At 37.7% G+C, this 144,179-nt stretch overlaps 2 protein-coding genes and 2 long non-coding RNA genes across 9 annotated transcripts; 3 read left to right on the plus strand and 1 right to left on the minus strand.

Moving 5' to 3' along the window:
- Positions 1-8,503: 8,503 nt before the first annotated feature.
- Positions 8,504-118,633, minus strand: LOC120421386 (BMP-binding endothelial regulator protein). 6 transcript variants are annotated; one of them, XM_039584583.2, is made up of 8 exons: positions 118,409-118,633; positions 112,188-112,414; positions 75,168-75,389; positions 62,085-62,161; positions 45,847-45,946; positions 45,173-45,349; positions 16,442-16,884; positions 8,504-16,373 (listed from the first exon to the last, which is right to left on the minus strand). In XM_039584583.2, exons 3-8 carry the CDS (start codon positions 75,262-75,264, stop codon positions 15,210-15,212), a joined length of 2,058 nt encoding a protein of 685 aa, XP_039440517.1. In that variant the 5' UTR covers positions 75,265-75,389; positions 112,188-112,414; positions 118,409-118,633; the 3' UTR covers positions 8,504-15,209. The 6 variants fall into 6 exon arrangements, with proteins under 6 accessions (XP_039440517.1, XP_039440514.1, XP_039440516.1 ...); XM_039584580.2 differs by having other exon boundaries at positions 118,374-118,633; XM_039584582.2 differs by having other exon boundaries at positions 112,188-112,514; positions 118,374-118,633.
- Positions 93,501-94,043, plus strand: LOC120421387 (uncharacterized). The gene is made up of 2 exons (XR_005605972.2): positions 93,501-93,783; positions 93,852-94,043. It is a non-coding gene; the product is annotated as an uncharacterized LOC120421387 (long non-coding RNA).
- LOC120421388 (uncharacterized) lies at positions 95,463-95,893 on the plus strand. The gene is made up of 2 exons (XR_005605973.2): positions 95,463-95,633; positions 95,702-95,893. It is a non-coding gene; the product is annotated as an uncharacterized LOC120421388 (long non-coding RNA).
- Positions 118,634-139,358: 20,725 nt separating the features above from the next.
- On the plus strand, positions 139,359-142,304 carry LOC120421406 (odorant receptor 4-like). The gene is made up of 8 exons (XM_039584608.2): positions 139,359-139,725; positions 139,794-140,077; positions 140,164-140,439; positions 140,498-140,661; positions 140,722-140,818; positions 140,983-141,084; positions 141,155-141,310; positions 141,375-142,304. The coding sequence occupies exons 1-8, from the start codon at positions 139,671-139,673 to the stop codon at positions 141,429-141,431; spliced, it is 1,191 nt and encodes a 396-aa protein (XP_039440542.1). The 5' UTR covers positions 139,359-139,670; the 3' UTR covers positions 141,432-142,304.
- The last annotated feature ends 1,875 nt before the right edge of the window (positions 142,305-144,179 follow it).

Consider the following 144,179-nt stretch of genomic DNA (forward strand, 5'->3'; position numbering starts at 1 on the left):
AATCCATCAACAAGATCAAGTTTTATGGGTTATAAAGTGTGTTTTATTTTAAATGCCCAAATCCGTACAGTAAGAAATAAGCAAAACAGAGATAAAGTTATCTAGGAAACAGACGAAAATCGTTCATTCGCAGAACCATATACATATCAGATACATATCATGAATGTGAAACTTAAAATGTGATCGGAAACCATTAAAGTAAAGCCGGACGGAAGATTAAAGTAATGTAAAAAATAGTTTGTATAGAATAAACAGCTACTACAGTTAAAAACATAGGAAGCAAAAAACCATTCAAAATTTGTGGCGGAAGTGTAAATAACCATTTAGTCTGACTAGAGAAAAATCGTAGGTCATTTTTTAGGATCTCAGCGAAGCTTAATGCCACGAGAGTAATGTTGTTTTTATGAAGCGATTTATTCATGATCCAAAACCGTTAGTCACTTTGTTATGTTATAATATATATAGATTATTTACACTTAAACTTTTTAGCAAACAAAAATAAATAGATGTTTTGTTTCGATAGAATTTTTTAAATTGAAAGCTATATAAATTCAGATCTGAAAGAACCGACAAAGACATCTCTCATATTCAGTTGAATAAAAATTGAAAACAATACCTACTTCGAAACGCAAAAAAGACCGCAAAACTTTTTTGTGTTCCAAAATACAGTGGACTCTCTCGTTGTCAATATTGAAGGGACCGTTGAGAGCGGGAGGCATCAAATTATAGAATGAAAAAGTATAGCATGCGACTTGAAGAGACAAACATTTTATTGGCAGCTGGAGCAATATCGATCTCGAGAAGATCGACAGCCAGAGAGTCGACTGTAGTACTATATGATGCGATTCGAACTTTCAAATTTATTTAATCGCATGTATGAAATCTTGCAAGCGGATCTGTAAAATTTATGATGCCAAATTAGATGTATCATCATCAAATTACTGGATTTCGAAGCAAATGCATCCAAAATTGTTTACAATCTGATCGAATTTGAAGAAAATGTCAACATTGATTTTACGGATTCAGTCACAAGACTATAATGGGGGTAAAACTGGTTTTAAAGATTAGTTTTATTTGACTAGTAAATCGCTTCTTATGACTGAAACTAAGCATTCATTCTGCCTATCAGTGTATGTTGCTGTGGACAGTTTGATGTTACTGCATTGCAAGTAAGTTGTTTAAGTTTACGAACAAGTTTTGCCGAATTTTATGTCAGCTTTAGCTAGCATTTAGAATATAACCCTATAACACTAACTGTGGTAGGACAGCATGCATTGAAATTTACACAATATGTAACGTCCTTAAGGAAACCAAAATAAATTTGCTTTGCAAAATCACAATCCGTCTAACTAGTAGCGCCAAATATCCATGAGCCATCTAAACCATACTTGTAACGAATTAATTTGTTCTCCAAGAACGATACCATACGGATGTAACCAAAGCAAGATCAAAACCCATTTTTATCGCCTAAAAACTGAAAGAAAGATCTTTCAAGTCAATCTATCAAGCGTAAAGTAGCGAAACAGTCATTTTTTCATCCAACAAAAACAAACTCTATTTTTGATGTCGTACTTATTGAGAGTGAAGAAACATAGATTAGGCGAACAAATATTAACAAAATACACAAAACTAACTAGTATTACAGAGGAAATCCAAACATATCATGTTGATTAAAACTCCTAATCATTTTATCAGCGTACATTGAGTTTTATTTCAGTCTTCTGATTACGAAAAAAAAACAAAAGAGAGAAAAACTCGTGATAAAAGCGGACTTTACTGTAAACATCAAACATATCAGAAACTATGCATACTTTTGAGGTTCCCTAACGGCAACAATTACATATCATAAAATGCTAAGCCCAACTATGTGCGAGATCCGTGAGAAAACCTAGTTCGGTGAGAAGGTGGGACTAAGCTTAAACTATTAAACAGTTTGTAGATCTAAGTGAGTATACAACTGTACATATCATAAGGAGGATAAAAGATGAACACTAAACGATATCTGTGAATGATTGAATGCCATGGAGAGTATTTATAGTGTTATTTTTAAGATACAGAGCAGATTGAACGATTTTATTGGATTATTTACCGTAAACTATTTAAATTGAGAAGAAAACTATGTAATTTTAAGGCTATGTATGATAAGTGCGAATCTAAGTGCGTGAACATTGGAATTAAAGCAGTTTAAGTGCAATAGGTTCTAGAATAAGTGTATGTAATTTTATCATTCATTCATATTGAATAGAAACAAAAGGGGAAACTATAAAACATTACAAGAAAGTTGAAAACAGGAAAATTTTAGTGAGAAATTAATGGTTCGAACCAAAATATGGGAAATGAGTTTGTTTACGTTTTGTATAGTTTATTAGGAGAAATGATGGACAAGTTTAGCATAATGTTTACAGCCGTTCCCTCGTATACAGAAGAGCAAAATAAAATGCACCAATAATATGTTGACCAGTAAACCAGTAATCCATTTAGTTAACATACTAAGTTCAAAGAGAAAAAAAACCTTCTAACGAATGACTCAATTCAATAATTAGAGTTAGTGGCTGAACCGCAATTGATGCAAGCAAAGTTAATATAACCAAACAACGATGATTTTGATACGTTTTGAGGAAGAGAGTGTGTGATTTTGGTCTAGTTTAAGGACGCGAAAGAATGAGTACTCTGGAAACAAAAGTTGCTAATTCTTTGTTAATTTCATGCTCTCGATAATATCAGCCGTTAAATTTAATTTTCTAAGCTAATTTCACTTTCATCTCAAGTTTAATAAACATGTTGATAATCTAGCAAGGCCAATTGTTAAAGAAATAACACAAAAATATTTACCGTTAAATGTTAAGTTTCGTAGATGATTTATTTAGCAAATTTTACTGATTACCAAAATTAACATGTATGTATCAGGCTAAACCAATTTCAATGCCAAATATCTGTTGCACTGATACCGAGTGAAAACCCCCTCAATTTTCTGTCTTTCCTTGATGAATTGGTGAAATCGTGTTCCCATATCTCCATGTAAATCTGGCGTTTTTATTTTCAAGTTCCAATCAGTGTAAATGTAAAATTTTCATCCTCTACTAGTCAAAACAAACAGCAACAAAATTCCGACTTGCGTACCATCTGAAACCAAAAATTACGCAAAATGCTCTTATTAGATTGACACACCCATCTAAATAAGCAAATTTTAAAATGAAATAAAAAAAAAACAAGGATATCACAACTATTACTAAATGGGAAAAAATCAAATCATGTTTCAAATCTTTTACAACTCTAAATTTGACTATGAAATTATGATAAGTTACGGTACCTCAAAAGATTGAGAAGAAAGGAAGAAAAACTATGTAAGAAAGAAGCAAATGTTAAATAAAATGTGAATGTATTTTAATGCGAGAATGGAAACTGTTTTACTTGAAACTGATCACATCCCCTAGGAAACGCTTTCCAAATCTTCACCCCCTCAGAAAAGCTTGTCACATTGAAGGCGAAAGCTCCACTTCAGTCAAACAAGGTATCGTGCGACTCCATGGAAACGAATGCTTTGTTCGCACGGTAGCTTTTGAGCATGCGCTATAAAGCTTTACATTGGTAGAAAGCTTGTGCGATTTTATGATTGGAAACGAACCTTTGAAAATATGTTTTGACTTGGGACGCACACAGAACGGAATCTTTTGAGCATTGCACTGCCGTTCTACGCATAATTGTCCTATGTCATTTTTGATCTATTTGACTTTTTGTCATTTTTCGAAAAACTTATAAAATCTAATACTTTGTTGGGAAACTCATTGAAAACAACACCAAGGCTGTTCGTTCCATCGTTGTACTTAAATTCGCATAATTCGCATTTCAGGTAATTATCAGTGTTACGATGTATTGTTTACCTATTGTATATCAAGAGGATTACAAATATGAGTGATTAACTACTAACTGGGATGATTTGGGACTTATGGGGTGAATTATGCGTAGAAACACAAAAAACAGTCAAAAAATTTCAATCACGTTTTGTCTCAGTTGCACTTTTTTGAACATGGGACAATTATGCGTAGAACGGCAGAACAGAGGAACCACAATAATTAAAATTTGATGTGATTTTAAACATTTCAACACATGCGAGCAATTCTCTGAGATTTCGGTCATTCCATTTTTGCCTTCCTCACTGAGGTAAGGCTATAATCCTGCTCTAAAAATGAACTTTTTATTAAAAGCTCGAAGACCCACCTTCATATATACATATCGACTCAGTGTGTGTGTGTGTGTGTGTGTGTGTGTGTGTGTGTGTGTGTGTGTGGTTTTTTTTTTTTTTTTTTTTTTTTTTTTTTTTTTTTTTTTTTTTTTTTTTTTTTTTTTTTTTTTTTTTTTTTTTTTACAAGGTCGGAATCTGCTACCAGACACCTGAGAATTCATTCCTCAGGTAGTGTGGGGTTGGGAAAACAAAAAAAGAGTTTTCCCGACCCACTAAACCAGTCCTTGAACGCCGTGCCCTTGTCCCCCCCGGGACCACCTTTCGGTATAACTGTGTGTGTGTGTGTGTGTGTGTGTGTGTGTATGTGTTTGTGTGTGTATGTGTGTGTGTGTGTGTGTGTGTGTATGTATGTGTTCAAAAATCTTGCCAAGTTTTCTCAGCACTGGCTGAACCGATTTTGATCGAACCAGTTGCATTCGACTTGGTTTAGGGTCCCATACATCGCTATTGAATTGTTTGAAGTTTCGATAAGTAGTTCAAAAGTTATGTATAAAAATGTGTTTTCGCATATATCCGGATCTCAATTATATGCATGTAAACGATGTCCGGATCCATCATCCAACCCATCGTTGGTTAGGTAATCAAAAGACCTTTCCAACGAGTCCACATAATTGAAGATCTGGCATCCCTGTCTCGAGTTATGACCACTTAAGTGATATTTATGTACTTTTTTGAAGCCGGATCTCACTTAAATGCATGTAAACGATGTCCGGATCTATCATCCGACCCATCGTTGGTTAGGTAATCGAGAGACCTTTCTAACTAGTCCACAACATTGAAGATCTGGCAACCCTGTCTCGAGTTATGACCACTTAAGTGATATTTATGTACTTTTTTGAAGCCGGATCTCACTTAAATGCATGTAAACGATGTCCGGATCCATCATCCGACCAATCATTGGTTAGGTAATCAAAAGACCTTTCCAACGAGTCCACAACATTGAAAATCTGGCAACCCTGTCTTGAGTTATGACCACTTAAGTGATATTTATGTACTTTTTTGAAGCCGGATCTCACTTAAATGTATGTAAACGATGTCCGGAACCATCATCCGACCCATCGTTGGTTAGGTAATCGAGAGACCTTTCCAACGAGTCCACAACATTGAAAATCTGGCAACCCTGTCTTGAGTTATGACCACTTAAGTGATATTTATGTACTTTTTTGAAGCCAAAAAATCCGACCCATCATTGATTAGGTAAACAAAAGACCTTTCCAACGAGTCCACATAATTGAAAATCTGGCAAACCTGTCTCGAGTTATGACCACTTAAGTGATATTTATGTACTTTTTTGAAGCCGGATCTTACATAAATGTATGTAAACGATGTTCGGATCCATCATCCGACCCATCATTGGTTAGGTAATCGAGAGACCTTTCCAACGAGTCCACATAATTGAAGATCTGGCATCCCTGTCTCGAGTTATGACCGCTTAAATGTATGTAAACGATGTCCGGATCCATCACCCGACCCCATCGTTGGTTAGGTAATCGAAAGACCTTTCCAACGAGTCCACAACATCGAAGATCTGGCAACCCTGTCTCGAGTTATGACCACTTAATTGATATTTATGTACTTTTTTGAAGCCGGATCTCACTTAAATGCATGTAAACGATGTCCGGATCCATCATCCGACCCATCATTGATTAGGTAATCGAGAGACCTTTCCAAAGAGTCCACAACATTGAAGATCTGGCAACCCTGCCTCGAGTTATGACCACTTAAGTGATATTTATGTACTTTTTTGAAGCCGGATCTCACTTAAATGCATGTAAACGATGTCCGGATCCATCATCCGACCCATCGTTGGTAAGGTAATTGAGAGACCTTTCCAACGAGTCCACAACATCGAAGATCTGGCAACCCTGTCTCGAGTTATGACCACTTAATAAAAAAATATCTGAAATATGTGTCCAAACCACTCATATTACCCATTGTTGGTAAAAAGTGAGGAAGGCATCAACCACATAGGTGGATTAAGTTAGTTTTTTTTTGTATTTTTTTAATCCGACTGAAACTTTTTTGGTGCATTCGGTATGCCCAAAGAAGCCATTTTGCATCATTAGTTTGTCCATATAATTTTCTATACAAATTTGGCAGCTGTTCATTCAAAAATTATGTAAAAAAATTCAAAAATCAGTATCTTTTGAAGGAATTTCGGATCGATTTGATGTTTTCGGCAAAGTACTAAACTAAAAAAAATGATACACGATAAAACCAATTTTGATGATTTTTATTGCTAAAACTTGGTTTGCTAAGAAACTATTTTTTTTATTTTTTGATATGTTTTAGGGGACATCAAATGCTAACTTTTCAGAAATTTCCAGAACGGGCAAAACATCTTTAACCGAGTTATAAATTATTGAATCAATACAATTTTTTCAAAAAAAATCAAAATATTGGTCGCAAACATTTTCAACTTAATTTTTCGATGCAAAATTGAATTTGCAATCAAAAAGCTCTTTATTCATTTTTTTTTTAACGTGCACCGTTTGCATGTTATTGCCATTTAAGGTAATTTTTTTGAAAAAAGTAGCAGTTATTCATTTTTTTTAAAATAGTGCCCATGTTTGCCCACTTTTCAAAAAAATATTATTGTGTTTCGTATTTTAACATTGAAAATCGGACCATTAGTTGCTGAGATATCAACAATAGGAAATAGTGGTGTTGCGAACGGGGAAATACAGTAGAACCGGGCACCGGGTTCTCGAACGGCACAATGAAAATGTCCTTCATTTAGGAACGTTGAAACTGTAAAATTTATTACAATTAGAATACACAAAAGTTCACATAATTACAATTACTTACAACTTCGGTGTTTAACGCAGCTGAGGTCAGAATAATTAATCCATTTCCATCCATTATGACATTTTTAAGTTTAGTTTGATGTGTACTTTAAGAAAAACACATAAAATCTGGTACTTTGTTCGGAAATTCATTAAAAACAACACCAAGTCTGTTTGTCCCATCGTTGAACTTCTACGCATAATTGTTCCTCCAAGTATTTTCTTACACGGAATCAATAGTTTTGATAAGCATTATGTCTTGTTTACCTCTTGTATAGCAATAGAATCACAAATAATGGTGATAAACTGCTAACTGGGGCGATAAGCGACACATAGGGAGAATAGGAACCCACGGGACAATTATGCGTAGAAACATATAAATCGGTCGAAAAAATTCAATCGCGTTTTTCTCAGTTGCACTTTTTTGAACATAGGACAATAATGCGTAGAACGGCAGGGAAGTGAATCAAAAAAAATCCGTCAAAAGATACAGATTTTTTAATTTTCATCAATCATTTGTGTATGGAAAAAGCAAAGCAATCCACTTTAACGACCCCCGGGTCTTTTGTGGGCTCTGTTGCAAGTTTCTGCTCATTTCTAGGTATCCGAAGGTTATGTGTGGTGAGTCACCCAAAACCTCTTTTACGCAAATGGACCGACGTTTTACTTCCCCATCCGAAAGAAGGCCAAGAGGATAAGGCGGGAATCGAACCCGTGGCCCATAGCATCTTAGGGATCGTTGTCCCGTCACGGAACGAAATGGCTGGCAAAATCTCAAATTTCAACCAATTCTATAAGTTCAAGGAGCAAAAGATTCGTTTTTCATTTCGTGATGATGTATAAAAGAGCAAAAGTCTAAAAAAATCAAACTGGCCCTTTTGAAAGTCCAGTTTTAAGATGTTGTCCCATCGCGCTACATTTTCATTTCAGGAGAAGCACCGGTACTATATGGTTCATTCTACATGACATTTCTTTGTAGGAAAATGAATTATCTTTCCAAATATGTAATAACATTAGGGGGTTTCATGTTCTATTTTGCCACTACAGCCAAAAAGCTAAAAAAACTTGGGATTTTTTTCAAAAAAGGAGCTGAAGAATCTGTCATTACACTTTTTTTTAGCATATTAAATCTACCATCAAAAACTCTGTTTCTTAAAGCCTTGATTCGTGTTTGTTTTATGAGTAAAATTTATCAAACATTAAACTTTTGAAGCTATATTTAAAAAAATAATTTTCAGTGTTAAAGAAATAGTCTAGCGTGACGTCATAGGCTCACGTACCCCCCTCTCCCCCTTGTCACACTTTATCACACTTGCGATAAACTCCCCCCACCCTCTCCCCCTAGAGCGTGACGTACTTTATGGATGACGCCAAGGAGTAAAATATTGCAATCTTTTTATTACAACTTGTACCTTTAAATCAACAGGAGGGTTGTGATATTCTTAAAAAGCGTTTCATTCAACTTCGGCCACGATTATTAATACTATTGTTTTTATTTTCACTGTTTATCAGTTAAATATAATTAAATACAGATTTCATCAAAATCTATTTGTTTTTACATCAATGACACCTGTATCATATTCTTTACTTCATTTTGTTTGCGCACAAATACAACATAGGAACAATGCAATCGCTTATAATTCATATTATTTGTCTATAAAGTACCTCAATCACGGCTGTCCCTCCCCATTTTCGATGAACTTCAGAATAAATCTATTGCTAGTTATGCTATATTAACATCGTGTTTTGTTATGTGTATGTGTATGGGATCATCTTGTCGAAAATTTTGACTTGCTTCAACAACCGAGGTTCAACCTTTGCTTTTTCTTCAAATTTTCTTTGTGCCTCAAGTGCGGTTTAGTTTCGTATATTTATTATTAAATTGTTTCGTTTTTAAGAGATCATTACCGTTGCACATATCAATACAACAATTTCCACCGCTATTCCCCACTGAATTGGGTGCACTAGATCAACTAAGTAATCAGTTACGTTTATTTCGTTTTAAGTTGTTGCGTTCGGTTCTTCTAATTGCATTCGTTGTTTTATTTGGGATGGTCTAAGCTAGGAAACCTAAATGAAGTTTAAACTAAAAGTACACTTTTGTGCAAAGCAGCGGCGTAAAGTAGATATTGGTAAGCATTACTCGTCTAGTGATTTCTGTTTTTGATCAATGATTAAACTCGTTTTCTATTTATTTCTCTGTATGTAAGTATGGGAGTGTGTTTTTTACTAGTTTAAAACGTTTGCACAGTAAATGCGCACTGGTAATCTCGGTTAAGGTTTACTTCAATTCGTTGCGTAGAGGTTGAGTTAATATTTCAGTAAATAAAAGTTCACTGGGATTTGTGCTAATGATTTTCTGCATTTGTTCGAGGACATCAGATTTGATTTTTTCGTCGCTTTATTGTCGGTCCATGAATGGAAATTTTCAATCGCTGACGTTTGTTGATAATTTCACTATTCTAGTATTATTAGGGTGTGGTTTGTTTAGAGTGGGGGAAATGAAATGGAATGTAACAAGTGCTTGTAGTTGAAAAATTTGTTAGCTAATTTTTTCCGTTTCAACAGAACGTTTCGATCGATTGTGTTTGTAAAGAGAATATTGTTGTAATACTTTCTGAGTGCAATGACTGGATTTTATGTTAAAAGTACGGCATGCTTGTTTTCTGTTAAATACATTGTTGAGAGAGCTATGTTTTATTTGATTCAGACATTCAGAGTAGCGTTCCAATGGGGTGTACCCCATTTGGCATAATGGACATTTGGCATAACGGGTTTTCAAGAAGGACGTTTGGCATAATGGACGTTTGGCATAATTGCTCCAAGACATAAGAGACGTTTGGCATAATGGACATTTGGCATAACGTACGTTTGGCATAACTTGTTCAAAAACCATCGAGGACGTTTGGCATAATGGACATTTGGCATAATGGACGTTTGGCATAACTCGTTTAAAAATCATCTAGGACGTTTGACATAATGGACGTTGGGCATAGTTATTTCTAGATTTTTTTGTTTTTTTTTTTTATGAGTATTTCTTATTTTCACGAATGAAAATGTATTGTTTATTTACCTTTTTTATATCTTTAAGAGATTATTATTTGTTTTTTCGAAAATTTGGTATGTCTATATTATTTCCCAAATAGTATTTTTTCCCTTTTTGATTATTATTCACAATAAATTTTTTCATGAAATCGCGATATTTTATTGAAAATTTAGTTTAATGAAGGAAATATCTCTTGTTAGCTTTACATTTTTCCCCTTTCAGTATAATTAGCAATAATATTTTTTAAATAAAATTTTCCCTTCTTTTTTATGAAATTCAACTAAAAGATGAAAAAACCTCTTCAAATCTTCGACAATTGAGCTGTTATAATGCAATTTTCCCTTCTTTTGATCATAATTTAACTAGAAGAAGGAAAAATCTGTAGATAAATTCACATTTGTCCCTTCTTTTTTCGAATTCAACCTAAAGAACACCCAGAACTGGGCAGCACTCGTCCGACACGAGAGTAGCGGTAAAATTTACAGACACAGAGAACACAGTTCTAGATGACTGAGAGAATTATGCCCTCGAGTCCATTCTAAGAAAAAGTTCATCCTTCAAAACAAAAAGTCTGGAGCTTTTTTTAAAAAAAGGTCCAATAAACCAAATTTTCAGTTTTTGCTTTTTGAGTGTTTTTAAATAACCCTGACTCAAGGCGGTTTCAAAAACACCCAAAAAGCAAAACTGGAAATTTGGTTTATTGGACCTTATAAAAAAAACTCCAGAAGTGTTGTCTACGGGAATTGAACCAGGGACCTTTAATATAATAACTCAATGACTAAACTGCCTTGGCCACAACAGCTTGGTGACACAAGAGTAGTCAGATGTCGATGTATGACTCTTGTTGAAGATTTACTGTTTTAATCAATTAATGAAATTAATTGTTTTGCAGGTATGAGTTGGAACCATTATTCTATCGAGTTTAGCATTGAACTCCTATAAATGTTGATGGAACAATACTCTTGACCCTGTATTTTGGGTGAAGGGATGTCGATTTTGCTATTCTTTAAATATTTTCAATTAAGTTTTTTATGCAATTTCCCCATCTTTTTTATATTCAACTTTAAGAAGGGAAATTGTCTTATAGATGTTCTCTTTAAACATTTCTATCATTTTTGCACATTTTTTCTCTGTTGCTTTATTTTTTTGCAATAAAGTTGTTTATGCAATTTTCCCTTCTTGTATATATTTAAAACTAATCTTAAAGAAGGGATAATTGTTCAATTAAATTGATATTTTGAATAGAGGTAGGTGAAAACATAAAAATAAAGCGATTATCAAACGTTTAAAGAGTAGCAAATTGTGAATCTGTAAAGAAACTTTTTCTTCTATAAGTTGAATTTTATATAAAAGAAGGGAACATTTCATAAACAAACTCAATTGTCAAATATCCAAAAAGTTTTTTTTTAGAGATTTTCCTTTCTAAAAGTTGAATTTAAAATAAAACAAGGGAAAATTTCATAACTACTTATTTGTCAGATATTTAAAGTAAGAAAAAATGTACTTCCCTTATTTAGGTTGATTATTTAAGAAGGGAAAATTGCATAAAAAAAATAATTGCAAAATATTGAAAAAAAAAAAAAAAAACAAACTGCAGATCTTTTGAGAGATTTTGCCTTCTTTTAGTTTTAAAATAAAAGAAGAGAAAATTGCTTTGAAAATCTTAATTGCATTTCTTTAAAGCAGAGCAAAATATTCATACATTCTTCAGGTTGAATTCTAAAAAGGAGGGAAAAGGGAAAATAGTATAAAATCTTGATTGCAAAATATTTAAAGACTGGCAAAACTGCCATCTCATTGATAGTTGAATTTAAAATAAAAGAAGGAAAAATATCATACAAAAAATTAGCTGCAAAGTTATTCAAAAGGAGAAAATTTTTAATATTATTTAGAATCTTTCTAAAAAAATATTTTAAATAAATTTATGAAAAAATGCATTTTAAAGCTTTATATTTCAAAAAGGGGAAATATAACATCTATTGAAAGAAAATAGATACATGATATCTTTAAAAAAAATCATCTTTTAAAGTAAAATTATCTGTGTAGAAAATAGGAAAAAAGCTATAAATTATTATACTTTACAGAAAATAAATACTAATTTAATAAAACAAAAAAAGATAGCAATAATTATGCCAAACGTCCTTGATGGTTTTTGAACGAGTTATGCCAAACGTCCATTATGCCAAACGTCCTTGATGGTTTTTAAACAAGTTATGCCAAACGTCCATTATGCCAAATGTCCATTATGCCAAACGTCCCTGATGTCTTGGACCAATTATGCCAAACGTCCATTATGCCAAACGTCCTTCTTGAAAACCCGTTATGCCAAATGTCCATTATGCCAAATGGGGTACACCCGTTCCAATGCGTTGATGTAGTAATCCTTTGATTCTTAACAAAAATATCTGCCAGTTTCGCTTGGATTTAGATTATAACAATAATACTTTTAAAAGATTTTATTTGGCATGATATTTGTTCATACCGAATTAGCTTTGCAAAATGTCAAAAATAGTGTAAAACAAACCTAAACTTTATACATTTCTTCTTTTTGTGTATGCTCTTTATTAAACCTTTTACATCCCAACTCCGCTTCTAGACGGGCTTCGATCTAAAAAATCGCAAAAATCCATTTTCAACCCATTTTTATTCTTCAAAAGGATTGGAATGAAGAACCCTTTAAATAAAAATAAAAAATACAATTTGTTGAGAGTCAACTTTTGGGTGTGCTTTTTACTTACACTTCCTATATTAATTTATTTTCAATCACTTGATGGTAATTTCTGTTTGGAAAAGTCAGTTTTTTATTTTGAATGTTTTTGAAATCGCTTTTAGTAAGGGGTATTCAGCAACATAAAAAACACATAATTAATTCATTTGACCTTAAAAAATGTCCCAGGTTTACGCACATCACAAGCTTAAGTTTGTCAAAAAGTTTGGATTTCAGGTAAATCGACGAAAAGGTCTAAGCAAACCATCTCTAATCATTGGCTCAGGAGGTAACTTTCATCATAGTAGAAAAGATCTGGTCTGAAATATGGGAGTTTTACTTAACTTTGCTTTGCTTAATTTGTTGGCATTTTAGAGCGCTATTAAAAGATTTGCAGTTAAGATGATATCGAAGTACATCATTTGATCATGCAAAGGATCATTCTGGTGCTGTATTACACCGAACAACATAACAGATGTACTTTGAATTTTTCAAAAATATTTGTTCAGGGCCGAATGGGGTTTCTCCAAAGTTTGTATGGAGAATTAGTGCTGTTCGATACTTCCACATATTGCCTGCAATTTTTGCTTGTATGCAACAGCGATGAAGTGCCCTCCATACAAACTTTAGAGAAATATCATTCGGCCCTGACTATTTTTTTTTTAATTCAAACTGCACGTGTTTTTGGCGATTCCACACCTCGACACCTTTTGTACGACAGTGCGCATATTATATTTCCATTATTTTTTGACGTCTAAGCCTTTAATTGGGTCTTCAAATTGTGCCATTTTGTTATAAATTTGTTCACAAATATAAGGCTTATTTTTCTGAGTACAATGAGCTGTTGCTGGTATGTTTATGGCCGAAACAGTTATTTTGGAGCTTTTATCGAATAACTCTGCATATGCTGAAGATAGGTGTTTGATCAGAATAGGTATTCGGCCGCCTAGGACCGAGTAGGAATCTTGCAATAGAGCCCGCCAATGATTGTGTGTTTTCGTGTGAATTCCAACCACCTACACATAGATCTAGTAAGCATACCTAGCGAAAAAAAAAAACTATTCCAAGGTATTTAAATAGCTTTGCACATTATTACAAGACAAGGCAACATTGACTGTTGATTTCACCAGTAAAATCAAGTTGCAGGCAAAAAAGATGTACTTTCGGCCTAAAATCACTTTGCTGGCCAAATTTACTCCCTCTCGCACTTTGATATCCTGATTGCGCGCCGTCTCTGAGCCCCGAGTTGTATCGGACAATAAATTGACGGTAAACAGTTCGCACCGTTTAGACTAAACAACCACCGCCGCACGGCCGTGGGGGGGAGCATGTGTTTAGATCGGCACCGCCCCACAGAAAGTGTGCCAGACGGGGGGTGCCATCCCGGCTGCAATGACGCCAACACGCCCCAAGGTAAGTGTGAAAAAGAGTAGCAACAAGGTGATATTTTATTGTTCCTACAGTCGGTGCCGCCATTCTTGGGGAAAGGACGCTTGAGGGGTTGAGGAGTTCACTTTCCCAGGAAGCGGAGGCATAATCAAATGGGTATAATTAGGAACACAAAACACCTGTTTGGTGCCCCCCCCCCCTCCCTCGTAAAATGTATTATTTTGACTTATGGACTTTGGAACTGGCCGAAAAAACAGCGGCACTCGCGGCAAACGGTCTCAGAAGCGCGTGGTTTACTGGCTTGGATACATTATGAGAGCGGCAGTTGCACTTGGTTGATTTCATGGGAACGCATGGTTGTTTGTGATTTCACAAATAGTCGTTCGTTTTGCCTGATGGTTAACTTAAACAAACATGTTTTCACTGGCATTTGACGGTTTGTTGGCTAATTTGGCATTTTGCAAAGCTACATTTTGATTTATTTCTACAGTTTTCCTTAAACTAACTTGTTCGGTGAATAATAAAATAAATACTGATGAAATTTTATGAAAGCCTAATTAAAACTGTACAACGATACGATTGTTTGTAAGTAAATAGAACCGTTCTACGAATAAAACTAAAAAATGTACAAAATATCCTTTAAAACTTAGCGCCCTAAATAAGGATGAGATTGGCCTCTAAAACTATATTTACACAATCAATTTAAGTTATTACGTCTACTAGGGTAGTGAGTTTCGATCATAGATTTGCTTGGTTTGGCCTATATTTGTCAAAAATAATAGTAGTAAAACCTCGGACGCTGCCCGCGGTTGAGTAAGAGAAAAGCAATAAGTTATGCGTGTTGGCGCAGTAAAGGTCCAAAGTTGCTAAAAAACTTAATGAATAGGTGTCCACTTCCCCCGTGCCCCTCGTCTCTCGCAATCATTCAATCCCATTTGCACTTGCACATGACGATGCTTCCTCACTGAACTGGTAAGTTGTATTTGTGTGAGTGTGTGTGTGTGTGAATTTGTTTAAATTACAATTTAAAATAAATATCTAGGAAAACAGTGGCGGTGGTGCTCTTCGGGACGTCGGATCTATCGCCAGCTTGGGCCTTCGAGTTTTCTTTCGATGCCGTTGGTTGGGTCGAGATATCGCATTGTTTTGCTGCTGGAGATGTTTGACCTTCTCCAGTGACGTCGAAGGTTGCTGCTGCTGTTGCATCAGCAGATGGTGGTATGGCGAGATGAGCGAATTGGTCGCGTTGGGATAGCAGTTCGTATCCCGCCGCCAGTTTTTCAGCTGGATGCCCTGCCTTTTGCACTCGTGGGCATACGCGGCCAGGCTGTCGCAGTAGCACTGCTTGTGTGGACACTCGCACATGTCGAACTTGCACGACTCGAAGTAGTTCTCCGGATTCAGCTGCGAGTTGCAATCGCCAAAGATGTCCGTTTTAAGGATCTTGCAGAAGGTGAAGAATTTCTTCGTTTTACACTGCGAATTCTTAGCGGCCAGTTCCTTCTTCCGAGGACGAGTACATGCTTTCTCGCCTCCAACTGCCCAAGACTGCGCAAATTTCCACACATTATTCGTCATGTTGACTCCAGTTCGCGAAAACAAATCGTCCCGGAAAACGCTGTTGTAATTACCACACAAACCACACAGCTTGTTCTTATAACTAGCAGGAACTTCCACCTGAATAAAGTTATTTCCGTCCCACGTGAGCTTGATTCCTTGTTCCGTGCTCACAATCACTTCCGTTCCTTCGTCACTTTTGTACACATCTAGCACACTTCCCAGCTTGTACGGAGGATCAACCTTTGTCCCGTTCACCTTAACCCTCATCTTCTGGCCCAAATTGACCTTCAAATTTCCGAGCTTCAGCGTAACCGTCTTGGTCCACGACGACGACTTGGTCAACCTTGCATCGTTGGTAACACGAATCGAAAAGGTGTGCTCCTTACAGTCCGATACCAGCTGATACTTGCACGAACCCTGAAAGCTGTAAAAGTTCCCGTCGAACGTCTTGTAGTGTGGGTCTCCAAACACCGTGCAAACGCCCGGGATTTCCACACATTTCGGACAGCACTCATCCTTCGCGGTCACTAGCGTCTCATTGGGCTTGCACTTTGGCTTGGTGCACTGAATTTTCGCACAGCGAACTTCGCCAGCCTTGCACTCACACGAAGCACACGCACTCAAGCTCCACGTGTCACCGTTCTAAACAAGAAAAAACAAAAACTCGATTAAAACCCTATCCTTAGCTTGAAGCTTGCCCCGAAACACACCTGATAAACCTGCCCACCAACCGTGCACGTGGTTCGGAAAAACTCCGCCTGCATCGGACACGACGGGCAGCACTCGCCCGGCTCCTGGATCTGGTCGGCCACGGCACACTCCAGCACCGGGCAGGTGTTCTTCTCGCAGAACGACGTCCCGTTGCGGCACTCGCAGGTCGCGCACTGGTCCGCCTGGTACGTCTTGCCGTGCACGTGCACCCCCTTGCCGATGATGCAGTGCCGTTGGGGAATTTTGACCTCCTCGCGGCGTTCCTTACACCGGGCACAGCACTCACCCGGCAGCCGGATCTGCTTCGAGGCCGGACACTGCAGCACCGGGCAGGACTTTTTCATGCACGTCAGCTTGCGGCGCCCGTCGCAGGTGCACTTGACGCACGGGTCCTCACTCAGGGTGGCCTCGTCCGTCACCTGTTGGCCGTTCAGCTGGCAGCCTGGAAGAAGAAGGGAGGATTTTGGATCAGCTCAAAATTTGAACAGAAGTCATGGGTCATTCTCTGCCAACTCACACATCAGTTGCATCAACCCATCTTCGATTTATGATATAGATTTCACATTGTGAATATTTCGCAGGAAATTTTTTTAGAGTGTAAATGTATTCTACAAGATTGGCAGCAGGCCTGGCCGAATGGTTAAGCTGTCCGCTTTGTAAGCGGAAGATAAAGGGTTCGATTCCCATCTGCTCCAACCTTCCATCGTGTTTAGTTAAGTACTTCAAAAGTTATGCTTAAAAAAAGATTTTGACTAAAGTCCGGAAGATTGTAAAAAGGGTGGTTTTATAAGGAAACCCATCATGTTATACATTTTAAAAAAAGCTATTTAAAAGACCTCTCCAACGCAACCGAAATGTGGACCCCTATCAACCCTATCAAAAGTTATGGTCACTTAAGTGTATTTTATACACTTTTTTGAGGCCGGATCTCAAAAATTTTGGAGAAAAAGTTGTCCGACCCATCGTTAGATAGGTAATCAAAAAACCTTTCCAGAGAGCCCAAAAGATTGAAGATGTGACAATGCTATCAACAGTTGTGAGTAATTGTGCTAAAACATAATTTTGACAGATACAAAAAGGTTGAACATTGCAAAAGATCCGGTTGAGGCAGCACTAAGCATTATGGAATCGGCTTTGATAGCCCAAGCTTTCATGAATCATGGTTTTTATGGCAGAAACTTAAGTAACGCTTTCATAGAATTTTGTTTGAATTTATTCAGACGCATTTGAATACAACCAGAAAGCGTTTTCAATTGATTTTAGGAGGAAGGCATCAATCACTGAGGTGGTTTAAAGTAACGTTTTTTGATATATAAACATTAGGAGGTTGCTTGTAACCGTCACGAGTTATCGCAATTTTATGAAAAAAAGATTTAAGACGTTGGTTGTGTCGTTCATGACCAGGGTTACCTGGTAAAAATTTGAAAAATCTGACAAAGTATCTTTTAACACTGGAACGCCCAACGCATGCCCAACTTACACGGACGCCCAAGCCTCCCAAAAAAGGTGGAACGGTAACTTCAACTCGCTGGTTCGCGGGCATTACTCAACCAATCGGGACGATTCTTGTTTCCAGTAATTTATAAGAATGTCTAGATGATCCTAAAATTTTGCAGAACTTGATTTGATCAAATCTGTAATTTCTGCGCCCGAAAACATCGTTCCACCTTTTTTAAAACGACTGCATCCGTGGAATTTTTGGCGATTTTTTTTTACACCCGAAAAAAAAAGTTGGAACGATATTTTTGATCGAAAAAATTCCAGATTTGATCAAATTAAGTTCTGCAAAGTTCTAACATCATCTAGACATCCTAACAAATCACTGGAAAGAAGAATCATCTTAATTGGTTGAGTTGAGAACCATTGAGTTGAAGTTACCGTTCCAACTTTTTTGGGCCTTGGGCGTTGGAATGTTAAACAGCTGGACAAATCTGGCAGACGAAAACTAACAATTCTGAATGGCGAAGGGAAGGAAGGCTATAAATTGTTTCGAAAATTTGTTAAATTTAGATTGTTTTACTGATTGTATGGTCTCAAAAATGTTGAATTGATTATTTTCTTTAAGAAAACATATTCCATCTTTTTTATATTCAATTAAATTTGTTCATAATAATCAATGCCTGGCACAGAAAAGAGTGAATCTTTATTTTGGCTAACACTTGAAAAATCTGGCATTCCCAGATTTATCTGGCTACCTGACAACCCTGTTGACATGCTAGAATGTTTGAAGTAAAGATTTTCAAACATTTAGGTACTTTTCGAGCAATTTCAACAAAAATATTATAAGGCTGATTTTTCTAGAGGTAATTTTTGTCCAAAAACTTACCTCATTTTTAGACCTCAAAAAAGACAGGATTTGTTCTAAGATCGAGATCATGCAGAAAAGTCAGTAAAATCCGCATAAAACCAATTTGAACCTCATCTAACAGACCCAATGCCACCCCCACTGACGGTATCAAACATTTTGTACACAGAAAAAAAATGATGGTAATATTCATCAGGAAATGGTGACAGATTTTGTGGCAAAAAAATGATTTATTTTACCCCAGAAAATGATGAATTTTCATCAGTTTTTGATGAATATTCATCAGGTCCACATTTTTACACATTTTTTATGTAATATTACAAAAAAAGAGGTAATATTCAACCTACCAAATTTTCAACATTCCAAAACCCAACTGGGTAATTCTCTACCAACTCACACGAAATCGGGAAAAGTTGCCCCGACCCCTCTTCGATTTGCGTGAAACTTTGTCCTAAGGGGTAACTTTTGTCCCTGATCACGAATCCGAGGTCCGTTTTTTGATATCTCGTGACGGAGGGGCGGTACGACCCCTTCCATTTTTGAACATGCGAAAAAAGAGGTGTTTTTCAATAATTTGCAGCCTGAAACGGTGATGAGATAGAAATTTGGTGTCAAAGGGACTTTTATGTAAAATTAGACGCCCGATTTGATGGCGTACTCAGAATTCCGAAAAAACGTATTTTTCATCGAAAAAAACACTAAAAAAGTTTTAAAAATTCTCCCATTTTCCGTTACTCGACTGTAAAAAATTTTGGAACATGTCATTTTATGGGAAATTTAATGTACTTTTCGAATCTACATTGACCCAGAAGGGTCATTTTTTCGTTTAGAACAAAATTTTTCATTTTAAAATTTCGTGTTTTTTCTAACTTTGCAGGGTTATTTTTTAGAGTGTAACAATGTTCTACAAAGTTGTAGAGCAGACAATTACAAAAATTTTGGTATATAGACATCAGGGGTTTGCTTATAAACATCAAGAGTTATCGCGATTTTACGAAAAAAAAGTTTTGAAAAAGTTACTTTTTGCGTTTCTCTTTGTTTCGTCGTCCGTGTCTGTCGCGGGTGACCATGAACGGCCATGATCGATGACGACCAACTTTTTCAAAACTTTTTTTCGTAAAATCGCGATAACTCGTGATGTTTATAAGCAAACCCCTTATGTCTATATATCAAAATTTTTGTAATTGTCTGCTCTACAACTTTGTAGAACACTGTTACACTCTAAAAAATAACCCTGCATAGTTAGAAAAAACACGAAATTTTAAAATGAAAAATTTTGTTCTAAATGAAAAAATGACCCTTCTGGGTCAATGTAGATTCGAAAAGTACATTAAATTTCCCATAAAATGACATGTTCCAAAAATTTTTACAGTCGAGTAACGGAAAATGGGAGATTTTTTAAAACTTTTTTAGTGTTTTTTTCGATGAAAAATACGTTTTTTCGGAATTCTGAATACGCCATCAAATCGGGCGTCTAATTTTACATAAAAGTCCCTTTGACACCAAATTTCTATCTCATCACCGTTTCAGGCTGCAAATTATTGAAAACACCTCTTTTTTCGCATGTTCAAAAATGGAAGGGGTCGTACCGCCCCTCCGTCACGAGATATCAAAAAACGGACCTCGGATTCGTGATCAGGGACAAAAGTTACCCCTTAGGACAAAGTTTCACGCAAATCGAAGAGGGGTCGGGGCAACTGCTGTGTGAGTTGGCGGAGAATTACCCAACTTTTTTTTCTGTGTAGTTGTCTGCTTTACAATTTTGTAGAATATGTAGGCTTAGGCTTTAGGCCAAAACACAAAATTTCTTAATTCTTTATTTTTCCTTTTTTAATGTCACGGGACTCAGGAAAAATCTTATTTATTCTTGAAAGGCCAGATTTATTAACAATCCAACGCCCAAGGCTCCAAAAAAGTTGGAACGGTAACTTCAACTCGCTGGTTCTCAAGCATTATTCAACCAATCAAGATGATTCTTCTTTCCAGTGATTAGTTAGGATGTCTAGATGATTCTAGAACTTTGCAGAATTTAATTTGATCAAATATTTATTTTTTGCGATTAAAAACATCGTTCCAACTATTTTTGGAATTTGTTCAAATCAAGTTCTGCAAAATTTTAGGATCATCTAGACATTCTTATAAATCACTGGAAACAAGAATCGTCCCGATTGTTTGAGTACCAGCTAGTTGAAGTTACCGTTCCACCTTTTTTGGGAGGCTTGGGCGTCCGTGTAAGTTGGACATGAGTTGGGCGTTCCAGTGTTAAATAACATTTTATTTCTTGAAAACCCCTACTTTCCATTTTCCCAATTCTATAATAGTTATTCAAAAATATATTAACTGTATAATTATTACAGGGAATTAACATATGATTTAATTGAATAAGTTTTTGAAGCATAGCTGACAAAATTTAATCCCTGCTCCAAATTGCGATCTCTGAATGCTCATTTTTTATCTACTATTTAACTACGATTCTAATTTAACTCATAAAGTTATTCAGGGTAAATTTTGGTACACATTTTTTAAATGAATGTTTCCTTTTTTCAATTGTAAACAACTTTTTTTTATTTTAATTTTTTTCACTAAACATTACCAATGCCGAGAAACAGCCCCTCAATGATAATAACTTTGGATTTTCTTTGCAAAATATTAAAATGTTACAACGCGGACAACCCCAATTGCTAACCAGAACAAAATCAATAAATATGGAAGTTACAACTTATTGATGATGCATGCAGCTGGAATATTGTGCGTGGGTTACACGATAAGCCAACGAACCAGAATTTGTAGAGTCAATCAATCTTCGTCTAAATTTAAATCAATATCGGTTCCACGCAAAGTGGTCTCGCCGAAACCATCGACGTCTGTCTGACTGTCAAGATTGGTCAAGGTCGAATGAAATTCGCGATAGAACTTTTTTTTATTGCCGCCACCCACACAGTCCCTGTGAATTCTTTTATTGTTATAACCCCAAGCCAAGGGGGCCCTGAGAATGTCGGCAAATGTATTGTGCAATCAATGAGATGTTTTTTTATGCAGGCTTCAATACCACTGAAATTATATGGGTTCAAATCGTCACGCAATTAGGATTCAAATTAGAAAAAAAAGTTCTACTTAAGGGTTGAACAGTTTAACCATTTGCCGTGGATGGATTAATTATCGTGGCGAACCTTTTTTTCCGCTCAGAGAACTGCATTTATAATGCTAATGAATTGAGGCAAATAAAGATGTAAATCATATTAGCCACCCACGCACGTTCCCGAGGTACACGTTCAGCAGCCGGCGGCCAAGTGGGGACAAATCAAGCCTAACCTGTGACTGCGTTATGAGTGGTCATCAAATCCGCTACCACGCGCCTCCACGCGTAAGCACTTTGACGTAAGGCGAGGCAATGAAGTAGGAATATGGAGCTTAGACGGTTTCCTCCCCTCCTCCTCCTCATCCTCTTCCTCCTCCAGTTCAGCTGAACAAATGATCTCACGACGAGATGCAATTCAATTGCTCGAGTTACAGACAGTGTAGACAAATCTCCAGTTGATCCGACAGACAACCAGGAAGTATGAAGTTGTGCTGGATATACAAAACATTCCACACATAAACACGAATAGAAACATGCCAAACGACAACACATTTAAAATGCAAAGCCTAACCTTGTTTGTAAATTCTTGTCAGAACGATTGGCTATTAAATTTCGTCAAAACTTGCCAAATTCCATCCTAATTTCATTGCTAAATGTGCCCACATGTCGCTTTGCTAAAAAATCCTAAATAAATTAGTAAGCCGCACACATAAAAATAAAGTCATATTTTCTTATAATCTTTCCAAAAGCTTCACACACACGACCCAATGAGGGGAAAAAAGTCCCATAAATATAAAATCCATCTTCCTCTCCCCGCTTCTCCCCTACATCCTAGGTTAGAATTTGCCAAGGAAGCTGTTCGATTATCATCGTTTGAATTATGTTATTCCAAAATGTCGTGACAGAAAGGACTGCTCTCGCAACAAACGTAAGAATACCCCACTCTCTTCCAGAGAATGTTGGCGGCGGGATAGTTTTCTATCATTTAATTTGCTAATGATAAAGCCATAAATAAGCGCAGCTTTGCTCGCGACGTCACGCGTGTTCTGTTTTGGATTTTTGCGGAGGACATTGGCTCTGGATTAGGTGGTGGAAAACAGCCTAGTTTTTGGATGATAATTTTGAGCTGATTTGAGCTTATGTGCACAAGAAACGTTTAATATACCTTCCGTTTTTGTATAAGAAATTTATTGTAGTTGAAGTTGAGCAAAAGCATACATTGATTATTTTCTTCCAATAATTGCTCGATGGGCCCAAAACTTCTACAAAAATAAAAATGTCTTAAATGATGTGAAACTTTCAGCTGTTGTTTTATTCCATCATATTGGTCTGGAAACTTTTTATCTTTTGCATGTATTTTTTCACGAATTAATCATAACTCGAAAATGGTGCATTTTATCAAAAATTCACACAAGTTCTTAAACGGGTAAAGCTTGGCGAAACGCAACCGACAATGACATCTTAATGTATTTTTTATTAACTTGTTGGAACGAAAATTTAAGAAGTGGATATTCTGTTTTCGCTAGATTATGAATACTAGCCCGGATCAAAATAAAAAAAAGCTCAGATCAAAAAAAAAAGTGAGATTGCCGAAAGAGTAATAATAATTAAACCTCCAGCCTGATTAAAAACTGACTTGCAGGGAGCAGGAATAATAATAAACCCATAAAATGTGTTTTTCACATATGTCACATTATGAGGCATTATGGTGTTATATGGGAAAAAAAAGTTTTCCAAAATTAGTGGGCACAGCAATTTTTCACGTCCTAAACTACTTTTGGGAACGATTGGTTTAGTCCTCTCTTTGCGCAAAGCGATTCAATTTTCTATGGAAATTTGCATGTTTTTTTTTTAATTTTGATATTTAGCAAAATTCACGTTCAACGCTATACTAAAACGGGAAACGATAAATTTTCAACAAATTTCCCGGGAATTCCGAATCAATTAATGGCTTGAATGCTAGTAAAAAATCATACAACTTCAAGAAAATATATAAATCAGCTAATTTTACATGCTGTCTTTCAAATCGTACCAAACCAAAACATGATCATCAATATTTTTTTTATTGAGAAGGGTGATTTGTTTATCAAAAAAAAAAAAAAAAATGGACAGTGAGGAAAATAAATCCATGCTCTACATTAGCGTGTCCCAAAAAACACGAAGTCGAGGAATTCAATGTGCTCAGTTCTCAAATGATAGAAAATCATGTTAGAAACAACTCTCTCATACATGAAAATTTTCGGAAAAATTGTTTACCACGTTCCCTGGGCATTTTTTTGAAAAAAGTCAGTTTTTTCGACAATTTCACAAAATCTGCTTAGAAAAAATGGAAAATTTTAAAATTTCAAATAGCCTATACCATTAAATGATGGCCTGTGGTCCAATAAACAAGTTAATGTATCGATTTGGCCTTTTATAACCTTGTTTTTACTTTCCCGGTAGCTTTTATGTCGAAAAATACGAGTTTTTGCTTTACTTTTTTCAATCTTTTCCCTCGGTATTGAACACAAAAATTTCCTCATATGTGAAAATACATGCATCTTGTAGGAAATTTTCCGCCGAAGATTTTCGTCTAAGCAACTTTGAAGTTTCATCAACTCTGAGCTGAGATATTCCAGTTTTTGTGAAGAAAGAAAATTGAATATTTGAAAATGTTGATATTAATCATCATTGGCATACAATATTAAGGATAATTTAAGCCTAATTTGAAGTGCGGCTGTATCGCATCTGTTTTTAAACATGATTGGTTCATCCTTCAATACTAAGGGCCACCTGATTTTGTTTTCTCATGGCACACTACGTGCTAAATCAATGAATTACTTTTAGCAAATAACTCATATTTAGAGCATTTTGCATTTAAACCAATCGATGCACGTTTGCTGTGAATTCCTCGACTTCATGTTTTTTTGGGACACGCTACTCTACATCCATAAAATTGCTTTAAAATTTGTCTCCGTGACCAGTTTGAGAGAATATGAACAACATTGGCATACAGAAAACAAATTTTAAAAATTATGTTGTTGATGACCCTCTTTGAAAATTTTAATGATACCAATTCAAATTTCATCCAAGTTGGTTGCGGTAAACAAAAACGAGAAAAAACTCGATTATGATCATATCTGGAAGGGGTTTATACCTCATTTTCAGATGTTATAACACAATTTTTTCTTTAAAAACGGTTAGACCGTTGCAAATATTTTTTGAAGTTTATGTCCCTCAACTCTGACCAAAGGCGAGGGGGGGGGGAGAGGAGGTGGAGCAAAAAAAAAATAGAAAAATTGAAATTACGAACCATGGTTTCAACATTTTAATGAAAAAGTGTTTTAAAATGCATAATACATCTGTCCAGTTGTTTTGCCATCATTTCGTGATCCTGCCTGCCTACGAGCTCTTTACTACGCACTCGTTCGTTCTCACCTCGAGACTGCTGTGGTGGCTTGGAGCCCGCACACAGATGAATGGATGACTAGAATCGAGTCGGTACAGAGGAAGTTCACAAGATTCGCATTGCGCTTCCACTCATGGCCCGATCAAATTGTAGCGCCATCCTACGAACAACGCTGCGAGGCTCTAGGGATGGAAACACTCTCCAAGAGAAGGCAGTTCTTACGGGCGGCTTTCGTGGGGAAACTGTTACTAGGTGCCATCGATGCTCCTAATATCCTCGCCAGGATCAACTTCAACGTCATCCCGCGGCCGCTCAGAACGTGGAACGCACTCCGCCTAGACTTTCATCGTACTCAATATGGACAGCACGAACCTATCCGGGCGATGTGTGACGTTTTCAATGATTTTGACGATTTATTTGATTACTCGATGTCTGTAGATTCCTTTATTTCTAACTTACGCCGTACTATTTTTGTTCAGATCTAAGTTTATATTGTATCTCGTGAAATGTATTGACCATGTTTAAAAGACGGTGGGTTTTATGCCTATTCGAGAGTGGCGAATTTAGCGATCCCACTCGAACGGGCTTTTACCACCCAGTCCATTAAGACAGATAAATGTCGGATGGACAATAAAAATAACAAAATAACAAAAATTAGTTTCCAAAATATCTAAGTATTGAGAAAAAAAAAATTTTTGCGAAATTTTTTTTTGCGGTGCTGTACATTGGAATTGCATAAAAATTCAAAACATTTTTAAACAAGCCCAAACATGCTAAATATGATTATCAATGCAGAAAAATGCATTTTAGATTGTTTTCAGTTGATTAGACTTCTATTTTCATGGAAATTTTGAAGTTTTTTGGAATTTTTTTTGCCCCCTGATTTTTCAGACCAATTTTGAAGGGGGGGGGGGGGCGACATAAACATTGAAAAATATTTGCAACGGCCTTACCAGAATTTAAATAGATAATTTTCATTACAATGTTCTATAATGAGCTGTGATACTAGAATAAGAAACTCCTCCTTTCCTTTATCTATCCTCCACATATTAGCTATTTTTTGTAACTTTTTTTCTTCAGAAGATTTACTCGATTCTTTTAGCAGCCACAAACTTTGTTCCAAACTTTAAATTAATCAGCTGTTGAAAAGTAGTTCACATCTCAGCTTAGGATAGTAACTTCACACAAGTAATGCTTAAACAACGAAATAAATGAAATGAAATGAAAAAGTTCTGTAATTATTGCTGTCCAACAAATAATCAAGCTCTATTCCCAGTTGCAAAAGCTTTAGAAATTTGTGCTTTTTTATTCTTTGTCCTCTATCTTAACCTATACCCTCAGTCGGCCTTGCCATCACAGAGTCGTACGCATAGATCCGCGATCTATTGTCCTTCGTCTTGTTGGTATTGATGATCGCCTGGGGGTCTTTTTGGAAGACTCTTCCTTCCTTCCTTCACGCGTTGGTGTGGTTGGTTGGTCGGTGGCGAGGTGACCGGGCGGGATTCGATCCCTGATCGTCTGCTCGAAAGGCAGATCGCTTAACCATTCGGCTAAGTACCCGGACAAAGAAATGTATGCTATCTGATATAAATCTTTACATGAAATTTTGAGACGAACTGATTGTTTCAATATGAACAGTAAATTTAATTGAATAAAATCATATTAAGTTTTCTCACAAATTTCTTTTGCAAATTTTCAAAACTTTGGTGCCAAATAATTAAGAAAATGTATACTTTCACTTAGGTTTCGGGAATTTACAAATTTCCCGGGAAACCGGAAATATTTTTTCCGGGAAATTGGACGCTCTGGTGGCGTCGCAAGGCACGACGCATATCGAAAGCTCGAAACATTAATTATAACAAAATAGTTAAATGACAACATGTTTCATCCGATCAAGAAATATAAACCACGCATGCCAGAAAGGAAACAAATCGTATCTCGCGTAAGTTATCTCATAAACTAGGTCCACCTGCGTCTCGCCGGAACCTTGGCCAGCCTAACGAGAAACAATGAATGATAAATTTTGTCTCATAAATAAAGTACAACACAGATTCACAACGATTTTCCGTTGACGACGACGGTCGGATTCGGTTTCCGAAGGCTCTCTTTGGCCATCAAAGCCGAACACAGCCTAACGCGGCTGAAATCCATCCCCGAGTGATAATATTTTATCACTAACGAGTTGTGACAATGGCGCTGATGAAAAACTAACTGCTGCCGGATAGGCAGTCGTCGATGGGGACTTTTATTGCGACGGAACGGAAAAATGAAACCCCTCTAATAGGCATTTTCAATCACCCACGCGGGCTGTAGCAGATTGATTTCCGAGGGTGAAATATTGGTAGTTCTAGCCTGGCCTTGGGTTTGTGAAAAGAATTTGTACAAAGCTACTATAGCTGTAGCTATGATTTGGAAGTTTCTTCGTAAAATAATGCATTGACCCAAACATACTTTAATATGACCATGGTCGGCAGTCATTTAAATATTAAGTGACGGAGTCCAACAGCTGAGCGAAAACAACATTTAAAATTTACTCAACCATCATGCTGTTAGTCATCCGAACACTCAGGAAGTTGTAATTTATGCCCCTTTTTGAATTATTTTGAAGCGAGTTCTTCAAAACAACCGATGAATCATAACCCTCAGAAATTAAACACTTTGGGATGAATCACCTTCGATTCGACGACGGTCAAAATCTAATTGAAAGAAAGAAAAGATAAAAGTCATGAATGCCTTAAAGCGTCAAATCTTGTACCTTCAGCGAAGTCCTTATTCTCGGATTGAAGATTCCACATCTATCGACTTGAGTGAGATTTGCAGCCTAACTGGGAAAGAAAACCTAAAATCTTTATTGACTGCTTAAGACAATAGCCAACGAACAAACACTCAGTCGTTGATGAGGGGTGGCCCCCGGGGCCGGCCATTGAGCTGCATACTATCTAGAACAAGGCATCGTACAGCAGCCGAAGCCAAACGATTACGTGAGGACCACCGACAGTGAGCGAAATTCTCAGGCCTCTGCGGGTCACCCTCTGCTATCAATCTCCGGGGTCTAACCGTCGCCGCAGAACGACGAGGTGAACGCAAAGGTACGCGGGCAAACACAGGACGACGTTCTTGAACATGGCCCCCAGGAACTGACCGGCCGACGTTCGTTGCGCAGCGTTTTGTCTTGAAAGTTTATCTTATTGTTTCTTTTAATCTCTTCTTTACTTTAGAGACACACAGAAAGAGATTTTTTAGCTTTATTTATATCTTAATTGCATGTTCCAAGTTCAACACACGAACTTATCGCGAAGTGAGCATGAACATTCTTTTCACTTAACATGGTTCTCTCTTCTTGCTTGCTCGTTCTGTGTGTCCAGGATTCATTCATTTGGCCATTTAGTGGCCCAATCGAAGCGATGGGATTTCTTCTTCTGCTGGTTTGTTGTTCGCTGGAATGCCGAAAATAAGGAATCCCATTGTTTTCACCAAAACAAGGATGGACCACATTTGACGCAGGAGACCCCCAAAGAACACGTCACTGCCCCGGCTGGTTGGGCGGTCATTTCCAGTTCTTATCGTGCATGTTCGTTCCTTTTGGTCTTTGGCGGACATCAGAGTCGTGATTTGATGGGCCACCTGCAATGCCGCCGCCGCCGCCCTCCCATCTCCTGGGTGGTGTCTCTTAATTTATGTTAAACTGGACCGAATGAACCTTCGTCCCCACTCCCCGCTCACCACAGGAAGATCATCTCCAGATTGGTTATCGCCAAATCGCGCGCTTCGATTGTTGTTAGCGTGTCATTTCGGCATCATTTCATCTACATAACCATCGTGAGCGAGGGCCATCACCGCAAAACCAGATGAGGTCGCACCCTGGTGATGCTAAATTACATATTTGACTCGAAATTGCCATATTTCTGGCGTATTTACTCCTAAAATGATTTGGAATTGGTTCGAATCGCACGGTGGTATCGAGGGGTATAAAGACTTTTTTACCACCAAATGTGACTGGACCGACTGACGATACACTGTTTGAATATATTTGATAGGACATTTTTGAAATAACCATCGTTAGAAGATTGAAGGACTTGTCAGAATCACAAAATAACATAATCCTCTTAGAAAAAAAAAACCGCTTCTACATGATGAGCCCTAATCTGCAATTTCGTCAGAAATCATTGTTTTAGCCAATTCTCCAATCGTCAAATATCATAAGCGATTGTTTTGTTACCATCCCATACTTAAGAATGTAATTTCCCAGAAATCCTCTCCGCAGGAATGGACTTTTTCCAGCATGTCACTGCTCCAGAAAAAGCCCACACCCCAGCATAAACCATTCCCCAAAAATATTTATTTTCAATATATAGGTATTTTGTTTTGTTGAGGTAGGGTAAATTTTTACGGGAATCGTGAAATTGGTCTCTATGAATTAAGTCATTTTAGACAATTTGAAGAAATTGCAGTTTTTACAAGAATCATAAAACTCAAAGAGATTACTCATATTTTTCAAAGGATTTAATGATTAAAAGACATAAAAATATACTGTAAAAACAGGGTGGAGAGTGGAACCAATTTACTGTTCGCCAAAAGTAGAGAGTATTGTTATTGATCATTAAAAAATGTGTGACTTTTGAGAACCTAAGAAAGTTGAAGGTGAGATCGTCATTTTTATAATTATGAATGGGAGTTGCTGATGGAGTCGATGCGATTGTATCCATCCAGAAGCTGTCTTTATTGTTTGATTCCTACTGGTATAGTGAATTTTTTTTCTGTTTTTTGGATCAGCTTCGCTAGAATTTGCGATGTTTTTTCGTTGGACTAGGAAGAGCTGCCGGATTTCAAAATCAGCCAGGGAATTAATTTGCGACATCTCAGAATGACACTCTCGCCGCTGTTCTTCGTCACCCATAAAAAAATCCTTTCTAACCGATTGAAATTTTAAAACACACACAATTTTCCAGCATTTTTTTTTTAAGTAGACAAAATGAAACACATACTACTGATTATAAAATAGCTCATTTACCAGTAAGAAAAAAGTCATGTTTGTGCTTGAACTGCCTCCTACTTTGTAAATGTAAACAAAATGGGATCTTTCGAAAATCACGTTACGCATGCTCTCTATTCATCACCCAGGTAAAAAAGAGCAAATTTCTAAGAGAGTTATGAAAATAACAACTAACATAAACAAAACGACAAGGAACCTAAGTCAAAGAGCTCTTTTTCAAAATGATGGATGCAGATGTCTCTTAAGCCCAATTTGCTTCTTGTCCGTTGCTAATGTCGTGGTAGCTCAACATTTGTCTCCACTTTGTGTTCCCCTAAACCCAAAGAATGTTTCTATAAATTTGCAAAAACTTTCGCACAGAATTGTAACTGAGTGTTGAAATCGGTAGAAAAATTTACACTCATTACTGAAACAAATTAGCAAAGATATTCACTTAATGGACTTCGAATGCCTTAACATAAATAAAGATAACAATAATAAATTATATAATTTGTATTCAATTAAGATTATACAAAATCTGTATAATATAAATTTTATCGGACACTTTTCTTGGCCGAAGGTTTTAAGCCAGTCACAACAACCTGCCTCAAAGTTGAGTGCTTCGAAAAGAGGCTCTTTCTTGTCCAAGTCGCAGCCTTATGCTCACAAACGGCCACAAAAGGCAAACAAAGAGAAAGATGCAGATTATTTTCAATCTAATTTATGTCAAGGCATCTCTCCCAGGTGAGCCAGGTATTAAGACGTTATTAATGTTGATCCTCGCAGCGTTGAATAAGTAAACGCACTGCTGCACTGGAAAACATTACGGTCGAATTTCGCAGGAACAAAGTTTCATCTGTGTGTACGGATTTGGATGCATGGACGCACCGTGGCTGAACCGATTTGACGGGCCAGATTAAGTGGGAAATCAGCCAGCAGTCAGCGCAGTCTCAGCGCTTAATTGGTTCACATTATTTCCCAAATTTTGTCGAATCATGTTCTCAACCAACTCATCCGGACGGCCAGTGCCCACCTGGTCATCATCATCTTCTGTTGTTGACTCATCGTGGCCACTGCTGAGCGCTGATTACTTCCAGAATTATCCACGGTTCTCAACCTCTTGCGAGCGCGCACGCGGGGCAGGGTTGAACGCAAATTGCCGCGTCCAGAATACTCCTCCGCGGCGCAATCGGTTCCCACCATGGGCCGGAGCATGACTTTCGGGAGTGGGTTCGGGGTGCGCAGCTTCTTTTGATGCCGTTGTGTTGATTGAATGGAAAATTTCAAAACAACTCATCATTATTGTAAGTGATTTTGATTTCTCCTGCCCTTCAGAAGATGCTCACCACTCCTCACTCACTCAACTTGGGAGATTTTCTTGTTTGTTTTTTATCATATCTGTGTCCAGAATCCCGCGGCGGATCGGTGGTTGGTCCAGCGGTCTCCCAGCTTTGATTTGCTGCTGCTGCTGCTGTCCAGAGCGGCGTAAAACCCTTCACCCTTATCATCGTCAGCGGGCATCACCCATCATAATCATCATCAGGCAAAAAGCATATAATCAAATTTGATGATTTTATTGCCATTTCCTCTCCCAGAAGGGAAGGGAAGTTGGACTTTTCAGTACTAGGGAATAATGGGTTAGTCTGGATCGCTGGAGATTTCTCCCTTCGATCTAGTAGCCTCTGGCAGTCACCAGCTCGGTCCCTCTAATTCATCTGGATGGTGATTGAGTGGCATCGAAGCCCAGGAATTCCTTACGGCCTCTACCTCCACACCTTCTTTCGGGAGAGATCCGGGTGGTGAAAGAAAATGACTTTATTTGCTCAAAGCAGTTTCGGACCATGACCATGCCACGTTGTTGTTGTTTCATTAGGGCTTGTTCCGATGGAAATTGAACAATCTTCTTAATTTTGAGCCGTATAATTTTGAACAGGGGAGCCTGATTGCTTCACTTATTTTCGCAGTGGTATTCCTCATTCTTCTGGAGACGAGGAATGAGTAAGGGAGTAACTTGGGTGTTCTTGATTGTTATTTTGTGTGGTCCTTGCGGGTAGTTTGAATAAAGAAATTATTTTCAAAAAACAGCAATAAATCTTAAAATATTATAAAGAGCCATTTTTAAATACTAGTCTAGGTGACCTATTGAAATATACCTTGCAGTTTATCACTAGCAAATCAAAGAAAAATTGCATTTAAACTTTAATTCCAACATGGTTTTTGATCATAAGTGGACAAAATTGACAGATATCTCTTTATTTAGAAATCATAACAGGCCTTCATCCCAGCTAAATCCGTTCACTGAATGTTTCAAAACCAAATCTCGTTCTCCTATACGACGGAATGCCAACTGCAAGTCAGCACAGCACAGCTTGCCCAGCTCCAACTCGATCCAATAAATAATGTCCTTAAAATTTCGCCTCATCGGACTTTATCGTTGCAAGATTGCCCATATGACGTGTGCGTCGCGCAGATTTCGTAAGTGATTCCCGCTATAAAAATTCCAGCCTTCATCCAAACCACCAACAACAACCGCTCGCAGACTCAGAGACAAACACACGTACGTCTTGGTCGTATTCAGAGCGACAGACAGGTGTGCCCCAGAGAGTGGATGGTGGCAGTTGTGTGATATGCTGGATCCCAGGGCCGTCCGGATTACCCCATTCCAGCGTGCGCAGATGCCGGCGAATATTTTGCTTTTCTCCGCGGCGATCCCCACCCAAGTCTCCTTCTTTTCCCCCCAGGCGTGTGGCTTGGCCCTCCAGATACCATCAGTGTCAACTGTCACGTTGTTTGTACCATGCCACGCTGCCGCCCGGCTCTCCTTACCGGTTTGTCTGTATGACTGTGTGTGCATGTGGTTGTCTGTATGTATGTATGTTTATAAACAAGCAAAGTTTAATGGCATCGATAAAATCCAAAAGTCCAAAGATCTTGAATGTCAGAGGTACATCACAGCGCATTCTCTCCGTCTGTCCGTCTGTCTGTTTGTTTGAATCGCACAACCACACACTATCACCACATCACCACTACCTTAATCTTTGGGAGGAAAACAAGAAGCAGAAGCCAAGTGGTGGTGGCTGCACGCGATGAAAGGATTAAAATATCCGTCCTGGACCTGGTGGCCGTCGGAAGGTGGAAGTCGCGAGCAGTGCCTAGGAGGGCTTTGGCCGAGATTACCGCTCTCTCGAAAGCCATCATCGGCATAAAAGTGTGAAAAGGCAAGATTGTTTACGGTATCACGTTCAACGGTTTGTGTGCTCTTGATGTTTATTATGAATACATTCTATTCTGCCTTCTTGTTCACCCAGATAGTCCGGTTGATACGGGACAACTCACTCTAAGCCAAGCCGAGGCAGACATTCAGTCAGTTGTGGTGGGGCTGCAGTTGACTCAAGTTGTTGTATTTGCGAATTATGGCCAGAACGATCAACTAGCTAGCTCTTAATTCGTTGACCTACGACAATAACTTTCCAAACAGGCTGGGTCGTAAACAACCAGATTAATGACGAAGCGTTTGCGGCCAACAAAGTTGAGCCTTTGGTGTTTGGTGCGGCGTAAGCGGATCATGTTGACAAACAGTTATGCAAACAGCTCCACATTCCTGGATAGTACAAGTGAAGAGATTTAGCAAAATGATGTCGTGTCTTTGACCCTTTGGATAGGCAAAAATAAAATCACTGAAAAATTGCATGAAAAATTAGTAAGCAAAACTATTTTAACAATTTTTCAATATCAATGAGTAATTCTCCGCCAACTCACACAGTAGTTAATCTGACAACTCTTCAGTTTGCGTGAAACTTTATCCTAAGGGGTAATTTTTGTCCCTATCTGAATCTGAGAATTTTTCGATACCTTTTAACGGAGGGGTTACGCGACCCCTTCCATTTTTGAACATTCAAAACAATAATTCTATAATTTGCAGCCTGAAATGTTGATGGTATGGAAATTTGGTGTCAAAGGTTCTCAAATAGAAGAAACTTCAAGTATTTATTTTGACGTAATCAAAAAGTAGAACACATCGTTTTCAAAAAATCTAAAATTTAAATGTTTGATAAAATTTTTGTTAATATAATTTCATTTTAATTTCAAGACATTTCGTTGTCTGCCACCCATTAAACATCAACTTCATTTTGCCCAGCTTCTGATTGATTGTTTTCCATTTTCTGGATTTCGAAAATGAAAAACATATCGCAGGACCAATAAATTATCAACCGACAAGTCAAGTTGGTCAACCGTTGTTGTTGTTGATTTTACTTTGCCCTGCTCCTTCAGCGCAGATTTTCAATTTTTCTCTCTGACTCGGGATGCAGCCATAACTGGGCGGTTTGCTTTGGAATCCGGTTGGTAACACACCGTTTGGGTGTGGATCTCCTGGATGCAGTAGCAGTTCTGAGCCATTGTCGTCCTCTCCTTCTCAAATCCACAAAAGGGCACTTAGTCAAACAAAACGTCCACTGACTGACTGACCGGCGGATGAATCTGTTGGCGGTCCACCATATGATCTCGGTCGGCGTTCAGGGAAGATCAACATCAGTTTTGTCTACCTGCCACCAACGAAAGGTTTCACTTCGTTCCCGAATTGAAAAAAAGAGCACACCGAATTATGTCTTGAAAGGCTGAGAACATTAAAATGTTAATAACTAAATGATGATGTAGAATATAATAACGTGCCCCGTCCGCGGTAATGATGGATGGATAAACAGAACGCATAGCAGTACAAATGGAACCAGTTTCAATGGGGGAGAAAATGCCGAGTGACGGATGGCAAAAAGAGAACACGATGGGGCGCCTTCACGGTGGTTCCTGGACAATGTTTGATTTGGGAGGATCAGGTATTATTTTTGTAGATTCCAGGAAAGTGTGTTTAAAAGGGTTTATTCAACAAGTAGTTTTATTTTCATAGCAACAAACGGAGTAATTTGACAAAAACTTAACTAAACTATTGAGTAACTTCAATATGTCACACTAGGGTGTAATATGAAAGTTTGGAAACGATTGGTTTAATGAACTTTTATAGAAATTTGTATGGGAGAAACCATACATTTGGATTTTAATATTTAAAAAATCCACACAACGTCATGAAATTTCCACTGTGTTTCGTAATATGTCTCGTATAATATCAACATCATTTCAAAACATAAATGTTATTACAGATTCGGACTAGCAACTGAATTTTCTTTAAGTAGTGGCTATGGAAAACTAATTTAAATCGAACTTTTCATTTGCCAAATCGATTACTCCTTGGCGTTGCAACGGAGTGAGAAATAGCGGAATTTCGACCCTTTTTGGTTTCTCACAAATCAATAACTCATGTTTTAGTTATGATAAACAGTTCGATGCCTATGTGCTCTCTTGTACTAAGCATGCTGGTTTTCCTAACTAGTTAGCATAAGTGAGCACAGAGACATCGATTTGTTATTGTTAATCAAGCAGCGATTGTTGACTGGACCAAAAAAAACCAGGGCTATGGAGTCGGAGTCGGAGTCGGAGCCGGAGTCGGTGGAGTCGGCTCTTTTTGGGGACCTGGAGTCGAAGTCGGGGTCGGAGTAGTCAAAACTCTAATAGCTGGAGTCGGAGTCGGAGTCGGAGTCGGCTAAATTGTATGAGCTGGAGTCGGAGTCGGAGCCGGAGTCGTAAATTTCTGATAGACCCGGAGTCGGAGTTGTCAAAAAATTTATTATAATTTACGAACTTATTTATTGTTCAATATTTGTTATAATTCTGGTGAATTCCCATTTATTTTATATTTTAAATTCATTTATTGAATTGCGTGCACTGCGTTGACAATTTTTTCTTAAATTTATGTTTTGGTTTAAGATATTTATCAGATACCATGATTTTTTCGAAGCATTTTTATTGTGATTGGAAAGCTCACTATCAGTACTTAACAAAAATAATTATGGTTTAAAAACACTATCAACTCTTATATCAATCTTCTACTTGGAACGCAACATGCTCATTCTATATGTAAATAAAAACTGATCGTGCCGTGCAGAAAACATTTCAAGCTGACAAAAAATATCGAAAATAAGTTGCAACTATTTTTGAAACACAGTTTAACCGGCGCTCTTATGCCTCGCATATGCAACTTTGCATATACGAGTCATTGAATTTATTAGATGTATCGATTACCCCAATGTTTACAATTTCTCGACAAATCTCTCAAAGTGATCCTTAAATAATATCGTTGAACAAGTTTATTTTTTGCCTTCCTCACTGAGGTAAGGCTATAATCCTGCTCCAAAATTGAACTTTTTATTTTAAGCTCGAAAACCCACCTTGATGTATACATATCGACTCAGAATTGAAAACTGAACAAATGTCTGTGTGTATGTGTGTGTGTATGTGTGTGTGTATGTGTGTGTGTATGTGACCAATAATGTCACGCAGTTTTCTCAGCACTGGCTGAACCGATTTTGACCAAACCAGTCGCATTCGACTTGGTTTAGGGTCCCATACGGTGCTATTGAATTGTTTGAAGTTTCGAAAAGTAGTTCAAAAGTTATGTATAAAAATGTGTTTTCGCATATTTTCAGAAGTTGAATAAATGGCAGTAAACTGAACCAAACATCATCGTGCTATACATCGTTAGTTAGGTAATTGAAAGACCTTTCCAACGAGTCCAAAACATTGATAATCTGGCAACCCTGTCTCGAGTTATAACCACTTAAGTGATATTTATGTAATTTTTTGTAGCCGGATCTCACTTAAATGTATGAAAACAATGTCCAGATCCATCATACGACCCATCGTTGGTTAGGTAATCGAAAGACCTTTTCAACGAGTCTACAACATTGATAATCTGGCAACCCTGTCTCGAGTTCTGACCACTTAAGTGATATTTATGCACTATTTTTGTAGCCGGATCTCGCTTAAATGTATGTAAACAATGTCCGGATCCATCATCTAACCCATCGTTGGTTAGGTAATCAAAAGACCTTTCCAACGAGTATAAAACATTGAAGATCTGGCAACCCTGTCTCGAGTTCTGACCACTTAAGTGATATTTATGCACTTTTTTTGTAGCCGGATCTCACTTAAATGTATGTAAACAATGTCCGGATCCATCATCCGACCCATCGTTGGTTAGGTAGTCAAAAGACCTTTTCAACAAGCCTAAATCATTGAAGATCTGGCAACCCTGTCTCGAGTTCTGACCACTTAAGTGATATTTATGCACTTTTTTTGTAGCTGGATCTCACTTAAATGTATGTAAACAATGTCCGGATCCATCATCCGACCCATCGTTGATTAGGTAGTCAAAAGACCTTTCCAACGAGCCTAAAACATTGATAATCTGGCAACCCTGTCTCGAGTTCTGACCACTTAAGTGATATTAATGCACTTTTTTTGTAGCCGGATCTCACTTTAATGTATGTAAACAATGTCCGGATCCATCATCCGACCCATCGTTGGTAAGGTAATTGAAAGGCCGAGTCTAAAACATTGAAGATCTGGCAACCCTATCTCGAGTTCTGACCACTTATGATGCAACTTATGAGCCCTTGAGTGATATGTGTGTTTTTTTTTTTGTATTCCGGAACTTAACGAAATTAGACGAAATTTGTGTCCAAACCCATCATATCACATATCACCCATTGTTGGAAAAGAGTGAGGAAGGCACCAACCACATAGGTGGATTAAGTTAGTTTTTTAAATGCCTTAAATCGGGGTGATATAATTGATAATATAATTTTATTTGTTTTTCAAATATTACAATTTTCTCATGATTTGTATGTTTAAAGTCTGTACTGGGCTGGATTACACAATGTCCATGAACGTCTTCTCAAATAAATTCAAAAAAGCTTTAAAAAAAGTTACTTTGAAAATTGTTTTCTTTCAAAACCATGGTATCTTTGATAGTTACTGCACACCAATTTCTCATTACTGAATTCAGTTAAATTTACTGAAAGCTGAACAAAAAATAATTGAAAATAGGTGTAGCTAGCTTATTAACTTAAAAAAAAATAATTTTAATTTAAAGTAGTTAAATGAAATGTTCCAATTTTTCAAACAACAAAATTCAAATTTACTCAGAAAATTGTTGTGCTGAAAATGCATTTTTTTAATATTTCAAATACAGATTAGTTGTCGAAGTAGGAGTCGGAGCCGGAGTCAACAAATTTTGGAAAGCTGGAGTCGGAGTCGGCTAGAATTGGTAGGCCGGAGTCGGAGTCAACAATTTGTGGAAAGCCGGAGTCGGAGTCGGCTTAACTCAGAAAGCCGGAGTCGGAGTCGCATGAAATATGACCCGACTCCGCAGCCCTGAAAAAACTAATAAATATTTAAAATGTTCCAGCAAAACGTGTCGTTTTTGTTTTTTTTTAAATAAAATTATTTTTATTAGGTCCTTTCGATAGTGAGACCTGGTTAGGACCAAGTCGGCTTTTGTAATTACTTTTTTCTTAAAGATAAGAGCTTTTGTGTGAATGTTGGTGGGAGGGGAGCCGATTACTCGCGGCCTACCCGGGGTTAGTAGAGGAGGGATTGATGTTAAAAGACATGACGAGGGAAGGGAAGTGGGATTGTGTAGGAGTCTTGGTTGGCTCTGTTGGCCTTTGTTTTTGTCCTCTGCCGCCACTCAGGGTCCAGCTGCTGGGGCGCGATCTTGCTCTGTTTCCGGCGCAAACCAGGAACAACGGCTTTGTGTGAAGGCGTGTTATACTAACTGACGGAAAACTAACCGAAGAAAAACTAAAAGGATATTTTGGAATCTAAATGTCGTTTTTGCTACTGGCGACAAATCCCTTCACATAATGCGTTGATCCTCGGAACCTCGGGAATCTAAAACTTGTTGACTATTTGCATCAAGAAAATGTATTTATTTTAAGGGTTAATCCGGAATACAAGGTCCTGTCACAACCAATAGAGCTCATATCTGAGATTTGGGCTCTGCACACCTAAATGATCATACCCTGAAATGCTCATAAATTTTATTGTTGACAACATTTTTCGGAGGCAACGATTTAAGTAAATGAACATTATTCCGGTCCTGCAACAGTTGAATAATATCCCGTGGTATAAAAATCAACCAAGAAAAAAAAAACATCCTGGTGCATAAACCCTGTCTGCCTTTTATAAGCATTTTATCACCTGACAGACGCATTCCGGGGAGGCTGACTCTCCGGTCACGGAACTCCTGAGCTTATAAAACCCAATAATAATGGTGTCGATCTCCATATTTAATCTCATAAATTGGCAAAGAGGCGATTCAATTTCGCGCCCGACGACGTGTCCACGGAACGTCCTCGACATGATTGCCGCCAAAAACGGGTGATTTCGATGAAAAGTATTGGACACGAAAATTGGACCTCCGAGAAGCTAATTCCACATATCATTCTGTTCCACTATCGATGCTTCGGTCGTCGGGTGTGCTTCCAAATCTGTTAACGAATTAACATTTTGACACTTCCCCTATGGCCACCGTCGCACCAGCGGACACACCGTGCGTCGTCACAAGCCCAGATGCCCTGGCATTTTCGGAGGGAAGTGAGCTTTCATCCCCAAACAAAGCTTATGTATATGATAATATGACATTTTTATGGTACCAATCACGAAGACGAACCGCGCTATCGTAAAAATATAAAATTATTACAAAAAGAAGGCAGTTTCGAAGCGCTCATCAACATCGCCATCGTCGTCGTCGTCGCCGTCGCCATCGTTGTCATACACTTCCATCACAAACCCATCAAAAATAAGAATCTACTTTTCAGCTGATGTGTTATGGTATTTATTCGATATCGTTTCAACCATGAGGATATCAAGCATATGGAAATTTATCAGTTTACAAAAATTACTGTGGCGCGTTGTGGGGCCAAATTCCGTTGTGAATTTATGACAGCTTAAAAAAAGATATTGCAAACAATCAACCTGATTAAAAAGCATATGTAATTTCAAGATTTATTTATAACCATCCTTAACCTGATAAAATTTGAAAACTAATAGGCTATCGTAACCAATAAACAATCAAATTACATATTGAGCTTTTAGGACCATTCGTTGCATTTGAATAACAGAACAATCTCCAAAGCTTTTAATATCTTCATTTTCTTCTGCAAATTATTATGTATAATGACCACAAAACGTGCGCTAATAATGGGCTCAAGAAACAGCATAATATAGTACCACAAAAAATATGCCAATAGCCGTCGGTCTGTTGTTACTCATTCATTTCTCGCTCTCCCTCACGTTTCGCATTCTTGGCTGGCTGGGGATGAATGTTTTGACCACCCAGTTTGCCGTAAATCAAAAAATTATCAACATAAAAACACATGTGTATTAATGAGACGGTGGCGGCCGGTTGCGTGGCTCCGAATTGGCTTTTCTTCCCAGCTTCGACTTGTACTTCTTCTACTCCACGCTCCCACTCTGCTGACCAAACTTTTTGGAGCAGCAACAACGAGGTGCAAAAGGTAGAAGGCCAATGTATCTTTCTCTCTCTGTCTCTCGAGAATGGCCACATACTAAAACTTTGGAGGCTCATTACAAATTTTATGGTTCGGACCAACCACCCAGCCAGCAGTCACCTAACGATTGGTGGAAAGTTTATGGAGAAAGGATCCTCATCATCGTGGATGATTCTACCCGCTACCTCCGGTTTCCGATACAGTCGTTGCCGTGATTGAAGGCTCCATTTTTGGTTACTTTTTTGCAAATTTTTCAAGCATTTTTTAAAACAGGATCAAGATTATCTACAAGTATGTTTTTTTAATATCTGCAGGTGCCGCTAATTGGCCCATTTGATAAACCCCTATTTTAATACCGTTCATCAAACACTATGATTTTGGGTCGCATCATCATCTTCTATGATGAATCCTGACCAAACACCCTATCCTACTAACAAGTTTTCAGGTTCCTGGCGCTAGTGGGGTGTAAGCACAGAGTAAATCAGCTGCCCTAGTAGCAACCTGCGCTAACTGTTACTGTCCCGTCCCTTAAAATCGAGATCTACAAACTGACATGGCGGGCGCCGTTGGTGGCCAATAACTTTTACCTATTCGCAACTGATCAAGTTTTAGCAATCATGGTGTTTTATATTTTCGGCGCATTTATACATGCTGTTGATAAGGGAAACACCACTAGATCGTCGAAGCCTAGGATCAGTAGTGCTGAAAGGATATTACGGTTCTGTTCAGCAACGGAGGGGCAACCATGGGTGGTCTCTCATGCTCATGCTCATGCTCATGCTCATTTGAAAAGCACCTATTGTACGATCAGTTCCTAGCTGGACTCGGTCACAGGAAACGACCGGCGACTCAGTGACCGACGAAATAGGCGGCGGGCCAGATGCGGGCATAAAAATGTCAAAATCTCTTCCCCCCTCACTTCGTCTCACCATCCAGCTGCAGCTTTGTTGACAAACAAACGGAGCACGCGGTCGCATGATGGTGGCATCGAGCCAGAATTAGGGGTGATCATGTGATTAAAAATGAAAGTTTTTTTCAAGAAAAATAATATTTTTCCGACCGAATAAAAAAATTGCGAGCATGTTCAAACAATTATTCCTGGTGTCGGAGAAGTGATAAAAAAGCAAAATTATAATCCATAATTTTTCTATAAATTGAATTTTTTCACTCCAACTGGGAACCCCTAGGCAGACATGCATCCGCTCTAACTCCTCTTTTAGAAGAACTTGTTTTGCATTTCACGTAGAAGATACCCAGCATGTTGTGCCAGTGATTAAAATACGCTAATTACGCTTGTCTTTTAGGCTCCCGAAGACCCTGAGAGATTATTTTGAAACCCAACCGAGATATAGGTTAAGAACTCTTAATTGCACTCAAAGAGCTTTTAAGAAGTTCTTCTTGAGAGCTTAAGAGAAAATTTACATGAACATATAGCTAAAATCGGGTTTTCCAATGAACCAATGTTTTCTACACAATATTCAAGCCAAAATCATGATGTTTTTACCTAGCAACAAGCATAACATTGCTTTAAACGAAAATGCTATCTATAACAAGCTGAGTGCCGTTAAAAAGAGCTCATAGTGCCGATGCATGTCTGCCCCTAGGTCTATCCACGACCGTTTCCAATGACCGTGAGAAGATGCCAGAAAATCCAGCTACGAGCTAAATCCACAATATTTTGTTGTTGTTGAAATATGGACAAATCGAATGATCTTATTGACGACAATGGCCAGTTTTGACCCCCCCCCCCTTGTCTTGTCGAGTATTTTTTTATAAAATCTTTTTTTAATTTTGTGTAGCAAATTACGAGCAATCAAATGGTTACACTCTCATTGATAACATATCGTCAGCTGTGTGCTATCTTGTGACATAGACCATTTTGGTCGGAAATGAGCTAATGATGACGTTTTGCTATACTTAACAAACACTACAAGATGCTTTAACCCGATTTTGGAAATTCGCTTCCGTTTCCCACACTTGTGATATAGACCAATTTATCATCAAAATGGTTGTACTTGTGACACGCCATACATATTGTTGGAAAATGTGGAAATTTTTTCTTGTTTTTCACAAATTTATGTACACACATACTTTCTAAAGGCAATGCAACCTTTTGTTTATAAAAATATACCGATTAGGTCGATTAAACCATTGATTTGAGCTTATTTTAGTTTGTATGGGAATTCTGTGCACACTTGTGACACGTAGTACAATTTTACTTTCGAAACACATTATTTACTGTATCTTCTAACTGGTGTAACCAAACTAGTTGAGGAGCATTTCTTAAGCGATAGTATACGAACCGATTGCTTCAAAAAGTTTGGCTCTATCATTCATAGTTTTGAAATTATTTACCAACAAACTTTGAAAATCGATTTTCTCGAAAAGTACTAAATGGTCGTTGTCACACGATAGCACACAACTGACGATATGCCAAAGGTCAAAGGTCCGTTTTGTCCAATTTCGTAATTATCTCAATGGTATCTTCAATTACCACTCACTTTATCTTACTTAACATAAAAAATCACAAGATATAAATTACGACAAAAGACCACTTTGTCTGTCACTGTATTAACAGATATTTTTTAAAAGGGAAAATGGGTCTTTGTCGTTTTTCAGCGGGGGAAAACTTTGGCAATTGAGGGAATTAAAAAAAAACATTAAAAGAGGAAAATGAAGTCAAACGGCCCCTTGTCATTATTCGCCGTCAAGGAGAGTGTAATCGATCGATGCCTCGTAATTTTTTACAAAAAAAACGGGGCGAAACGGGCCTTTTCATCTATAAATCATCAATCTATATATCATCAATCGATTTCTTGTAATTTATTAGATAAAATGAAAATGGCGATTCGGCCGTCACGAGGTGCGACGCATATCGCGGAATATGTCAATTCGGGAAATTGACAGTTCTTTAAATGGCCATTCAGGTAAACGACATTCGGGGATATGGAATTTTCGGGAAAATGATTTTCGGGGATGTGGCATTTGGGGAAAATGATTTTCGGGGATATGGGATTCGGGAAAGTGAGATTCGGGGATATGGGATAAAGCCATTTATCAATTGTTGTCAATTGATTATGGAATTTTCAGGAAAATGATTTTCTGGGATTTGGGATTCGTGGCAGTGCGTGGCCGAATGGTTACGCTGTCCGCTTTGTAAGCGGATGATTCTGGGTTCGATTCCCATCTGCTGCAACCTTCCATCGGATGAGGAAGTAAAATGTCGGTCCCGGCCTTGGTTGTTAGGCCGTTAAGTCATTCCAGGTGTAGGAGTCGTCTCCATGCCATAAGTACAAACAACACTCCAAACCAAGCCTACTCCGGTGGAATCGCTGGCGGCGGTTGGACTCGCAATCCGAAGGTCGTCAGTTCAAACACTGGGGTGGAAGGTTCTTTGGAGTAGAAAGAGGTTTGGGTGCTCTCCCCATTCAAGCCTTTGGACTCCTAGGTTCGAGCAGAAACTTGCAATAGAGACCACAAAAGACCCGGGGGTCGTTAATGTGGATGGTTTGTTTTTGTTATTTTGGGATTGGGGGATATGGGATAAAGCCATTTATCAATTGTTGAATAAAAGATTTCCAGTGATTTTTTTAGTTTGTTAGGAATTGACCTTGTAACAGAACATTGTTGCAGAAAATAACTGTGAGTGCGTTGCTTTAAACTTTCACGCACCACTGTAACAGTGACCAACCGCGCTGGTGGCACTATCGTGCGGGCGCTTTTCGTCTTCATCGGTGGCATCAATCTCCCGGCAAACAAGCCCAACCATGTTGCTCATGAGCAAAACACCAAATTATGTGATTATGCTCGAAAAATATTTTGCATTTGCATTTCGGGGAGGGACCCGGCTGCGCGGACTCTTGAGGAGTTCGGAAAAGGTTAATCGAATCGGGTTCACCTAATTTATGGCGCTGGTCGATGGACAGTTTTACGATTTGAAGTCGATTCCAAAGTATGTGAGTGAGTGTGTGTTTGTGTGCGGGGCGCTGCGCACTTGAAGTGAGCCTCGGAACTCCCACGTTGAGCCGACCTGGGGCGGCCGGCGGTTCCCTGGCCAGGCCTAACCGCGGCATTGAATCATAAATCATCGGTGAAAAACAAGATGAACATAACCGCTCAGCGCCAGCGGCATTCTCACAAGAATTCCACCGCCCTGGCCCTGGCCTGACCTGGACTGACTGACGGCCCGGGAGCATAACGAAAGCAGAACCAACAGAAGATGAAAGATGATCATGTAATTATCGGGCTTTTTCAATCGATTTTTAACTGACATGATCATGAAAACATGCCCGCGCATAAAATTTGGATAACGGAAGGGAAGCACGGTAAGGTTTCGGTTCGTTTCGTTGCTTCTTTGTAGAGATCTTCTCGCTTTATTAGAAGCTAATTTGATTATAATGAGTTGGTTAATCGATTCGTTTGAGATTTCGATAATGACTACTTAAATTGAGATGCCTCAGTGATTGAAATCAGCTAATCGGTGCTGTTGTCGATGGGTGGCCTCTTGTGGGGCATTGGAATGCGCGCTTCAAGAAGTGAGGTGGGAGATGAAAAAAAAAACAAGGGAAATACTTACTCACCTAAGCATATTGGGCAGCACTGGCCGTGCTTCAGCGGAAGTGGACTTGAGCACGGCGTGTGGCACTTTATTCGCGACCGAGTGACCACTCCGGACACGCACTTGTAGTGATCGCACGGATCGTCCGGATCGGTCCATTCTGTGCCACTGTCGATCATTCTGCCCTCGTGTAAGCAACCTGAAATCGCGAGAAAGAGAAAAATAACAGTTTCAGGCTAATTTTCTATTATTTAATGAAAAAGCAAATTATACCAATTTTCCAATTTTATGATATCGAGAGGATTAGTAGATTTGAAGGTCAGTTTTAGTTTTAGATGACTAAAACTGTTATAACAGTTTTATTTTTTTTGTGCCTGGAAAATTTTTTTTTCGGTGTTTTGGAGCCTTGAAAAAATTTCGACAACGACTTTACTTTTTAGTTTATTTAAAATTGTATTTACATGTCTCCACCTCGATGAACTCGTACGCATTGTTTACAACTCTTATATGTATTAAACAAAAAAATGAAAAAGCGTGTAGTTATATTTCTTATTCAATTGACCATCAGTTATTCAATAAAATGGAACGATTTATGATAATAGTTATGTGTGTTTTCTGAGATCCAACAAATATTTTTACTCGAGAAATCATCAAAACACAAAACTAAACGACAATGGCATAAATAAATTTACCTACCTATGCATTTATCACAACACCGACCAGGAATTTTTTTGTTGTAAAAGTAGCAATCATCAACAGCAGGGCAGCTCTCTTGTTCGCATTCCACAAAGTTGTTCTGCAAAAAAAAAGACGAAAATATATTTTATCATTAATGTTTGATTACTTAGTACTGCGATTTTAAACAACCATTTTTTCTAATAAAAAATTAAGCTTAGTTGCACTCTCAAAATATGTAAAGATTAAACGGCTGGAACTCTTGGTCAAATCCATCTTCGCGTCACATATAAATCCTGCCCCTGTCTTCTTTATGTCCTGCAGAGATGATACTCGGATCGTCTTGGACCTAGGGCGCCATATATTTTAATTTTAATTTTGACACTCCCAACTGTTCTAGGAGGCAACAGCACTACTGCATGGGAAAATCCTTTCAGCAATAAATATATTTAATATCATGATAGATATCACTTGGGAAAAGTTTCACTTTCCTCAACAGTAGCAGAAGCAGCAGCAATTCAGAATTGATAGTTGCCATGGCTTTGGCCGGGAGGCAGCCATGTCCTTTTATGCTCTCGACCATAAGCGCATTATCGTTTTATTTATCCTCGCCCGAGCAAATGAATTTAAATTCTCCCCAGACAGCAATGCTTCGGCTTGGCAGATATAGCACAGAGCGAGAGTCGCCATTCTGGATATGTGTTTTTCCTGGAGCTTTTCCGTTTACCCGATACTGAGAGGCGCAAAGATGCGAAGCCAGGCTCAAACCACTGCTGCTGCTGCTGCTGGGACAAATCGCTTGTGCCAGCTAGCAACACTGATGGAAAAGCACTTATTTTCGGCATTGAGAAAGCGACATGGTTTTCCTCTATCTCTCGTCCTCTGTATATATTTCCCTTTACGATGCAATGCATTGCCGGAGTTTGGTCACAAGTAGTTCCAGCGCCAAAACCAACACACATGGACTGGCAAGGAAAATGAAAGGGACGAATGCTCCACTGAGCATTGACCCAAATAAATGCAAAGTTGATTTATTGATACCGGAAGCCATGACTTGTGGCTCCAAGGAAGCATCCAGCAGGGAATTACTGTGCGAAAAAGTATAAATTTCTGCTTCAAAGTTATTCTCTGTGTATTTTTTCAAAATTAAAAAAATGCAGTATTTTTAATTTGCTAAACAAATAGTACTGCATCGGCACTAATTCGAACCCACTTCAATGCACCCGAGCGAAAAGAAATCAAATTTTCCGCTTCCATTCATAAAACAGCTTCACACATGAGTGAGAACCCAACCGATAAATCAAAATTCTATTGCAATTGCTGTAATCAATCACGTTTCATTTAACTTTGCGCTTTCGGCTTTGAATATTGATCACAAGCGTGAACCTTTGTGGATGCAAATGTGTTCAGTCCAGGCAGGGGCCAAAAGTTCGGTTATTGCTGTTATTGCGTATTTTTGTTATTCACTGAGCATAAAGTGACCATTTTAGATGCAATAAAAAAAAGTTGTTACGTATCCGAATGGGCACTAAAGTTTTATTTGAGTGATACTTTAGCGTAAGAGTTTTAAGGAACTGTAAACAAGGTAGCTTTAATCGATCAAAATTGAATATCTTAGTTCGTGAGAAATATTCATGCATTTGATAAATCATGTACAACCGCCTCAGAATGTTGTTACCATTAATTTCAATAAAACCCCTTCTATGGTACTAAACACGTCACATTTATGTTAATAGGTAGGCACGTTTTGCCTTCCTTACTGCAAAGTTGAAAAAATATGAAATTTGAATGATTGAAAAGTAGTACCTATTTTTATGTAATTTTATTTCAATTTACGTGGGCAAGTGAAATTACATGGTAAAATAGACGGGCTTTGATTTAAAATAAATGCATATAAACATGGATGGAAAACACATGACCCAAAGTTTTTTTTTTAACATAAATCAGGCCTTTGCCACGGTTTCAACATTTGTTTTGAAATGCATTACACATCTGTACAGTTGTTTTGCAATCATGAGTCTCCAAAAATAAGCACGAGGCCTACTTTCAAAAGATTGCAATGCATTGCACTGGTACATGGCGCAACCACTTTTGCATAAGAAATTTCGAGTTTTTATTTTTGAAGGGCTGTTTCTCGGCAATGGTTTGATTTAGTTTGAGATATGCATTAATTCATGGCAGCAGGCTTGGTCGAATGGTTAAGCTGTCCGCTTTGTAAGCGGATGATCATGGGTTCGATTCCCATCTGCCCAAACCTTCCATCGGATGAGCTCCGGTGGAATCGCTGGCGGTGGTTGGACTCGCAATCCAAAGGTCGTCAGTTCGAACCCTGGAGTGGGATGAAGAGTAAAAATAGGTTTAGGGGCTCTCCCCATTCAAGCCTTTGGACTCCTAGGTTCGAGCAGAAACTTGCAATAGAAACCACAAAAGACCTGGGGGTCGTTAATGTGGATGGTTTGATTTTTGATGCGGGTAATTCTCCGCCATCTCACACAGTAGTTGCCCCGACCCCTCTTCGATTTGCGTGAATTTTTTTTTCCTAAGGGGTAACTTTTGTCCCTGATCACGAATCCGAGGTCCGTTTTTTTGATATCTCGTGACGGAGGGGCGGTACGACCCCTTCCATTTTTGAACATATGAAAAAGAGGTGTTTTTCAATAAGTTGCAGCCTGAAACGGTGATGAGATAGAAATTTGGTGTCAAAGGGACTTTTATGTAAAATTAGACGCCAGATTTGAGGGCTTTATCAGAATTCCGAAAAAAAACGTATTTTTCATCGAAAAAAAACACTAAAAACGTTTTAAAAACTCTGCCATTTTCCATTACCCGACTGTAAAAATTTTTGGAACATGTCATTTTAAGGAAAATTTAATGTACTTTTCGAATCTACATTGAACTAGATATCCTTTCAGCACTACTGTGATACTGATTTTACCGAATGCATCTTATTTTAAGTTGTAAAATCGAAGAAATTGAAGAGACGGATAGATTATTACCAGAATCAAAATTCAACAGCTTATCAAAAATAAATTAGCAGCTCTCCAAATAGAACTGTTAGCAAGCCTATTAAAATAATTTGTTGATTCCAAACAAACTTGTTTATTGTAGCAACGACTGTCTATTTTTTTTCATTTTCTCGTTTTTAGATAATCATTTGGTGCTAGAGAAACACAAATCGATGTGCGACAAGATAGCACGATCACGACGAGGTCAAACTTTTTTTACATTCAGAAAACTTACTGAACTTTTTCTTGTTTATTTTTATTTCTCTATATAAGAAACGGGGTTGAATTGCAGAGGGTTGAAGCTTAATGGAAGTTGGAATTGCCAAAAAGAATGGATAAGTTAAGCAAATTTGATAAATTTTATTTAAATTTAATTTGTCAAAATCCAACCCCAATTATATGTCTCACTCCCTCTTCTCTCTTGCCACTAAAGTGCATCGCGGCGACACTTCCTCGATTTAAGCTCGATTGATTTGACGCTCGAGGCGAGGAACCCAGACGTGATTGAATACTTCGCGGAGAGCAATTTGCCGACGTCGTCCCCGCGGTCTAGGAAGGGTGTTACGTGAGTGTGGTTAGTAATTTTGCTGCTGCAGCTCCCCCCAGTCGGTCTGGTGGAGGTATCAGTGATCGGCAGTGATCAATTAACATATTTCACTCCCGTCGCGCGGTATTAAGGTAGGACCAGAAGCAACAGCAGCAGCAGCAGCAGCCGCCACCGTGGTCTAGTGGTGTGTCAATCATTTTCCGATCGAGCACTGTGTGTTTTTCTCCATCCCATTTCGAAATCATTATATCCGCTGATATGCGAATTTTTCAAGATGGCGCCAAGCGGCCCGGTCGGTGGTGTGGCGCCTCCCAGCTTTAATGGGTGTGCGCTAGGGTGGTTCTAAAATATTTCTGAGTTGCAATGCTCTTTGCATCGGGAATTGTTTTCCAACCACCCTGGGTCTAATATTGACTGATATGTGTATCGTTTACAAACTAAAGGGGTAGTACACACAAACGCGACGATCGTTGGTTTGGTTTACAAAATCAAGCAAAACAACGAGCCGCTTCTCCCATTACGGAATCAATAAGTCGCGCGTATCACCGTCGCCACCCTGTCCTCCCTTCTGGAAGGCCAAGGGTTAGGGGGAGGGGCGGAGGGAAGTGTTTTCCCAGTGGGGTGTGGAGCAGCGGCAAATTGCTTGCGTATCGAGTTGCACTGCAAATATATATCGTTCCGTGTGTGTGTGTGTTGTAGAGGCAAACAAATACAGAAAATCCCTGCTCGATTACCACACAAAATGCACAAACACACACACTCACACACACCCTCACATGTATGCTACTGTTGCTTCCAAGTCGGGCAAAACGAATTGTATTTTAATTGTGCAGTGGCTGTCTATAAATACACAGTTTAAACTGACAGCAAAAATAGATTATTAAAACACATTACATGGAAAATAATCCGACACGGCGCGCAGGGCACTGTAATCAAGGCCTGAAATTGGCCACCGTCGCCGCAGCCACCCGCGGCTAGTCGACGACATTGTCCCATTATTGGCGGCAGCGACAAATATCCACTGGAGCGAATGCATCGCGTAACAATGTATGTGGCGCCTCCATCCGCTCTGATTACACGTTTTGCCGTCGTGCACAATCAGCTGTTGTCTGCTGCTCCATAGAATTACAGTGCTTGTTTCAGGATATGGATAGATTTGGGATTATCTATTGGAAAAAAACTGCTATATATTTCTCGAGTTTTTTTAAAGTCCTATATCCTATAAACCATGAGATTTCACATGTTTATATGACCTTTTCAGTTAAAACTTACGGTTTCTTTATTTACAAAATTCTAAGATTTGTTTCTAACATTCAGCTTCAACAAACAATTATAGAAGCCTGCGTCTTCATTAAATATGCTATAAGATACAACTTGTATTTTTTTCTACTTATTTGTTTTTTTGAGCAGCTTAAAGAAAATTTAACTGATGGTCAATCTGATTGAGTTCTACAATAAGGTTGGGAAAAAAGCTAACAGTTTTATACCTTTTTCTAAGTAAGTCAAGCATCATTTTCCACCCCCGGTGAATGGTGGGAGGTCCTGGGGGCGGCCAGCAATGGATGGCTTTCATGGTGCCGTCTGTCCTGTTCTGATGGAATTATATTTAATTCCCTTTAATCAATTTCTAAGCAACCAGGGTTGAACTATATGTGATGACGATATCCAGTCTGCAACACGCTAAGATCACCATATCCATGCGAATGCGATTGCGAGAAGAAAATTTTACTAATTTAGTTTTCTTTTCATCTAATATTTGATATTTGATCGAACAACATGACGAAAATCCTGGCCCAGCAATTAGTATCCAAGCTGGATTGTTGTCAACTTGAATTTTTTTAAATCTATTTTCATCAATCAGGAGAATTTTGTACGGCCTACGTAAATCAAGCTAGTTTTTTTAGCCTAAAGTTTTTAAAATGTAAACAATTCAAATAAAAAGTAAAGGAAGCGACCGCAGGCACAACTTCCTATCCTACACACGAAAAAATCTGCAAAGTTGGCAAACTTGCTTACAATTTGAACCCAGTTTCAAGAAAATCAATAAGGGTGTGGGGCAAAAGGTTTATTAGTTGTCAGATGACCCTTGTGTTATTGTTCAGATGACTCGTCAGATGGCCGCTTTATCTTTCAATAAAAGCTTTGAAAAGGTTTTTTTCAAAATATATCCATAAAAGGTTGTTCTAAGTTTGTATTGCATTACGACATCCGAGCCGAGGTTATCTGAAATCAAGCCCTTTTAAACATCCACCAAATTTGCATAACAATTAGACAACTAAAATAAATCTATGCAATTTTTTAATACCAACTAAGCGACTTCGGCAAAATTGAAGGTTATGATGAGGACTTTGAGAGTGTTTTATTATCACGTAACGGAGGGGGTTTCGGGGTCTGTTACGGAATGTTATGAAAATTTGGGCAGGAAGGGAGTGATGAAAAATTTTGTTACGTTAGGTAAAATTTCCATTTAACTGTTCCATCCTCGGGGGTCCCGGATCCCGACTAAAACTTCTTAACATGGTGCTCTCAACGAAAAATTGCCTAAAACCAAAGTTGGAGCGTTTGTTGCTCAAACTCAACCCACATCAACGAATCATCTCTGCAGGCATCTTAACGCAGTAGGGCTGGTTTGATTAGATTAGTATTATGTAGCATTTTTTCATAAAAGCACTCACAAAAAAATAAAAATTGCCTTGCATAGGGGAAGGTGGGGCAAGACGACCATATGAGGTAAGAGGAACAATTTTGATTATTTCCAGTATGAGGAATTGTTGCTAGCAATGCAATTAGTTGAATCTACTACCACATAACCGCCAAAACGACGTAAACGCCACTGGCCATAAGGTTGAATGAAGTTTTTTTTTCGAAACCTTTGTTTTCTTATAATATTTGGAAAGTACAAAATAAGGCTAAGGGTTCGTTTTAAGGCTCATTTTATCAAAATGCTTTTTTTCCCAGATCAGTAGTGTCCCTACTAACGACTTGCACCTATTAGTATGGAAAATATTACGAATTGCTGCAAAAACATATTTTATTGTGAAATACATACATACAACTGATAAACAAATGTTAAAAAAATTGTCCATGCAAAATATAGTGATATCATGAAAATTTACTATTTATCATCTAAGTATTTTTTTTTCGTAAAAACGATCAAATTTTTAGTAAAATATTATTTTTTTTATCTAAAAATTAAAGAAACGTTTCAAATACATTCTAATCTGATGTATCTAAGTGATAACGGTTCAATTGTTATCCAATTAACATGTTGTTTCATGCATTGTTCCTCTTGCCCAAACGGGTTGTTCGTCTTGACCCACTATTTGAGTAGAACGTACGAAAAATTAAAAATTTTAAAATCAATTTTTTACATGAAAAACATGATTTTTTAAAAACTTGTTCTATCAAAGTCTCAGTCAAGACGATGATTATAAAAAATCCGACAGATTTTTTAACGTTTTGAATGGGTTATAACGAGCATTTCCTTAGCTTGTTACACTTCGACGTCGTCGTGCTATCTTGTCGCACCCGCCATTTTGACGTTCCGAGAAAAACGCGTTTTAATGTTTGACCTTGAATATTCAAAAACGAGAGCAGGCAATGTAAACAATAACAAACACGTTTTGTTTGGCTCACCATTCTGTGCATTGTCCCAAAGTTTGGTTGAAGTTGGTTGCTGGAGTCCCGAGTTATAATTACAAATGTTTACGGTAGTCTAGCTTGTACGTGCGACAAACACATCCTGACTTTCCTGGCCTGAAATCCCTTTGGCCTTTTGTCGCACTTACATCAATTTTCATGGAGTGACAAGATAGCACGACAAGATTGAAACTTCTTTCATATATAAAGTGACAAAGATGCACGGAGTTTTTTCGGTTTTTGTTGAATATCTCAGGCTTGAAATCGAATTTTGGGGATCTGTGAAGGTCAAAAGATGAGGCATTGTGAGCTGCACAAAATGGCGTTCTTAACTCAATTTGGCCCAAAATGCACGTACGACAAGTTAGCACGATGGCGACGACTTGCTCCACTTTCCCCTACGTGCTACACGAGGGTGGGGGGATCGTTCATCTGTTACAATGTTTTACGAAGGTGGGCGAGAGGGGTAAAAATCTCAGATTTTGCGTTACATAATAAAACAACAGATCTTTTTCTTTACAAATGAAATTACAAATAAAATAATCCCTTTTTTATTGCACTCTTTATCATTCTTCAATATGAGGATTCTAAAATACGTATTTTCAAATTCGTTTGATTTTAACGTAAAAAACATACGTGAAATTTTCTGTATTATAATTTGAATTTACAATTTAAATGCGTGAACCCTTCCCCCTTTAATTGAAAATGGATAGGAAAGCACTAACCTATCACTAACACTTATTCGCATATCAGCATTTGATCAGCATTACAAAAGATCAAAACGGTTCCGGTCTGCCTATGGCTGGAATCAGTACCTCGGTAAAGAACGACCCGATCAAACGATAAAGCTAAACTTAATTCCAGTGGCTGACCAACCCAACGAACCGGGCAGACTGGCTAGCGGTCCAGGATCAAGCCCGCTTGTGGAGCCCAACTGGCGGTCGCCTTCAGGTGCTAATGATTCTCCAGAAGGGTGTAATTTTCAACGAATTACTCCCAAGGAACATTGCGCAGCGCCTTCAACACTTGATGAGCCTGATTGAAAACAAGTGTTGTTACTTTCACCCAGATGATTGCGGTTATGTTAGTTGATCGGCAACTGTGAATTATAAAAATTCTAACAGGCGACATACTTCTACTTCTAGAAAGCATTAGCAGCTTTAGACAGTCCGCTGCAACTTGTGATTACTTAATGGTTCGTTTATCGCAGTGGAAATGTCCATCCAAATTGACAGCATATTACAGAGTGCGCTGGTATTTCGCATAGTTGTCTGCGTTTTACACACTACACACGACCGTCTGTTTACGCTGAATATGCGCGAAAATCCATTAAGCTTGAAGGCAGCCCAAGGCAAACCTGCCGAGCATAAAAAAGCAATCTCTCACACAGGTCCACTTTTTGTCGTTGGCTCTGACGCTGAGCGGGGCGGCGGCTGGCAGCTTTGTTATTATCAATGCCGGCTCAACTGAATTGGAATCGGATCGGGCTTCGACATGAACGAAAGCCGCGACTCGCCCCAACTTCATAAACAGCATACATACAAAAACACACACACACATACTCACATGCGCAAGGTGAGTGGAAGAAAGTAGGAAAAGTAACGTCTCGAGGCCGCGCCAGACAGCTCCAAACTGGTTGGGTGAAATTATCTAAAAATAGCATCTCGTGCCGGTTATGTGAGATCAATTTCTCATCAATTTGCTGAAATCATTATATGCAAATGATTGTTTTAATTCAGTATTTTTATACATTATCCGTCAACGTCAATCATTGATCGTTAGAGCTATCTCTATTGCCTCATCATCATCGGCATACCGGAGCGGGTATATCGTGTGGTCCTGTCATCTTTCTGGAATGACCACCTCTTACGACCAGGGAGAGATAAAGAGAGAGAGGAAGGAAGCAAGACAACTTCGTACGCGGAACTGCGCGGGGTGACCATAATGATAGCAGTAATGAATTGATATCATCAAACCATAACCATTCGAACGGAGCTGCAGAAGCGATCAAATTGGTCTCAGAGTTGTCGCAAATTGCCGTTGACTACCCACTCTCGGCAATTAAAGCCTGAGGCAGCGAGCAAGATATAATGTGTAATATACAGTTTGGATTAAGCTTAGTCAAATGAAATATAAGGAAATCATAAGTTTCAGCAAATCAGTAGGAGTTATCAGAGTTATATAGAAGCCAATTGTTTTGTGGATTTAGTAGAAGGCAACTCTCCCATTTTTCTGGGAACGACAATAACTCGAAAATAATTTTACTAATGTCTAATTTAGCGCAACTTAATGTGTCCTTGCCTAGAAATCATTTCTATAATGACTTTCGATTAATAGAATAAATTTTTCTACTAGTTTTTTCTCCAACGATGTAGGAGCTACACATCACACACTCTAATATTTTAAGGTATGTCCACGCCTCCTTTCCCTCTTGATGATTATATGAAATGTGGGTCCGTTCATAGAATCTGTCACATGGATTTAATGCAACTGTTCGGTGTGGTTATATTAGATGAGTCAAGTCGCCGATATTGATCAAATCGCAAATGAAATATTTTTATAACAATACTGCCAATGTTCGCATAAATTTCCCAAAAACGAAAGGCTAGTTTTTTCCCACACATAAGGCTACGTTTTAAGTTTTCGCGAAAAAACTGGATTTCCTCCTAGTTTTTAGATCAAACTACTAGATGCTTTAAATTTTTCTGAAAGAGCACATAATTTTGAACCAAACTGCATAACTCAAAAAACGACGAAACTGCATATGGGACATTTATGCGTTCAGGGGCATAATACCAGCCATGCAATTTCCGCATTCATGCTAATAATGTTTTGTACAATGGTTTCACCGCACAAATTCTAGCTGGTTACACTCAGCTCAAAGATGCTAATAATACCTTGATAATTACGAATAATGCTCACTATTAACACCAGCAAATTACTTTCAACTGGACAATCTCCGCAGCCAAGCCTAGCCAATATCTGCCTATCTTGATCATGTACGGCCTTTTTATGACATTTAATCATAACCGATTGCCTGCAGCACAACATCGCTGATCATAGACAGAAGGAGATACTATCTGACTGATTCACCTTCTAGTGTCGAAGTGAGACCTTTCCTGCTGTGCAAATGCATGCAACGTTGCCTCATCACTACCAGGCCTTGCATGCTCGCCTCGAAAGGTAAGAAGGTCTCAAACCGGAATTGGTTTCACTTGGGGACGTGGCAGAGGCTGAGCTCTTCATCAATGGTTTCATTTTGCAATTCATCATAGCTCTGAGTAACTGGCCGGCAGGTTCCCGTGGAGACATTCGGTGGGTGTGTCCGAAGACGACGACGACTCGCAATCGGGGAAGATGAATACTGGCGCCATCTAATCTTTTCCCAGGAAACCACGTGGTCTAACCTCTTTCGAAAAAAAAATATGTTTCGTGGGCCTACGGAATTTTTGAATTACAAAAAAATATGAAGGTAAATAAGAAGCAAGCGTATTTTTTTGACAAAAATTCCTAATCCGGAATTCCACAACAGAACAGATAAAGTAAAAAAAAGGAGAAAGCAATTCGACCTAGCCTTTCCCATATGACCCACCAGGCAGCTCTCCAGTAATGAAGCATGCATTGAAGACTGAACGAGCAAAAACAGATTCGAAAAAAAACGAGCGATGCTCGCGAACGGCCTTTATCGACCTTGTGCATTGTATAATAGCACTTGGCTGATTCGCGCCACACACACACACACACACACACACACACACACACACACATACATCATGCGGCAATCACCAGCACCATGAAAAGCGATTATGATTGTGTGCTGCAGACTGTTGAACAGGTTTTATGTGGGTAGAGTGTGAAAGTTAAGGTTTTGAAGTTGCTTGAATTTTGGCCAAGATTTTCAACAATCATGAATTCTTCACGTGTTATTTCAAGGTCACGGTTTTTAACGTGTTTCATATCGTTTTTGTTTCGTGACAGTCCCCCTGCTCTGGTCTGATTGCGGTTTTCACACTATTTCTTCAAATCACAATTTAAAAACAACACAAGACTCTCAAATAGAAGGTTCATCGTTCAATAATGGAAGGACAAGTAAGTAGTTTCAAGACAGAGTTGCAAAATTATTATTTTTTATATTTATTGTAAATTCTCAGTCACCTCAGTTAGGTTTTAGTTAAAACTGTTTTTCTAAATACAAATATTTCATTTTTGATTTGATTTGATTTGATTTGATAACCAACAGGGCCACAAGGATGACCTATGTAGCGGTTGCCTAGAATTACAGTGGCTCAGACTTAAAGGGAGTATCTTCAAATTACTGTCGTATGAAGGGCCAAAAGGGGGTGGTTGGACGCGAACAAGCAAAATCACTCACGGTGTCCTCAGGGGAAAGAATCTCCTTCCGACAGTAACCTCCAATAACTCCGAAAGAAATCTGACAAAGCTGAAAAACAGGGCTCGCACCCTGCTGGGGGCCTAAAAGGGCGCGGCAGACAGCTGGAGACTGACAGAAGTCAATAGATGTAGTAATTGGACAATCCTTAAGAATTGTACAATTACTAAACCATTTTCCCCTTGTGACGTAGTTCTGGTCTTCCACTATCCACATCCAGTCTCCGCCATTACAGCATACTGTCCACTGCCCTGATGCTCCCTCCCCGATCCCCGGCTTTGATTCTAACTACTGATAAAAAGGAAAATCATAGATGAGAAAAGGTCAATGCGGATGGAGAGCAAATCGAGCTCAGTATCCCCTCACAAACCCGAGCATGGGTAAATAACAAGGGAAATGCGTAATAATACCTTTCTCTGGTATCAATACCAAATTTTGATATTCCTGGACCCTTTAAAATTTGTCTTAAGGATTATGCAAGAGCAAAATGTGGTATCATACCAATTTAAGGTATTGTTTTGATATTGCAAAATTGCAGAATTTGTCAATGATCGAACACCACATTTTGGTATTCTTTTGGTATTACAGTATTTTATCAAATTCCTCTGCAACTATGGGAAAATTTTGACCAATTTTGACAAAATAATTAATTTTGTGCTAAAATGATGTCTCAAAGCGAATGCTTTCATTCAAAACCGGAAATTTCAAACTTGATTTTAAACATTTTTGATATACCCCCTATAGAAATGACTTGAAATTGTGGAAAATTTTCTAAGTCAGGATGGCACATTTTGGTATTATTTGAATATTGAAAGGTTTCATCAATTTTCTCTGAAACTATGGGAAATTTGTTAAAAAAAATTTACGAGTTAATTAATTTTGCGCTAAAATGACTTGAAACCCAAAAATGTTAAAGATGATTTTAAAAATTAGTGTGATATACCCACTAATATTTTTTTCAAAAACGTTGAAATTTCTCTAAGTCGGAATAACCAAATACTTTGAAAAACGAGTCAATCGACAGATTAATGAATTTTGGAGAATTTCAATTCAGTTTCATTTTAATAATACTCATTTTTCAATCTTGTTATTTTTCAGAAGCTTCAAGAACTTCAAGCACAGGCCGTTCATCAATGACAAATGCATTCGGTGTGGTGATGAATATCACTAATAACAACATGGAATCATCAGGTGAGTAGATTTTTGCTGTTGCATATGAATAATTTCCGTTTTTTCACTAACTGCAACTGCTGCACTAAAAATGGTATGAAAATAGCAAATTTTGGTATTACTTGTGCAAATACCAGCGACCAAAATGTGCTCTTGGTTGCCCAGTAATAGATGGTAAAAAACCATGAAATCAAACCAATATCATGTTTGTGGAAGACCACAGGAATACCAAAATATGATTTTCCAAGGGCGCGGGAATACCTAAAATTAAAACCATGACAATACCAAGTTTTGGTATTCAAGCAATGTTCAAAAATCCAGAAGACCTCAACTTGGTATTGAAATGGTTTTATTTTGAGGTATTATTTTACCCTTGGAATAACATGGTTTGGTATTGTTGTGCCCTTACACATACAAGATTTTGGTATGATTTCATGGTATTTTACCATCTATTACTGGGCAACCAAGGGCACATTTTGGTCGCTGTTATTTGCCCAGGTAATACCAAAATTTGGTATTCCCGTGTTATTTACCCCTGCTCGGGAAGACTGGTAGTAAGTGTGAAAAAAGAGAAAATGTAACGAAAGACAAGAAGAAAAATGAAAAGATAGTATGTCAATGCGGATGGATCGATGATCCCCTCACAATGACATTAAAGAAACAGATGGTAGGAAGAAGCAAAATTAGAACTGAAAATCAGGAATAAGAAAAAGTCATGGCAGATGGAGAGCAAGTTGTGGGCAGAGAAAGTGAATGCAAGTTCAGTTAAGATTTGGTCTGATGAGGATTTAAAATGGACTGATCTCACCGAATTCCTCGATGATGGCTTGCGTTTCTTCTAGAACTGGTCTTCATGACTCGAAATCATTTGCGCAGCAAACTTGCCTCCTCAGCTAAATCCTTGATATTTTAGAGGGCAGCCAGGCAATTACTTCAGTTCAGAACCCACTCCGGTCATGGCCCTCGGAATGCCATTATGTCCCCGAATCCATTCTCGGCCCCGTTTCCGAACGGAGTTTGTCCTCACTTCACGGAACATGCCATTCATGATGCTGCTGACCACAATACTACATTTTCTAGAACTAGTGCCAAAACGGTTCCAACTGGCACTGCGTAAAACACACGGAAAATTCTTTTTAAAGCTTTTGCTACACTGGACCCAGCGAGGGACCACGGGACGGAACGTAACCGACGACTTTGAATAAAGAAATCTTCATTAATTTTAACTGAAAATTTTTTTTTTTCATCAAAAATGATGCGAGCGAAAATTTTGCGACCTTCCTATTACGCGACCTACTTCGATCTCCCACAAATATTTTATTTTTGCACAAAAAAAAACTACAAACTTTCCTTACCATCCTTAAATGACGAAAAAGCCTACTTTTCATCGTCAAAAATATGAGTACTGAAGGTACTCCAGTGCTACAGTGCTGAAATGATTAACTTTTCAGCACTTGAATCAAAAATTTAAACTTTAAGACTTATCAGTCGGTGCATTATATTTTGTTATTCCATTAAAAAAAATCTTTTTCGAGGGTATAACCTCTAATGAATATCATTTAGTCGAGATTCGTCAGGAGTAAGATATTTAGTCGCTCTACGAATAGACCGATTAAATTGGGTTGAGTCAGATTTTATTTTATTCACAGACTAAATCGGTAAAAAATTGGTTGTTTTTGTAACCAATTTCGTCGGCCGATTTCGACAACCGATTCACCACCAGACGATTGTGTAAAGATTACACAGAAGTCTGTTGCCCGTTCGGCCAATTCGTTGGCCAACGAATCGGCCGAAACCAGTCGACTAGACCCGACATAGTTATGCGAATTGTCGGATTTTTTTTACGGGGTAGTTTTGTGAAGAGTCACTTGTGAGTTTCCACAATAGAGCTATCCACGGTTTCTGACACGAACACTATGATGCTGTGTTTATACTACTTTTACGCAGACATAGGGCGCGCGTGGATATCTCTATTGGTGAACTCTATCTTGCTTGTGTATCTTTCCACAGCCGGCCTAAGATTTTTAAAATTTCAACAGATAAACAAATTGCTAATGGTCGCATCACCTACCACAGTGAATCCTGATCTCGTACCCATCTTACTATTCCCTCAAAACTCATGTGATTCTTTGTCGGAGACGCAGCCGATTTAGCGGTCCCATCACTCAAGTATCGGCTAACATTCCCATCCACTTCCCCGTGTCTTACCACTGGACATAGGGACATTTGAAAGTTGCGAAGGGGTGATGATTGGTTCCTACTTTTCATCTGTGGTCCACGGAGCAATTTTTGGGGGTCCTGGTCAATAACGAAGTAGCAGCTACGGGTAGACACCAATGCTATGCTATGCTATGGTATAACCCCTAAAGAATATCGTTACTGGCATTTACTTGTTAGCTGAAAGTGCTGTCAGAAGAGATATGGTAGTTTTGAGAGGCGTTGTTATAAATTCTGTAACATTCTTCAGAGTGGCTGAATTTCGTCGAAATACGGCAGAGTCGTAGTAATTAGTCGCTTTTTTTCAAGTTACCTTAGAAGTTGCATTATAAATGATAAAACAGCTTAAAAATTAAAAGATAACATTCTTTAACGTTCGACAGATACAATCGTTACAAAAACCATAGCCCAATTGTACCTGCAGGTTGGAATTTCCAAATCCCTGCGGCTTCGGTACGATACGTAAAGAGCTAACAAGCTGTCTCGCACCTCGCAGCAGGAGCAATTCTCACGTAGACCCTCCACGCAGGTAGCCTCCGGAGATGACTAAATCAATGAAACTTTTTCAATCTCTTCTGCTGTTCCGTTCTATATGTGCATGCCAGAAAGGGACACACTGCACGTGGAACCGGACCCAAGTTTTCCAAAATCATTAGACAGTGGCGCCAAGTGCTGACCTTCTGGGTTTTTTTTTTCTCCTCCTCCTACTCATTGTGCTTGTTTAGACTTTTCATCCTTTCGGTTGTCGGTTGCACGTCCTTTCTTGCACTTGACCCCTGTGCGTCCCGTTCATAAACTTGGTTTCCCATCCATTCACAGAACCGTTTCTTGGCAGTTGAATGGAGCTGTGCTGTGTAGATTAGCATTTGTTTGTGTGTGCGAAGAATGTCCCAGGGAAACAAAAGTCAAGTTAGGAAAGCCACTTGACTTGAATTTTAGACACAACTCGCTGCGTGTTGCCTCTCCGTAAGGTATACAACGGATGATGAATTATGGTCACTTAAAAAGACATAAAAATAACACAGCGTTACAACAGGTTGAGGAAATTTTCGGTGTTTTGCTTTGTAGATTGTGAAGGAAAGGTTCCTATTCTGAGCGGTGTTGGAAGGTTTTGTTCTGATGCGTGTTATCAGAACAGTATGCGGATATTTAAAAAAAATCCTGAAATAAGGAGTAGCCTACGATCACAAAGCCTCCTCGGTGAACCTGTTGATCCCACGGTGACATTTTCGACAAACTCTTCGCAACCTTCGTTAAATTCTTCAGCTTGGAGGAATAAGGTCAAACTTACCTTGCAGATGCATCTGAAGCATGCCATGTTGATTTTGACCTCTTCACCTTCGTTCGTGCAGGCTTCTCTGAAGCCAGCTGAAAAGAGAAGGCAGAGAGAGAGAGAGAGAGATACTTAAATTATGAAAAATGTTGACATGATGATGATGAGGCTGATGCTGATGGTTATGCAAAAAATGAAGCTTCCCAGACGCGGCAAAACAATATTGCAGAAAAAAAACAATCTCCACGACATTGCTGCCAGTGAACGTGCCGTCGTCGTCGCCAGGCCAGCCTATCGTCATCGATCTTTGGCGGCTGTCTCAGCCAACTCTAAAAGCCGTCGAGTAGTTATCAATAGGCTTTGGCAACGTCGAGATCGAATCTCTAGTCTCCAGTCCCCTACCAGATCCGACACAGTGTCCGGATTGATTTACTTGGCGTTTGTGAGATGCTAACACGTTTTAAAAAAGGGAAAAAAATATGACATGGCGAGAGACAGAGAAAATGCACAACAATATGTACAAGATAGAGCTCATATTTCATTTAAGTGGGACAGGGTCAAATGTATGACTGAGCTTTTTGTGCTTTATATCTAAGGAAAAATTATGTTTCTAGTGAGTGTCGCCAGACGTACTCGCTAACTGGATGCTGCCGAAGCGCAAAAACAATGGGTACAGCCTTTAAAATCTGTTGAAACGTGTCCTACAAAACCATGTCGTAAAGTTTCATAACAGCTTGCTTTTCCTGCTGAACATGACACATAATGGAACCACACGAGTATAATAACCAAACATTGAAAAATTCTTTACCACGCCAAACCATGAAACAAGAAAAAACAAAATCATATAAATGTCGAAGCAGCCGTTTGAGATTGTCACTTGTGCATCCCAAAAATAAGTCCTGTCCAAATAAATAAATCACGAATATTTATTTATAAATCCTGTTCCGATATTTTTAGCTCATGATACACTTCACCACCACCAGCCGGCAATATGATACTCACACGGGGGAGACACTCGACAAACGAATCAAGTGAACGCGCGCGCGTAGGCCAACCCGAAGAATGTTGGCGAATTTGGCACGCCAACACACTCGTCACCCCTTTCTCCGCGAGCTTGATACTTGCTCCCGGCGGGTTCTTCACAGCATCCATCATCGGTCCGGACAGAGTGCTCTGACCTCCAACGGAAATGTAAACAAAAACATGTCAGGTTGAGCGAATTTGGTTAGTAGTTGAAATCCTGAACACACATTTTGTATCACTTGCCTAATAGCGTCAGTAGGGGTGGTTATATCTACGGAAGTATTCACAAATTTCGTAGCATTTTTAGAAGAATTTTGGGAAATTTTTCACTCCTAAGTCTTAACAGCAATTCCCCACGAAAACAGCATGATTCGAAAAAATAGTTCTCCGATCGGGCTCAAAATTTTTCTGGGGGTTCCTTGGCCAAAATAATTAGACCCGTATTTTTTTGTTTGGCCATTAGGGTGACCTACGCCGTGTTAGGGTGGTCCGAAAATTGGCAATTTTCGTCGATTTTCGCAAAAACCACTTTTTTCAAAAAATCATATCTCCGCGCTATTTCATCCGATTTTAGCTGTCTTAGACGCAAGAGAAAGATGATTAGTTTGGCTATTTAGGAAAAATAGTAAGAAGTTTCAAAAATCTAGCTAAACATTTGAAAAGGTCGTAACTTACTTATTTTAATTGGTAGAGAATTGCTCTGATATGTTTTAATCCTCTACTGAATCAAGTTTACCTGGCGATTTCATAAATAAATTTTTCTCGTGATTAGGAGGTCATTTTGACCAACCATTATTCAACGAAAAATATTACATTTATCATATTTTTCGTGTACCGTAAACCGCGATGAGATTAATAGCCACGGTGACATTATTATCAAGATTATTTTGCTAAGAAAAAAATACGAATTTTAAACACGCGGAATAGTATCCCAAGTAACATTTTTTTCCAGGAGTTCTACAAAAGCTCTTCAAGATAGCTACAGCATAGCAGTTTGGACCGCGGTGGGATAAAACTCTCTTCAAGTACTCTTCCAAACCCCTGAAGAAGCTTTGAAGAGAATTTTATCCTACCGCGGTCCAAACTGCTATGCTGTAGCTATCTTGAAGAGCTCTTGTAGAACTCCTGGAAAAAAAATGTTACTTGGGTATGAAATAATACTGAGCTTGGTAAAGAAATGTACAAAGAACTTCTTTAAGTAGTTATCAGCTAATTTTATTTTTTTACGACATCAAAAAATGTATTTTTATGAAAAAATAGTACTCTTCCAAACCCCTGAAGAAGTTTTGAAGAGAATTTTATCCTACCGTGGTCCAAACTGCTATGCTGTAGCTATCTTGAAGAGCTCTTGTAGAACTCCTGGAAAAAAATGTTACTTGGGTATGAAATAATACTGAGCTTGGTAAAGAAATGTATAAAGTAGGGTAGAGTAGTCATCAATGAGACACGGGGAACAATGATAAAATGGCTCTCACAAGTCGTAGTTTCAACCAATCAGGCTCATATTTGGGGGAAAGGTGTGTCTACTGGATACACGTCTGCCATTATAGTGGCTTTGGTTATGGACGCTCCCTTGAAAAGTTATTCATAAATGTTTGATTCTGGGGTGTAAAAGTAAATTATGGACAAAAATTACTTTTTCGCTCGTAGGCTGCCATTTACACCAAAACTAATATTTCTTCAAATTTCTTTCGACGTTCCATAGGGATTGAGTTGGGCTACAATGTCCTTTCATTAGGTTTGGCCAAAATTTAGAATATACCCAGTATCCAGGACTGTCTCATTGTTCCCCACTCATTTCAGCTCATGGGTAACAATGAGACACTTTGATTTTTCTTCATTAAATTTTTTAAAATCTATGAAAATCTTTCAAAACATGAATTAAAATTGATTTTTGGCATATTTGTAGAGTTTTAACTTCATTTAACCAAAAATACAAAGTTATTTGGTATAAATATAAGGATTTTACAAAATTTAAATACTTTTTAGTATAACTTTTGTTAATTAAAGTTTCATGTTGGCAAAATTGCTCTAAAATGTTCAAGGCAAGTTACCTGCAATGAAAGAATACAAAAACATGATGTTTTACTAGAAAAATCTTGATTTTCGTAGTGTGTCTCATTGTTCCCCAGCTGTCTCATTGTTCCTGCCAAGTGCGTCTACAATGAGACAGTTGAATAACTCTGGCTGTAGATTTCGGATCGATCTCATATTTTGGTCAATGTTAGAACACATTAAAAGAAAGATAATGCAACAAAAAGCTCATTAAAACATGCTGATGAAAAAATGAGAAAAAAATTTGAAAGTTGAAAACCAAAAGTGTCTCATTGATGACTACCCTACCCTACTTCTTTAAGTAGCTATCAGCTAATTTTAATTTTTTTTACGACATCAAAATAGTAGTTTATGCAACAAGTTGCTAAAAGAGGATTTTTTCAGCACGAGTCGTACATTTATCCAACGAGGTTCACCGAGTTGGATAAATATGAAGAGTGCTGAAAAAATCAAGTTTTGCAACGGGTTCCATACAACATTTTTTGCAAATCCGAAAACACCCATTGAGTGAAATTTTAAGTCAAATTTTCATGTATTTTGTCATTAAATCGTTTAAATCAAAAAATGTTGAAAAGTGTTACTTTTCAAAACAAGTGCTGAAAAGTTCAACTTTTCAGCACCCATTTCAGTGCTGAAAAGTAGAACTTTTCAGCATTTATTTTGAAAAGTGTTGCTATTCGATTCTGTCATTTTTGGTACAGAAAAGTAGGCTATTTCGTCGTTCAAGAATGACAGGAAAAGTAAGTAGTTTCACGACGGAATTGCAAAAAATGTATTTTTAGGAAAAAATAGTTGCAAAATGGATATAAATCAAACATTTTAAAACAGGCTATGAGCAGTTCTCTACGAAATCGGTCTTTTTTCTTAAATTTTAATTTTTGTATTTTTTAATCCGACTGAAACTTTTTTGGTGCCTTCGGTATGCCCAAAGAAGCCATTTTGCATCATTAGTTTGTCCATATAATTTTCCATACAAATTTGGCAGCTGGCCATACAAAAATGGTGTAGGAAAATTAAAAAATCTGTATCTTTTGAAGGATTTTTTTGATCGATACACTGGACTACATTGAAAAAAAATGATACACGGTGATTTTTTATTTAACTGTTTGTCACTAAAACTTCATTTGCAAAAATAACTATTTTTAATTTTTTTTATTTTTTGATATGTTTTAGAGGACATTAAATTCCAACTTTTCAGAAATTTCCAGGTTGTGCGAAAAATCTTTGATCGAGTTATGAATTTTTGAACCAATACTGATTTTTTCAAAAAATCGAAAAATTGGTCGCAAAATTTTTTCAACTTCATTTTTCGATGTAAAATTAAATTTGCAATCAAAAAGTACTTCAGTGAAATTTTGATAAAGTGTTTGCCCACATTTGAAAAAAATATTTTTGAAAAGCTGAAAATTTTTCTATATTTTGCATTTTTAAACTTTGTTGATACGACCCTTCGTTGCTGAGATATTGCCATGCAAAGGTTTAAAAACAGGGAAATTGATGTTTTCTAAGTCCCACCCAAACAACACACCATTTTAATGTTAAAATATGAATCACCGATTTTAATGTTAAAATATGAAACATTCGTGAAATTTTCCGATCTTTTCGAAAAAATATTTTCAAAATTTTTAAACCAAGACTAACATTTTAAAAGGGCGTAATATTGAATGTCTGAGAAAACTGCTCCTATAAGAAACTCGTGCGAATGGGGTATTGCTGATGCTCAAGTTGACTGTCAGAGGAAAATTTTTAAGAAATACAGTGACTATCAAAATCAACCTGGTTATAAACATAACAATTTTCAGCGATTTTTTTAAAAGCTATATTTAAAAAAAATTCTTGAGACTAGCCTCACCGTTTGAATAATAATTGAAAAAATAAATGGACAAAGCTTCATCTCCAAAAAAAATCGGTTCGCGAAAAACAGGATAATTGTCGGTGAATGTAATATGTACTTGAGAAAGGGTCATTTCAAAGTAGAGCGTCCAATTTCCCGGGGTTACAAATTTCCCGGGAAACGGGAAATTTTCAGCAAATTTCCCGGGAAATCCCGGGAATTCCCGGGAAATTTTAAATTTATCGAAAATTGTTATGATCTTGGTTTTAATTAATATTATGCAGCAAAACAGTATAGGACATCAACATTACTGGTTTAGATTAGTGTGAAGATCAATTAACAGCTTGACTGCATATACAAAATCATTCAACTACAAGAAAATGTATTTTGGTATTTTTTGATGAGAAATATTTTTTATCAATGTGTTTAAACTGTGAGTAAAATGAATCCATAATCCACAATCATAAAATTTCTTTTAAACTTGCCTCTGTGACCAGTTTATTGAAATGAGAAAAAAAACATGCAGAAATTATGTTTTTCATGACAAATACTGGTTTCAGCTCTTAAAACAAATGGCAAAGATTTTTAGTGTTGGTTTTACTCCAAACAAACCCAATGTTTTCAAATATTTGAAGCAAGCTTTAAAAATATTTTTGCATTTTTTTGAGAACAAACAATAGAAAGTAATTTTTCAATGATTTTTTTTGTATTATGCAACATGATTTAAATTATACGATAAATTAACATCATTCCACAAAAAGTCTTCTATTTTTTCACATTTAACCCTCTAACACCTGTAGTTGCACCAGTGCTCAATAATTCTTTTACTTCAAATTGCAATTTCTTTAGTACTAGGTATTCAACCAATTGAATTAATTATTTTTGCACAAATTTGATTTTCATCTCATTTCATCATGGTAACGACAACTTTAAAAATCTTAATTATAATTTGGAGGTTAGGAGTTAATATTGTTTTGATGAAATAATGAAACAATCTGTTAAAAGCTTACCTAATTGTAATAATTTAATACTCATTAAGCAAGATCTATTCCCAGTTGTCTCAAAAATTAAAATTATCAGAAATAATTCTGATATCATAATTTCTGATAATCTGATTAATTATATATACACCAAACAACACATTTATTTGAACAAAATCATGTTGACTTTATTCATTTATTATTTTTTTCACAGCTTTAAAAAAAATAATTCCAAAAATTTAAGAAAATGTATACTTCCGTTTGAATTTCGGGAATTCCCGGGAAATTTACAAATTTCCCGGGAAACGGGAAATATTTTTTTTCGGGAAATCCCGGGAATTCCCGGGAAATTTTTTCCCGGGACGGGAAATTGGACGCTCTATTTCAAAGCTAAACGAAGAAAGCTAGTTTCAACTGAATCATTTATATGATTGTAACATGCTAAATCTGACGCTGAAACCTTTAAAAATTTCGTTGAAACAACTCAGTAGGATCTATCTTGCTACGTTTTTGGTATCGACATTCACATTTCTAAGAAATAATCAGATTCAACACAACTGAAAGAATACCCTCCTACCATAATCAGTCGAAAAATTGCTAGCTCTTCATGCGTTGACGTTCAATTACAGCTTCCAAAAAGTATGTTCAATCAACGCGATAACGATGCAAGGGTGCCAAGCTATTACAAACGCAGAATCTTCAAAAATGATTATATTTGATGGCGAAAATACTATTAACTTATAAATAGATCCATAATATTTTTCTTTATCTGAAATGTTGAAATTAGCTTTTCATAAAAATGGCCGAATTCTTATTTTTTTTAACATTTCAAGGGGGTTGGGGGAGGATAGGGGGACACGGTCTAGCGGATCGACATCTTGGGATAAATGGATGAAACGGAGTGTACTAAAATCATCGAAAAATGCTACGTTATTCGTGGATGCTGCCTATGGTTGTCCTCCCGCCAATCAAGATGATAAAATATCAGCTTTGTCTGTAATGGTACCATTATGGATTTCACGGAATTGTGTCTGGAAAAGTACTTCATTAAGGCAGACACGTGTTCATATTTTTGACATGCTTCGAAGATTAGGTCTATTGAACCAAATTCTATACGGCTCGATTAACCATAGTGAAGAGCAAAAAAAATAAAGAATTTTGAAATAATTCTATTATATAAGTCTCTCAAAACAACACACTTGTTGGTTGAAAAACGTTTTGTTCCCACGGGAGCCACAGTTAGTTTACCAAACACAAATTTCATCTTTCCCGGATGTGTCGGTTGGTCTTCAGACAGTCGCTTTGCCAGTTAGCTTCCTTGAACAGGTCTGCCGAGGTGTAGACACTGAGAACCTTATAATAGGTACTTCTTGTTGCATATTTGAACGCGGGGACAAACAACGTACACCGGGAGGGGTAAGGCCAACAACACCGTACAAGCATGCGGTGCGTCGTCTCCATTATCATCTCTGTAGGTGTTGCTATTCTTACTGAGTTAATAATGAGCAGGAGATAGGAAGACGATAAGACAATTCAATAGGGTGTTGCTGGGGCCATCGCAAACCTTGCAATTAATTTGCAGCATGAGCATGCATTCGCGGGAAACAACTTAATGTTTGTTCAAATATTACGTAACTCTTAACGTCTCATAGTTTCTCACACCCTCCTTCCACTATGTGTTACGAAATATTTAAACGAACCTTTATTTGAACCACGTGTGGCTCATGAAATATCATTAGAACATAGATTTCCAAATGGAATGGCAACAATTCGATGCCTATGTGCTCTCTTGTTCTAAGCTTGCTGGGATTCTTATCTAGTTAGCATAAGAGAGCACAGAGGCATCTATATTTTTTGACAAAATAATACGTTCCAACTTTGACAATGCACCAGTTCTTTGAGAATACTTCAAGTCTGTGAGAATTCACTTCCTTCTGAGGCCCTACATCATCTTGGAAGCAGAGGATGTAAATATTTACAACGGCAAAGCTCCTACGAGGTACCGGTTTTAAATTTATTTTGTTTGTCTAGTTTAACACAAACAAAACCTGTATCCTTCTGCGACACAAGTTTGTTTGAGTGCAGACATTCTGGATAAAGTCTTGACACACTTTTTAAATTAAATTGGATGAAGCAAAATTAGAGTATGTAAATCGTTAGGAAAAGTTGGGGTTTGGCACTGTATCATTCACAAACCACACTAAATCATGAGGAAACATTGCCTACTTTGATCGATTCTCTCTCACGGCGACTGAGGAAAGTCGAACACTTGATACTCGTGTTCTCTCAAGTGATATGAAAATTTTGACGTTCGAATAGAGTCCAAGCAAGTTTGAATTAATAAAATTTGTAACTTGAGAACGTTCAAACCAAGATTTAAATGCCAATGACCTGACCTTTTAAAACTTTAACTTGTCGCATTCAACCTGCCAACTTTATTCCAAGAACAAACTAGAGAGTCTCGATCACGCCACAATCTATCTGCAACATTGTATACAAAAATACCAGTGCAACGCCTGGTACACTTGTCCACTTGTCAAAATAAACATCTTATCTAACAGCTTATGTCTATAACTATTATGAAATTTGTCACACAGTAACCCCAACGACAACGATCAGCCGTCTGGGAACTGGCCCCAGAAACGGGTATCTTTCTGAGCCACCTTGCTAAAGTGGCCAAAGTCCATGGCCCAAACTGCTTTTGAATTTGCGCGCTCGTAAGCCCCGTGCGCGGTTGACGGCCACGGTGGAGAATCGGCGGACAGTTTTTTTGTCGTCGTCGTCGTCGATCGATTAATTGGCGACCATTAATTAAAGCAGCAAAAAAGTAGTACCTGGTCCAGTGCAGTTGGTCGCTATAACTCAGTTAAGGTCCCCACAGCTTCGGGTGCATGCTCTTAAGCATGCAGCAGAATGTTTTGACCCGAGGACCCGTTTTGTGAACATTCCAAAATTTTCGCCACTTCCGGCTGCTGCTGGCGCAGAATGGACCGGTTCGCGATAAACGTGCAGTGCTAATGTAGGTTATCGCTGCAGCATGTTGTGCGTGCTTTGCTTGAAGCAACACAGCTGAGTCAAGGACCTGCTGATGTAGTTTTGGGAATATTTGGAAATCTTGCACAGCGGTGAACTTGACTCAATTTCATGTTATGTCTGACCAATTGTTTAAACTTCTGTTCAAAATCAATGAACTTATTTTTTGGCTCACGTGATAAGAATGTTTGAAAATGATCTAGCCGATTCGAATCAATAGTAATAGAGGTGGGCAAAACCGCTCTTTTTTAGGAGCCGCTCATTTTCGTTCGCTCTTAAAAAAGAGCCGCTCTTTGAACCGGCTCTTTCGCTCTTTTTTCAAAATTTAAATGAATATGTTTTTTTCAAGAATCGTGTGATTTTATAAGTTATTTCACATTGGACTTTTATAAATTTGGCCATACCAAATATTTTTTGAAGTTTATGTCCCTCAACTCTGGCCAAAGTCGCAAAAAAGATAATAGCAAGACATTTTAATGAAAAAAGAGTTTAAAAATGCATTTCGCACATCCCCATTAGTTTCATTAGTTTTCAAAATATCGAAGTATTGATGAACTTTTTTTTAAATCGAAATGCTTTTTAATTTGTTTTCAGTGGATAAGAATTCTATTTTCATTAACGTTTTTTACTTTAATGAACTATCAGTTGCACACTGAAAAGTTTATTTATTTTGTTTAGAAAATCGTATACTTTTGGGATTAATTTTTATAAGCATTGACATTTTTGAAATTGCATTTTCAATTCTCAAAAACAAATTTAATGTTACATTTTTCGGAAATACAATAAATTATATTTATAACAAAAATCATGCCATATTGAAACGGTTCTTCACAAAACCGGAGTTTAAAAAAGAACCGCGGTTCTTTTTTTGTGAGCCACGGTTCATTCGCTCTTTTCAGTGAACCGGCTCTTTGAGCGGTTCGCTCTTTTTTTGCCCACCTCTAATTAGTAATCTTTTCAAAACAAGCCAGCAATTGAATGTTCTCTTCTCACTAGAGAATTGCTCACTCGTGTGTTGAATCCAAAAGCCCTTAGAAACACAAGCCATCGATATTGCTAAAAAGATTTTTGTCCAAAGCAGGCCTCACTGGGCGATCTTGGAGAGTCTTTGAGCAATCAGTGAGCACTCTCATGTGATACAGTTGATTATTTGTGACCGGATTTAAACCAAAATCCTTTACTGTTCACTTGTAGTGAGGAAGATTTTATGGTGAACTTAAAATAAGGTCCTGAAAATGATCAAAACAGTTTATTTCAAAGATAACAAGAACATAAAGATCGGCAACACCTCGCCGATAAGTGAATTGAGCCAACTTCCTCCAACCCCCTAAAATTAAGCAACGTCCCTGACGAGTTCCCCCGAGGTCCGCGTTGCACAGCAAATAAAGCCGAAAGGAATTTGGATATTTTATAGACACTTTACAAACCAGTCACGAAAAAGATCGCAAATGCTTGCCAATTGGCGTACGTTGCGTTGCGCGGCTGGCTGCTGGCCCGTCAGTGAATGTATGTCTCTCGGGAGATTCGTGGAACCGGTCAACTGTTTGGCACTGGACTCGAAATGTGAACTGGAGGCCATTATCAGTAAACACCAAGAGCGCTTTGGCACACGTATATTTTCAGCTAAATCGAAGTGAAAGAAGCCAAAAAACACAACAAATTTATAGTTTTTACTCTTTGAAGAAAAAAAAACGCTGAAGACGATTCCGGAGAGACCTTCCAAATAGATCTTCGAAACGGGTTGTCGAAAACTCATCAATCGTCTCGTGGAGATCGTAAAGCAGCCCGTGGCTGGGGACGACTGGCCGGTGAAGGTGACGCCAAAGTGCTTCAGCTATGTTCACGTCTCTCTTGAAGGCGACAACAGGCTCGACAGCTTGTCCAAGCCCGAACCTGTTCACAGACAATAGCATCCGATCGTCTTCGCGAGGGACGACAAGCGTGTGATAACATTGGGGAATCAGGTTAGGGTGACAAGATAAAAAATCTCTGCCAAACGCTAATGTTTAATTAACACAGACACTATTAAGTTTAGTACCTTAAGCTATTAGAAATTTGAAGAACCATTTGTAGAACAGCGTGTTTGAATTTCAGTAATGTGTTATAGTGGAGCTTTTAAGACTGTGCAAAATAAAAAAATAAAAATCATATTTGTATGAACCAAAATTGTCTCTTAACATTCCAACGCCCAAGGCTCCCAAAAAAGTTGGAACGGTAACTTTAACTCAGTGGTCAAACCCCACATTCATTAATTCATGTTCTAAGTCGATATGTATACGTGAAGGTATATTTATCTATTTTTTTAAGGGGTTACATCCATGTAAATTGACAACAAAAAGTCAGAGGTTGGTGTCATTACACACTATATTTTATTTAAAATCTGTTTTCAGGGCATTAAAATATACGAAAACGAAGTTGACTTTATAGCTGTCGGCCACCATTGCTAGTACCAACCACTAGTGTCTTCCTTTTAACTACAAGGACTTCGCCACCCTGGGCTCCTAAGTGTTTGAGTACGGCACGCTCCGGCGCCGGCGCCGAATACCCATATTTACACTTGAGAAGAATTTTGAGAGCGCCCGCCGCGGAATTCGAACCAGCAACCTCTGGATTGTGAGTCCAGTGCGCGGTCCGATTGATCCACACGGGCGGGATATATATAAAATATACATTTTCATCTATTATCAAAACAAACTTGAAGACATTTGGTTGTAACATTTCCGAGATATAGCTATTCGAAGATACCAGTTTCAAAAAACGAGTGCCACGATAGCTCAACACTGCCTTGACCAAATCGTCTCAAAATTTTGGTGAAGACTCGTTAAAATGGTCCTGTGTGCATGACGAAGGCCGATTTTCAAAAAAACGTTTTCAAAAAAAAGATAAAAATATTTTTGTGTTTTTTTATATAAATAACCGTCAGTTTTTGATATTTGTATTTTTTAAAAAAGCAAAATTTTAAAATCGGGCTTCATCATGCACACGGGATGTGTCTTGAGAGTCTTCAGCCTGAATTTTAGCCAAATTCTTCCATCCCATCTCGAGATATCGTGGCACCCGCAAATCAACTCGGTGTTTTGAGAAGAACGCTCAGAAAGTTTGACAGTCCGCTTTGCGCACGGCAAAATGTTATGCTTAAAATCGTCTCGAACTCAGTTTTATCATGTAATATCATCATGAAATTTTCAGGAGTGATTGAAAACCATCTTTTTAGTGGATTCAATAAATTTTCTGTGATATGAAATTTTGTGATTTTCTACATGTAAGAAACACCTTAATAGGTCCTATAAACAAAATGTAAACATTAAGTACTTAATGTTTACATTTTGTTTATAGGACCTACTTAGCCCTTTTACACCTTATGTTAATGCCCATCGGAGTAAGCGTGATACACTCAATGTTTATATTGAATTGTGTTTCTAGGACCTAATAAAACAAAGATCAGACATTTCGAGCGATTAAAGCCTTTTAAAAGTTTAAGCAGCCTTGATACTCAAATTTTCAAACTTTTCTCGTCACCCTAACGCTAAGCCACAGCAGGTCAACACGACAGTCAAAACTAATGAGATAGAGAGAAGAAAAAAACGCACACAAGAACGCGGATCTTTGAACGGTGTAAAATTAATTATGGCTTCAAACAGCAAGAAGCCACGAAGGTATTGATTTATCGTTGTTTTGCCAAAATGATCGCATGGGAATTCTACCAGGTAAAATTGGCCTCAATTTCAGCCAATTCTATGCAAGTAATATGATAATGTTTGGAAAAAGGTCGAAAGATAAAAGGTCAATTGTAAAAAAGGATTTGAACAAAACGTAAGTGTGTAAATACGTTTTTTTATCAGAATGAAAGTGCATTCAACTGAAAATATTATCAATGGAGATGGCCTTTTCCAACGTATTTATTTGGCGTCATCCATAAAGTATGTCACGCTCTAGGGGGGGTGGGAGGTCTGAGCAAGCTTGACATTGCATGTTATAAGTATAGAAAAAACGTGACAAAGGGAGGGGGAGAAGGGGGGTTAATTTTGGCTGATTTTAGCGTGACGTACTTTATGGATGAAGCCTTTGTAGATTTTGATACAAAATTAAAGATGTTTTTTTTTATTTCAAGTCGACGAATGTGCTGGATTAAATTGATGTTATTTTCAAACGATATTCTTAAAACATTGTACTTACACAATACGGATTCTGCAGCGGCGATCTGCCTCACGGAAGACACCAATATCACACCGAAAAACACTAATTGTAGGGACATTTTCACACAGCAATACATATTATCTGCAGCCGGACTGAACTACCAACTATCTAACTTCACTGTGCTTCAAGAAGCGCGTTAATCTTATTCAACTCCATCAATGAAAATCACTCCTCCTCACTTGCTGGAAAGCGGCTCCAAAGCTGTAAAGAGAACAGAGCAAAAAAAGTAAAATTAGTCAATGACGTACGGGTATTAACGAGCTTAGGAGTCAATGCCAATGCGGTCTGCGAGGCGAAGGTTCTCCTTCTAATTGGCTTGATTGAATTCTTGACTTATAATTGCGAGGTCGATCAAAAAAATAACTGGGATTGAAGTAGCAGGTTTATTTTCTTTTGGCTCGATTGAGAGGAAAAATTCACATGAAGAGATGTGCAGCCTCCCTGGCGCCACTACACGGAACTAATTAAAACGTGTGAAATCCCCGAGGTTTTTTTGAGTTCGCAAAAAAACTGGGTTTGCCTCCGGTAAAAACCAAGCTGTGTTTGTGTGTTTACCTACGCACACGCGAAATAATGCTTACGTGCAATTTATCGTGCAAAACCTAAAATCGTTAACAACCACCTCCTGAGAGCAGCGCCACACCGAACCAGTCCTGGTGGTACAGTGAAACACCGCTGGTTTGACAATGAATTGTGACCAAAAAGCAACACCTATCGTCTTTTAACTTGATTGCAGATTGTGAAGGCTTTGGTCGGCAACCACTGTTTGAAATTTCCAGTACTTCCAAGTTCTCTTGTGGCTGTGTCAAACCATCGAGTTGGTACTGTTGCTAGCAAGAAATCATGAAAATCACAAGAGATACCGAACTCGCGCGCGGAGCTCTTCCAATTGATTTGCCCAAAAGTGGCCCCTCTTCAATCGAACTCGAAGGAGCTTCTCCAGCTGACTGACTGGCAGCGCGGACCTTCACCGAAGAAGATTGAAGAAGCCTCAACACGAAACACCGCGGACAAGTGGCTACGCGGCGAAGGGGAACTCGTTCAAATGCCATAAAGTGGTAAGGTAAACAAATCTCCGAAAAGAAAAAAAAAATCCTGAAAGTCAGCGCCTATAATTCGTTGTTAAAAACAAACAAGTGTATACACACCATCATGATTGAATCAAGCATTTCGATGCTGCTGAGTGATTTTATCATCGTAACATGTGGTTTATGGGTAAGGAAAATGGGTTAAATATAAAAGGGCTCGTCATTCTAGTAGTAATTTTGAGGGGCAAACATCTTCGAAATCCTGTCCTGAGCTGTCAAACCAACGAGATTTCACTGTAGATAGTTCATGTCTTGAAACTGTCGTTTAGTCGTTTAGCTAAACTATTTGATCCGCAAATCATGAGTACCTGTGAAGCACAATTTTTACGCTTTCAAAATAATCTACCGGTTCAACAACGTCAGCTGGCTTTGCAAGTAATAAATAGACGTTAGCTGGAAAGTAAATACAAATTCGCTCTTGCACTCCCCTTGCAAACACTAAACAGAGTCCCGCGGACCCAGTAAACGGTTCCGTTTAGTTTAATCTACCCGCAGTTGCAGATCCACTAAAGAGAATCACCGCCTTTGTGGAATTATGGTGCACACCTAAACGAAGCGAGTAGTTCACATGCTTCCTACACGCTAAATATATTGTAACCTGTTTTGAGCACAACTTTTAAGTCAGCAAATAAAAGTTTAAAACAAGTGAAATAGATAGCATCCGCTTATACCGAAAGCTGCACATGTTGCATTTTGCGTGTAAGTGATAGGCATCGAACAAAAAATAAAATCTGCAAAGACAGTCACACAACTGGTGCACCACCCCATCCGCGTGTTGTGTGTTTAATTTAGCAAGAATGTTGCTACTTGCTAATAAAAACAACAACAACACTTGCACGCATATGTGGCTTCCAGTGACACCGAAACGAAATCCGTGGCGCCACAGACCTGGCGCTGTGTGTGTGTTGTTTTGGGATACAGTCACCTGTTGTTTTTTCTTCGTCATTTTTTTTCTGTTCGCAATGACCAATGTTTGCTAAATAATAGCGACAGGTTGTCGCGAATAGATACCTTAAGGTGAATGCACCATGCAATGGAACTATCTGGGAATTGTTTTTGAAAATTAAATCGTTTTATCTTTCTTATCACGTTAAATTTAGCAATTTCAATAGCTTCACCTGATTATTTGTTAACATTTTTTATGGTTCTTGACCATTTCTATATGACAGACTTGATTTTTTAGTATTGTAAATATTTTTACCGGTAAGCTCGTCCGCTTTATAAGTTCATAAGTTTGTTCGTTTGCACAAAATCTACAATTGCTTCATACACGATTAACGTAAATTCTGTGACTGGAAGGTAATAAATCAAACAAGGGCTTCGCGATGATTTTTTGCCATTTACAACTGGGTAAAGGTCTTGAGATCGAATCTGGTCAACGAAATTGTAATCGTTTTTTTATGGATGAACCAGTAAAAAGCTCTCGGACATCACGTGTCGACAGTGGGAAACGATCCGTAAACCTTCGAAACAGCACTGTTATGTCTTGAAAGCAACTGCCCGTTGAGTTAAGGAAGGTCATAAGCCATGTATGAAACTTAGGGGAGATTACATGTTTTAATAAATGAATGAACACAATTTCGATTGTTTTAAACGTTTGTTCTTATGTGTATTTAGAAGCTTATAACTCAACAATTTTTTACCAAGGCTTTTCGAGAAAAAAATATTTCATCAAACTTAATTGTCAGTCAACAGGTAAATCGTACCAAAATAAGTCTACTACAGCGATCTCAACCCAAACGCACTCGGCGCGAACATCCATCCTGACCCGTGCTTGAGGCTGTCAAGGCAGCCAGTTTCACCGCACTCGGCCGAAGGGGCTTGATTTTCGGGGATGGAATAATTAACAGGTGTATAAATATTTACTTCCCCATAATTTTTAGAAGCGCTTCAACGCGATGATTCGCGGATCAGGTGTTTGGCTAAAGCTGCTGTTGCGGTGTAAATTTTCGCCACACCGTGGAACGTCACTGGTTTGCCATTCATCATATCGTCACCACATAGGAATTTATCTTTATTGGACGGACAATCCTGTGCAAAAACGATGAACATTTCTAAGCTTTCAAGGCTGATTTTAGTTTTATTCGAATAAAGCTGTACCGCTGTTTCAATCAACACCAACAATTAAATGATCATAAATTAAGTCTACTTTGTTGTTGATCATTGAGCACAATAAAATAATAAATCTGACTTTCTGCACCCAAACTGCGTGTGTGGTAGTCTCGAGACAAAATGTACTTCACGACAATTAACATAGACAATAAATCTAATGAACTTTTGTTCGCAAGCCACATTTATCATTTAATAGACGACAGCTGACATTTCCTTTGGTGCAAGCTAAAATTGTGGGTGGTCGTGTTTCACACCATGAGGCCTCAATTTTCTGCTAAGCACTATTAGAAATTTTTAACTCTTTACAACAAACATCTCAACAGCTTTGTCACTTCAACTGTTTCATTTATAACTGGCTGAATCATTTATGAATGAAAGTTGTAACCCGATTCTTTGAAACTATTTACAACTGAGAACAAACAAGTGGCAATGAAATTAGTTCAAGTGCTCCGGACACTCCTGTTGCATTCTTTTCAACCGTGACTAATAGACTGTTAGGACAACAAATAATGATTCACGCTTCTTTCTTTTCTTGATCAATGGATTTCTGTGTTAGATGTATGGCATTCTTTTTAATGGTTCGTAAAAACATAACGTTACTCTAAATTCGGCATGTTTCGACAATCCTTCTTTGTCCATAAATATTACTAAATAAAGTGGGAATTTTGATACAAGAAGTGTAAAGTCGTCAAAAGTTTTGTTCATGATAAACAGAACAATGTTTTGTCGATTCAACCATTGCCCATGCTGATTTTTTTTCTCTTAAAGTAGTAAGCCATAAAGGCCTTTAATTCAATAATGCGAATTTTTAATATCGTTCCTACTCGATAGAAAAAAAAACTACAAGCAAACTGTGCCAATATCCACAAAAAATAACAAAATGTTGACCCTTATCACATTTCCTCGTTAATTATTCTAATCAAAAGTAACAATTATCATCGAAAGCGGCAAGTTCATAAATTCGGAAATAAATCATTCCAATCATAAGGGTCATAAATTCTCCCTAAAATAACAATCACGACCACAAACACATATCTCCACTTAATAAACCCTTCAACCGGTCGATTTCAGGCTTAAACCACAGACGTGGTGTGGGTGGTGGGTGGTAGTCATCTATCTGAATCGTATTTCTGAGCGAGAGGTGCGTTCAGCTCGAAACTACGAAACTAAGCTGGCGCCGGCGATTGTATCTGATCCACTTTAGTGATAAGAAAGAAAAGGCTGGAATGTGAACAATAATCACCCAAATTTCAAATTCAAAATAATGATATTGTAATGGCCAAAATAAACCAAATACATAGGTTTCAACTGGAGCAAAACTCTGAACAAAGATTTCAACTGAAACATTGAAACTCAAACCACTTTTCAGAACTTGAAAACTAGTTGCAATTATTATGTAACCCAACTACAGTGGAAATGGAACGGGCTGAAAAAAGGAAAACTTCAACCTGCAGCAAAACTTTCCCCTTTCAACCGTAACTTTTCAAGTGTCCGATATGCGCTTTTTGCATGGCTCTATCTTTCGGACAATGGAGCTCTTTTTGCACTTCGGCCCATTATTGCATATACAGGGTTTTGCAATTTAGAACGAATTAAAAAAGCTTGCCAGATTATGGATACAGCAAACTTTACTTTTGAGCACAATATCCGGGTGACCGGCAGAAACAGTTCTAGGGATTGTGTTGAAACCAACCGAGGGTCACAATTCGATGATCTGTAAGCTTGATTTTTTGCGGTTTCAATTCTGTAAAGTTATTGCACGTAGAGGATTGTTTGAACAATATTGACGTACGAAAATTGTCTCTTCGGCACCGAAAAGTAAAACTTTAGACATTGCAGTATGACAGCGTTCTTCCCCTCTCAATCCGGTGGACCATTTCGCCTTGTCTGTCGACGGTCTCGTACACACCATCTCTCTAACGAGACGTCGCCTTGTGACGTTATCGACGATGACATCAACCGCGCAACAAACGGTTGTCCGTGTTGTCGTTAGCATGTTCTTAACCCGATCCACCGTGATCACCGCAGTCTCGCGAGACAGAGCTTACAGCGAAGTCATCCCTGCTTACACTATACCGGGTAGGGTAGGGTGGTGCATTGTGGGACACCTGTTGGATAGGATTAATACCTTAGGGCGCGTTTAGTGATGAATTATCTTATTACTGTTGTTGGAATTGGTATAGTTCAAGCACCTTGCGTAGGGTAGCCTTTCAGTTTAAACTGGATACTCCTGTCACGTTTCTACCCTAGATTTTGTATGACAAACAGTGTGCAGAGCAGCTGCTGCAGTAAGTTCTGAGAAAAGGTTACAAGTGTTGATTTTTTCCCTCTGCGTGCTGATGGGTCTTGTTGAGGAATATTATTTTGATTATTTTTTCACACTGGTATGCCAAATGGATCTCCGGAATCGAGTAGCATAGTTCTCTTCGTGCCTGAACGTAAATGATCCATTGCAGCAAAAAAAAAATAAATATATAGAGCAGCCATTAGTTCAGCATTCGCGATGCATTAGCAACAATGTAAATGTTTGATTTTTATTTTGCCTCCTTTTTCACGCTCATATTATTGATCAGCATCGCAGTTCGCCGGGTGACTCTAGAGTGGGTCTCGGATGAAAACAAGTTTCATTCCATTAGGTGGTAAATGTTGAGCGATTTCGTGAAGCACGTGAGCTGGGTTCACAAGCACAACCGATCACGCGGGGTGTTCTTCAATGCATTCAGGCGCGAGTTCTCACCATTCAGCAGCAATGGGAGTGAGCGAGCGAATAATAACTCTAATAGTGTATAAATTTATTGACCAACTCGTTAGCCACGGAGCAGAGAGTGGTCAACGCAAAAAAACGAAACGAAACGAAACGTGTGCGAGGATATAAATGGGCACCACGAGGCAGAGTGGCAGCATCGACAACTACTCTTTTCCCAGCGGATTGATTGCAGAGCGGCATGCTCGGCGTAGAAAACGATTCATTTCGCATCGAACTGAAGACTAATCGAATTAGTTCTGTCGATGGCGATCGCTTCCGTTGGGCTAATTGATTTGAGAATTACTACAGACGTTGCCTCAGACTAGGATGGAGATGAAAAAACTAACTTAATCCATCTATGTGGTTGTTGCCTTCCTCACTTTTTACCAACAAAGAGGAGAAAATCGTGACGTCAGAAATGAACTCAAATCACTCAAAGTTCATTTTGTGAGTGACTTTAACATTTTGGCCTAGTTTGACAGCTACCTCGTTCCCAGGTTTTCTGTGGGTGAGAAAAGGAGGCGAATACTTTATGAAAATCATACCTGTCAAAATTCCTTGCCTCAAAATTTTGTCGCGAGTTGCTTTTCTCCTCTATTTGGTGATATGATGGGTTTGGACACAAATTCTATCTATCTTCTATATATATACAAAATTTCGACGGTTTTGTTCGAACGCGAATCAATTCAACACGGAACGTCCGATCGAGGTGCTCTTTGTTGCGTTGGGTTCGTATGGTAAGTTCGTGAGTGCCAACAAGTTACAACCGATTCCGGAAAATTTGCAGATTGTATGGGAAAGGTTAAAATTAAGTTTTGATCACAGGAGGCTGAATAAGCAAAAAAGTCAATACCGTCAACAAACGAAAAAAGGCAGAACGAACTTTGTCAGGTAAGGCTTGTTTCTCAATAAAAAAATACAAAAATGTCACTTAAGCGGTCATAACTTGAGACTGAGCGTTGTCAGATCTTCAATGTTTTGGACTCATTAGAAAGGTCTTTTGATTACCTAACCAACGATCGGTCGGAAGATGGATCCGGACATAGTTTACATGCATTTAAGTGAGATCCGGCATCAAAAAAGTACATAAATATCACTTAAGTGGTCATAACTTGAGACAGGGTTGCCAGATCTTCAATGTATTGGACTCATTGGAAAGGTTTTTCGATTACCTACCCAACGATGGGCTGGATGATGGATCCGGACATAGTTTACATACATTTAAGTGAGATCCGGCTTCAAAAAAGTACATAAATACCACTTAAGTGGTCATAACTCGAGACAGGGTTGCCAGATCTCCAATGTTTTGGACTCATTGGAAAGGTCTTTTGATTACCTATCCAACGATGGGTTGGATGATGGATCCGGACATAGTTTACATACATTTAAGTGAGATCCGGCTTCAAAAAAGTACATAAATACCACTTAAGTGGTCATAACTCGAGACAGGGTTGCCAGATCTCCAATGTTTCGGACTCATTGGAAAGGTCTTTTGATTACTTATCCAACAATGGGTTGGATGATGGATCCGGACATAGTTTACATTCATTTAAGTGAGATCCGGCATCAAAAAAGTGCATAAATATCACTCAAGTGATCATAACTTGAGACAGGGTTGCCAGATCTTCAATGTATTCGACTCATTGAAAAGGTCTTTTGATTACCTATCCAACGATGGGTTGGATGATGGATCCGGACTTAGTTTACATACATTTTAGTGAGATCCGGCATCAAAAAAGTACATAAATATCACTTAAGTGGTCATAACTCGAGACAGGGTTGCCAGATCTTCAATGTTTTGGACTCATTGGAAAAGTCTTTCGATTACCTATCCAACGATGGGTGGAATGATGGATCCGGACATAGTTTACATACATTTAAGTGAGATCCGGCATCAAAAAAGTACATAAATATCACTTAAGTGGTCATAACTCGAGACATGGTTGCCAGATATCCAATGTTTTGGACTCATTGGAAAGGTTTTTTGATTACCTATCCAACGATGGGTTGGATGATGGATCCGGACATAGTTTACATACATTTAAGTGAGATCCGGCTTCAAAAAAGTACATAAATACCACTTAAGTGGTCATAACTCGAGACAGGGTTGCCAGATCTCCAATGTTTTGGACTCATTGGAAAGGTCTTTTGATTACCTATCCAACGATGGGTTGGATGATGGATCCGGACATAGTTTACATACATTTAAGTGAGATCCAGCATCAAAAAAGTACATTAATATCACTCAAGTGGTCATAACTCGAGACAGGGTTGCCAGATCTTCAATGTTTTGGACTCATTGGAAAGGTCTTTTAATAACCTAACCAACGATGGGTTGGATGATGGATCCGGACATAGTTTACATACATTTAAGTGAGATCCGGCTTCAAAAAAGTACATAAATACCACTTAAGTGGTCATAACTCGAGACAGGGTTGCCAGATATCCAATGTTTTGGACTCATTGGAAAGGTCTTTTGATAACCTAACGAACGATGGGTCGAGTGAGTGGTCTGGATATAGTTTACATGCATTTATGTGAGATCCGATTCGCAACTCTGGCACTTTTTTATACTTAACTTTTGAACTACTTATCGGATCTTCAAACAATTCAATAGTGCAGTATGGGGCACCAAACCGGATCAAATGCAACTTATTTGACTAAAATCGGATCAGCCAGTGCCGAGAAAACTTGGCAAGAATTTTGAGCACCAAGGAGAATACGCACACACATACACACACACACACAGACATTTGTTCAGTTTTCGATTCTGAGTCGATAGGTATACATGAATATAGGTCTACGAGCTGTTTTTCAAAAGTTCATTTTTCGAGCAGGATTATAGCCTTACCTCAGTGAGGAAGGCAAAATGTATTTGCAACGTTTGAGTAGGTTGCATTCTCGGACTCAACATTGAATTAATTTGATTAATTTTCTCTGACACTATGGACATCGATATTTTTTTGTATTTGTCTATACAAGTCACAATTTTGGCAGCAGTACAAAAATGCTTCTCAATGATCAATTGTCTATAAGCTTTTGAAGATTTAGGGCCTTTTCAAATGTTTGGGTTTATTTGAAAATTTTGAAAATATTTTTTTCCGAAATAACGATTTTTATTATAAATCATTTTTCCTCTTTGGTTTTCTTTCAGCATGTATCTCAGCAACCATTGATCCAATCTTCAATTACTTTTATGCGAATTTCTAGAATTTTTGATCGCTTCGAAAAAAATGTCAGAGTTTGTTAAGTTCGACCACTTCTACGCATTTAAAAAGTCACCAACAAAAAAATAATAATTTTGAGTGGGTATAACTTGAAACGGTGCACGATATTAAAGTTTATGTTGATTAAAAATTTGATTCTACATCTAGTCCAATAAAGCTGAATAAAGTCAAAAAAGATTTTTTAGTCTGCTCCACTTTTTTCAAAAATTAAAATTATTTCGAGGAATTGTCAACACTGCCAAATGAAATTCAACCAATTTGTGAATTACCTTCAATGTTTGGCATTCTTTCGAAAAATCGGTCCCAGCCAATTAAAATAGCATCTCAGGCGATGGATATTTTATTTGCTGAGGCAATTTTCAAGCTGCTCAAACTGTAATGTTATACCAAATCATGCGCAAGGTTCTGTCATACATGCCTGTGATGTTCAAAATAATCGCTTCAGTGGCCGTGTACCTCAAAACTTTACTTTTTGGAAAAATGTCTTTTACGGGTTAAATTCCATTTCAAATTCAAATGCAAAGCGCCGCCAGCCTGTTAGGTCAAATCAAGCTTATATTTTGGATTTGAATGAATACCCGCCAAAAGGTCATTTTTGTTACATCCTAGAAAATAATCTTTAAAAAGTGGAGTTTGCATGGAAAAGTAAATCTAAGTATATAATAAACATATTAACTCTCTTTACAACCCACCCAGCCGCCAAACAGGCTTCGATTTAAAAAATTGTCAAAACATTTTTCAACTTATTTTTGATCTTTAAAAAGCATTGGAAAGAAAGCCTCGTGACTCGTTATAAAAATTCAAAAGTTGGAAGTTTGACTTGTTTTATGTAACATTGCCAATGTTTTGAACAAAGACATTTTTTCTGGGGTCAATTTTGGCTGTATTTTCCACTGATTTTTTTTTAAATATTTTTATAAAAATAATTATGCAGTAATTTTTGTAATATCCTAAGCTACCCAAGTAACATTTTTAAACCAACTAGCCACCACCATGTTTTATTGAGGTTTTATTGTAGCATCTTGATTGCTTAACAGTTTTATTTGGGCATTCACCGCAACCAACAAGCAAGAGCTAATTAATAGGTTCTAACAGGGTTTTATGCCTCGGACATAAAACCGGGTGGAATTAAAAGCCGACTGGCTTTCAATAAGGTTTCATGAAAGTTTTAATAGAGGCTTGAAAACCAAATGGCAATGCCATGCCAAACGGTTTTATCGCATGCTTTGTTAAAACCTAGGGTGTTGTAGCTGTCAAGTGCCATTAGCCATGTAGGGTAGAGTAGTCATCAATGAGACACGGGGAACAATGATAAAATGGTTCTCACAAGACGTAGTTTCAATCAATCAGGCTCATATTTGGGAGAAAGGTGTGTCTACTAGATACACGTCTGCCATAATTGTGGCTTTAGTTATGGATGCTCCCTTGTAAAGTTATTCATACATGTTTGATTCTAGGGTGTAAAAGTAAATTATGACTAAAAATTACATTTTCGCTCATAGGCTGCCATTAACACAAAAACTAATATTTCTCCAAATTTCTTTCGTCATTTTACAGGGCATAAGTTGGGCTACAATGTCATTTTATTGGGTTTGACCAAAATTTAGAATATACCCAGAATCCAGGGCTGTCTCATTGTTCCCCACTCTTTTCTACCCATGGGTAACAATGAGACACTTTGATTTTTCTTCATTAAACTTTTCAAAATCTGTGGAAATCTTTCAAAACATGAATTGGAAGTGATTTTTTGGCATTTTTATTGAGTTTGAACTTCATTTAACCAAAAATATAAAGTTATTTGATAAAATATATGGATTTTACAAAATTTAAATACTTTTTAGTATAACTTTTGTAAATTGAAGTTTCATGTTGACAAAATTGCTTGAAAATATTCAAAGCAAGTCACCTGCAATGGAACAATACAAAAACATGATGTTTTACTAGAAAAGTATTGATTTTCGTAGAGTGTCTCATTGTTCCCCAGCTGTCTCATTGTTCCTGCCAAGTGCGTCTACAATGAGACAGTTGAATAACTCTGACTGTAGACGTCAGATCGATCTCATATTTTGGTCAATGTTAGAACAAACTAAAAGAAAGAAAATGCAACAAAAAATTCTTTAAAATATTCTAATTCTAATACAAAAATTGTTGAAGTTAAAAAACCAAAAGTGTCTCATTGATGACCCTACCCTACCCTAAAAAGCTCACTTAAAACCAAAAGCATTTATCGCGGCCAAATAGCAGTGCATAAATATTGCGCTAAACGCGTGCTCTGATTGAATATGATTGACCGCCATCTTGATTGAAAAAATAGAAAACTGAAAAATTTGATTTAAATTTGATGAAAACACACATTTATACTGAATTTCTGGTATGATTAATATAGCGATAGATGTATAAAAATATTTTGAACATTTTTTTCAAAGAATTGCAATAAAATATTTTTTAACATTAAACACTATGATTACAAAATATTGATTTTTGATGAAGCGAGTTGAATTTTTTGGCCCTATCTCCCCTACATTTATCAATAAAATGTCAATAAACTTTCATCTGAATTTAAGCCATCAATTGCGAGAAATAAGCTTTCAAATTAATTGGATTACCTCTAATATCTATTATTTATCATCGCCATTTTTGACAGCTTTCTCCATAATTTCATTTGGCAAGACGAAGACTTATTTTTGCCAAAATAAAACCTATTCGGCATAAGACGTTTGAAGACGTATGAAATGTCATTTTTCCATAACTCCTGACTAGGTTTTAACAAAGGTTTTATCAAAGCTTTGAGGATGTTGTTAGGATTCAGTTGTAAAGCCTTGAACTCCTATGTAGGTTTTATGAATAGGCCGTAACAACCTTTTGCGGAGGCCCTTTGGGGTTTAAGTGAGGTTTATCAAGGTTCTGGGAAGTTTGTTACGACTAAGGGGTTTTTAATGTTGGTTTTGGTTGATAGGTTTTATAGCGGTTGTGACAGCTTTGATAAAGCCTAAAATGTTACTTGGGTATGCCTTAACGTATTAGCCAACATTTAAAATTGGTATCGTTCTGAGGTAGATAATGTGAAACAAGCAAAAAACTAATAAAGTGATTGTAAAAACAAGAAAAAAGGCAAAAAGTAATGATAGGAGGTTTTTAAAATGAGCCAAATACTATCACAAACAAACATAAACACTATAAATGAAAATAGAAATGCTGAAAACGAACCAAGAAAAGTAAACTTTTTTTGTAGAACAAAAGTTGCTCAAAATTCCCTACTGAATACGAAAAAAAATTAAATTCTCAATGGAGTTGCCACATCAAACTGTTTAAAAATAGATGTTTTAAGAAATCCAATCAATTTAAAAGTCCATCTAATTCACTAAAAAAAAGTTGCACAACGCGTGACAACTTTTTGTTATGCAACGCCTCAAGAGCCTTGAAAAGTGCCACAAGGATAAAACAAAAAAAAACTTTTCCGACTGCGTCCTTCAAGCTGTTTTCCACGTCCAAAGAGAACAAAACTAAGAAGAAAAATGTCGAAGCCCCAATTCGCAAGATTAGAAAATAAAAACTTCTGTTTATTTTTCTTCGCACGCTGCTTGCATTGTTCGTTTCAAACTAGCAAGAAGGAACAAAAAAAGGTGCAGGTGGTTATGTTCTACATGACCAATATGACAAAGAACTTTGTACAAAACTCCTAAACAATATTCTATTTTATTTTATATTTTTAAAACATTGCCTATGTATTTAATCCTAAATAATTTATTCCTATAAAATGTTTTCAATCTTTGGCACCTCTGTGGGAATAAATTGCCAAAACTAGTATGGTTCGGAAAATGTCCAATCAAAATGGTAATTTTCATGTCCAGTATCAAAAACCATGAATTTTGATACCCATATTGCCCCAAGTCGAATAGTTCGATTAATGTCCCCCCGGGAAGACCTTCCTCCAAGGGAATGGCCACTCCGGGTGTGGCCAATCCGGTCAAAATGGCCATTTTCATTACCAGTTAAAAAAAAACCATGAATTTTGATACCCATATTGCCCTAAGTCGTATGGTTCGATTAATGTCCCCCCGGTAGAACCTTCCCGAGGGCACTGGCCACTCCGGGTGTGGCCAATCCAGTCCAAATGGCCATTTTCATTACCAGTTTCCAAAACCATGAATTTTGATACCCATATTGCCCCAAGTCGTATGGTTCGATTAATGTCCCCCCGGTAGAACCTTCCCCAGGGCACTGGCCACTCCGGGTGTGGCCAATACCGTATAATTGTGGTCCCAAGCCCATTGCCCCAAATCATTCTGGTCTGGTGACCGTCCTTACAATCTTCATAAGAACAGAATACCTCCCAATTTAGTGCACAAACTGTGTTTTTCAATGTGTGCGTGTGTGTGTGTGAGCAATAAAATTACCACCGTGGATCCGCCTTTGTCGAAACCTCGTCAGGCACTGAATTTTTCTGAGGCTATCTGTTAGCTTAAATAGTTCGCATGAAATGTGGCAACAGTGGTGCAACATTCTCGCGTGACAATTCCACGAAAACAGGAGAGGAGGCAAAATTTGCACCATGTTGCCACATTTCATGCGAACTATTTAAGCTAACAGATAGCCTCAGAAAAATTCAGTGCCTGACGAGGTTTCGACAAAGGCGGATCCACGGTGGTAATTTTATTGCCCACACACACACACACACACGCAAACATTGAAAGACACAGTTTGTACACCAAATTGGGAGGAATTCTGTTCTTATGAAGATTGTAAGGATTGCGATTGGGACCACATTGGTAAGAAATTGGCCACACCCGGAGTGGCCATTGCCTTGGAGGAAGGTCTTCCCGGAGGGACATTAATCGAACTATTCGACTTGAGGCAATATGGGTATTAAAATTCATGGTTTTGGAAACTGGTAATGAAAATGGCCATTTTGACCGCATTGGCCACACCCGGAGTGGTCAGTGCCCTGGGAAAGGCTCTACCGGGGAGACATTAATCGAACCATACGACTTGAGGCAATATGGGTATCAAAATTCATGGTTTTTGAAACTGATAATGAAAATGGCCATTTTGACTGGATTGGCCACACCCGGATCGGATTGGCAACACCCGGAGTGGCCAGTGCCCTGGGGAAGGTTCTACCAGGGGGACATTAATCGAACCATACGACATGGGGCAATATGGGTATCAAAATTCATGGTTTTTGAAACTTGTAATGAAAATGGCAATTTTGACCGGATTGGCCACACCCGGAGTGGTCAGGGCCCTGGGAAAGGTTCTACCAGGGGGACATTAATCGAACCCTACGACATGGGGCAATATGGGTATCAAAATTCATGGTTTTTGAAACTTGTAATGAAAATGGCCATTTTGACCGGATTGGCCACACCCGGAGTGGTCAGGGCCCTGGGAAAGGTTCTACCAGGGGGACATTAATCGAACCATACGACTTGGCCAATATGGGTATCAAAATTCATGGTTTTTGAAACTGGTATTGAAAATGGCCATTTTTAACGGATTGGCCACACCCGGAGTGGTCAGGGCCCTGGGAAAGGTTCTACCAGGAGGACATTAATCGAACCATACGACTTGGCCAATATGGGTATCAAAATTCATGGTTTTTGAAACTGGTATTGAAAATGGCCATTTTGACCGGATTGGCCACACCCGGAGTGGCCATTGCCTTTAAGAAAGGTCTTCCCGGGGGGACATTTACGGAACTATACGATTTGGGGTAATATGGGTATCAAAATTGCCCCAAGTCGTATGGTTCGATTAAAGTCCCCATGATAGAACCTTCTCTAGGACATTGGCCACTCCGGGTGTGGCCATTTTCATTACCAGTTTCAAAAACCATGAATTTTGATACCCATATTGCCCTAAGTCGTATGGTTCGATGAATGTCCCCCCGGTAGAACCTTCCCGAGGGCACTGGCCACTCCGGGTGTGGCCAATCCGGTCAAAATGGCCATTTTCATTACCACACGCAAACGAGAAATCCGTGAGGGTGGCCCTCCCAATTTGAGCTGTGTGGAACAACGCTGAAATCGCACGGAAATCCCTCCCGACTTGAACGGTCTCGAAAATTCACGCACACCATCTCAGGGAAATGTCGAAATGTTTCAATTTCATTGACCAAGAACGTAAACACTCGAAGGCGTGCTCGAAGGGCAGTTGCATCTCACACGTCGGTGCTGTGCACAAGTATGCGTGCTTCTTTATTATCGCCGATCAGCACAAATTCACTTTGCAGTGTGGTGCTGGAGTGACATGATTCAAACAGATTGAACAATTGAAGAATTTACTGTTTTCTTTAATTGTTTTGTCAAAATGTCAAAATGTCAAAATGTCAAAATGTCAAAATGTCAAAATGTCAAAATGTCAAAATGTCAAAATGTCAAAATGTCAAAATGTCAAAATGTCAAAATGTCAAAATGTCAAAATGTCAAAATGTCAAAATGTCAAAATGTCAAAATGTCAAAATGTCAAAATGTCAAAATGTCAAAATGTCAAAATGTCAAAATGTCAAAATGTCAAAATGTCAAAATGTCAAAATGTCAAAATGTCAAAATGTCAAAATGTCAAAATGTCAAAATGTCAAAATGTCAAAATGTCAAAATGTCAAAATGTCAAAATGTCAAAATGTCAAAATGTCAAAATGTCAAAATGTCAAAATGTCAAAATGTCAAAATGTCAAAATGTCAAAATGTCAAAATGTCAAAATGTCAAAATGTCAAAATGTCAAAATGTCAAAATGTCAAAATGTCAAAATGTCAAAATGTCAAAATGTCAAAATGTCAAAATGTCAAAATGTCAAAATGTCAAAATGTCAAAATGTCAAAATGTCAAAATGTCAAAATGTCAAATTGTCAAATTGTCAAATTGTCAAATTGTCAAATTGTCAAATTGTCAAATTGTCAAATTGTCAAATTGTCAAATTGTCAAATTGTCAAATTGTCAAATTGTCAAATTGTCAAATTGTCAAATTGTCAAATTGTCAAATTGTCAAATTGTCAAATTGTCAAATTGTCAAATTGTCAAATTGTCAAATTGTCAAATTGTCAAATTGTCAAATTGTCAAATTGTCAAATTGTCAAATTGTCAAATTGTCAAATTGTCAAATTGTCAAATTGTCAAATTGTCAAATTGTCAAATTGTCAAATTGTCAAATTGTCAAATTGTCAAATTGTCAAATTGTCAAATTGTCAAATTGTCAAATTGTCAAATTGTCAAATTGTCAAATTGTCAAATTGTCAAATTGTCAAATTGTCAAATTGTCAAATTGTCAAATTGTCAAATTGTCAAATTGTCAAATTGTCAAATTGTCAAATTGTCAAATTGTCAAATTGTCAAATTGTCAAATTGTCAAATTGTCAAATTGTCAAATTGTCAAATTGTCAAATTGTCAAATCGTCAAATTGTCAAATTGTCAAATTGTCAAATTGTCAAATTGTCAAATTGTCAAATTGTCAAATTGTCAAATTGTCAAATTGTCAAATTGTCAAATTGTCAAATTGTCAAATTGTCAAATTGTCAAATTGTCAAATTGTCAAATTGTCAAATTGTCAAATTGTCAAATTGTCAAATTGTCAAATTGTCAAATTGTCAAATTGTCAAATTGTCAAATTGTCAAATTGTCAAATTGTCAAATTGTCAAATTGTCAAATTGTCAAATTGTCAAATTGTCAAATTGTCAAATTGTCAAATTGTCAAATTGTCAAATCGTCAAATTGTCAAATTGTCAAATAATCAAATTGTCAAATTGTCAAATTGTCAAATTGTCAAATTGTCAAATTGTCAAATTGTCAAATTTTCAAATTGTCAAATTGTCAAATTGTCAAAATGTCAAATTGTCAAATTGTCAAATTGTCAAATTGTCAAATTGTCAAATTGTCAAATAATCAAATTGTCAAATTGTCAAATTGTCAAATTGTCAAATTGTCAAATTGTCAAATTGTCAAATTGTCAAATTGTCAAATTGTCAAATTGTCAAATTGTCAAATTGTCAAATTGTCAAATTGTCAAATTGTCAAATTGTCAAATTGTCAAATTGTCAAATTGTCAAATTGTCAAATTGTCAAATTGTCAAATTGTCAAATTGTCAAATTGTCAAATTGTCAAATTGTCAAATTGTCAAATTGTCAAATTGTCAAATTGTCAAATTGTCAAATTGTCAAATTGTCATTTTAACATTTTAACATTTTAACATTTTAACATTTTAACATTTTAATATTTTAACATTTTAACATTTTAACATTTTAACATTTTAACATTTTAACATTTTAACATTTTAACATTTTAACATTTTAACATTTTAACATTTTAACATTTTAACATTTTAACATTTTAACATTTTAACATTTTAACATTTTAACATTTTAACATTTTAACATTTTAACATTCTAACATTTTAACACTTTAACATTTTAACATTGTAACATTGTAACATTTTAACATTTTAACATTTTAACATTTTAACATTTTAACATTTTAACATTTTAACATTTTAACATTTTAACATTTTAACATTTTAACATTTTAACATTTTAACATTTTAACATTTTACCATTTTAACATTTTAACATTTTAACATTGTAACATTGTAACATTGTAACATTTTAACATTTTAACATTTTAACATTTTACCATTTTAACATTTTAACATTTTAACATTTTAACATTTTAACATTTTAACATTTTAACATTTTAACATTTTAACATTTTAACATTTTTACATTTTAACATTTTAACATTGTAACATTTTAACATTTTAACATTTTAACATTTTAACATTTTACCATTTTAACATTTTAACATTTTAACATTTTAACAATTTAACATTTTAACATTTTGTTAACAATTTTTCACTTATCCTCATCAATAAAAAAATGAAAACAATAATATATTTACTCATTTCAAATACAATACTCATCTTTCTGCCGCGATGCTAAAAGAACAGTAAAACTCGTCGACCAATTGGGTATATAAAGGTATGACGGATTTTTGCTTTTTATTAAAAAAAATAACTAATAGTATGTTTAGCATTTTTCAAATAAAGCGGGTTTTCTTTTTCATTAGCAATTTGTTTCGGAATTATTTATATTTTTTCCACATTTTTTTTTTTTGTGGTGAAATCTACTACACCTTATATTTTTAAAAACCTTGATGGATGAGGGACCGCAGCCATCACTGACATTTCATTGTGTTTCGTATTTTCATGGTGTGATCAAGCAGCTCTGCGATTCTGACAGTGAATTTGCAAGAAAAAATAAAGAATTCAGTGAAATGCATGGAGAAAAATCTGCAACGATTGCCTTTGGCCCGCTGGAGTCTCTTTTGGCTCGGAAGTTTTCGCCTGGAGCTTGTTCCATCGGTGATTTGCGCCAACTTGGAATGGCTTTCAACGAGGTTCGCCGGAATTTACTTCAAATTCATCAAAACAGGTACGAGCAGAAGAAATAATCAATTCATAAAGTGATGTTGTCAGACATAAATCTGTTCTTCTTTTCAGGGTAATCATTGCAATGCTTTAAAAAAACAGGAGGACGAGGACTCGGAGGGCTCGTCAGGCCTGGCTCCGGATGGCTCCGTGGAGGTGACGGTTTTCATTGAGTGGTTATTTTGCCCGAAGAAAGTGTTTTAGTGTGAAAGCGAGTGTGAAAGTTTATTGTGGAATAAAGGATGATGTGTTGTAAATTTGTCATTTTTATTTTTTTGGTGGAAGCCATTTTGGGGAAACGGAGGGACTCACTAATACAGGCACAAAATTGAGCCGCCGGCACTAATACATAGACAAAATATAAGACCAATTAATTCACCAACACATGCAACAAAGTTTGAATGTGTTTGTGTTTAGTTGGTTAAAAAGGCATGAAATATTTCTTGCGGGTTTCCCTCGCGCTGATTCTGCGGGTTTTCTCCCCTGTCCGTGAATGGTGACAGTTCCCTCTCAATTCGGGAGGGTTTTCTCACGATTTTCCCCCGATCTCGGTTGCGTGCAGTTTCAAAAACCATGAATTTTGATACCCATATTGCCCTAAGTCGTATGGTTCGATGAATGTCTCCCCGGTAGAACCTTCCCGAGGGCACTGGCCACTCCGGGTGTGGCCAATCCGGTCAAAATGGCCATTTTCATTACCAGTTTCAAAAACCATGAATTTTGATACCCATATTGCCCTAAGTCGTATGGTTCGATTAATGTCCCCCCGGTAGAACCTTCCCGAGGGCACTGGCCACTCCGGGTGTGGCCAATCCGGTCAAAATGGCCATTTTCATTACCAGTTTCCAAAACCATGAATTTTGATACCCATATTGCCCCAAGTCGTATGGTTCGATTAATGTCCCCCCGGTAGAACCTTCCCGAGGGCACTGGCCACTCCGGGTGTGGCCAATCCGGTCAAAATGGCCATTTTCATCACCAGTTTCAAGAACCATGAATTTTGATACCCATATTGCCCCAAGTCGTATGGTTCGATTAATGTCCCCCCGGTAGAACTTTCCCGAGGGCACTGGCCACTCCGGGTGTGGCCAATATCCTATAAATGTGGTCCCAAGCCCATTTCCCCAAATCATTCTGGTCTGGTGACCGTCCTTACAATCTTCATAAGAACAGAATTCCTCCCAATTTAGTGCACAAACTGTGTCTTTCAATGTGTGCGTGTGTGTGTGTGTGAGCAATAAAATTACCACCGTGGATCCGCCTTTGTCGAAACCTCGTCAGGCACTGAATTTTTCTGAGGCTATCTGTTAGCTTAAATAGTTCGCATGAAATGTGGCAACAGCGGTGCCACATTCTCGCGAGAGAGTTTCGCGAAAGCAGGAGAGGAGGCAACATTTGCTACGTGCTTTCAGCCAATCAGCAGCCGGGATTTTTCCTGCATTCATTTTTTATTTTCATCTTAACTTTTAAGTACTTTAACAAAGTTTTATCAACTTTGTGAGGTAGTCAACTTGTACTTTAAGTCTTCCCCTTTCGTTTGATGGGTAAAACATAAAGATTGTTTGAATAGGGGGGAAGATATAAGCATTTGAAAAACGACACAAATCGTTACACTTTCGCTTCGCGAAATTTTGGATTGACACCCGTAGACAGTGCCCTTAGGACAAAGTTCTTTGTCAATAAAGAATTCAGTGAAATGCATGGAGAAAAATCTGCAACGATTGCCTTTGGCCCGCTGGAGTCTCTTTTGGCTCGGAAGTTTTCGCCTGGAGCTTGTTCCATCGGTGATTTGCGCCAACTTGGAATGGCTTTCAACGAGGTTCGCCGGAATTTACTTCAAATTCATCAAAACAGGTACGAGCAGAAGAAATAATCAATTCATAAAGTGATGTTGTCAGACATAAATCTGTTCTTCTTTTCAGGGTAATCATTGCAATGCTTTAAAAAAACAGGAGGACGAGGACTCGGAGGGCTCGTCAGGCCTGGCTCCGGATGGCTCCGTGGAGGTGACGGTTTTCATTGAGTGGTTATTTTGCCCGAAGAAAGTGTTTTAGTGTGAAAGCGAGTGTGAAAGTTTATTGTGGAATAAAGGATGATGTGTTGTAAATTTGTCATTTTTATTTTTTTGGTGGAAGCCATTTTGGGGAAACGGAGGGACTCACTAATACAGGCACAAAATTGAGCCGCCGGCACTAATACATAGACAAAATATAAGACCAATTAATTCACCAACACATGCAACAAAGTTTGAATGTGTTTGTGTTTAGTTGGTTAAAAAGGCATGAAATATTTCTTGCGGGTTTCCCTCGCGCTGATTCTGCGGGTTTTCTCCCCTGTCCGTGAATGGTGACAGTTCCCTCTCAATTCGGGAGGGTTTTCTCACGATTTTCCCCCGATCTCGGTTGCGTGCAGTTTCAAAAACCATGAATTTTGATACCCATATTGCCCTAAGTCGTATGGTTCGATGAATGTCTCCCCGGTAGAACCTTCCCGAGGGCACTGGCCACTCCGGGTGTGGCCAATCCGGTCAAAATGGCCATTTTCATTACCAGTTTCAAAAACCATGAATTTTGATACCCATATTGCCCTAAGTCGTATGGTTCGATTAATGTCCCCCCGGTAGAACCTTCCCGAGGGCACTGGCCACTCCGGGTGTGGCCAATCCGGTCAAAATGGCCATTTTCATTACCAGTTTCCAAAACCATGAATTTTGATACCCATATTGCCCCAAGTCGTATGGTTCGATTAATGTCCCCCCGGTAGAACCTTCCCGAGGGCACTGGCCACTCCGGGTGTGGCCAATCCGGTCAAAATGGCCATTTTCATCACCAGTTTCAAGAACCATGAATTTTGATACCCATATTGCCCCAAGTCGTATGGTTCGATTAATGTCCCCCCGGTAGAACTTTCCCGAGGGCACTGGCCACTCCGGGTGTGGCCAATATCCTATAAATGTGGTCCCAAGCCCATTTCCCCAAATCATTCTGGTCTGGTGACCGTCCTTACAATCTTCATAAGAACAGAATTCCTCCCAATTTAGTGCACAAACTGTGTCTTTCAATGTGTGCGTGTGTGTGTGTGTGAGCAATAAAATTACCACCGTGGATCCGCCTTTGTCGAAACCTCGTCAGGCACTGAATTTTTCTGAGGCTATCTGTTAGCTTAAATAGTTCGCATGAAATGTGGCAACAGCGGTGCCACATTCTCGCGAGAGAGTTTCGCGAAAGCAGGAGAGGAGGCAACATTTGCTACGTGCTTTCAGCCAATCAGCAGCCGGGATTTTTCCTGCATTCATTTTTTATTTTCATCTTAACTTTTAAGTACTTTAACAAAGTTTTATCAACTTTGTGAGGTAGTCAACTTGTACTTTAAGTCTTCCCCTTTCGTTTGATGGGTAAAACATAAAGATTGTTTGAATAGGGGGGAAGATATAAGCATTTGAAAAACGACACAAATCGTTACACTTTCGCTTCGCGAAATTTTGGATTGACACCCGTAGACAGTGCCCTTAGGACAAAGTTCTTTGTCAAAAAACGGAGGAAAATTTGCACCAATTTTTGCTCTTTGCCACTCATTTGACATTCGGTTTATCTCTTCATTATTTGGCCAAACCCCCCCTCGACTAGTCCTTGCAAAGTGACGAGTGTTGGGGTTGCGCTGCTATACGAGATCAGAATTTAAAAACAAATCCTAATGAAAGGGGGTTTCCGCACCCCATTACGGCCAGACATCGCACCGCCATCCGGATGACTTTGAGCAGATTGTCCGCATTTTTATGCCGCACGTTTAGGCACTGAACTTTGCAACAAATTGGCCGACCGAGAGTGTAGCGCCGATACTCCTCTCATTTGGCTGAGCTTGCTGGTGGTACTGTTGCCACTTGCTCTTGAATTTCTTTCAGTGTGTTTGGGGCCTGTATGTGTGACTGCGTATGTGTGTCTGGGGCTCGCCCAATCATGCTGGCTGGCCGCTCTCAAGCAACGAATTAATTTTCGTTTTCCATTTGCATAATGTAAATGTTTAGATAGATGGAAATTAGCTAATTCATTCTCGAAAGATAGCGATAGGCTGAAGACAGTAGATCCATCGAAGACGACGGATGGCAACGACAGTAGCAATTTGCTTCGCTTCGGCCAAGTCCACTCTACGAAGAAGAGAAAACCACTTTGATGACGTGCTGGAGGTGTGTACGGAAGAGAATACGTTTTCAGGGTCAATGGAGCAGGGGGATTTCCTAGACCGGTCTGGAAATTTAGAGACGTTGGGCCCGGACCAGAAGAATCTCAATCTAATACAAATATGTTTTGTAATTTAAACATTTTTCATAATATGCAATTATTATACGTTTCAGCAAAGAAACAATTCTGTGACACTATTGCAGCTTTTTTTTTTAATTTCAAACATCAAATATTTTTCCCAAACCCTTCAAATTGTTTTGACAAATGAAACGGTCAACAACTGTCCGAACTGCCGACTGTTGACTGGCGTACCACCAAACGGACTGTACGCGCCCAGAATGCGCGTTACATTTGCTAGTTCGTTAAGCTCGTTAACGCTTATATACAACACTAATTTAATCATGTAAACAAACGATTAAAAGTGAGTTGGTTGGGCAAATAGATGATGCGATGATGATACGAGTATGGAAACGGGGAGCGAAAGTTTCGAGCGTCGAGACAAATGCGCGGGTGCGGTGGATATACAGTCGGAGAATTTATTAATATTTCACTGCAAGAGAGTTTAATTGTGCTTGGAACAGTGTTGGCGAGTTGCATGATATCTATAGATTTCTTCACGGACTAATTGAGTTAACTGCACTTAGAACTCGAACAAGGTTATCGAGGCCCTTACATGCTTACCACAGTATCAGCGCTCGGAAGGCACGCCGGCAGTTAGGTTTGTAATGTAAGCTCGAATGAACAAAAGGTGGAAAGAAAATGGTAGTGTTCAAAAAGTGAGAAATGAATCAACATCAGCATTAGTGTACCCAGAATATGGTATTTTTTTATCAAAATCTCTCTGCACAAGCTGAAAATTGTTTTTTTTTGTGTTTTTAGAACTTTTGGCCAAATATGAGCAAAATCAATCAACATTGATACACGAAGGTGAAGTTTGTGTGGCAAAAATCGATAAAAAGTATTAAAAAAACAATTTTCTTATGGTTTTTCGATAGGGCACAATATTCCTAAAACTGACATTTTTTTTGGAAATTTAGCTGTAAAATTTAATCTTAGAAATTGCTCAGAAATGTATAGTTTTTGTGGATTTGAATTTAAAAAATGATGATAAAAAAATTATGTTTTATTTTTATCTTTTTTGTGAGAATGCAAAACTCACTAAAATATTTTTAAGCTTAATTAACTTTTCCTTGATCAGACTATTCCTCTAAAAACTTTGTTAAAAAAATACAAATTATACAATTACAAATTGCCTTTTTTCTGTTCGACTTTCTGTCAATTTGAATTTTGTCCACATTCAACCTTTTATCCTTTCGACCTTTTGATCATTTGACCTTATGTATTTAATTTTTTGGCCCAAAATCATTCCATTTAAAAAAAAATGTAATAAACAGTTCTGAATTTAACCGTTTTTTATTATAGCATTTTATTGTTTGTGTGTTTTTGTCAAGTTGTTTAAAACTATAATTGGACAACTTTTTTTTCAAACATCATAAAAAATGTTATGTTGCATAACATATTCTTTTTATCAAATATAAAGAAAAATGCCAATAAGTCAGTTTACAATTTATTGCCACCCTGCATGTGATTATGCGTTTGCGACAACCGGAAATGATTCAATTTTCTGTCGCCGGTGAACACCCGAGGCAGAATTTCGAGCAATGAAAAAAAAAAACGATATCACATGCGTTTACCAGTGTTCTCAATGACGTCGACTCGCCGAGGTTTCACGTTTCCAAAGCCGTCCACGCAAAGCTGATCAAACACATTGATCAAAGGTTAGCTTTTGAGTTGAGACCCTCGAAAATTGCTGTTCTTCCGGAACGGGGCAAAAAAATGCTGCCGAGCCGATTGAAAGGTGACACATTTGGAGTCAAAATTCAGGAACCGTCCTCCAAAGTGCACCCGTAGCTAAAGTTAGCGTTGCATAATTGAAACGATTATTCAACACATTCTTGCCAGAGGATTGGAAAAGTTAAGGAAAAGGGGAACATCGGAGGTCGAATTCCCCTAGTCTTTGATTTTTTACATAATTTGATGCTCTGTCATGGAAATTAATTGCTTCAAATAGGAACTATGGTGATGACGTAAATTTGAATTTGAGGTTCGTGAAGAATGAATTTACCTAATAAGACTAATTGTATCGGAGATATAAACATTCACGATTGGATTTTCTTTGTTGGCTGCCTTCCTGCCGACCACGCTGATTGTAATTGTCACCGTGGCCGTACAAGTCAGCGCCGCATTAGAACTAGTTCAGAAGCATTGAGATCAGATCGAAAGCGGCCCAAGAAAGACTTCGCCACTGCTGGACGGTGATCACAATCGGCTCAATTCAGACCAGCCAACAACTAGTCAGGTAGCTCTATGGTAAACCCCCGATGGTTTGGTGACTTTTAGGTTTGTATACCGTAGCTGTGTCAAACTAAAACGACAGTCAAATCAACGGGCTTTTACTGTACTGAATTGCTAGCCGTTGGCGAGGGCTGACCGGCTCTAATCACGCAACACACGTCATTATTTTTGTTTTATGAGCTCATTGTGCTTTTGTCACCTGCTACAAAAAAGCGTTGAACAACGCGAGGAACGTGCCGGGAATGCGCAACCGAGGCGAGCCAAGCTGTCCGTGTCGCCGGGAGTTTGGTCGCTCGAGGCCGCGCACAGATATTGCACCTGTTGTTGGTTGAGCACTCTTGAAAACCCAGAACCAGCAGCAGCGCGCGCGCGCACGGGCGAAAATCGGCGTCCGATTTGGAACCCGCGGGGGTTAAAACGTTTATCTACCGCCGCGATAATCGGAACGCGCGATCTAGGAATGTGCCCTGTGATCACGTACTGGTTGCCTGGACAGGCTGTCTTTTCCATCTGGTGACACGATGCTACTGATTTGGTGGAGAGAGGTTCTAGCTCTCGTGTGGTTGCCAGGGTACACGATCCAGGTCAAGTTCGTCAACCAGTGTCATGATTCAGCAGTCGAACTGGATGCGCAGAACTTTCTTTTGAATGTGTACCATGAGTCCACAGGATCTCCAGTCTAGCGTCGATTTGTTGATCGGTAAATTATGCAATCTAGCAAAGATCCGCGCGCACAGTCGTCAACTTGGCCTCGTTCTACCGGGCAAAGCTCTTGGCAAGTAGAGCACATCCACATCTGCAGCCGCGGGAAGCCGTGCTTAATTACCTGCACGTTTCCCAATTGGCGGCTTATTCAGAGAGAAGCGAACCTTTGCCCGAAACCCGAAACACCAACCGTGTCAGCAACAACAGACGGCGGGGTGCTCTGTACACACAAGATCTCCCGCACGGGTGGCCAAAAAACGTTTCCAACACTCACCAGACGGGCCGGCCCGGCCCGAAATCGGAAACGTATAAACACATCCGCCTGGCGGTACATCAGGTTGTATCGGTTTCTCCGCTGAACCACCTAATAAAACACAACCAGCCAGCGTGCCTGTTTGCGCTCTCTTATTATTGTCGAAGATAAATTAGTGAAGTGAGTGCGGGGACTAGAACAAATAATCATCAAGCTAACAACAAGGCGCTTCACTGTAGCAAAGGTAGCGAAGAAACGGCAGAGGAACTAGACCAGAGCCCGCGCTCTTCAAATTTATTTCAAACATATTTCTTCCCGTAAAGTTATGAGGACCGCTCATATGCTAACTGTGTGCACTCGAAACTGTGTGCCAGCTGGTTTCTATGAACTTGGGAGGACTTAAATTAGTTCGCTAACACCGCAGTAGAGTATTGCTTCTTCCTTATTGACGTGCGTTTCGGGCTGATTTGAACACTCGTCAGGTGGATAATTTGAAGTGAGTGTTTAAATGTGAACATAACTTAACCTGAATCCCATTTATATATATTTGAAATCCCCAATTAATGGTATTAATTGATAATATGTATTAATCAAATAGTGTGATTAGGCGAATTCTGCTGTTTTTATGTTTTAATTTGAGAAATAGATTTAAAGTAGTTGGAAACTGTCGCTAGATGACTGACCGACGTAGAGTGTATATTTCAGCAAAACATTTTTTCTAAAATTTTAATTTTTGAAGCATTCTCTTTCGAATAGTTACATGGTTTCAAGAAAATCCCTTATGTTTATATAATTATATGCTGTAGAACGTCTTTACACGCTTAAAAAGTAAAATTGCAATGATACAAAACCATGCAATTTTAAAAAGGAAATGTTTGATACAAAATGAAAAAGTGACCCTTTTGGGTTATTGTAGATTCGAAAAGTACATTGAAATTCCCATAAAATGACATGACTCAAGATTTTTGAAAGTTGACCAAAAAAACGTTTTTTGAAATTTTGAGTACGACATCAAATTGAGCGCCCAATTTGACTCAAAAGTCATGCATTTTTATCACTTTTGAGTTACACAGTAAAAAAAAAAAATCATGATAATATTACTTTCGATCTCACTAGGTTTTTTGGCCAAATTTTCCCTACTTTTTGTTTAATTGCTTTTGAAGAACCTTCTGTTACCAAGCGGTTATTGAAAAGGTGATAGTTGCAAGGAACACCAAATTTCTCTGAACCAGTTATTCACAAAAGTTGTAAAATTGTTATTTCGGTAAATAAAATGAATTGAAAATATTACTTCTGAGAAGGGGTACATCATTTATGTTAGAAAAAATGTGTAATTTTACCTCTTTTTGGTGAATTGTCAATTTTTCAGTCTAAATTGATAAACATCATAAAAGAAGTCATTTTCAACCTTTCAAAATTACACTTTCCAAATATAAACATTTTTTACTGTGTATTGATGCAGTTTGGTTCAAAATCGTGTGCTCTTACAGAAAAGCATAAAACATTCTGTACCGTCATCTGGGGCCAATCGGAACTGCAGTCTGAATAGGGACAGCAGTTTTCAGAGCACTAAAGGCTTTTAAATTCTATTCTACTCGAAACCAATCAGAAAAATCAAAATATTGTGCTCCAACATGGTTAAAACTGCTGTGCCAATTCGCCCCATGTGTCCCGATTCGCCTCAGTTGACAAGGTCCCGATTCGCCTCAGGGACAAAATTGTCTTGCGTTTTTTAAGCTTTTTGTTTTTGCACATGGGACATTTATACGAACATGGGCAGTAAAGCTACATGTCAATTTTTATGACAACGGTAAAAACACGATTGAAAACCATGTCTGATCACTTAATTTCGTTTTAATGCAGTTGAAATAAATTGACATGACAACATTTTATGCATAGGATCAACTAACGTCATGATTCGAATTCCCGGACGCTTCGAAACCCGGACACTTCAACTTGTTTTATCAATTATTTGGATATAAGTTCGCATTATGAATGTCAAAACTGTGTTATTTGGTTAATTCTAACACCAGCTTTCATTTAAAGTTTGTTTGAATGCTGTAGTTGATGCCAAAACAATTAATTAAAATAAAATTATAAGTTTACCAAAAATGTGAAACATTTCAACGGAAATATTTCATTGGCGTCCGAAACACCGGGAAAGCAAAGCAGAAAGTTATGTTTTTGATTTCCTTAAATTCTAGCAAATTTTTATATAAACTATCGAGTGTCCGGATTTCGAATCAGCTTTTAACAGTGTCCGGGATTCGAAGCACAACAAGTCATTTTAATTTTCAAATTCTGATGAAAAATTGTTAGAAAAGACATATTTTGCATGCATTCTCTTAAAACTGACTGTTTTTACTAAATCCTGTTGATATTTCTACATTTTCAACTTATTACATGATTTTTTGCCTGCTATAACAAAAATAATATGGTACTAAGTGTCCGGATTTCGAATCATGACGTTATAATCTCCTTGGAACGAGCTGTCAAGTGGGATGCTTTCTGTTATGAAGAGTCCCGATATTAATTTTGAAGAATTGAATTAAAAATCCATTTCAAATCCTTTGCAATGCTACAAAGGAACATTCTACTAAAGAAATAAGCCCTTTCATAAAAAAAATAATTATTTGGTCTTTTTCGGTGCGTAGAAGGTGTCCTTCATTCTTGGGACAATGACTGTCAATGATAGTTCTGAATTCAGGGTCCAGAAATAGTAAATTGAAATGAAAAAATAATAGCGAAATGCTTCTACAAACAACACTCAGAAAAACATTTTTTAATTGATACATTCTGAATCAAGATTTGAATGTTTTTCTAGAACAAACATGGCCGCCAAATGGCCGATCTAGAATGATGTCTTCCAGAGCCTTAAAGACCGAGTCGGCTTGAGTAATTACATTTTTCTCAAAGCTAAGAGTTATTACGGAGGATCTTCTGAGTAAATGTTAGTTGAAGTGGAGAAGATTATCCGCGGCTTACTTGGGGTTAGTGAGGGGGGGGGGGGGAATTAACTTTATCGTTGTAGGCCTAATTTAAGGGGCCCAATTATTTTCCCAAAAATACTCAATTTTTGCTTGATTTTTGATCTGAAAAAAAGCTTGTGCTCGTCAATGTGGATGAAATTTGGTCATAAGATATTTTATTCGTTTCCAAAATTTGCAGACAAAGCAAAAGAAAATATTGTCACATCTCAGAGAAATTCGATCTGAAAGTGACCATGGACTCTACAGGGTTAAAAATCGGGCTTAAACCGAATCTTTCAGGACCAAATTCTTTGTCAAAAAAGTAGGATTTAACCTACTCGCATGAAGAAAGGCAAAAATGTAGACAATTAAGTGAAGTTTATTACCCCTTTTATTGCAGATCCAAAGTGTCGATTTCCAAGTAGATCTAAGAATGAACTACCATTGAGTATCCAACCTGAATGAAGGTGCCGAAGAAGAGGCAGTTTACCGTTCGATTCCTACCTCGGCATTGACTTATTCACAGCCAATTGAATCGAGTGTTCAAGAACAGGCTGGCCCAAGCAAGGCAAACAACTTAACAAAAGCAGTGCTGCTCCACGGTGAAATCAAATCGGGCGAGGAAAAGAAGCTTAAAGAATGGGCTCGGCCTCGGGCCCCGGTGTAAACAAAAGAAGGCATTCGTTGAGCGAGAGAGGGAGGGACGAAGCAGCAGCAGCACCACCACGAAACCACGAGCACCAACCGACGACGACGAGTGGCTGACTGACTGTGGCCAGGATGATGGTTTGTGGGAGAGACAAAACGACACAAATCAGTGGGAGGAGCATCACGACTGTGGTGGGCGGGTTTTTTTTTATTCGTTCTCTCCATTCTGACTTGTATAGTGTTCTTTATTGTTTGGTGAGGTCTAGTTCTGAAAGTGCAGGTTGCAGGACTTCAACTGTTGTTGTGTTAATGGCAATCAAAGGATTTGTTGTTCGTACACAGCAGTGAATTAAATGTTCTAGCATAATTTACCAAAAGTTCTTATGGGTGCAAAACATCCAAGCCAACAGGTGTTGGGTTTTACAAAATAGTGTTTCAAATTGAGACTCCTTTTCTATTCCAATATAGATATGGCGGAAATCAAAAAGCATTTTTGATATGAGTTAAAACTTTTGTAACACATCATTACTACCTCTAGTACAAAACACAAACAATTATTTTTTAAAAACATATCAGAGCACCCAGAACCATGGGAATCCCCATTCATTGAGCATATTCCTTGAAGGTCTGATAATAGTAGCTGTTTTTTTCTGTGTTTGTTCAGAATCAATCTTACTCTAATGTCAGATTAAACTTTAAACCCTACCATCTTTACTTCGAGCATCTTCGAGAATGTGAATGAAATTTAGCATACAATTAAATATACAGCAAATATAAATAAACCACTCTCAATTCCCGTACCGACACTTGACTTATTTCTGCGGCTTGTTTCTTATCTCGTTGAACCCCCAGCATAAGCAAACTCACACAGACACACACAACCAGGCGCGACATTTTTAGCCGCAATGCCAAGAACATGCGAACAGCGAACAAGTGTGGAGTTCTTCTGACGTACTAAACGGAATCCACCACCGCTCCAATCCAGATTGGCGACCCGCGCCACCGTAAAAAAAACCAGTCCACAGCTGTTTTCTTATCTGGCTTCGCGTGTCTCTCTGTCGCTGCTGTCGGGGTCGGGTCCGGGGTTTGCCGGGGTTGCATTCGCAATCTCCCTCAGCAGATGCTGTGTGTACGTACCGTACATCAACACATACACATAATTATAACAGCATAGTTCTATCGCCATGCTCCCTCGTGCGTGTGGGCAACGAATGATCTTGGCATTGCACTTTTAAATCAACTTCAACCGCATCCTTCGAGTGCGTGATATTTTTTTCAAAGGGTAGTTTGTAATGTATTATTAATTAAGTATGATAATATTAACGTAACTAAAAAAATTGAATTCATTCTTATGAGTATCAATCAGATGTCAAGAGATGTACTCAATCAAATATTTTTTTGTAAACATACAGAGATCCTTAAGAGTCATAAAGTTCGAAGAGCTGGTCACCCTATTGCAAGATGTAATCCTTTAAGTGATATTACATTGAAAAAGCTGGATTTCTGTTTATATGATGAAAAATATGCAAGTGGACTCAAATTTGACATTTCGCCTTTACTGTGCTGAATTATACATCCATTTCAAACCAGAAGAGTCAAATCAAAAGTGGCTAAAATGATGAATGGAAGTGTGGGAATGGTCAAAATAATATTAGACCCGTATTTTCTTTTTTTTTTGTCATTAGGATGGTCCTATCCGAAAAAGGGTGGTCCAAAAATTGCGAAATTATCAAAAATATGCTGGGAATGTACTGGGAACTCAATTTTATATAGAAGCATGGTACTTTGACTTCGTTTGATATAAATTTAAAATAATCAGCAAATCATATTTTAAAATCCAGTTAATGAATTTCACCATTTTTAGATATCCTGAAAATCTGAGATACATATCTTCAGCTGTGAGCTTTTGAAGATCTCGGTACCGAAGCAGCAAAAAAAAGTTTTCATTTGATCTGTAAAAGTATTCAGCTATGTTTTTCAAATGTCTTAGTATTTTTTCATCAAAAGTCCAACTAATCACCTCTCTTTTAAAATATGACGAGTTAAAATTGGTAATCTGGATGCAATAATTTAAAAAGTTTATTTCCGTTGACTCTGGCCAAGGTCTAGGGGGGGTGGCAAAAAATATAAAATACAAAAAATAAAATTGCAAGGGGACCATCCATAAACCTGTTAAATCTGACGACAACAAATTTTCAGCGCAAAAAAAACTTTTTGCGTTACTGTACATCGAAAATTTACTAAAATTCAAATGATTTTTAAAAACCCGAATAGTTAAAATAATTCTAACGCAAAGGAATGCATTTTAGGTTGATTTCAGTTGAATGCACTAGACATTTTTTGCCCCCTGGTTTTTAGAGCCGATTATTAAAAAATGGACAAAGATATACCACCCTTTTGGGTAGCCATCAGACATGCATCCGCTCTAACTCCTCTTTTAGAAGAACTTGTTTGGCATTTCGCGTAGATGATGCCCAGCATGTTGTGCCAGTGATTAGAGTACACTAATTACGCTAATCTTTAAGGCTCCTGAAGACCCTGAGAATTAATTTTGAAAACCAAGTGAGATATAGCGTAAGAACCTGCTCCCGAAGACCCTGAGAATTAATTTTGAAAACCAAGTGAGATATAGCGTAAGAACCTTTAAGCGCACTCAAAGAGCTTTTAAGAAGTTCTTTTAAAGAGCTTAAGAGAACATTACCATGAAAATATCGCTAAATCGTTTTTTCCGAATGAACCAATGTTTTCTACACATTATTCATGCCAAAAACAAGAGGTTTTTGCCTGGCAACAAGCATACCATTACTTTAAACGAAAATGCCATGTGGAACAAGCTGAGTGCCGTTAAGAAGAGCTCCTAGTGCTGATGCATGTCTGGTAGCCATAGATATGTTAACAGAGGCAAAAAAGGCTCAAAACTGAAATCACAAGCAATGATTTCAACATTCCAATGAAAAAGTGTTATAACATGCATTATACACCTGTCCATTTGTATTGCAATAATTAATATTGAAAACTTAAAAAAAAAACTTCATCATCCCGGTACGAGAATCGAACTCACGACCTCTGGATTGGAAACCCAGCACGCCGCTAGTCGAAACCCATCCCCTACCGGTCAGTATTCCCAGTGAGCATATTTACTCTTTTAAGGGATCTGACTTTGCCGAGCCAGACAGGAATCGAACCCATCACCTTCCGCATACAAGGCGAAACCCGTAACCTCACGGCCACGGAAGCTCGGCAACTTCAAAGTAATGACGATTTTTTTTGCGAAAGAAAAACGTCGAGTTTTTATACAAAATCCAAATATTTATAAACGAGCCCAAACATGCGAAATATGATTACACCGTCCAACAAAATTTCTGCGCTGGATGGAGTACTGTATGGAGACTTTGGAGAAAAACCATTCGGCCCTGTTTAAATATTTTTGAAATATTCAAAGTGCACGCGTTTCTGAGAACCCCAAACTTCATGCTTCCTCTCGGGTTGAGCCTCCAAAGTCATTTTTGTCCATTTTTGTAGGTCAGTGTCATCAAAGCATTTTAGATTGTTTTCAGCTGATTAAATTTCAATTTTCATTAAAATTATGACATTTTTTGATAAAAAAATTGAAAGGGGGTTGCAAAAACTTTGAAAAACATTTGCAACGGCCTTATCGTGCTTCTGGCAATCACCATTAGTAAGTTGCTGGCATGATCCCAACTAAACGAATTCTGTTTGTTTGAACAGAACTGTACTGAGTTTCATTTAGATAAAAATGAATGTTATGAAATAAAATCAAAAGTCTTGTTGTGATTCAATGTGTGCCCTATACAATGCATATTATTCGATTTTTCGCAATATAAATTAAAAGAAAGTCATATCTACCAAATTCCCCAAACATTCCTCTGTGCAAACTCGACAGCAACACAACATTGTCACATTATCAAGCTTGTTCCATCCGACAGTTCGGAAACATTCCGGGAAATCTGCGGTTGGTATGCGGAACACTGTCATGCCGTGACTTGATACAACTGCCATTGTAATGTGGACTCATCATCATCATCATCATCACCGACGCCGCCGACATCGCATAGACTTGTAACAAACAAAAAATATGTCTACACCCCAAAAACCACCCTTCGAACCCACCCACGCCACGTTGAGCCTTCAAACCCAATTGAGAGTGACATATTTTGCGCTAGGAACACACAATCAACGAAGAGGAGTGAATTGCGCGCGCGGGGCGATATAAACTAGAGCTGCTCCTCTCGAACTCGAACCTCCTCCTTCCGCTCCACGGAAAAAAAAGAGAGGAGTGTGTGCTTTGCGGCGATTGAGAGAAGTGCCGCGGTTGGTTGTTTTATCTTTCTGACTGCTCATAAAACCATGTTTTATTGTTCTCAAAAGTTAAATAAACTTAGACACGCATCGCTTGATATCTAAAAACTGTGCCGTGCAAACGTGTCTCGAGAAATGAAGCCAAAAGTCTGCCGGCTCGAGACGACCGCCGTGGTGACTCACACTCAATATGAACTGGGAAAGAAGCGCTAAACGCTGCTTTTCGGGAAATTCGGGAAATGCCCATGTGCAATTAGACTTGGCATCGATTGGTTGGGAGCAGCTGATCTTTAATTGGCAAGTGCTATTGTCTACCGAGTACGTATATTCTCTTTCTTAATTATCTGCGGAAAAGTTTCTCTCAGGTAAAGAGTAAGGTGCAGTTTTTTTTGCATTAAAATCTCACATAAAGAACTATTTTCTCAACTGCAACTAACCATTACAAACTACCGAAAAAACATAAATGGTTCATCAGGATTTGCATACAAATGTGAATAGAACTTTAATAGAATTTTTAGAATTTTGAACATCATTCGCAGAGTTGTCCTAACGTTGTTTTCATCCTAAGGCCGATGCAAACAAAACGGCTTTTTAAAACGCAGCTTTACCAGCACAAAAATTTGGAATTTGTAAATTTTACTCTGAATACAATGCACAATCGTAATAACTTAGAAGCACTGGCTGGCATTTGACAGAATCGACATTCCAGTACTAATCTTTAAACTGCAGAAAATTGGAATTCAGACGAATCTTTTGGGATGGCTGAATATGAAATATGGATGAATTTAAATGTTTGAGTACTGTCCAAAATTACTTTTTATTATACGCACTACGAAAACTAAGCTGGATTGCATTTCCTCTTCCATCGTATGAAGCACGCTGCTTGTTCATCAACATCGTTTTTAAAAGATTTTCGCAAGATACACATTTTTTTCTATGATCAGTTCGCCACTTTTCGAAGAAAAGGTGACTAGTTGGTCTTTTAATGAAAATTACTAAAACATTTCAAAAACATTGCACACTCACAGATCAAATGAAAACATAGTTTGCTAACTTGAAGGTCTCGGGACCAAAGAGCTCATAGGCAAACATATGTTTCTATGATTTATCAGAATTGACTAATATAAGACTCTGAGAAATGATTTTTTTTTTTTTTTTAGAAAATAAGGAATTTCGGTATTCGACCGAGTCAGGTAGCCTAGTGGTAACGCTTCCGTTTCGTAAGCGGTAGATCGGGGTTCACAACCCGGCTCGGACCAACACAACTGATGATCGTTTCTCGTCTGGATTCGATTGCTTAGTAAAGGGAAGGTAGTGCATCGTCCCAAGCTGAGCCTTATCAACGACACCTTAGGAAGGCGACCTATCGAGTGTTAACATTGACCTCAACATGTTAACATTAGTGGAGTTAAAAACTGCCACTGAATCCGCTTTGTAAATGCCGGCTCCGATACTCTTCAAGTAGTTCCCCTCAGAAACTTGGAAAGATTTACTTTTTTTATATACGCTCACGCTCAAAGTGCCATGCTTCTCCATCGAAATGAGTTCCCAGTAAATTTCGCTGGAGACGCATGGTGCTTTATGCTCATAATGTTTAAAATTCAAATTATTATTTTTTTAAAGAAACATATTTCTGAATACTATTAATGGATATTCACCACTTTAGGATATGTTACGTACAACATCTCACAAAATCATAGAAATCAGCTGAGAGTTCTTAGGTCACCAGACCTTCAAATCAGCGAACATTTTTTTCATTGGATTCATTAGTTTATTTTCATCATAATTTCATATGATAAATTTAAAGTTTGGGACATTTCACTGAAGATTGTATCGCCAAATGGACTCTTGCCGAATGAAAAAAAGACAGACAACGAATTCCGAATCAACTAGCAGTAAAAATTGCGTTATTTTTTCAAACATGCTAGTTCATTAAACTTTTCAAGAGATTATTTATTCATTTCTGGGTGTTTCTGCTTTCTTTCATGCATGAAAAATTCTGTGAATAATTTATAAAGATTTTGGCCTTCCTCACCTCAATGAGGAAAGGCTATAAAATCACTCGAAAAATGAACTTCTTTATTAGACCTCGTAGACCCACCTTCACGTATACCTATCGGCTCAAAATCAAATTCTGAACAAATGTCTGTGCGTGTGTCTGGATGTGAGTCCGTGCACCGAAAAATATGCACACGATTATCTCCGGACTGGCTGGACCGATTTGGACCGTTTTGGTCTCATTCGATTCGTCTTGGGGTCCCACAAGACCCTAGTTAATATTATGAAGTTTAGAAAAGTACTTCAAAAGTTATGCTAAAAAACGATTTGGCTAGAGTTTGAAATATTATAAAAAAGGGTGGTCATAATATATATTGTGAGAAAGGTATTTGAAAGACCTTTCCAACGCGTTCAAAAGATTGAATATCTGATAACCCCATCAAAAGTTATGAGCACATAAGTGTTATTTATACATTTTTTTGAGGCCGGATCTCAAATATTTTGATGAAAAAGTTGTCCGGATCTACCATGCGACCCATCGTTGAATAGGTAATCAAAAGACCTTTCCAACAAGCCAAAAGATTAAAGATCTGATAACCCTATCAAAAGTTATAAGTACTTTAGTGTTTTTAATAAACTTTTTTTGAGGCTGGATCTCAGATATTTTGATAAAAATATACGAGGAAGGCACCAACCACCTAAAGGTGGATTAAGTAACGTTTTTAAATTTATTTTTGAATGTTTTTGCAATTTTATGCATGTTCATTAAAAAAAAACTAGCAGCTTAAAACATGTTAGAAATATTTTTTGAAGTTTTTGCATTCTTTTAAACATGAGCAGTTTTTGAACAACATGTCTCTGTGCTTTCTTGAATCGACGGATGTTTTGAAGATTCATAAAATTTAGACAAGTTTGTAAATTTAATTCTAAAAAAATGAGATGATTACAAAGCAAACAAATTAAAGAAAACATCTTTACTTACGTTGAACGGTGTTTTGTAGCCAAACTCGCATACGGGGACGGCTTCGGCGCTCTAATTCCGCTTAAGCCGATGCGTAAGCCGTCGCGCGACGTGAAAAATCACGGTAGCAGCCACTCCAAAACAGTAGTTGGCAGGTTCGATTTCTTCTTCCCCGGGGGCTTTGCGGTCCAGGGCAAACAAACACACACATTTGCGTACAAACACACACTCACTTTACGCCGGTTTGCCTGTAGATATCGAATAAAACGGCAGACGAAATTATATGCGTATCGCCGTCAAGCCGGCCGGCCGTCCATCCGTCTGTCCGTCCGGACCGGTGCCAAACTACTGCAAAGGCCAGAGAGCGCGTCGAGGAATCAATCAAAATTACAGAAATATGTTTCAGTTGTCAATAAACGTCAGTCTTCATTATAGCAATCGTATGCAGGATCGTTCACACCGGCCGTTGAAACAACAACAACAACAAGAGGCAAAAAGCCCCCGGGGGATGGCAAAGAGGGTTGAGGGGATGGTGGGATCTACAACTCGATCAGACCGGAGCCGGCGGCGCATCCATCTCTATCCACGCGGTTTTGTCACAGGGGACGGACCGGGTCGATGGGCACTACCTTGAAGAGTGGAGAAAGACCGGCCGCGGATCGATCGAACGAAACGTTTGTGTGTGGACCACTTAAACCAGTTGGGAAGAAACAGTGTTGGCAACACATTTAATAAAACAATTGAGATCCTTAGCATTATATTTAAAAAAAAATGCAATTACTCGAGAAGGTTTCCTTCGATAAAAAAAATATCAAAGTGTGACGTAAGAGAAGCAAGTCAGTCTAGCCCATGCTGGTCAAAATATGTTATTTCAATGCACCAAATTTAATGCGCTCCAATATCATATGGGTAATTCTCCGCCAACTCACACAGCAGTTGCCCCGACCCCTCTTCGATTTGCGTGAAACTTTGTCCTAAGGGGTAACTTTTGTCCCTGATCACGAATCCGAGGTCCGTTTTTTGATATCTCGTGACGGAGGGGCGGTACGACCCCTTCCATTTTTGAACATGTGAAAAAAGAGGTGTTTTTCAATAATTTGCAGCCTGAAACGGTGATGAGATAGAAATTTGGTGTCAAAGGGACTTTTATGTAAAATTAGACGCCCGATTTGATGGCGTACTCAGAATTCCGAAAAAACGTATTTTTCATCGAAAAAAACACTAAAAAAGTTTTAAAAATTCTCCCATTTTCCGTTACTCGACTGTAAAAAATTTTGGAACATGTCATTTTATGGGAAATTTAATGTACTTTTCGAATCTACATTGTCCCAGAAGGGTCATTTTTTCATCTAGAACAAAATTTTTCATTTTAAAATTTCGTGTTTTTTCTAACTTTGCAGGGTTATTTTTTAGAGTGTAACAATGTTCTACAAAGTTGTAGAGCAGACAATTACAAAAATTTTGATATATAGACATAAGGGGTTTGCTAATAAACATCACGAGTTATCGCGATTCTACGAAAAAAAGTTTTGAAAAAGTTGGTCGTCATCGATCATGGCCGTTCATGGTCACCCGCGACAGACACGGACGACGAAACAAAGAGAAACGCAAAAAGTAACTTTTTCAAAACTTTTTTTCGTAAAATCGCGATAACTCGTGATGTTTATTAGCAAACCCCTTATGTCTATATATCAAAATTTTTGTAATTGTCTGCTCTACAACTTTGTAAAACATTGTTACACTCTAAAAAATAACCCTGCAAAGTTAGAAAAAACACGAAATTTTAAAATGAAAAATTTTGTTCTAAATGAAAAAATGACCCTTCTGGGACAATGTAGATTCGAAAAGTACATTAAATTTCCCATAAAATGACATGTTCCAAAATTTTTTACAGTCGAGTAACGGAAAATGGGAGAATTTTTAAAACTTTTTTAGTGTTTTTTTCGATGAAAAATACGTTTTTTCGGAATTCTGAGTACGCCATCAAATCGGGCGTCTAATTTTACATAAAAGTCCCTTTGACACCAAATTTCTATCTCATCACCGTTTCAGGCTGCAAATTATTGAAAAACACCTCATTTTTCGCATGTTCAAAAATGGAAGGGGTCGTACCGCCCCTCCGTCACGAGATATCAAAAAACGGACCTCGGTTTCGTGATCAGGGACAAAAGTTACCCCTTAGGACAAAGTTTCACGCAAATCGAAGAGGGGTCGGGGCAACTTTTCCCGATTTCGTGTGAGTTGGTAGAGAATTACCCATATCTTAGCGCTAATTACAGGCCGTTAAAATTATTAAACACCCGAAAAAAATAATAAAATAAAAACTAAACTTTATTACTAACCATCCCCGCAGTCCCTAGTGTTTTGCGAACTGCCAAGTGATTGGTCTCACACGCCTGGCAACACCAACTGTGGACGCGACCACGACGACGCCCGGGTGACGCCCAAGGCAACACCAGCCACAGGCACACTTGCCGCGATCAATTGCCTTTCGCGTGGCCGCCGTCGTCGTCGTACACGGCCCGGCCGTGATGCGGCGTGGCAGAGTATCACATACGCACAGAATTAATAAATACACCGACTAGTATGGGCTAGTGCGTGAGCTGCCGGGGTGGGCATTGTGGGGTGGGATGGACAATTGTAAAACATTTAGTGAAATTATGGAGTTTTTATTGTTGTTCAAACCAAAAACTTTTTCTGCCGGTTAACTTCTAAAAATCAATAAAATTGAGGTATCGAGAGCAAAAATAATCAATACTCAATACACAAAACCACACAAACTTTTGTTTGCAGGGAGAGGGGGTAATATGCACCCCCGGGGCAAAATGCACCCCACTGCTTTTCTCGGTATTTGCAAGAATTGTTCGGGAAAAAATCATAGAAATTGGAAGCTTATTATTGCTAAACCATGCTGGAAAAATTTGAGCTTCAGAGTATAAAATCAGCTTGAGTAATTTGCAAAACATTAAAATGTTGTGTTTTCATCTAATTTTTATTGAGCTTTCATTATTATTTTTGGACAATATAAAAAGCATTTATTGATATTGTAAGTTTTGAGGTAGATAGTTTTAGCCAGAATCTTCATTATTCTATAGACAGATGAGTCCAAAAACATCAAAAAATGCATTTTTAAGTAAATTTTCTACAAAAAGCGTAGTCGGGGCAAAATGCACCGCTGTGAAGCTCCTTTGTAAAAACAGCGGTGTCATCTAGTGGCGACTAGTGAAAACTACTTTTAACCGGTGCATTTTGCCCCATGTTTTGGTGCATTTTGCCCCGCTGGTGTAGTGCATTTTGCCCCAATGTTGCGGTGCATATTGCCCCGCATGGTAGTTTGAATTGAATTAGAAATGTTTTTAGAAATTTGACGTTTTCGAACAATTTTGAGGGTTTTAAAGACTTTTTTCACATAGATGACGAAGAATAATAGTTCGTTTAGAACATCGAACAAAATTCTTCCACAGTAATGCTGTAATGGTTGAGAAATCACAGTTTTCCCTTAGGGGGTGCATATTACCCCCTCTCCCCCTATTATAAATGAGTTTTTCCAAGATTCGTTAAGGAAAGAACATGTTTAAAAAAGATAATGGAGTGGTTTTCCATGATTTCACAAATCGACTCTTTGTATTTTTTTTTATTTGGATGAAACTTTGTCCAAGTATTCCCTTTGTCAAAAGAAGTAATTTTGCATCATAAGTTTTTCCGAGCATGTCTCCATAGAAAGTTGGGGCTGACAAATGGGTATGTAAATGTCTGTATCTTGACAAGGGATTTTTTGATAGATTTGGTATCTTTGCAAGGTTGTAGGTTATTATTGAAAATTAAAAAAAAAATAGGTACACAGAAAACAAATCCCATTTTTCTTTAAATTTTTATGACTCATGGTTGAGTTCCCAAAATAATTATTCATCTTATTTTTCAAAAAAAAATAACGACCATAAAACGATTAAAAAAAAATCTTTTGAGATGAGCCATAGTGCGAGATGGTGCAAAATCTGGATTTAGATAGGATTTTTTGAAAAAATATCGAAAATTTTGACAAAAATATAATTAAAAATGTTTGCTTAAAGCAAATTTTAATTCATAATTGAAAAGTACTCCACAATTTTAACAAAAGGTATTAAGTTTCGATTTTGTGTAGGTTTTTGAGTTTGGAAAATAACCCTTTAACACTCAAACGCTCGGGTAGTCATTTGACTCCTATTTTTTTCTTAAAAATCTTATAACTTTTGGTAGAATTGATTAATTTGTATGTACCTCGGCTTTCCTATTTGGGTTTTTGGATAATATAACAAAATTTATTCCACAAAACAAAGCCGTAAATCATGCAAAACTTCAAGGCATCATCCTAATAAATCATCCTGCATAGATACATGACATGGTCAAGACCTTCGGGCACCGGAACAGGTTCCAACCGGAAATGGTTCACTGAGCTGATGTCGATTGGTGCCCAACTGGAACAGGCTCCGGTGCCCCGTAGGACTTAACCATGTCAATTATTTTTGCAGAATGATGTATCAGAATGAGGCCTTGAAGTTTTGCATCATTTCCGACATTGTTATGTGTTTTTTTTTGTTATATTGACCAAAACCTCAAATAGGAGAGTCGATGTACCCCAACGAATTCTGGAATATCTCCGGTAAAAGTGGACCATATTTTCCCCCCATCTGATAGTTAAAAATATAGACAAATCTTGATCTTTTGCAACCGGAAGCATCCAAATTGGTTAAATCTACCAAAAGTTATGAGATTTTTAAGAAAAAAAAGTAGGGGTCAAATGACTACCCGAGCGTTTGAGTGTTAAAGAAGGGCAAGTCTTTTTTTAAATTTCTATAATTTTCTCTCTGGAACTTTTCAAATTATTTGTACCAGTCTTAGTGATTTTTTTTTTCTTCAGAAAGAGTGGGGTTTGGTGGTAATTAAAATTCATTTTTTTGTCAATTTTATTTTAAAATTATCCATCTCTTGAAAACATCACTTTTTAAATCGAATCCTTACATTATTTTCCAGTTTTGTTATAACCCCGTTGACTATATAATACTTTAGATCACTGTTAAAATTTGAAAAAAGTTAAACACTTCTGCAGTCACACGTCTTACCCCACCGCTCCCCACAAGAGTGCTCTTTTCCAGCGTATATGTTGTTTCATTACTCGGCGCGTAAATTGCCACTTTTATTGTTTGTATTCGCGTCTCTCATTCTGCAGTAGTCGGTTGTTGGCCAACAAACGCTTACTATTATTTAATTAATTAAGAGATTATTGGCTGCTGCAACAATAATCGCACACGCACAGAACGCGAAAAGTTTATGATCGGCTGCTGCTCTCTGCTGGCCTTTGGGAAGTAGTTTGTTTCGGTACATTGTGAGACCTCCCCTCGCGAATGTGATTGTTCGAAATCGATTGTGTAATGTGTGCTGCCGTTTAGCTCCTCTATCTCTCTCAATTGATATCGGTAATTAAGCTTGAGTGTTTTACTTTTTTTTCTCTTCCACACGCAGAGAAATCTGTGTAGCGAAAAGAAAGAACAACAATCACGATTCACTAATCAATCATGTGCATAGTACGGACGAAACGAACGGACGGATACACTGCTTCTGTTCCATTGAGATTGTTGAGTCAACGTCACCCTAGCACGATATCTCTTTTCATTCTCGTTCGCAGATCTTCATCACCCACGAGTGCTCCGGAACTTCTGCTTTTAATTGATTTAACATACTCAGCTGTCGTTCGCCGAATAGTAACAAAATCACATATCTTCAAATATATTCAAACGACACAGACACACACAATCACTCGGGGGCAGGCAGGCAGGCATAGGCACTCAGGCGGCCGAAGATGAACGACGGCTCAACGTAAAACAGATTGAAGCAGTTTGAGTAGATTGAGAAACCAGCCGCAGCTAGCGAGCGAGCGGTGAGTCGCCAATATCTGCCAAAGACCCACACGCCACCACCACCTGGCCACAAACTACACGGCAGAGAAATCAAACTAATCTCACACAAGTCGCGACGGACGAGACGTCGGATACGCGCGAATACGCAAATATCTGGCCAACTCTCTAAGGCCTGGCCCTTTTTCCTCCGTCCGCGTTCCAGTGACTGGACTGGCGGTTCTAGCTATTCTAGCGGTTCTCAAGGCAGCAGCAGCCGCCACCGCCACCACAGCACTGATGGAGATATTAAATTGATGAATAAATCGATACACACTCTGCACAGTTCCAAAACGCGCGCGGGATACACACAGAAACTACATCACACTCCACAACGGGGAAACGTCGATCTCTAGACACTCCGCCGAACTGCTGGACTCTTTACTCTAATCCCTCCGTACGACGAAGGTGCCGTTCCGTCCGATTGGCACGCTGTAACGAAGCAAACTGACTCGGTGGAACGTGACACCAGCGCTCAAGAAATATCACCAGCCTGCCAGTGGTGCAGGTCCACACACAGCGTGAACACTCTCCGGAGCTCTCCGGCCCGAACAGTGGACACGAGACGACACAGCCGAACCGAGTGAACACGCTGGCGCCATGAACTGCCTGCGAATCCGGCACACTGCTGGATGTGTAGAGTTAAAAGTCATGATTACACGTAAACCGTGAATTGCGAAACTTTGCTGGATATGTGTACGACTCAACCACTCTTTAAACACTTTTCAGTTTGAAGCAATGACGAACATGTCTTCTCCAGACCAGTGTCACTACACCCAAACGAAAAAACTGTGACATCTAATGTGACTGCAAAATCACTGCGCCAGTTGTGAGTGAGTGAAAAAGTGAGTGCTCATCACACGAATACAGCTTCAATTGGCGTCGATAGCAGAATTCCGTCAAGGATTTCAGTTTGTTTACAAAATAAATTAAAATCTACTATATTTTGGCCAAGATTTAATTTTATTTTATTTAAAGCTAAAAAAAACTAATTGTAAAAAATGCCGTGAAATCCCCAACCACCCCACCGTGACTTCCAGCCCTAGTCACCCGGAATGAACCGCCGGATTCCCTTCGGCTGCCGCCACGACCAGAAAGAGAGGCAACGAAAACATTGCAGTCAGGTTGTACGAACGAACGGCGTTGGCCACCCTTCCCAGACGTGCGTCAGAACGGGACGCACAGAGGAAGCAGCCGTCCTTCGGGTGAACCTCACGCACACACAGTTTGCAAAAGGAATGAACCATTCATTCCGAGTCTCGGAGTCCAAGTTGGGAAGGTAAGTGACTCTAGTTTAGTTAGATTAAGGTACCGAGGAGTGTTGGGAGAGCGGTCGGCTTTTAGTATTTGGGGGTTTCTACTCTTAGTCACTTTGAACGATCCGCTCAGAACGCGTATTTTCCTGTATGTACCTGAACACTTGGCTATTGATGGACGACGCTCTCTGATTCAGTTACACATCACATTGCAGTTTATTGCACTTTGATTGATGTAATTTTTTTATTTAATAAAATTTATTTTGTGCATGTTCTATTCAAAAGTTTATTTCTTTTGTTTTTAATTTTTTAATGACTTTTGGATGGGTATTAGAGTGACAAGAAACAAATTAAATTTTTAGAAAATCTAAATCCCTTGGTTCGATTCTTTAGATAAAAATAAGTAACTGTACAAATTTGAGCCAAATGGGTTAAGGTATGAGGGCCACTTTTTATTTTGTTATTAGGCCATTGCAAATATTTTTTGAAGTTTATGTCCCTCGGCTCTGACCAAAGTCGAGAGGGGAGGGGGTGGTGGATTGGGGGTAATCTGCAAAAGCTATGAGAAAAAGTCAAACCAATCCTGAATGTAAATATCACATTTTGAAGTGCTTCAAAAGACCTTTCGAATGCATCTAAGAGAGTTGGAATTGGTGAAGTTTTACGGAAATGCGAGCAATTTTAAGATTTTTCATGTTTTTTGGACCTCAAACTATAATGCCCGTTTTACTCCACTTCCCTTTGTCGCAAAGGGCTCATATTTAGCATGAGTTTATCTCATGTATAGATAAACAAACGCTGAAAGTTTCATCCAAATCGGAGCACCTCGATACGATCTGTTACACATTAGTGAAAAACTCGCTCTTAGGATTATTCCATACCATTTATACGCTAAATTTACAATGTTATTTATTAGCAGGTATTTCACTTAACTTCAATCCTGACGATTGCAACATGTTCAGGGAGTCCAAATCTACCATACCTTGATGAAACTGAAGCGAAACTTATTTATGTGTTAATCTATCTTATCGCTATAAATTTTATTTAAAAAAAATCATCAAAACGTAACAGGTCATATATTTTAGGCATTTTGTCGAAAATATGCGTTGTCATTCCGCTGTGAATAACAAATCATTAAAATGTGGTTGGTTTGGAAATCCATTTATAAAAAGACCAGAAATTGATATGTTAATGTAAACAGCGGTTTATTACAACCTTTGACAATTTTCCGGCACGCAAAACAATCGTCTTGGTTCAGTCCATTTGAGATTGCAAAATTAGCACCGAGCAATAATAACAATTCGGTGCTTTAACTCCCAGCGCCAAATCAAGTACATTCTGGCTCGCACTGTAATCAAATCGCAAATTCCAGCTGGCATGCACAACAGTCATGACAAATCTGTTTGTGCCATTTGCCGACTCTATACCAACGCCGTTGCGCTGCAAGAGGTCGTCGCTCAAGCGTCGCGTTGTTCTGCGGGGTTCTGTCCCATACTCAAGCGGTGAGCTTCACGATCCAATTCGTATGATCCACGACGAGGCGGCGCTATCAAATTAATTGTACAATAAAAGAAATAATCGGCAGGCAAACAAACACAATACGCGTTAAACCACATTTATACACTCTTAAAAATTTAATATTAAGGTTTTTTTCTTCTTCTAAACAATTTAAAAATATATGTTTGGATGAAAATTTGCTTCTAAATTTCAAAATAAAAGGTACACAGTAACAAATTTCTGTGTAAAATCACATGCAAAAGCATGCACATCACCTTTGTGAGCAAAAACATGTATTATTGTATGAGAAAACGCGTACACAAAAAACATGTACAAAAGTAAAAAATAGATTTTGCACACCCTTATAAAAAAAACAACAATCTGGTGAGAGTCATATCCTGCTTACCAAGTCCGCGCCCCAACCCTCTCTTTTTCATTCGTACATGCTTTTTGTGTACACGTTTTCTCATGCAATATTACATGATTATGCTCACAAAGGTGATGTGCATGCAATTGGGCAGCGTACGGTTCCAGCGGACAACCCAGCGATCCCTCCTGGATGGGGGCGTTCGTTTGCGAGCGTGGTCGCTGCCGGTAGCGGCGATGCGGCCCAGCAAGGAGTCACCGGGGAAGATCTCTTTACCCTGCCAGAGTTCTTTGCTCTTGCGGAGGAGATGATGACGCGGTTTCGGAGCTGCCGTAACAAGGCGGAGCAGTTTCTGGCCCTCGGGGAGCTGATGATCAAGCACATCTATAATTGATTATTTTTGTCTGTTATCTAGTTTTAAGCTTTCTCTCTATCTATCCTTTTCCCATTGCACTTTCTGTAAGTTTTTTGAAAACTTTTTCTTACTTTTGTCTATTCCATAGTTATAAGTAATAATTTTTCAATTGAATTACGATGTAAAACACAGCTGAAAGGAACACCAAAACTCTGTTGTTGTACTTTGATGAACTCATTGTAAATTGATTATTCACAAATAAAACCGAATTGAAAAAATGATTTTTTTTTTTTTGATATTATTCACAGCGATAAAGTTTTTTTCTGAGTACAAATGAATTATTTATTATTTTTTTGGCCCCTCCCCTCGACTTTGGTCGAGGGACATAGAGTTCAAAAAATATTTGCCCATGCATCCCGTTTCACCCCAGATGACAGTATCTATCAGGCAGGATAAATAAAAGTTGCTCAGGTTACAAAAAGCACAAGATTTCCCAAAAGAGTGGCTTTTTGTTTATATTTCAGTCCAATTTTTGATACGGTACAAGTCATTCGTAATTATTTGATGAATTTGGCATCCCAGAGATTTCAAGGGAGTCGCATAGCGAGTAATCCTACCGTTTTTTAAATTATCCATCATGTTGAATTGAATTCTCGCTAAGGAAATCTGCCGGCGATCCTTTGACAAATGCGTATTGAAGTCTCAAGCGTTTTATGGTGCTGTTGATGCATCATAACTATTTTTTAATACTTACTTAAAATCACTTGCAGCAAGATGATTAAATTTCTAAATTCGAAAACATGTTCTGTTACAGTCAAACTCATTATATTTCGACAAGATCACCTCAAAATTAAAATTACTCACAGCCAGAGTTTTTACACATTACGAAATGTTTATGTGGGGTAAACGTTGCATCACCTTACCAATCAGCTGCTCAGTGATAAGTGATAATGGTTGGATTATTATTGGCATTCAACGGAACTGGCAGACAGCATGTAGTCGCTGGTATAGTTCTGCTGATAAAACAATTGACGATTCAATAATTCACATGATTGCAATGACTCCCGTTGTCGTCAGTATATGACTAGAGCTTTTTGTGACCTGGAAGGTAAATTTAATCTTATCTACATTATTTTTAAAAGGAAAATTATCTACATTTTATAATAATAAGGTATATTTGTCAAAAGTTGTTTATATTAAATTATGTTGTTAAGTTTTTATAGATTTAACTGTACAAAAATATTTATAAATCAAATAAATAGTACCAACGATTCGCTTCCTTGATTTTCTCAACCCCGATCCTTCGAGCGTAATACCTGTCATAATTCATCTTGCTTTCGACATTATAAGTGAAACTGTAATGTTAATGCTAGCAAGAAATCGAAATAAAATCTTAAACAAAAAAAACGGTAAAAGTTCAATATAATAAATTCTCCTCGCTGCAATACAAAGTGTGTACATTCACCGTTCGAGTGGAGTGCACGCGTAATGAGTTCAATCGCACCATTTTAGTGTATAACGACGAGATGTGGTTCCTCTGCTCTGCTCATAAATTATCGAATTCGCAGCTGAAACTGCATCGCTCCAGAACTGGGAGACTTTCAGTTCGGTGAGTGTTTAAATTTATGCATAACGTAGATTTGGTCATTCAGCAGTGTTGCTAAAGTTGCGATCGTCATGGTTTTTATCACACACAAAATTAGACATCTATACATTAGTTGCCCCTCAAATTCGTCTTCTTTTTTTTAATTTGCATTTATTCAGTTAAAATAATATTGAGTGTCCAATCACAATCAGTGACTTTTCACCTCAATTTTAAATAATAGCAACTTTCAATTCATGAAATATTGTAGTTTTCCTTATTCAGTGATTTAAAATGTAGAAGGTCCTACATTTACAAAAGGGAAAATGGATACTTTAAAACTAACTTATAAACTATATAAAGAGCGGACCAATGCAGCTGAAGACTGCAATGTCAACTTCGGCTAATTGATAAAGTTCACTGGTGCTGAAACAGGTAGGAAGTTTCAGAATCATTTTCAGAATTTTGTCCTGAATCCTCTGAAGTTGAAGCAAAAATTCGTCCTCTACTTTTTTAGGCTATGTGATGTCCATACTTTTCCAATTACGGTTTCCACGCGAAATCGACCATAAAAATACGATTTTGAACCGGACCATTTCCGATCTTAATAAAACTTGCTGGATCGTTTGTCCTACTCAAATCAACAACTCCTGTGCACTCAGTTTAGTAATTTACAATGGCATTTGAATTTTAGGAATTCTTTTAGTTTTAAGAGCGAGTCCACGAGCAAAGCATACCCATCTCGCATCGACCTCACCAATCTGCCTGAAATTTTCAGGGGTTGTTTGTACATATATAACTAGCATCTGGTAAAAATATGAGCACTCTAGGTCAACGGGAAGTGGGGCAAATCGGGACACAAAGTTTGATGGTTCAAAAACGTCAAAAATCTTAAAATGGCTATAACTTAGGCAAAATTCAATTTAATTTCAAAATTCAAAATGCATCTAAAAGGGCTTGAAAAATGCAACAAAATGCAGGGTAGAGCATCTCAATTGGTTATTTCTAAAGGGAGTTATTGGCATTTTAGTGAAAAAATAGCATAATTTTCAAACTCAAATAAAAAAGTGTTCCATCCAGATATCAACTCGGTTCGACCTGCAGCTTGTAGAGGACATCTGAGACTACCATCTGAGACTGAGAACGCTTTGGGTAAGGCAGTTTAACATATTAAATGGACACTTTTACTTTTAGTGATTTTTTTGATAGTAAATTTTTGCTCGGGGGACCCCTTAGATCCCATTTTTTGGTGATAATTTTATCATATTCGTGTTCCTGAGACAATTTCACAATAGAAACATGTATAAAAATGTTCATTTTCATCCATTTTAACCCTTTAAAAAATAAAAGTTAAAAAAAATCTTCGATTCACATTTATTGAAAATCAAGTTCGTTTCCAAGGATACTAGATGAAACCAGAAAAAAGCAGCTTCTCAATTTTTTTTAACTTTTATTTTTAAAGGGTTACAATGGATGAAAATACACATTTTTATACATGTTTCTATTGTAAAATTGTCTCAGGAACACGAATATGATAAAATTATCACCAAAAAATGGGATCTAAGGGGTCCCCCGAGCAAAAATTTACAACCAAAAAAATCACTAAAAGTAAAAGTGTCCATTTAATATGTTAAACTGCCATACTCAAAGCGTTCTCAGTCTCAGATGGTAGTCTCAGATGTCCTCTACAAGCTGCAGGTCGAACCGAGTTGATATCTGGATGGAACACTTTTTTATTTGAGTTTGAAAATTATGCTATTTTTTCACTAAAATGCCAATAACTCCCTTTAGAAATAACCAATTGAGATGCTCTACTCTGCATTTTGTTGCATTTTTCAAGCCCTTTTAGATGCATTTTGAATTTTGAAATTAAATTGAATTTTGCCTAAGTTATAGCCATTTTAAGATTTTTGACGTTTTTGAACCATCAAACTTTGTGTCCCGATTTGCCCCACTTCCCGTTGACCTAGAGTGCTCATATTTTGGCCAGATGCTAGTTATATATGTACAAACAACCCCTGAAAATTTCAGGCAGATTGGTGAGGTCCAAACGACGTCCCATACAAAGGGGTATGCCCTGTTCGTGGACTCGCTCTTAAATTATTGGTAATTACATTTAAATTGAAAAAATCATATCTTTCGAAGCAGATGTTCAAAAAAAATCGATCGAAAGTGTGTTTTAATGAAAATCGTGCGCTCTTTTCAATGAAAATATTTCCAAAAGCCGAAACTTTCATTTTCGATAATAAAAAAACAGCAAAAAATCCAATTTTCTTCGAAAATCAGGCTGAATACACCCTTTGATTCAAATTTTGCCATTACCATTCGAAAGAGCGGACAATTTCCCACTTTTCTGCCATAGACACCAAGTTGGAGCGAAAGCGTTTTCGAGTGGTTTGTAAATAAAAACCTTTTTTCGTTTTTTTTTTTTTATTTTTTTTTTTCAAAAAAACTAAATAACATGTTTTATGGCAAATTTTGTAACAGATCCCATTTTTAAACTTAAAATAAAGTTCTGCTTCCGTGTTTTTGAGTTTTCTCTTGACGTACCAGTTTCAAATACATATAAAAGGATCGAAATAATGAAAAGGTGCACCTAAAAGTAACATTTCCTGAACCACTTTTATTATGGAAAAATGTTTATCTCACTCGTCAGTGTTGTTAATACCTGCAAAATAATTTTTTTCTTATTTTTTATGGGTCTTAGGGTGATTCCTGTCGCGTCAGGGCGGTTCAAAGATGACAATTTTGAGTATTTTTTAATAATCATTGTCAAACGCCGTTTAAACTGAACTCATGCGTATTTTTCCTTGAAAGCCAAATAAGTAACTTTCCATGTACAAACCGGATAACTTTAGTTAGTTTAAACAATGTCAAGTTGTTTTTAGAAATATGTGTTTTTTTTTTTTGCAAAATCGCCATAATTGTCATTTTAAAGCACACCCTGACGTGCCAGGAACCACCTTAATAACCTAACAAAAATTATGTATAAAACCCGAGAATCCCGAAGATTTGAAGCCGATCCGAGCACCTTAGAGTTTGGCCATGCCGTTTGCCTGGAAAATTGTTGTAAGTCACTTAGCAGAATTTTGTAAGATGTTCAATAATTTGTCCACGTGTTTTTTTCCTACAATTAAAATAAAATAAAATCCAACACAGGATTTTTGATTTGTCATCCTGAGAATTATTTAAGTAATAGTAGGACGAAAAGGGAATAAATATAACAGAATTTTACAATTTGCAGCTTTTCTATACAAAAATTGTTGTAACTTTTCAGAGATTTGATGAAATAGCATGTTTATTCTGCAAATTTATTCTTGATATAATTAGTTTCAATTCTACGCAAATAGCTTTGATAAACACGAATAAATGATGTTTCCAGATGAATTTGGAAAATAAAATAAGAAAAAAACTATTTTGCAGGTATTAACAACACTGACGAGTGTGATAAACATTTTTCCATAATAAAAATGGTTCAGGAAATGTTAGCTTAAGTGCACCTTTTTTGGTTATCTTTAGTAATTATTTCGTTCCTTTTATATGTATTTGAAACTGGTACGTCAAGAGAAAACTCAAAAACACGGAAGCAGAACTTTATTTTAAGTTTAAAAATGGGATCTGTTACAAAATTTGCCATAAAACATGTAATTTAGTTTTTTGGAAAAAAAAATAAAAAAACGAAAAAAGGTTTTTATTTACAAACCACTCGAAAACGCTTTCGCTCCAACTTGGTGTCTATGGATGAAAAGTGGGAAATTGTTTACTCTTTCGAATGGTAATGGCAAAATTTGAATCAAAGGGTGTATTCAGCCTGATTTTCGAAGAAAATTGGATTTTTGTCTGTTTTTTGATCGAAAATGAAAGTTTCGGCTTTTGGAAATATTTTCATTGAAAAGAGCGCACGATTTTCGTTAAAACACACTTTCGATCAATTTTTTGAACATCTGCTTCGAAAGATATGATTTTTTCAATTTAAATGTAATTACCAATAATTTAAAACTAAAAGAATTCCTAAAATTCAAATGCCATTGTAAATTACTAAACTGAGCGCACAGGAGTTGTTGATTTGAGTAGGACAAACGATCCAGCAAGTTTTATTAAGATCGGAGATGGTCCGGATTTTGAGTGGTCGATTTCGCGTGGAAACCGTCAATAATAAAATTGAGCTTTATATTGCTCATGTAAAAAAATACTCTGCATATAACACTGCCTGCAAGAAGCCTGCTCCAAAATTGTCAAATGTTTTTCGTCCTTCCCCGTTTTCGTTGATAATTCTGTTGATATTAGAGGGTATGATAAGCAACCATGCGCACCCCCCTATTTCAGCTTCCCCCATAGATAAACGTGGGTGCGCATGGTTGCTTAAAATAAATCCATAGAATTAATACCCATATTTACAATTTTATTTTTCCACTTCAATTCTATTATGTTGACTGGAGCATGTTTGAAGAGCTTACATTTATCGTTTTATATTTACGATGCAAATTTATGTTTGAGCACATCTGTAGGAAAGTGATTTTTCAGCTTTCAAGGGCCAGTGTTTGTCTAAAAAAAAATATTCTAAAATGCTGAAACTTGCATTTGGTTTTCAAACGAAGAAACATCGCACGGTTTTCCGTTATTCATTTTTAAATATAAATGAATTTTAAAACAACGTGCCACACCAGTTGCGGAGCTATGTAGGGGGCTTGATTCAATAAGGGAGCGTTCTTTTATTACGTAACGCAGTTAGGGGGAGGAGGGGGTGTCGGCGTCTGTTAGGAAATTTTACGAAAATTGGGGGAGAGGGGGTATGATATAAAATTATGTTACGCAACGCAAAATTTTCATATAAGCTCTCATAAAAAAATTTCAAAAAGACCTTGTGTTACGCATTTTTTACGAAGGAGAGGGGGGAGGGGTAAAAAATCCCAAATTTTGCTTTACGTGATAAAAAATGCACCTTATACTGATTAGGGACTATTTAACATAAATTACAACACTGGTGCTGTTCAATTATCTTCCTGATGATATTATAAAATTCAATAAGCACAAATAAATAGCAAAAAAATGCTTACTGCTCGAACAAACTGACAACATTGGTAACACTGTCCTGACACGAAAGTGTGTGTGTGCTCCAGAAGAGTTCGTAAAAGGAAACGCTGACGCCACTGCAGTGATCCATATTTGTTCAATGAAACGGTACGGCATGTTTCGCGATACTTTTGTCGTCCGTGGACGTTCCTCCGCCTCGTCACCCCACCGCCCAAACGTGGCGAACCGTGGCGCTTCGAGCTCCTTATACGCATCCAAGATCGAGAGCTCCATTATGGCGCGAAGAAGCCCGAGCCGAACTCTCGTGCGCACTCCATCACGCATCACGTCCAATGCGGTGCCGATGACTGGCTGGTGGATGCTGCGACGAAAGATTGACTCTTGTCCGCGGCCCGGACAAATAAAGTGGCCTCAGGTCAGGTCTAGAGAAGGGAAACTGGACCTGGGATGAGGGCGAGCAGACCACAAAAAGTGGAATTGCCATACTTTCAACTCCCTGGAATGTCCACACACTGCTGCTGGCTTGGACAAATCGCGCACTCGCGAGCACACTCTCGTCGATGCCATCGAATATCGACACGTCATTTGTTAGCGAAAATGTTCAGGATTTTTTGCAAGCCGGCTGCGTCTCATGAATTTCAATCAATTAACCATTTATAGAGAACGCAATGATAATTTCGCGCGAGCCCGGTGCAACGGCGACTTCCTTAAAAAGTGTCCACAGCAGAAACAAATGTTAAACCAACTCGCAAGACAATATTATTAGGCTCTATCTGGGGGTAGCCTACAGCTTGCAATAAACGTGGGTGCATGGTATTTCAGCAGGTAGTTGAGCCATAGATTTAGATTAATTGTGCCATATTTTACCTCCATTCAGATTATCTTGACGTGGTAACAGTTGCCGTTAGGTGTAAACATTATGATCTGTCACCGTATCGAGCTAATAAATTCTCCAATCTGATCACGGTTCATGTCCCCTGGATCGTGCTTCGCCACAGTCCATTTCTTAGGTTAGTCTGCAATATGGCCTAAGCGTTATTTGAAAATAGAGCCATTTTAGTATGGTTTTCGATCGATTTGAGATCATCAATTAAAAAAATGCATGGTTTAATTTTACGTTCTTCAAATGCTCTAGTAGAACGTACGGAAAATCAAAAAATTTAAAATCAATTTTTTACATTAAAAAACAGGATTTTTTTAAAACTTGTTCTAACAAAGTCTTAGTCAAGACCTATAATAGATGATTATAATAAAATCCGACAGATTTTTAAACTTTTTAATGGGTTATAATGAGCATTTCCTTAGCTTGTTACACTTGCCCCACTTTCCCCTAATACCTTTCTCTGGTATCAATACCAAATTTTGATATTCCTGAACCCTTTAAAATTTGTCTTAAGGATTATGCAAGAGCAAAATGTGGTATCATACCAATTTAAGATATTTTTTTGATAATGCAAAATTGCAAAATTTGTCAATGGTCGAACACCACATTTTGGTATTACTGTATTTTATCAAATTCCTCTGAAACTATGAAAATTTTTTGACTAATTTTGACAAAATAATTAATTATGCGCTAAAATTATGTCTCAAAGCCGGAAATTTGAAACTTGATTTTAAACATTTTTGATATACCCCCTAAAGAAATGACTGGAAGTTGTGGAAAATTTTCAAAGTCACACGGAGAAAAAAGAGTTCTCAAAATCGTGAACAAGCGTTCATGAAAATGAGAACCTCGAACAAAGTGTTCAAATCCCATGGTACGATTTTGAAAAACGTACCATGAAATTTGAACACTTTGTTCGTGGTTCCCATTTTCATGAACGCTTGTTCACGATTTTGGGAACTCTTTTTTCTCCGTGCAGGATGCCACATTTTGGTATTATTTTGGTATTTAAAGGTTTTATCAAATTCCTCTGAAACTATGGATTTTTTTTATAAATTTTGATTTTTAATTGACTTGAAACCCAAAAATGATAAAGCTAATTTTCATTACCCAGCAAGATGTTTTTTTTTTTAAACGTTGAAATTTCTCTAAGTCGGGATAACTAAATACTTTGAAAAACGAGTTAATCAACAGATTAATGAATTTAGGTGAATTTCAATCCTTTTTATTGAATCTTGTTATTTTTCAGAATCTTCAAAAACTTCAAGCACAGGCCGTTCATCAATGACAAATTAATTCGATGTGGTGAAGAATATCACTAAGAACAACATGGAATCATCAGGTGAGTAGATTTGGCTGTTGCATATGGATCATTTCCGTTTTTTTCACTAACTGCAACTGCTGCACTAAAAATGGTATGAAAATACCAAATTTTGGTATTACTTGTGCAAATACCAGCGACCAAAATGTGCTCTTGGTTGTCCAGTAATAGATGGTAAAATACCATGAAATCAAACCAAAATCATGTATGTAGAAGACCACAGGAATACCAAAATCTGATTTTTCAAGGGCGCGGGAATACCTATAAATAAAACCATGGTAATACCAAGTTTTGGTATTCAAGCAATGTTCAAAAATCCAGAAGACCTCAACTTGGAATTGAAATGGTTTTATTTTGAGGTATTATTTTACTCTTGTAAAAACATGGTTTGGTATTGTTGTGCCCTTCCACCTACAAGATTTTGGTATGATTTAATGGTATTTTACCATCTATTACTGGGCAACCAAGGGCACATTTTGGTCCCTGTTATTTGCATCTTGGTATTTGGTGCAATTTGGTATTCCTGTGTTATTTACCCCTGCTCAGGACCACCTATAATTTTTTGTTATGCTTTTTGCTACATTTCCAAAAACAAATTATCGAAAAAAAAATCGTGACCTCTTAATACAAATTTACTACAAGTATGTCTTTTACCACTCGTTGATACGATACAACGGCTTCGATGTACAGCAACATTTAAATTACGAAAAATGGCTTGTATAAGCCTAGGATAACATGTCGACAAAGTTTTATTGAAATCGGAGAGGGTCAGGTCAGGTCAAGTCAGGCATGGAATTGCTCAAAGGTTTTAAAATTATTTTTGTTACTTTTTTTGAAAAACACGCTTTTGCCTTCCTCACTGAGGTAAGGCTATAATCCTGCTTAAAAATGAACTTCGTATAAAAACATCGTAGACCCACCTTCATGTATACATATCGACTCAGAATCGAAAACTGAACAAATGTCTGTGTGTATGTGTGTGTGTGTATGTATGTGACCAACAAACTAGCTCATGTTTCTCGGCACTGGCTGAACCGATTTGACCCGAACTTGTTGCATTTGACTTGGTTTAGGGTCCCATAGATCGAGTTTAATACAGATTGAAGTTTCGATAAGTAGTTCAAAAGTTATGTATAAAAATGTGTTTTCACATATATTTGGATCTCGCTTAACTGTATGTAAACTATGTCCGGGTCCATCATCCGACCCATCGTTGGTTAGGTAATCAAAAGACCTTTCCAACGAGTCCAAAACATTGAAGATCTGGCAACCCTGTCTCGAGATATGGCCACTTAAGTGATATTGATGTACTTTTTTGAAGCCGGATCTCACTTAAATGTATGTAAACTTTGTCCGGATCCATCATCCGACCCAACGTTGGTTAGGTTATCAAAAGACCTTTCCAACGAGTGCAAAACATTGAAGATCTGGCAACCCTGTCTCGAGATATGGCCACTTAAGTGATATTGATGTACTTTTTTGAAGCCGGATCTCACATAAATGTATGTAAACTATGTCCGGATCCATCATCCGATCCATCGTTGGTTAGGTTATCAAAAGACCTTTCTAACGAGTCCAAAACATTGAAGATCTGGCAACCCTGTCTCGAGATATGGCCACTTAAGTGATATTGATGTACTTTTTTGAAGCCGGATCTCACTTAAATGTATGTAAACTATGTCCGGGTCCATCATCCGACCCAAAGTTGGTTAGGTTATCAAAAGACCTTTCCAACGAGTTCAAAACATTGAAGATCTGGCAACCCTGTCTCGAGATATGGTCCCTTAAGTGATATGATGTACTTTTTTGTAGCCGGATCTCACTTAAATGTATGTAAACTATGTCCGGCTCCTCTATCCGACCCGACGTTGGTTAGGTTATCAAAATACCTTTCCAACGAGTCTAAAACATTGAAAATCTGGCAACCCTGTCTCGAGATATGGCCACTTAAGTGATATTGATGTACTTTTTTGAAGCCGGATCTCACTTAAATGTATGTAAACTATGTCCGGATCCATCATCCGATCCATCGTTGGTTAGGTTAACAAAAGACCTTTCTAACGAGTCCAAAACATTGAAGATCTGGCAACCCTGTCTCGAGATATGGTCACTTAAGTGATATTGATGTACTTTTTTGAAGCCGGATCTCACTTAAATGTATGTAAACTATGTCCGGGTCCATCATCCGACCCAACGTTGGTTAGGTTATCAAAAGACCTTTCCAACGAGTCTAAAACATTGAAAATCTGGCAACCCTGTCTCGAGATATGGCCACTTAAGTGATATTGATGTACTTTTTTGAAGCCGGATCTAAAAATAGATGAAACTTGTGTACAGCCATTGTTGCACAGAAAAAAATCAATTCTCGTAATCGTGAATTAAGTTCACGAATGTCAGAACCACGAAGGAATTTATTCATGAGTATGGTGCATTTGCACCATGAACGTGAATATATTCCTTCGTGGTTCTCGCATTCGTGAATTTAATTCACGATTTCGAGAATTGGTTTTTTTCAGTGTGTGAGGAAGGCTCCAACCACATAGGTGGATTAAGTTAGTTTTTCTTTTTTTATTGATAACAATATACGTAGCTGTACAATGCACATGCATTTAATTTTTAATATCATTTCAGTGATTTATGTTGAGTTTACTAAAAAAAAAATGTAAATTACCAAATAATTTGCACAGTAACATTTTTGGGTGGTGCTTTCAAGTGATTTTCCGTTTTGAATAGATTATCTTTGAAAAAATAAATAAATATGAAAAATATAATTATCTGATTTATCAATCGCCTTCATATCATCAACATTACTTCTTTCCTCACATTTATGGCTATCAAAGTGAGCACAATAAAGTGCAATTGCATCCAGCCTGCAGTCACGCCATCAATTACCAATGCAGAGTGTGGCTTTCCAATTACATTTTCATTCATAATCCGGACCTATGCATTGAGAACTGCTAATGCTCCAGGAACAATGCTGTATAAATTCTTCAAAGGCATTGAAATGCACAATCCATAAAACTAATTAATTATAAATGTGATTCGATAGACTAAAAGAGTGAACAAGTGGGCAAAATAACCGACTGGCTAATGCAACCAGCCTGCCAGACCAGACCAGACAGCCGAGCGGCCGGCGCAAGGGAAACCTTCAGACCTGCCTTACTTGAAGTTCTCCTGCCTTCCCTTAACAACCCTGCGCCGCACTCCTGGGCCGGTCCACATCCCATGTGTCGAACCAATTGAACTGGTGATGGTGCGAAAAAGATCGATATTAGTATTCAATCAACAGCACTCGCCCAACGATTAGTATACGTCTTTATATTCAAATCAATCAAATTTACGGCACAAAAAAGAATAAATAATTCCACGCCACGCCATCAACCTAATCACGCGTGCCCCGCCCGGAACCTACGCCCCTGCACTGTTATAGAGTGTTCCCTGCAAGTTCTGACCCTCCCGGACATTCGCCGAACCGGCCCACGGTTTTTTATCCTATAAAACATGCAGCAGGTACTCTACTCGGTACCCGGCGGCAGCGGCTAGATATTCGTTGACCAGCAACTCGATGAATTTGTTATGAGCTCTAAATCAAAGCGACCGAACGGCAAAATACCCAATTGAAGGGAAAAAAAAGCGTGATGAGTTTTGAAATTATACTCACGTTTGTCATAAATTGTATTCGTTTGATTAATACTTGATCAGTTCGCGAAACGAAACATCTATTAAAATCTATTCAATTGATGCATACATTTTCGATAAAATTGTGTCTTCCATGTGTAAAGTTGAAATTCAATCTAAATGCCTGTCAATCTGATATAAATAATTTGTATGTTAATCTATTTTACAAAGAACTATGATTGAAAGATCAATAGCTCATAAATTAATGCTTGATATGATTAAGTTTTATGCCTTTATCTCTGTGATTTTTTCCTGAGAAACTACTGAAAGTTATTTGAAAAACATACTTCTTCTTTAGTCAATCTTAATAAACTATAGTATAACTACTCTGTGGTGTAACTCATATGCAAAGTGATCCGTTCACAGAATACTCTCTGCGATTGATGCAACGCAGTAGGCTTGGCCGCTTTAAAGATTTTAATACAGCTCAGGGATTCTCAAATGTACTACAATCATTAATGTTGACAAAAAAGAACATGTGGACTGGCAGCGCTTGTGATTGATTAGATCAAACATCCAAGGAAAGAAAACAAATTAAAAAAAAATGTTCTGAAATCTAATTCAGCATAATATAACCGGAACTAAGCCGAGCAACGAAACGAGAAAATAAAATGCAATAAATTTCGGCGACATTTGCTATCGCATCGAAGCTGTGTACTTGTAAAGATTAATGAATGCTACCTAGTGACATATATACTTTGCATTGAGCGGTGGCATTCCTAAGAAACAGAACTTATTAAACATTCACAGAGATATCATGTAAAACCATTGAACATCTAATTTATGTCCAGAACGGTCCTATATTTTACTGCACGCTAGTTTCATTGAATTTGAGCTAAAAGCTTCAGTTCCACACGAAAACAGCATGCCTTTTTGATAAACATTTTCATTGTCCTTTAGAAAATTTGAATCATTATGCATCACTAATATTTAACCAATTTATGCAACACCATAACATTTAATAATTGAGTGTCGTGCCGTTTTAGTGTGGAAATGCCAGTGAGGGATATGCTAATCATCGTACATAAATTTCCAACTCTAATGGAAAAGAGCAACCGCGCCGCGAGATGTTTTTTTTTTGCAGAAGACAAAAAGTACACTTTTTCCGTTGCACTGACAATTTTGCATCAACGGGCGCGCTCATGAAGATCTATGCGCGGTAGCTGGCCATTTGCGAGCAACACGCGATGTTGCACAGCAAGGGGCAACACGTGTTCACGGTTTGCTTAACATTTGAAATAACAGTTGATATTTGCCTCGTTTCTCAGTGTTACAATCACATACTAATATAACTAAAACTTAGAAATTTGTTTTATTTTTTTCAAATTTATTTTTTTAAAAAGACCCACTCAGTTAGAATGGGATAACGGAAAACCATTTTCTACTTATTTTGCTGACGTTCATTGAGTATCAACTCTCGACTGTTTTTTTATTAGGCCCTATAGACATATGAAAGACAATAGCTAATAGGACCTTTTCAAATAAAGCTCTGGAACTGTTCAACCACTAACACCAGATGATATCTAGGAGGTCCTGCCTGTGGTTCCAAGTGAGTTCAATCCGTACTCGGCACCACGGCCAGCAGGCAAAACACCATGCTGAGTTATGGGCTTGTGCAGTCAGACAGATCGAAGTTTTTAATCTCTCAAAACGCAACCTGCTGCCACTGCAGGTCCACCGAAGAACCAAACGAGAAAACGGCAATTAAATGAGGCAAAATTATGAACACGGCAAAATAGATTTTCTCACATTGATTATACATTCAAATGTCAATTAGATGCAATTACAATGCCGCGGCAAATTCGTGTTTCTGTCAGCAGCTGGCTCAGACTAATCGGATTATCACAGCGTGAAGCTAAAACGATGGTGATGGTTTGCATTTGGCTTCGATCAATTGATCTCTAAACTAATCATATTTCTCTAGCGTCAGAAATAATGAAATCGCATAAAAGGTAAGACTGTGGCATGAACTGCATGGAAAAAACCCGTTATACTGCAAGGGTACTTGAAAATTTGGTCACCTAAAATAAATTGCTCAACTACTGAAAAAAGAAGCATTTTGCAGGATGGCTTAAGCCTTAAGGGGATGAGAAAGAGGGAAAAGCGCATAGCTCCAGATTCTCAGATCAAATGAAAACTTTGTTTGCGGATTTGAAGGCATCATGAGCAAAGAGTATAACGTAATATACAGTATTAGGATGTAACAAATGGATGGGTCATATTTGAGGCCATTCCAGGGCTATGATCCCGTACTGAGCCCGAATCCCAAATATGTGCATGATTGGTTGCGACAGGGCCTGGCGCTTTGACTTTGAAGTTTAAATGGGATTTAACTCATAAAATCGATGCGTTTTGATTTTTGCCAGATTTGCGCTCTTTAACGAACTTAGCTTTTTCAAAAACCTTTCGAGTTCATTTTGTGTTGCAGGAAACAAAAGATGATATTAAGAATGCTACAGAATCTTTAACACCGTCGTCCAAATGCAAAAATCGTTAAGGAGCGCAAAACTGGCAAAAATCAAAACGCACCGATTTTACCGGTTAAATCCCATTTAAACTTCAAAGTCAAAGTGCCAGGCCCTGTCGCAGCCAATCAAGCTCATATTTGAGATTCGGGCTCAGTACACCTATAGGATCATGTCTTGAAATGCAATTACCCATTTTGTTACATCCTCATACAGTATGTAAAAAAAGTTTTTACACCCCTTGGGATACTATGCACATTAGGATGTAACAAAAATGACTTTTTGGCAGGCATTCAGGTTCCGGTGGGCATACTGAGCCCAAATCCTAAATATGAGCTTGATTGGACGTAACAGAAGCTGGCGCTCCGCCCTTCAATTTTAAATGGGATTTAACCCGTAAAAAAAGATTTTTTAAGAAATGTCCATTTTTGAGGCATTTTGGTCACTAAAGCGTTTATTTTCATTATCACTGGTGTGTTGGCCAGATTCTTGCGCATCTTTGGTATGCATAACATGGAAGTTTGGAGCAACCTAGAGCTCAGTACAGACCTTCAAAGTATGGCATTTTTTTTCGAAAAATCGTCCCCGGCAAAAAAGATATGCGTCGCACCTCGCGACGCCCGAGACGCCATTTGATTTTGTTGGAGCTAGAGCTCCAGGGTGCTCCGAACATCAATGTTATACATACCAAAAGCTGCGAAAGAATCTGGCCAACACGCCTGTAATATTGAAAATAAACGCTTTAGTGGCCAAAATGCCTCAAAAATTGACATTTCCAAAAAAATCTTTTTTTACGGGTTAAATCCCATTTAAAATTGAAGGGCGGAGCGCCAGCTCCTGTTACGTCCAATCAAGCTCGTATTAGGGATTTACGCTCAGTATGCCCACCGAAACAAACCCCTGAATGCCCACCAAAAAGTCATTTTTGTTACACTCTAATGCACATTTTGACATGATTGGTGTCAAGACGTTAGGATTTTTGCCTTCCTCACCTTACTGAGGAAAGGCTATAAAATCACTCGAAAAATGAACTTATTAATTCGACCTCGTAGACCCACCTTCACGTATACATATCGACTCAGAATCATGTTCTGAGCAAATGTATGTGTCGATGTGTGTAGGTGGGTGGACAAAACATTGTCACTCGATTATCTCCGGACTGGATGAACAGATTTTGACCGTATTAGTCTCATTAGATCCGTCTTGGGGTCCCATAGGTCTCTATTTAAAATCAGCAAGTTTAGTTAAGTACTTCAAAAGTTATGCTAAAAAAACGATTTTGGCGTAAGTCCGGAAGATTGTAAAAAGGGTGGTTTTTGCAAGAAAACCTATAATGTTATACATTGTCAGAAAGGTATTAAAGAGGCCTTTCCAATGAGCCTAAAACATTGAAGATCTGACAACCCTATCAAAAGTTATTAGCACTTAAGTGTTTTCATACAATTTGTAGAGGCTGGATCTCAGATATTTGTATGAAGATGTTGTCCGGATCCGTTATGCTACCCATGATAAGTGGTAAGAATAACTGAGTTAAATTCATAGAACACTGAAAGAGCAGATGTTGCTATTTTGGATAAAATTTCTTCATAAATGTGAGGAAGGCACCAATCACCTAAAGGTGGATTAAGTAACGTTTTTTATTGGATTTCATAATCCTGTTAATGAATATTTTGATTTTTTGGATGTTTTCATAAAATTTGGAAAAGTTTAAAAAGTTAGTTAAGTATGATTTAACAACTGATGATAGACAATATTATTTTAATATTCTCAAAGTGTCATTATTTTCTCCGTGGATATGATTTCGTATTGTAAAACAGAATGTATTTTCGGATTCTTTGGACATTTTTTCTTCAGAAGAAGGTACCATAAATTTGTAAATAATAAATATTATGTGTTTTTGCAAGACCTAATATTAATTGCCAAATATTAACATGTATATTCTTAAAAAAAACTGATAAACTTAGCAAACTAAATATACACATATTTTGTTTTCCCAAAAACAATAATATCAGCCTCACAACCTGGTACATTTGACGTACAAATTGAATTTGTACACCTTAAATTTGATTGTAACAAAAAATAAATAAAACTATCACAGTCTGCCCAGAATTCAAAATAATAATTTTCAACGCAATTTTTTTTTCAAATGAATGAATGAATAATTCTAATACCCGCCGGCGGCTTGGTCCAGTTCACAGGTGTACGCTTGATCAAACAAATCGTCATCTTATGTTCAGTAATCTGTACACCCACGTACATATGTTTTTTTTGTACGAATTTTGCATTTTTTTCAAATGCCATTGAATTTTTTTATAAATGGTGCATGGGCCTTATGTGAACTACCCCAGTACATGTTAAAATACACTGAAATCCTATCAATGTCACCCCGGTTAACGGTAATTCATAACTTTTTCTAGAAATTACATTTTATTGAAGACAACTAATACATCAACCTATGTATGATTTTTTTTATTTGTCATTAAAAATAATTAGCCCCAACCCAACAATTACGTACAATTTTGCCCATGATCCTAATTGACAGAACCACACAGAGTGTACCATGGCTTAGAGTGCCCAGAAAAAAAACACTTCATGCTCAGCAGTTAGAAAACTGCTTACATTTAGGCATTTGCAAAATTATCGCATCAAGAAGATTTTTTCAGTATCCACCCGCACCATATTATCCTTGGACAAAGCTGTAGTGTAAAATTTTCAACGTTGAGTTAAGCCAATTTTTGATTTAAGACTGACCATTTGTTGACAAAATTGACTCAAAGTTAACTCAGATGATTAAATACTGTTCCTAGTATGGGGAATAGTTTTTTCGCTATCAAGAATGATTAAGAAATGTTTTCTGGGCATCCTATGTACCAACTGACTATCTTACATTCAATAGAAATTATTGAACATTGCACTCTTTGAATAAGTGATGGGTATATGGGATAAATTTATTTATGAGGTCAAGGCGACATTAGGCAACCATTACACTTGATGACTGGCAGATAGTCGTGACAATTTGGAAAGAGAGACCATTCTAAGCAGTCTGGTTTGTTAGTTTTAAAAGGTAGGAATTAATCTTTGGTAACTTTTACTTCAGTTAAATGAGAAACTATTATGTGTTCTTAGGTTGGTGATCATGTACGTTTTCGAAGACACGTTAAGTTCCTTAAATTTAATGTTCTTTGCTTCAGGTACGAGTTGAAAAAATGTATATTTTTTTAATCTGATTGTTCATTATTGATTTACTGTTCCATTAAAGGCATCCCACCATGCAACGAGTTTTACCCTGAAACAATTCGAATGATTTTCAAGGAAAATAAGTTCTTTTTGATTGCATTTTCACTGCTATTTTACACCCAGCTGGGGGAAATCGTGTACTTGGCGCAGATGGTTCAGCGAGAATGTTCGTTTCTTGAGCTCACGTTTCAGGCTCCATGCGTGGGTTACTGCAGCATCGGTTTGCTGAAGATGGTCGTAATTGCAGTTAAAAGAAATGTCATTGCAGAGTTGGTGCAAAATTTACGGGATGTTTGGGATCAATCGGTAAGTTGATATATGCTGCAATCCATTGTTGCGTTTAATAAGTAAGTTGTCATCTCAATAATAAACATTGAAACTATATCTTTAAGATCATTACAGTGGAACATAGGGAAATTTGCAAAAACGTTATGAAACCTGCTATTTTCATCACTTCTCTAACTGCTGTTGTAAATGTTATAATGGGAATATCGTTCACTATTTTGCCGATTGCGGAAATGATTTATCATTACGCTTTAACAGGTGGTTGGGTGCGCCAGTTACCATTCCTCATTTGCTGGCCGTTTGATCCGCTCAGTGGAAATAAATATTTTCTAGTATATCAGTTATACATTGTTATTGGATTTTCAGGAATAATAATTCATATGGTAGGTATTGTATGGTGTTTTTCTTTTATAAATATAACTTTACACAAAACATTTTCAGGCATTTGACTGCTTATTTTGCATTTTGACTGCGCATATTTGTATGAACTTTAGGATACTAGAGCATGACTTTGAAAATATAAAATCAGCAAGTGACATCAACGAAACATCTGAATCGATTACAAAATGCTTAATACACGTAGAAAAACACCAACGTTTGCACAAGTAGATTTTAGTCACTTTCTCTATTTCACAATGTTTATAAACATTTATTTAAATTTTAAGGTATAAAGAAGCAGTAGATGGAATATTCAGTTTTACACTGTGTTATAACTTTTTTGTCAGCTCTATTATTATTTGTATTCAAGGATTTATGATAACAGTAAGTGATTGTTAATTTTGTTTTATAGAGTACTTTATTTAAATATTTAAATTATATTTATGTTGCCTCACTTTCCAAATATATTATTTAAGATAATCAGTAACTTTTTAATTCTTTTTTACAAACTAAGATTCAGATAAAACCATGTTCTTTTTAAATTTTAGGCTGCTTCCGGCTACACGTTGATTAAGTTCGCCCTATTTCTTGCATCCTTTTTAGTCGAGCTTTTCTTGCTGTGCTTTTACGGACAGGATGTCTCAGAAAGTGTAATTTACATAAATCATCGAAAAATAAGCGAATGCGCTTTCAACCTTCTTTTTTTTTATTTGAATTTAGAGCTCCCAAGTGGCTCAAGCAGCTTATAATTGTAGCTGGTACAATGAGAGCAAAATGTTTCGCCAATTGATTCTTCAAATCATCATGAAAGCTCAACGTCCACTTGTCCTGATGGCATGGAAGTTTTGGCCCGTTAACATAATGACATTTAGTAGTGTTCGTTCAAGCATTTCTTTTTTTTTTTGGTAATTGATTTCCTAAATTAAATGTTTACTTTCAGATTCTAAGTGCATCGTGGTCCTATTTCACACTGCTTCGTACAGTTTACTATAAATAAAACAGTCACAAAATGGTAAAAATAAGACAAAAATTTAAATTCAAATAAAACTTATTCATTCGGTTATGCGTAATTAAACCAAAATTGCAATAAATAACGATTTCATCAAATGATTGGCGTTGTTCACAGTGGCATCACGTGAACTTGTTAGCACCTACGGTGCCAAAGCAATTACGAAATTCAAATGAAGACATTATCGTAGCAACGAATTAATACAACTATAAATCATATCTCGCTGAACGTCTCGTTAGAAAACCCGCTTCACTTAGTTTCAGTAATCCCGGCGAATCACCATTTTAACAGAGTAACATTCCTAAGTTGATGGAGTGGGGCGGTACCCACATATCAGGGAGTTTAATCGCTAAGCTCCTCCTACAAATGTGTAAAAAGTGACAACATCATTTATGGTTAAAACAAGGTGCAACTTTTGTGATTTTATTTTAATTTAAACTCAAAAGATTCTTTAACTCAACAAAATGGGATGTCCGTTTTCATCCCAGGTTTAAAGTATTTCAAGCATGTATAGTTTTTAACTTACAATAAAACGACATTCACGAGCATGCCCTAGGCAAAGGGGCAATAAAACCCCTGTCGGATGTGGCTACTGCAGAATAATTTACGATCACCCCACTTCAACGGTCGCCCCAGGTTGGCAGGTCGCAGTTGCACATTCAATTGAATTTTGTTTTTTCAATAAAATCTAATAATCTAATTAGAACGCGTGCATATTTTAATCGTAAATCTTACCGAACAGCTTGAAGCCACCACGGGACCCCCTGCTGATGTTGCATAAATTTCATTTTCATATTGATGAGGTTGTTTGTGATGTGATAGCAAAATGGACTGAATAACAATTGTAAGTGGCTATTAGTTATTTGTCGTACTTGATCGACAAGCGCTTGGTAAAAATGCATCTGTTTTAAAGTTAATCCAATTGAAATGAAATAAAGAATTGCTAGAGTTAATCTTAACCTGCGGATTGGTGTATATACGATAAAAACAATATAAATCTTGATGATAAACATTTAAAAAAAAGCAAAGGGATCACGAGATTTTCTAGAATAGTCCAATAAGACAAAGTGCGAGGGTAGATTTAAACATGAATTTGCTCAAAATTTAAATAAATTCATTGAGACGAATCGTTTGGAAATGAGACGAATCTTTGATGAGACTTCTCATATTCAAGGAGGCGCAGGGTATCTTATAGAAATTCTTAAATTTTCTCAGTTCCTGTTTAGGGCATCCATGGTGTCTCATATCTGAAGTTTTTTTTTTTTTTTTTTTTTGAGATGGTCCAATAAACCAAATTTCTAGTTTTTGCTTTTTGGGTGGTTTATTGGACCTTTTCAAAAAAAAACTCCAGATATACTGTAAATTATCCTGCACAAAAAAAACTGTTTTGGGTGATGATTTGTTTGTCCGAAAACATGCTAATTATAAGGTTCAGCACTGAAACAAGTGCTAAAAAGTTGAACTAGATATGATTTGCACTTTTCATGACCGAAATAGAAGCTTAATTGGTTGCGACAGGACCTGGCGCATTGACTTTGAAGTTTAAATTAGATTTAACCCGTAGAATTGGTTTTGGTTTTTGCCAGTTTTGAGTACCTTTATGTTTTTTTTTTGTATTTTTCAAAAACATCACGAGCTTTTAGTTTGTGTTCCAGGGAATAACTTTGCAGAAGAGTGCAAAAAGATTCGTCCACTTTTAAGAATATTACAGAATTCATAACACCGCCGATGCAGCACTTGCTGCTCCTGCAGAAAAGATTGAGGTAGGTGTCGTAAAGCTCATGCAACCAAGCAAGGTGATGGTTGCCAGAAGAGCTTGAAGAAAAAGTTGACAAAGTTAAACATTGAAAATATAAATTTTTAACAGTCGTCACAGTCACAGTTCTCTGAGATTTCGGTCATTCGATTTTTTTTTGTATTTTTTAATCCGGCTGAAACTTTTTTGGTGCTTTTGATATGCCCAAAGATGCATATCGGATCATTAGTTTGTCCATATAATTTTTCATGCTAATTTGGCAGCTGTCCATACAAAAATGATGTATGGAAATTCAATAATCTGTATCTTTTGAAGGTATGTTTTGATCGATTTGGTGTCAAAGTTGTAGGTATGGATAAGGACTACACTGAAAGAAATGATACACGGTAAAAAAATTGTGATTTTTTATTTAACTTTTGTCACTAAAACTTAATTCGCAAAAAAACACCATTTATATTTTTTTTTTTTTTTGATATTTTTTAGGAGACACTTTTCAGAAATTTCCATTTTAGCATTAGCATTAGCATTTGGAGGACGCCCCACCACCGGAAGGCTCCACAGACCCTCATCCGGAACAATAATCCAACACGGGATATACCATGTCTTCATGTTTTCATGAGTGTGTAATACTACCCAGTGCATAAGGGGGTCCTGGCCGGGTCCAAGCTATCCTCAGGGATGGGAAGGAACGTTAGTAAACACGTTAGTAAACGATGGTTCGAACCCCGCTTCCAGCGACTTTGATTTTTCGTTCATATTCAGCATTTCAAGTATTTCTATGTCCTTAACTTTCTCGATGGGAGCAGATGGGAATCGAACCCAGAACCATTCGCTTACAAAGCGAACACCGTAACCATTAAGCCACAGCTGCTCCCATGCCAACTTTTCAGAAATTTCCATTTGTTTAAAAAATCTTTGACCGAGTTATGAATTTTTGAATCAATGCTGATGTTTTTCAAAAAATCGAAATACGGATCGCA

This window comes from Culex pipiens, chromosome 3 (genome assembly GCF_016801865.2).
Source record: "Culex pipiens pallens isolate TS chromosome 3, TS_CPP_V2, whole genome shotgun sequence".
In the NCBI taxonomy this organism is placed as follows: domain Eukaryota; kingdom Metazoa; phylum Arthropoda; class Insecta; order Diptera; family Culicidae; genus Culex; species Culex pipiens.

What these genes read in the sequence shown, in the direction of transcription:
- LOC120421386 (XM_039584583.2), bottom strand. Translation starts at nt 75,264, where the DNA reads ATGTATTGCTGTGTGAAAATGTCCCTACAATTAGTGTTTTTCGGTGTG. An exon ending in GCTTCAGATGCATCTGCAAG is followed by an intron (nt 45,947 to 62,084) that starts GTAAGTTTGACC and finishes TTTTTTTTGCAG; the next exon opens with AACAACTTTGTGGAATGCGA. An exon ending in TTGGTGGGCAGGTTTATCAG is followed by an intron (nt 16,374 to 16,441) that starts GTGTGTTTCGGG and finishes TTTCTTGTTTAG; the next exon opens with AACGGTGACACGTGGAGCTT.
- LOC120421406 (XM_039584608.2), top strand. Translation starts at nt 139,671, where the DNA reads ATGTACGTTTTCGAAGACACGTTAAGTTCCTTAAATTTAATGTTCTTT. An exon ending in GGGATGTTTGGGATCAATCG is followed by an intron (nt 140,078 to 140,163) that starts GTAAGTTGATAT and finishes TATATCTTTAAG; the next exon opens with ATCATTACAGTGGAACATAG. An exon ending in CAGGAATAATAATTCATATG is followed by an intron (nt 140,440 to 140,497) that starts GTAGGTATTGTA and finishes AAACATTTTCAG; the next exon opens with GCATTTGACTGCTTATTTTG.